This window comes from Gigantopelta aegis, chromosome 3, assembly GCF_016097555.1.
Source record: "Gigantopelta aegis isolate Gae_Host chromosome 3, Gae_host_genome, whole genome shotgun sequence".
NCBI classification, from domain to species: Eukaryota; Metazoa; Mollusca; class Gastropoda; order Neomphalida; family Peltospiridae; genus Gigantopelta; species Gigantopelta aegis.
The window spans coordinates 71045766-71164349 of NC_054701.1; the positions used below are offsets into that span (position 1 = coordinate 71045766).

Below are 118584 nucleotides of genomic sequence, written 5' to 3' on the forward strand. Positions count from 1 at the left end.
GTGCTGCCGGTCATCTGACGCAGTAATCTGTAGGCTCACTGTCCTAAATAATTATAAAAAGCTTAACCAGTCATCCTAGAGGACCTAGGTAAACTGTAGGTTATTGTCTTTATTGTGATAGGTACCAGTATTAATTCTGTGTTACAAGGTTACTGAATGAGTAGTTAAGGGTTAATTAAAAATTAACCAGTTAGGAATAGAGCTGTAATTCCTTTATTAATTAAGTTCCCCTGGAAGCGTTTCTCAATTATCACACGTGTGGGTGTTGTGTCACGGTGAAGTGATTAGCATATTGTGTAAACTAGACACCTAGAGATTAACTAATTAAGTGATCAGTTCTGGGTTGTTATTATTGTTATTAATTAACTACTGCGGCAGTACATTTGTCAGCATAGGTTAATACAGATTCCAAAGTTTATTGTGTTTTGTTGTGTTTTCTAGTGAACTAAACGTGCTATAATAATATATACTTTATATAAGATCTTATCTCTGATCATACCTAGACGAGCCACAGCGGGTATAACTGCTCGATACAGAGAGATCTAATAGATATACAGTTAGGAGAGATATTTGGATAATCGTGTTTCATCCAGTTACGGGTATTATAGAATCCCCGTGACAGCGATTCTCACTTGTTGGTTTATTTCTTTGAAGATGATAGCTGTAGCCCTAGCCGTAGCCGTATTCCAACGTAAATGCACAATGAATAATAATGTGTAAGTAACAAAACATTTATTTGTAATTATCGTTAACTGGTTAACTTTTAAACGTTTTGTTTAGAAGTTAGAACCAAGTATAACCGACCTATCACTTCGTGTGCCAACAAGTAGGCCTACTACGCTTGGCGCGATTGTTACATTTCCTGTCATCACCAATTAATGAAATGATGGGTTTTTTGTTTGTTTGCCTATTTCAAGTCAAATAAGACACAAGGAAAAAACAGCGTGTAAAAATCGCGATACGCAAAACTGTACCGCGGTTCGTATTGAGCTGATCAATTATCGTGGTATACCGGTATACCGGTTTATCGCTGCAGCATTATTTCCAATTATACAAGATGATTTTAGTGCATAGTCGTACGGACTTCCATTTCTGTAGGGGGTCAGGCTGGCTTTTGCCCGAATTAAAAAAAAAAGCTCGATTCTGAATAACGACATTTATTCCTATTAGTAATACTACCAAACACTTACGTATAGGGTTGCCTAACGACCCATTAAGCATTTTTACACGGATTACAGTTAATTTTGAGGGTAGAATGATGGAAATACATGTTAAAATGTTCTTAGGTTAGCACATTTTGGCCGAATATCTCTATATTTTAGCCCGAATTTGAGGTTTTGTTCCAGCATTTGGGGGGTAGTTGCGCCCTCCCCTCCTGCCCCCGTCTCACAAGCTTATGTTTAAATGGAACGCAATAAGTTAGAAACCTCAATTCCATTGCTTGTGACACCGCCGCTGGCGTAGCCATGGGTGAGATTGGGGACGGTGTGGTCATATTTGCAGTTATAAACAAGAAGAAAAAGGTTTTTGCAACCCTAACCCGATAAACAGTGGTAGAAATAATAAAACATTTTTTAGGGCAAAGTGATTTCGACCTTGGGTTTGAGGAAATGTTTTGGGACAACCAAGACAACTGGTCAGCGCGCTGTATTGCAACTTTATCCAGATGTCTTAAATGTTTACATACTGACCAAACATAGCGTCCATTATATATATTTACTGGATATTAAACGAGATTCCATTTGATTTTGTATAATGTTTATTTTCCGAGTGAAGTAATTTTTAGTTTTCACGAGTGACATGAACATTATACGAAATGTTAGCGAGTTTAATATTATATTTATTACCCGTAATCAATCTTAATTTATATCACTCAACTTGTTTAGTTGACGTCCCTGTAAGGTTGTAGTGCCCCATTCGATCACGTTACAAAATGTTACGTCCCACTTGGCATTCTACTCAGGTCAGGTCAGGTCATAGGTCTTAACGTGCACATTCAGAACAAGCTGTTGTAGCGCACGCCTGTCTTGGGCGCAGGTGCCGGCCTTGGCCGGCTCCTCCGTCCAGGACAGGAAAGGGTGGGATGGGTGAGAGAGGGTGACCGCTCGTACTGGTAGGTGCAAAGGAGCACCAGCAGCCCGACCGGAATCGGTAGCGGGCGGGGGCGGGTTTTTGTTGCTGTGGTGTTTTGGAATGTCTCGAATGATTAAGCCAAAGAGAAATGGTTGCGCAATTTTCAATGAAGGAAATTTGGCGCTTTTTGAACGGTCCGCTGAAATGGAAAGGAGGACAGTCTAATCGTAATCGTAAACTCTAATAACGTGCTTCTATCCAATTAAGGTTCAGGCACGTCTCTCCCACATCTGGTATGGCCAGTGGTCGAGTGTGGGGCAGAAAAAATACTTATTAATGGGTCAATTTTGAATTATTTATAAAAAGACGGTAGGGGAAAATTTCGATGCGTCGTTGAAATAATCTGTAGTATTTATATAAAAATTAAGTTTAGATAATTTAGTGTGACTCTTATTTTTGACTGGGTAATTCCAAAAAGGTAAATAAAACAATAAAAATTACATAATCTATATACCATTAATAAATAAATAAAAAATTAAAAAAAAGATTAAAGGGGGGCAATTCCAGGTGCCCAAAAACATTAATAAAAATTTAATCCAACCTAAACCTATCCGGAACTCGGCCCTCCAGCCAGGACCAAAGTGCAGAACCCGCCTCAACCAACCGATCAGCCGACACGGCCCTCCAAAAGAGGACACCGACACCAAACCGACCCCAAAAAGGGGACGAGACGCCCCACACTCGCCCCGCCCAAACCACGAGTGGACTAAATAAAAACGCAGGACAGTCTAGTGGGACGTATCACTTGGATATGTACCAAGATATGTTTAACCATATGTGTAAAAATTATATATAATTATAAGCAATGATATCCGTATTTACATTGATTATTTATTCAGGTTCCAAAGCAACCTTACTGAAGATGACAGCGGAAGAATGGGCGTCTTAGCACAGAACAGGGGAGATAATAAAACAGGTGGCGCGTCACTCGTCAGGGTCCAACAAACTCGGACAATAACTGTATGTTTTTTCACTGCTTTGTTATACCACGATCATAACGGACCAAAACCTTATCAGCTCTGTGCATGACGTTCCTATACAGCACGGTTCTGCACAGGACGGTCTATAGTATACGCTGCAGTGAACGGTTACCAGTCGTTACCAGTTGACGTTTGTCTACACGTGTACTGAGATATGGGGGGGGGGGGGGGGGGGGGGGGGGGGACAGTAAAATTAGTAATAATAAAGAAAATATATGTATATATGTATATTGTGGATAATAGTATTAAAAAATATATATAGTGATGACGGCCCTGTACAAGACGTTCCTACACAGGGCGGTCTAGTATTTTATATACTAAGATATGGTGGAAAACACATTAACAGTAAAGGGAATAAATATATATTTTGTATCGTTCCTACACAGGGCGGTCTAGTATTTTATATACTTAGATATGCTGGAAAACACATTAACAGTAAAGGGAATAAATATATATTTTGTATATAAAGAAAATATATGTATATTTTGAATAATACTCGTGTGCGTATTAAAAGATATATATAGTGATGACGGCTCTGTACAGGACGTTCCTACACAGCACGGTTCTGCACAGGACGTTCTGTAGTATACACTGCAGTGAATGGTTACCAGTTGTTACCAGTTGACGTTTGTCTACATGTGTACTGAGATATGAGGGTGGAAGTCAGTAATAATAAAGAAAATATATGTATATTGTGAATAATAATCAATAAAATATATATGCGCATGTATCGTCAACATCCCTAACTGCGTTATGCTTCAAATTACGCGATATAACCAACCAATTAGGCAACATTTCGTCAGTAGTGATAGGAAAAATCATAAATAAACTTTTCCCCAATGTAACAAGCAAACGCGAACGTTGTAAAGACGATTGGACCAAACGTAATACAATTTATCATGGGCTATCATGGAGACAAAACTGTAACCAACTTACGGATGGCGTAAATAGCTCACAGAACCCATCAAACAGTACAAATTATGACACAACATCAAAGTCATGTATAAATATTTCAGATAGTGACCACATTGATTTCTGTAAAATATTAGATTCAGTTTTGCCAAATTGGCCTGAAAGATTAAAACTTTTTCTCACATCTCAAAGCGATGCCTTTGTTACAAACCTAATGGCAACAGGTGGAATAAAGATATAATTCGTCTGTGTCTCACATTATGGTGTCGTAGTCCAAAGGGCTATTCTGACCTCAGATCAAGTGGATTTATAATCTTACCTTCTGAACGAATTGTACAGTGTTATAAAAACTCCCATCGATCAGATCTCTGACACTTTACATTGGATGGTGAATGAAGCCCGTATTCATAACCTTCCCGTTGAGGGATATGAGGGTGGCTTAATTCTCGATGAAATGTCTATACAGGACGACATCCAATTAAGCAAAAAAGGAGGAGACCTTAAGCTGATAGGTTTGAAAAATGTCGCCGATGAATCTGTTTACATGGATGTGCTAACCAGTCATGATAACAGCCCGTGTTTGGCAACGTATGCACTTCTATTAATTTTTTGGGGTCAAACTGGCTTCAGATTCCCGTTTCCACATTTTTGTAGTACGGGGTTGTCATCTTCAGAACTGTATGTTCTGTTTTGGAAAGCTGTCCTATATTTAGCTATGTATGGGTTTACTGTCACTTTCGTCAGTCTTGACGGTGCCCAAACTAATAGGGATTTCATGAATATTCTTCTTGGTGACGGTACAGATGCCACATTTACGGTCTGTAATGTCTACAATCCAAATAGTCCGAAAATATCCATCATTATGGACTTTTCGCATGTTATGAAAAAAATCAGAAACAACATATTAAAAAGTGGAACCAAACAACACCACAAATGATTACTGACAACCAGCAGCACAGCCATACAATGGGAGCACTGGTTAAAAGCTCACGAGTGGGATCTATCAACTAACCCATGTCCAATTCATAGAAAACTTACCCATGATCACTTTTTTTTTACAAATGAAGCAAAAATGCGAAATCATTTGGCTGAGGATGTTCTGAACACTGACATGCTTCACCTAATGATGCAATACAAAAGTAGCTTTAGAGCAAATGACGGACAACATTTGGATAGTTCGACAGGACTTGTACAACATGCCAGTGTTCTGATAAACAACTTCAGAGACAGAAGACCAATTACTGATGTGTCTGACAAACGATTGAAAGAGAATTCAGATTATCTAAATTGGTTTTTTGAGTGGGAGACATCATTTGTTGCCAATTCTACTATAAAAACAAAGAAAAGCATTTGATGTCTCGACAGACACGCCAGGATCTGTCATCACTTGTGGTTGGTTGACTTCAATGAATTTTGCTGTAGTAAGTTGAAACGGTCCAGCTCTTCAATTATTGCCAGTTTAATGAACAGTGATATCATTGAAAATTTATTTTCTCAACAAAGATCATTGCACAATGAAGCAAACACCAATCCCAGCTATCTCGAATATTGCAGAACTATAAATACTGTGATACTTGGAGAGTCGACTATATCTGAAAAAAAATCGAATGTCGGCCACAAGGGTGCAGATCCTTACATGTTTAACTGTCCAAAACCACTGACATCAAGGAAAAAGGTTAAAGTAAAAACACATGGTGCATTGTCATAAATATTAATGTTGTGTGTCACATTTTTATACATATAACATTATTTATAATGAATTCAAATGTTCAGACCAGTCCATAAAACATATTTTTTGTAAGTTTCCCCTTGATGTTTTTTCTAACAAGGTAGGTGACATAACAGTCGCTAACCTATATTAAATTATTAATTATTATTGATACTGAACATTTCATTCATCGTCATGACAAATACGAAATGTACCATGTTGTTTTTGACTTTAATAAGACACGTTTTGTGCTTTCTACATTATACAAAACGTTTCGCAGACCACCAAATATGACACATTGTATTTTGGTTTAAAATGTGACAACATTGAACATTTACTGTCTCCTTTGAACATAAAGAAAAGGAAATAAATGTTGTATTTAACGACGCACTTAGTAATAGTTAGAGGACGAGTAACAATACTTTATCGGTGTATAAAGTTAGTGTCGCACGAGACAAAGGCGAGGCGTTTTCCGAGCGTTTTCTCGTGCGACACCACCTATATATATACGCCGATAAAGTATTGTTACGAGTTCTCTAACTGTCTTAGAGCAGAGCCAAAATCTCGAGCTGTTCGGTGAATCAAGAGGTACACGAAGTGTACACTTTATATAAACTGCACAGTTCGTGAATCTGCAACTTGTACGTGCAAATAACATAACAACAGCTATATATAAGAAACTAGAATTTTGAACGTTTTTTATTTCTAGCTGTTGAACAACATGGACAGTGATGATGATATTTGGTTGACACAGGCAAGTGAGGCTAGCGAATGTTCTTTATCTGACATCGATTTATCACAAACACTAGATACTTTTGAACGAATTCAAAATATAAAATCTAAATCTCCCCCAAATGCTAGATTTGCTTTTTGTAACCAAAAAGGGATTGATAACATAGTAGATAAAAGAATTCCCCAGAAAACAAAGGAAAACACAAAGTGGGGGTATTCCATTTGGGTGGAATGGGCAAAATCCAAAAGCAGGAGTCTTACTGGTGACGAACTTTTTTCGTCTGTCCCTCTTGATTTCGTTGAAATATCGCCACAAGAATTAAATTATTGGCTTCAGTTTTTCTTCGTTGAGATTAGAAAACAAAACGGAGAAAAATACTCCCCGCGCACGTTGTACCAAACTGCGTGTGCTATTCTTCGGCACATGAGAGAAAACAGTGCGAGAATGGATTTAAATTTTCTAAATGATCAGGATGAAAGATTCCGAAAATCATGGGTAGTTCTGGATTCCGTAATGAAGGAACTTCATGCACAGGGGTTAGGGGCAGATGTGAAAAGGGCATGTGCGGTTTCTAGTGAAGATGAAACATTGCTATGGGATCGTGAAGTAATAAATTTCAATTGCGCAGAAGGTTTATCATATGGTGTATTTTTTTACACATGCAAATGTTTTGGATTGAGAGGTAGGGATGAACACCGAACTCTCGACGCTTCTCAGTTAAAAATAGGAAAAGATGAGGAAGGTTGGTATATACAGTTTTTGGGTAGGGAAAGCAAAAATCACAAAAATGGCATAAGACAAAGACATGTAGAAAATAAAAATATCAAACAAAGAGTTAATCTAGCAGACCCTAACAAATGCATTGTTAGATTATTTGATACTTATCTCCTACACATCTCTCCAACTGGACCATTTTATAAGCGCCCACTTGCTCCATCAGCCACCGAACAGATTCGTTTCAGCAGCCAGACAATAGGCATTCACTCTTGGCAACTATATGAATCGAATGTTCACAGCAGCTGGACCGCCAAATAAATACACGAACCATTCTGGAAAGGTAAGTGTTTTTACTTTACTTTTGCTATTTTATGGTCATAATATCTGAGTGAACCGGTCTCGGTGGCGCAGTGGTTAAGCCATCGGCTCACAGGCTGGTAGGTACTGGGTTCACACCCCGGTACCGGCTCCCACCAAGAGCAGGTTTCTAAAGACTCAATGGGTAGGTGTAAGGCCACTACACCCTCCTTTCTCTCATTAACAATCTCACTAACATCTACTAACAACCACTGTCATGACCAGACAGCCCAGATAGCCGAGGTGTGTGCTCATGACAGCGTGCTCGAACCTTAATTGAATATAAGCACGAAAATAAAGTTGAAATGAAATGTCTGAGTTCCCTTTTACAAGGGAATTAATCCATTTACGGGGCAGGATTCACCTCCATGTTAGAGCAGTCACCTGATGTGGTTTTGTTTTCATATTTGAACCTCTTCCCCACAACTCTTATAACACAGACCACAGTATGAGGTATTCTTTTTCATCATAAAGGTATAGCTCATGTGGGGATAGCAAGTTTCTTTTCTATCTATACCATGTCAAAATAACCATGTTTAATCATGTGTTCACAAATACCCATTTCCAGTAAAGCCATATTAATTGATATAACGCATACAATATAAGCCATTCATTTTCTTTCAGGTAACCACGGCAACCACTTTGTTCAATGAAGGTTTAGAGAAGGACTTGGTAAAATCTCGCACAGGACACCGATCAGATGCAGTGTTGTTTTATAGACGACCGAACAATGGGACACTGAAAAGAATTTCAGACATACTGTAGCCACCGACGTCATCAAAACTCCAAAAATCGGTATGTGTAAAGTATGGTCTTCTTAGCAATTGAAAGTCAATTCCCGTTTTATTTTTGTCTTTTATCGATAAACCTTGGTTTTATATTTCCTGGATTAGTTTCTGGATTGTTTTAAAATGTCACTTTCTGATATGTTTTAGTGTGTACATTGTGATATATAGAGGATACTCCCCGAGTGTTTTGTGATATCATAATTTATCAGCACGAGTTGATAAAAGTATTAAAAAATGCGAGGCTTGCCGTGGATTTTTATATTTTTATCAACGAGTGATGATAAATTATGATATCACAAAACACGAGGGAAGTATTTCTTTAATCATCCATTATCATTCTGTCTACTTTTGATCACTATTATTAATAAACATTTTAATGAAAATGAACGTTTGCCATGTTTTGGCTAACGTTATGACGTCGTGTAGGATGCGACGTTCCCTGGTAACGCAGGCTGTAGACCAATCAAGATTATAAGATGCGATATCTCCTAGGAGGAAATCACAGGAGAATATCCAAAATTATAATGCCAGCTATATCTCCTGCAAAAGCCTGTAATGGATGATAATATGCAAAGATAGGCCCGGAATTTTTAACACGTCGAATCCCCTCCCAAGATAAAACATTGAATCTGGCGCCACAAAAGGTGTAAAGCAATGAAAACAAAACTGTTGTTGTTTCAGGATGAAAATGCAAGTGTCGATAAAGCCGAGGATGGAAAATCAGCAGAAAAGAACACAACAGAAGTTCATGTCAACAAGGGCGACGTCCAAATCACAATAAAGCTATAAACTACATGCATATTCGGAATATAATCTTATTAACCGATTTGTTTGTCCTCTTTAAAAAAAATGTATATTTCAGTGAAGTAATAGTTATGACTGCACGTGCAGCAATACCGCTTATAAAGTGAATGTCTGAAGTACTTATCGGGATATAAATGTACTTCACGTGACCAAATATGAAGCTCCCATTGGACTAGAAATTCAGCTGTGCTCTAAATATAATTTATTTACGGTTATATGGCGTCAGACATGGTTAAGGACCACACAGATATTGAGAGAGGAAACCCGCTGTCGCTACTTCATGGGCAATTCTTTTCGATTAGCAGCAAGGGATCTTTTATATGCACCATCCCACAGAGTAATACATACTACGGCCTTTGATGTACCAGTCGTGGTGCACTGGATGGAGCGAGAAATAACCCAATGGGCCCACTGACAGGGATCCCAAACCGACCGCGCATCAAGCGAGTGCTTTACCACTGGGCTACGCCTCGCCCCCCCCCCCCCCCCCCCCCCCCCCCGAACATTGACAAATGTTGTCAGTCTTTGCACTTAAGACACAATTCTTGCAATGTAACCAACACTTGGGTTATTAAAATAACATTGACAACAATATGTGTTATGTACCTGTGTAACACACTATTTTTCACTTTCTAAATAATGGTATGATTTCATCAGTGACATATTTCTTACCAGTCAGTATTATCTCATCTCCTATCCATGATTAAAATTTCATGTACTGAATCCGTATTGACACATACCAGTTACGTTGTTATATAGCAATAACCGATCATGAGGTATTGTTGCTTCCACTCATTTTCCCTATTGATATTATATACAAGTTAAATAAATGTTGAATGCGTTTGTAATTCATTTGATTATATTTCAAATAATTGTCGTGGTTTGTGGAATGCTCTTCGTATTGTCAGAATAGCCCTGTGGAACCATGTCTGGGTTTGTAAATAATGTAATGTTTGTGGTGCAACCAGTAATTATATATAACAAAACACGCACATAACACACTGTTTTTTCACTATGTAAATAATAGTATTGTTCCTTCAGTGACATATTTCTTACAGGTTGCGTCATTATTATCTCATCGCCTATCTATGATTAGAATGTTATGTACGGAATCCGTAGTAACACATACCGGTACCAGTTACGTTGTTACATAGCAATAACCGATCACGAGGTATTGCTGTCTCCACTTATTTCCCCTACTGATATTATATAGATATTAAATACATGTTTAATGCGGCTGTAATTTACTTGAATTTTTTTTAATAATTGCCGTGGTTTGTTGTATGCTCGTCCACACGACATGACTTTATCTTCAATTACAGATAACAAAACACGCATATAACATATTTCTTAAATATATTGTTGTTTTTCATAACATACATTTCAATTGTTACCTCAGAAATATAGTTACATTCAGATAAAAAAGTACATCGTGCATTAACTAAGCTATGCAGATCATTACAACAGGAATGCAACTCTTCAAGACAGTAAATGTCAATGTGAGAGGCTAAACTGTACAAATGTAAGTATTTTTATAACTTCACGTGTTAGTTAAATTCACAGACGCTCACACACACACACACACACACACACACACACAGAGAGAGAGAGAGAGTTATCGTAATAGTATATTTATATTTTGACCGAACTACTTTTTTACATGAGTTATGATCAGCAAAGGAATGTAATATTATTCAAAGTTACTTATTATTTTATTTCAATATGATTATTTTTCCTGTATACAAAACGTTTTGTAGACAATTTAAAAATAATAAATTATGTTTTGTTATTTATTAACTATTTTCTTCCTGTGTATAGATAATGTAGGCAAATAGGCATTAAACACATGTGGACATACCATTCCCTGAAACGGTACGGCTGTAAAACCAAAATTTTAATTTCATTAGTATTTCATTTGTTTAAATTGCAGGATAAATAAAATAACTGTTTACTGTCTTAAGAAAATCAGTTTCATCCTTCTTAAGTTGAATGGCGAAAACCGCTTGACAAAGCCTCGCGGCATTCGCCATTCTAACCTTCGCAAGATAAAACTGACATCTTAAGACAGCAAACAAGTATTCTCTATATATTCTCTATATACATCAGCATAATAGTTGCAGTAAATTTCCTTCACTTAATGAACCCATATTGAATATCTCTAATAAATAGACATTGCTTACATTTCAGTGTGAAAACCATAAATGTGCATTTGCATTCTCTAAATGCTATGTAATTACATTTGTGATAAAAACATTTTGTTCACATATGTATATGTATATGTATATGTATATGTATGTATATGTATTTACATACATACAATAAATTATGTCATGCATTTACTGTGCACATACAAATTGTTACATGTAAATCACACATCTGTTTATATGCATTGGTAACTGTGTATATACATATATCTTTATGTAAATTATTTTTGTTTCATATTTCCATGAACACAAAATCGTCATTTAAATAACATATGTCATAAATTGAAACCAATTCTCAACACCATTGGTATGAGATGCATGCATCATCGTTTTTCATATCACTATCACCATCACCGTCAGGCTACTTTATTTTATTAATTTGCGTCCCTTAGTATGTATTACTCTTTGGAAGTTTGCAACATCTGTGTGAAGTAAATATCGGTACTAAAGGTTTATACCGTAAAATAAATTGATAACTATATAAATAGAACTTATGCATGCCATATTAAACCTTTTTACTATACATTGTTCTTTTCGTTTTTGTTTCAAAATTTCACATAATTAATTATAATTAAACAGTAATACAACGTAAAACATATGTTGATTTGCATACATTAAAGAATATTTACAGAATCATACATGCCAGCATAAAGTTATATTTAAATAACAAAGGTAACTACAGAGAGCAAGTAAGTATTCTGTGTAGTAAAGAAGACAAATGTACGCTGTCATTATCATTATTACGGCTTTTAATATGATTATCAAAGATGTTAATATTTGGAAATTACACTATGTGTGATCGCAAATCGGCAATTGTCATTAACAAATGCACTTAAAAATGGACTTTGAGATTACTGGACTTCCGTGACACCCCGTCTGGATCCGTAATTGTTTTTCCCTCTTAAAAATATTGTATTAGTTTTGTTTGTTTTTTGGCGGGGAGGGAGGGGAGTAGGATGTCTTCTGTATATGTAATAAATTACTATAGATTGTGCCCCCCCCCCCCCCCCCAATTATCGTCACTGCTGGCCTGTTGAATCATTAAATTTGTTTTAGAACATTTCACTTTTACTAGATAATACATCATAACATTCAATAGGTATAAAACAAATGAAATAGGTTCACTGAATGCAATCCTTACAAGTTATACACTTCTGCTATATGTACAGGTGCACATTTTGAAATTACATGTGCACTGCATAACATACGTGTAACATTACATGTATCATATCAATGTATTTATGTACATCCATCGAATTTAAGAATTCGTTAATGATTAATATGTGATCATGAAATGAAATCCATTATCAATACCGACAGACTTGTTACATATCGGCCGGCCTCGGTGGCGTCGTGGTAGGCCATCGGTCTACAGGCTGGTAGGTACTGGGTTCGGATCCCAGTCGAGGCATGAGATTTTTAATCCAGATACCGACTCCAAACCCTGAGTGAGTGCTCCGCAAGGCTCAATGGGTAGGTGTAAACCGCTTGCACCGACCAGTGATCCATAACTGGTTTAACAAAGGCCATTGTTTGTGCTATCCTGCCTGTGGGAAGCGCAAATAAAAGATCCCTTGCTGCTAATCGGAAAGAGTAGCCCATGTAGTGGCGACAGCGGTTTCCTCTCAAAATCTGTGTGGTCCTTAACCATATGTCTGACGCCATATAACCGTAAATAAAATGTGTTGAGTGCGTCGTTAAATAAAAAAACATTTCTTTGTTACATATCGCATATACCGGTATGACGTTGTGGGGGTTTTTGTGTGGGTTTTTGTGGGCTTTTTTTTCTGATATCATGGCATAAATTAACTGTCCATTTATTTTTATAATTTTTGTGCAATTGAAAACTGGTGGGATTTTTTTTTTTTTTGTTTTGTTGTATGTATGGATTATCCTTTGTAAATTTGACTGAGTCTTCATCGTTAAATTAATTGTGAATCAACTGACTGTACACCGGTTTTTAATTTTAATGGTAACATAGCTTTCTTCAACACCGTTTATGCACCAATATTTAATGTACTATGTAGCTCTCATAAAATTTGTCGGACGTTTCTGCCTCTTGTTTTGTTCAATTTTGTTCTTTTTATGGTCCTGATGAAGTATTTTAAATATCTTATTATATCAGCGTTATAAGGTATTTTTTAAAAAGCATATGATACAAATTAAACTGTAAAATTAATTTTTTTACTTAGTTTTAAATTTTTCTCATGTAGTTTCGTGTTTTAAAATTTACATTATGGGCGGGGTAAAATCCTAACTTCATCCTGGCCGGGAATAAAACGCGAATCAAAATGCTTAGGATAGGGTGCTGTTAAAACAAAATAAAACAAAATAAAACAAAACAAAAATAGTACTGAATGCTTATCGGACATTGGGCTTTCAATTACAATGCGTAACCACCGTATCATGTATTAGTGTCATGTTTTGTTATCCTGTCATCAAGCACCTATGGTTCTGAGGGCCTTGTCCAAAGCATCTTACGAGCCCATAGTTGGTACATTCTTAGAGATTTTGACAAGGAAGACGGTGTTCCTGCTGGGGTTCGCTACGGCGGCGAGTGTGTCAGAGATCCATGCTCTGGATGTGGACATGATGCAGTTCCCTAGAGACAACACGTCCGTTTCACTGGGCCTTCTGATTAACTTTGTGGCTAAGAACCAGCTTCCTGCTCAAGCGCAGCGCACCTACACTGTCCAAGCACTCTCTTCCATTGTAGGTTCCCACGATGTCGAGGACTTGTCATTATGTCCTGTCTGAGCCTTCATGCATTACATCGAGATAACCAAGTCTTTTCGCAAGCATCGAAAGCGCCTGTTCCTCACATGCAACCAGAGTCACTTGAAAGACATCACTAAGAACACAGTGTCTACCTGGATTTGGTCTACGATCCTGTGCTCTTACCAAGCTGGGGGATTCCCTCCACCGTCGGCATGTAACCCGCATGAATTACATGCACTTGCCGTCACGATGTCGCTGCACTGCAACAGGGTGTTTTGGGGCCACTGACTCCATCTTCGCTAACTAGTATCTACGAGATGTATCCAACGAAGATGTCGAGGGATTCCATCATCTGGTCCCGTGGTCATAGTACAAGCTCTGGTTAACACTGGTCATCCTCGTCACCACTAATGTTTGTCGAATTCCGGATTGCACCCCTAAATGTCCAACGAATCGACAGTTGAGGACTTGACTTTGACAATTTTGTTTTTGCACTGGTTGATGACAAGGCTTTTGTCAATCTACTGCACTGCACATTGACCATCTGTTTCCACCCATTTGAGCTAACAATTCACTGTTTACTAGTTAGAAAAAACTGGTGGTTGTTTGGTTCAATGTTCTGATGGATGCACCCATAATATTATTGCGATTGTTACTAATACAACAATGGCGTAGGAGGTTACCTAACTCCTGCATCCCTGGTGGCTACACTTACCCACTCTGTCAGAACCCAATTGCTGGAGGATGCAATTGCGAGTCTATACCCAGTATACATACTATACGGTTTCGTTTCCTCCACACAGCTGATGGATGCCACCATTACCACTGTCAGTATTAACAGTTTTGGTCCCGGGCATCCCATGAGGGATGGGCTAACCAAGGAAGGCTGGCCTTTTTCTTCCACTGTGTCAGATTACTACCGGTCTATGGGGAGAAGACGTGTGTATCTTCAGAGTACGGAACCCACCACCTGCTTTCAAATGCTACACTAGTTTGAGGACAGGTGATGTTGAAAAGAAATGGAGAAAACGTAGTGTTTTCTCTTTTATAGATACATCACCTGTTCTCAAGGAATGATACCCACCCGGCCTGCCCGCTTCCAGTTCCCCGAGCGATCCTCTTGGGGAAAAAAAGGAAGTTACAGTCACGTGACCGGGACAGGAAGGGGTGCGCAGTAAAAGAATCTTAGGCCATCCCATTGGCTGCTGGGATGTTCGAAGCAGACTACTATCGTTGGGGGAATATGCACTAGTTTGAGGACAGGTGATGTATCTATAAAAGAGAAAACACTCCAAGTTTTCCAAAGGTTTCTCACATTTACTGACTTTGCTATAAAGCTCTTCCACTTTACATGTCCATGCTATTAGTCTCATTAGGTCACTGCCTAGCACTATAAAAATCTGCTTTCAAAGATTCAAGTTCCTCACAGGTACCATAAATACTATCCAACTTTGCAAGTAACATCCACTCCTGAAAAAGACGGTACCTTTGCTGCATCGCCTCTAAGTGACCTACGCAAAGCTTGAACAAGCACACGTTCTGGATAGCTCCCTTTGTTTATCAAACACTACTTCATATCTCCAAACATCATAAGTAGCCTCACCGTTACCCGTTTCACCCATAAATACGAATAATCTTGGTGGTTGGTTAATGTTTGCCAATGCAGCAGTCAATTGATTAATTTCACTACTTGCCTTACCAGGAACTGGCCCACTAAACTTAGATTCTCCTCACTAGGTATGCCACCCGATGGTACAAGAAAATCTAGCATCCAGTTTCTCAACTGTGAAGGATTATCTGCCTTTGGTAAAGCCCCATATATTTTAATGTTTCAATTAATCTATCATAAGCAGACTCGTCAACTTCGGATTCCATTCTGGACTCAAAAATAAAAGAAAAAGGTTGCACCGAAAGAAAAATAAATAAACATAAACATAAAACACAATACCCCATGGACACTAACGGGACAATACATTAATTACTAAATGTTCTAACCCATTATCTAGGGGAAAATATCCTCAAAATATTTTTTTTTAAACTGTTCTATTTCTACTTTTTCTATCTTTCAACCAATCTTTTAGTGACTAATTAAAATACACACACACACACACACACACACGTGTGTGTGTGTGCGTGTGTGTGTGTGTGTGTGTGTGTGTTCAGAATATCAAGTTCATAAATGTTATTGTTCACTATTAGCACAAATAGTTCACAAATCACCAGTATATCACAGTAACCAACCAGTTCATCACTGAATGGTTCGTACACACATCTGGTGAATCAGTTTATGAATACACTGTCACCAGAATAAGTTTTAGAAGTTTTCCAGTTGAATCACTGAATTTTATAACTTACTCAGTCCACAAGTTAAACACATGAATGCAAAATTTATGTTGTTATTCAACACAAAGTTCAGGTTACCTCAACATGTTACACAAAACACACATCATGTTATGACGTCACTTGGATGTTTTAACCACTCGTGAATTTTCTTGTCCATATGTCTTCAAGACTACAGAGGAATTGGTGTTCCTTACTGGACACCGTTTCCACTGTTAATCACGAGTTTTATAAATCAAACTTGTCACATATTACCATGTCCACCCTTGGAACCATTTTGGATATAAAATGTGCGGATGGTAATAAACGTCCTTACTTGGGGGTATATAGAAGCAGAATTAGACACTTTTTGAGTTGAATGAAAAGAACACTTTGCCTTGTTTGTTGTTGGTTGTTCCTACAAGTGTTTACATCTCGAGAGTACCAATTTTGTTGGGGATCAATGTGCTGACACCTCTTATGAACAGGTGTAAAGAGAGTACTGGTTCAAAGTTTTTGCAAAAATTCCAACATCCAAATTCCATGTTATCTAGCTTTTCGTAGTATGACACTGGCAGAAAAGGATTTGATGAAAGCAAAATGACGGATAGGAATTGTAAATAGTGAAGAAAGGAAAAATGTGATAATTCCTCCCAATAGTGATGTTGTCATTAAGGAATTCGTTAATAAACAGATGTTTCATCCCAGGTCAGCTGCAATTGTTCAATCATGTAAGGAATCTGTATTTCCAAATGATGTTGATATATATTGCACCATCTTTGATGATGTATGAATTTGGAATGAATAATTCGGTAGATGTTCATATTTCCAATGTGACTATCAATGCTGTAATAGTGGCCCCCAAAGCAATATTGTGTGAAATTCAGCCAGTTACAGTTGAAGATGCAGTTGTGTGGATTCTCTGCAGATGAATCACTTATGGTAGAGAACATTTATTTGAATAAGCTGATGAGCAATATAAGTAGGGGATTGATTTGATTTCCAAATTTGCTGATGTATTTTCTCACAATGATTTAGATTTAGGACATTCAACAGCTGTTAGACATAGAATAGATCTGGTAGAGGCTACCCCATTCAAGCAGCGTCATAGGCGAATACCCCCCTGCAATGTTTAATGAGGTGAAGGAACATTTGAAGCAGTTGTTAGCTTGTGGTGTTATCCAAACGTCATATAGTCCTTGAAGTTCGAATGCTGTTCTTTGTCGAAAAAAGAATGGCAAGTTAAGGATGTGTGTTGACTACAGACAGTTAAATAATATCACAGTTAAGGACTCATATGCTTTGCCTAGAATTGATAATTTGGCTGGGAATAAATATTTTACTAAGTTGGACATGAAGTCTGGGTATTACCAGGTTGAAGTGTTTGTGGAGCATAAAGACAGGACTGTTTTCACCGTCCCCAACCAATTCACCTGTATGCATTCATTCATTAATGAAAAAATTTATATAATGTATTTAGGTAAATAATTATGTACTTCTAAAAAGGTAAAATATGGGTACGAGATCTTTGTTTTCTCTTCTTCTTCTTTTTTAATTATGCCACTATAGATTTGTTGGGTGATTGGACATGCTGTTGCTTTGTATTTTGCTTAGCTTTTCTCGGAGATTTTGCTCTGGATTTTGGGTTGGGGTTTTTTTCTTAATGCGAGGTTTAAAGCGATAGAGAATGGGGATTTTTTTCTTCTTAGTGAGAGGTTTTAAGCAATAGGGCAAGGGGATTATTTGTTACTGCCCCTCGTTTTTAAAATGGAAATTTAAAATGTTATCAAACTGAATGTGAATATAATTACTATTCACTATATGGATACATAGTAGTCTGGTCGTTAAGTCGAAAAGGTGGTCGAACCCGGAATTTGTTTTTGTATAAATGATTCTGGTATCATTAAAAGCGCCGTGTTTTGTAGAACATCATATCCAAAATCCGCTAAAATCCGCTTTGGGGAATTTGTTTTATAAATAGAGGATAATAAACGAGTTACCAGTTATTATCAAATTTATGTCCCGAGTGAAATAATTTTCATTTGACAAATGAAAATTATTTCACGGGGGACATAAATTTGATAATAACTGGTACCGAGTTTGTTATTCTATTTATTACCTCAGCTATTTTTTCTCTAACAGCCTTTATTTTCGACGCACATGCACGAATGCCAACCTGTATAGAAACAAAGTAAACCACTTTACGCACTGTTCTGAGAATTGCTATAATTTTGTAATTTAATAAAGTTCATAGATAATTTTCAAAAACAAGAGTTCTCTTTTTCTGCTACAAAATCTATAAGGAATTTCATTAAAATGACATTTTGTTATAAATTTAACACAAAAAGCGGAGAGCCGTAAATGCAAACTCTTTAAACTACATGACGTCATATTGTGTTTGCCAAATCGTGATGACGTCATATTCAGTACTGACAAGGTCATTGGTTTGTAAGCGTCAAATTGTCCAATAGTATTGTTCGTTAGACCAATGCAGAATATTTCTCACTGAGAAAATATGGAAAATATTTTCCCTTTTATGAGTGACCGCTGGGGTAATAAGTGTTTATATTGTAAGACATTTTAGGAAATATAACAAAATTATGCCAAGTGACGTTACGTGCTAAGTCATTTAACCTGTGTCGGCGATTGACAATACAATGGTATCTAAGTGTAACTACGTACGTCACAGAACACGGGCGTCATAAAATGTCACGGTACAACAAAACCGTAATTTACGGTGGCTGATTTCCGCCCAAACAAATAAATCACTACTTTTAGTATGGCGTTTTAATGCAGTAATAGGGCATTATAACGCCGTATTACAGCGTTATAATGCCCTCTTACGGCGTTATAACGCACTATTACTGCATTATAACGCCCTATTTTACGGCATATTAACGCCATAATTTACGGCGTTAATTTACTATAATAGTGTAGGGGCATATGCAGCTAAAATAGGTCCCGTGGGAATTTCATGTTAATTTTTGGAACCAATGATATTAATAATCATGACTGTATACAGATTCAGAAAAAAATATGGTGCCATTTTTTCTAACGAATATCAAGGTCATTTTGAGGTCACTAAAGGTCACCACTATAAATCTTTTCAAGGCGCTAATTGAAATAATGTGTCACCGTATACTGTCTTTAAAATACTGGCATGTAGTATGTTAAAAGAAAGAAAACCATGTAAACTACATTAAAACATCAGTAAATATTTGTTTTATTGTTGTTAGGGGCGGATATAGAAATTTGAAAAAAGGAGCACTGGGGTACTACAGCTATTTAGTGGGGTATGTTAAACAGACAAATTCTGGGGTACAAGGGGTAATACTCTTTTTATGACATACTAGTATTTCCTGTATTGTGACAGACTGTTAGGTCAAATACTACTTGTTAGTGACTATTTTTTAAATGCAGCAAAGGGCCATCATTAACGTACATTTGCCCATTTGGGGAGGGATTTGGGCATTACAAGGGGAAGGGGTACATACGCCAAAATACATTATTTTATTGGTGTAAGATGGATGCAATCAATGCTCCTAATTGTATCCGATGTACTTTTCAGCGTGAAAGATCAACGTTGTCCTCAACATGCGGTGTGTGTGTGTGTGTGTGTGTGTGTGTGTGTGTGTGTGTGTGTGTGTGTGTGTGTGTAATGATCAAATGTACAAAACATGTACCTGAGGAGGGGTGATAAAACAATACTTGATTTTGAAAAATAATTACTTTATGGATGGTCTCCAGTTAGTAGTCTGAATGCCCTACTACCTATTTTACAGTGGAAAGATTGCACACATCTATATCTATCTATGCTTAGTCGATGCCCACATTGTACACACTATCAGAAATGTGTGTGCACCACTACGTCTGAGTTACACTGAACAGACCCTTTTTGACAGACACTAAATACATGTACCATTTTTTTAAAACAGAAACTGCAAATTTGTGGTTAATTTGACCAAATATGATATAACATCTAGTAGTTAGAATATTTCACACCCACCCCCCCCCCCCCCCTTTCAAATTTCTATATCCGCCCCTAACAACAATAAAACAAATATTTACTGATGTTTTAATGTAGTGGTTTCCTTTCTTTTAACATACTACATGCCAGTATTTTAAAGACAGTATACGGTGACACATTATTTCAATTAGCGCCTTGAACAGATTTATAGTGATGACCTTTAGTGACCTCAGAATGACCTTGATATTCGTTAGAAAAAATGGCACCATATTTTTTTTCTGAATCTGTATACAATAATGATTATTAATATCATTGGTTCCAAAAATTAACATGAAATTCCCACGGGACCTATTTTAACTACATATGCCCTTACACTATTATAGCGAATTAACGCCGTAAATTATGGCGTTAATATGCCGTAAAATAGGGCGTTATAATGCAGTAATAGTGCATTATAACGCCGTAAGAGGGCATTATAATGCTATAATACGACGTTATAATGCCCTATTACGGCATTAAAACGCCGTACTAAAAGTATTTGTTCGTGGTAGGAAGGTGTGGGTAAACATAATATAAGATTGCAACTTTTTAGTACTGCGTTATAACGCCATATACAGCATTATAATGCCCTATACAGCGTTATAACGCCTTATTTTACGGCATTACAAAGCCCTAAATTAGAGCGTTGTAATGACGTAAAATAAGGCGTTATAACGCTGTATAGGGCATTATAATGCTGTATATGGCGTTATAACGCCGTACTAAAATGTTGTAATTTTGTTTGGCGGAAACCAGCCACCGTAGTAATCAATATACCGTAGTTTAGAAAGCTGCAATTTAATCATCAAATTAATTTCCTTGTATTATACCGTTTAAAGACAACTTTAAAAAAATATTATCATCAGTTTGTATTCCCAGTAACATATATATTTCCCAAAAATATAGCCCTTTATAATAATGAAAACAACAATATACTTTAATGTTCATGCTTAGAATATAAGTATATGTATATTTAATTCATTTCTGTTAAGGTATTGCAGTACTTTTGATTGAGCTACAATATTGCCAGATTTAATTATAAGTGATTCGCATTGACGACACAGTACCTATAGTATTCCAAAGTACACCAACCTTTTCTTAATGGGTGTGTAATAACATTAATGCAGTGTGGTTAAAGCTGCAATCTCTGTTTTCAGTCTTATAAAATCAAATTCTAAGTTCAAATACAAGCATAACTGCACTTTTAATTCACTCGCGAGCTGTCGCCATTAACGCATATCGTCAAATGCTTACTACGCACTTCGAACAATTCTCGCCATCTTGAAATGCAACAGTAGCTAAACCGTGCTATTTTTAGCCGCATTTGACGTCGGTAGGAGCCCGTCAAAAGTGTCCCACTTTCAAAATACTGGGTTTATTTTTAACTTGGAAAAGCCAGCGTAGCGAATCCAATGCGGAGTGTGGCGTCTTATATGCACCAAATGTGACTGGATTAAGTGTTCTAAATGCTTAAATAATAAAAATATTCCAGGGAGTGCCGCTTTACGTTTGGAGGCGTTAAAGACGACTTCTCATCTTTTATAAAGGCAAATTTAAATTAATTTCTTAATAAATAATAAAAACCTTGGTAACCCCTGTCCAAATCCACACCTGGTAACATGCATTCTTCCCCAGAAACGCCTAGCCGACCAATGTATACTCTTCAAAAAAAGTAGGGGAACTCTAATAAGAATTTACAACTGCCAAAAATGTAAGGTATATTAGCTGTGGGGAATGGTTATATGATAATAGTGAATTAATTGGGCCAACATTACAACCGGTAGTTCAGTATCACAGTAGGTTTTATGACCACCAAAGATCTTAAAGGACGATTGGGGTCAGAAGTGAAATTTGAAAGTTGACGTTTTTTTTATCAGTAAATAGCAAATTAAAACAATAAAAATGACTCAAAACAAAACAATAACAATTGTATGATCAACAGAATGAAAAGGATTGACAGAAATAATGTTCCACAGTGATTAATGGACATTCCTGGAAATTGTCAAAATCGAGAATGACACCCCACGCACGTGTTCGGGGCAACTGCGTGATGCACGTGCAAATTATGGAATGTGTTTCGGTGTGTTGATAAACAGACCTGAACGTTCTTTACTAGGATGTCTGTGGTCAAAACGTATGTTCGGTCTAATAGTTGATATTAACATTAATATTTCAGGTTCCCCTACTTTTTGAGAAGAGTATATTATACATTATCTGCTGCCAGTAAAAATAAATAAATTCATTATATCTGTTAAACATTCATTTTCGTGACACTTCGAAGGTCAGGGATAGGATACACCTCACCCAGGATCCGCACCTGGTAAAGTAATTTATTTTAACACTACAAATAAGTTGGGGGGTTTTCATAGTTTGAGCCATATAGGCCTAGGCTACTTTGTATAGTCTGTTAAACGCACGATTTTTAAGACTTGTGCATAAGATTCTAATCTGCATAAATCAAGGGTGCATAAGATTCCAATCTGCATAAATCAAGGGTGGATTTAGTTAGGCCTAGGCTAGAGGCGGATCCTGGGGGTGGGGGAGCATGAGACCCGTTGCCCCCTAAATATATTTATGTGTCACTCGAACCCATCGACCCCCCCCCCCCCCCCCCCCCCCCCCATGTACGCCCATGAAAAGGCCCCCCCCCCCCCATGTACGCCCATGAAAAGGCTCCGAATGCTTCTACAGGCGTTCTGAGTTTCAAACTTTTCTAGAGGGAGGGGGCGAACCACTCCCCCCACCCCCACCGGGCACGCCTTCGGCGTGCGTAATGCTAAAATTGTTCTGGCGATGCCCCTGCCTAAGACTGAGTGACGTCCTTAATATACAGAATTGCACTGGGATAGTACTGTAGCATGGCACAAAATTCTTTCTAAAACAAAAAAATCCCCAAAGCGGATTTTTTTTTTGATGTGTTGTTCTACTAGAAAATACGCTAATCAACAGAAAAAAAGTGATCATGTGTATGTGTGTTAAATACACTTAGGATCGAATTTACGAAGCCTGTTATAACTATAAGTCCTATATTTTTCAAAAATGAAAATGTTTTATATACAGGCCCGTACGCGGGGGGTGGGGGGGGGGGGGGGTGCGACGGGTGTGTACGCACCCCCCCCCCAAATTACTAAAGGTCCACTTTTCTCTATTAAATTTAAATAATGTTACGTAATCGTTTTGAGGGGTTATTTTTATGTTGATTGGTCCCATCATGAGCAATTCGCACCCACCCATTAAAAATCCTGCGTATGGGCCTAATATAGGCTTTTTTTTCTTCTTCTTCTTTTTTTTTTTTTGGGGGGGGGGGGGTCTTTTTTTCTGGTTTTGTTTTGTTGGGGTTTTTTTGTTGTTGTTTTTTGTTTGTTTTGTTTGTTGTTGTTTTTGTGTTGTTGGGTTTTTGTTTGTGTTTTTGTTTTGTTTTTGTTTTTTTGTTTTGTGTTTTTTGAAAGAAAAAGACATTTTCAAACTAGAAAGGAAAAATGTTCATAATTTGCTGGATATGCTCTTTGATGTTTCAAGTATTAAGTTGAATGAATTTGATTTTTTTTTTCCTTCCCAAGTTTTTATTTGTTTTTCATCAGTTCGTGAATCCAGATCCCATGATAAGTGTAATAAAAGTGTAATTTGTACTTAAGTGGATAAACTTCTTATTCCTCCCACGTAATTCATGCTGTTGTTTTAAATACGTTTTAGGGCTATGCATACTTGCACCCAGACGTATCATTTATAGGTATCTTGCAAATCACAACAGGTCGCTTGTCAAAAACTTATAAAATGTATAATTAGAATATAGGTACTATGACTATACCAAATAAAATTCCATATGCGATTTAAAAACGTTATATGCAATATATGAACCAAACTATGACCCATAAATATCAATACTACAACCCCTACCTCCAAGTATTAACTGAAGAAAATGGTACCTTTCATGGCTCATTTTCCGGTACCCCTAGTTTTGTACAAAATTTGAGTACTTTTGTTTTTTTACAGGTACCCCATATATGTTCCAAGCTAAAGCTACTTGACACAGTGGTACTAGATGAAATAAAATTGCATACATGTTTAGCCTAGATGAAACTATTTTTTTTTACAACCAACACACTCACATTTATAACCAATCACAGGATTTGTGGTGTTCACTTTTCCCCCCGTGCACCTCGAACTTTGACCTATCCGGAAGTTATTTGGTTATCACCTTGGGAATTTATTCAGCCAATGAAATAAAGATTTGTAATTCTCTTCGTTCCGTAAAGATGGCAGCTCCTGTAGAAGTTTTTGTGCCCACTTTAAAATCATTGCCGAATTTTCGCATTTTGTCTGCAAAATATCAAACCTGTTGCAATTCTTACAAAGGAATAATATATCGATCATCAAGACCTGACTTTATTGATGAAAATGATGTTATGTCATTAAAAAAACTTGGCATAAATAGCATAATTGATTTGAGATCGAGAACAGAGTACACGTCAGCTGATGGAGACAAACTCCTTGACCTCAGTTTTCAGTTATACAAAGTTAAAATTATTCATGGGCGAAATTATAGACCACTGGAGGGTGTTAAAACCGAGAAACTGGACTCGATAACCACTAGTAATTACTGTCAAAACAAAAATGCTCTGTGTAATTGCAAATGTGATTCAACTGATTGCAAAGAAGACATGGGGTGCAATATCAATGGCCAACCACAGATGTCACCAGATATAAAAAAACCAGAACTATGTAGCATGGGATCTGATGTTGACAATGTCACAGCTCAACACAGTCAACATTCCATTGCATCCTCAGTATTTAAAGAACATTATCTTATAAACATGTTTCCATGGGCGTATTTGTGGACACTTCTTGCACGAGTGCCGTGGTATATACAGCTCATGTCACTGATGTATCTTCTTGTGGATGTGATCTTCAATACTGGTTACATGTATATTTTAAGGTTTTGTGCTCATTACTTCCTGAATGATAATGGGTTAATTGGACAGTACCGAGATACGATTGATATTTGTCAGAAAGGTGTATGTGCAGGTATTACAATTATTATTATTATTACAGTTCCGACCTTTTGGGGGTATTGAATGAGAGTTATCAACCCAATGTTTCATAAGCACTAAAATAAACATTGTGCTAAGGCAGTGGCATAGCATGGGTTGCCAGCACCCGGGGCAAGGCAAGTATTGCGCCTCCTAACCAGTGGACCGTTAGCACTCCCCGAGTCCCTTCCACCAGTCCAGAATTTTGCCCCCAGGGCAATCGCCCCAGTGGTCCCACCCACGCTATGCCACTGTGCTAAGGCCTTGATTTAAATTCCTAGTCGATGCTGTAACCAAATGTTCCAACGACACAGTGGATTATCAAACAACATGTGCTGTATTTTAAATATAAAGCTCAGAGGGGGCTGTATTGTGACTGAAGGAACCAACTCTATCTACATAATAAAACAAAATAATTCCTTATCTGCTCTTCTGTGCCCAGACATCAAAATAAGTCGAGAATGGTCGTTCAGGTTACCGGGAGGTTACCACATGTATGTATTACAAGTAAAGTCAAGAACGGTGATTCGTTCTCAACTAAAATTTAAACATAACAATAGTTTCGTTTCCGAACATAAACCAGGCAATGTATTCTGGACTTCCACATTTCTCGTAAGGAATTGCATCTATGTTCGCGTGCACTTGTGCAATTGCAAGCAATTATGGTCAATGCACGTTTAAGCAGAGTCCACTAGATGAATTTACTTCCGCGTTTCGTTTTCTCATACGAAATTGAACCAGTGTTTGTGCACACTTGTGCAATTGCAAGCAATCTCGGTAAGCCATGTTTAAGCAATGCCCACTAGATAAATTTACTTCCGGATTTTGTTTCTCATACCAATGTCCATGCGCACCGACACAATTTCAGAATGACCGCGTTAAAAGTAGTAGTAACAGGAATTCAATTCTAACTTTCATATAGTTGTGGTAATTATTTCAATGCCTGTGTGCCTGTGGTATATTTCCTCCCAAAACACCAACACTTTTGTGGAGGATATACACAGACTATCTACAATGTCTAGTTTATTACAGGCAAAATGAAGTTATAAATCAGTATATAATTATAAAATATAAACATTGTTAGTTTTCTTGAACAAAATTATTTAAAAGGTATATTCATAAACCAATTTTTTTTTAATATATATATATACTAAAACGCAAAAGAAACGCAGGTCCTGAAAATGCGAAAGAATTGCACTTTGTAAAGCAGTATCTTTGGTGGAATTGAACCTCAACTGTGTTAAAGGACATGGCACACACCCACACCGCAGTCCCACCTGCGTGTCAATTTCATTACCTGTGTGACGTCACGAATTCTCAAAACACGTTGTTTGCACGTGCTGGATCATCCGTATCATGAATCCAGTGCAAACACACTCATTGAAATGCTTATAAAGCCTACACACCTGGATTTAATCGCATAAATTCAATTTGAGTAGTGACAGACAACAGAATCACATTTTAAAAATGCCGCGACTGACGCAACTCCAGCGAGGGATGGCCATCGGGATGTTGCAAGCCGGACAGACCCGTACTGCTGTAGCCAGACAATTGGGATGTCATGTTTCGACAATCGCACGCCTTTCTCAACGTCACCAAATCACTGGATCTGTGAACGATCGACCACGCACCGGCCGCCCGAGGGTGACAACCGCAGCCCTAGACCGATACATCCGGGTGACCCACCTTAGGAATCGGATGCTGCCAGCAGCTAACACCGCTCACCAGGTGCGTGGTCCACGTGGTCCAGTGTCCGCCGATACCGTCCGACATCGTCTGAGGGCAGCAGGACTCCGTAACCGCCGTCCTTATGTGGGACCAATATTGACCCCTCGGCACCGCCAACAACGTCAACAGTGGGCGCAACAACATCAAAGATGGCGACGTGGCCAGTGGCAACAAGTTCTGTTTACTGATGAGAGCCGTTACAATCTTTCCAACGCTGATGGCCGAATCCGAGTATGGCGACGTCGACATGAACGTTACTCCGACTGCTGCGTTCTGCAGGCCGACCGATGGGGCGGGGGTAGTGTGATGGTGTGGGGTGGGTTCTCATTCAACCACAGAACACAACTTCATGTGTTCAGACAACGCGTTAATGCCGCTGTGTACCAAAATGACGTCATCAACAATCACGTCGTTCCCTTCTTTGCCGCTCACCCACGTGTGCGCTTGCTGCAGCAAGACAATGCCAGGCCGCACACTGCCAGGGCAACACAGGCGTTGCTGGCTCAGCACAACATCCCAACGTTGCCGTGGCCAGCCTTATCACAGGACATGGCGCCTATCGAACACGTCTGGGATGAAATCGGACGTCGCCTTCAGGCTCGCGGACAACCTCAGAATATGCAGGCGCTGGAGGCAGCATTGGTCCATGAATGGAACTCACTCCCTCAGGCATTCTTTCAACGGCTTGTCAACTCAATGAGGAGACGTTGCACTGCCTGTTTGAATGCCCAGGGTGGTCACACGCGATACTGACTTTGACAATGCTACAGGTCGTCTCTTTCACATTTTTAACATGGACCCCCACCCTACTTTATGACATGAAACAATAGCCAAAAAGGAATTCAATCAAACATTTCCAACACCAATGTGTGCCGAATTGGTGTAACTCCAAAATAAATGTTGAAATCTTCATTTCGTTTTGTTTTTTTAATATTTTATATCCAATTTAATGAGAACCTGCGTTTCTTTTGCGTTTTAGTATATATACACACATGTATGTAAATGTATACATACATGTCGGGGCTTCTAGAATAATCGTATAAAATCCACTAGCCATGGGATCAGTGATTTAAAATATTTTCTAGCCACGATTAAAAATCCACTAACCCTACTTTACTTTAAAGTAACTACAATTTTACTAATAGTAATAATCAGATATGTCATCCAAAGAGGGAGATAGAATTTAAAAACACTACTAAAGACTGGGAAGGTAGGAGTGGGGCCAGGATATTTATATAAATTTACAAAATAGATTTAAATGCAGCATTTGAAAACTCTTTTTTTTTTCGCTATCTGTCGGGCATTGTAATAGTAGTTATTTACTAGCCCAACATTGAATATCACTAGCCACTGGAGTGGGGCTACCATAATCTAAAAGCCCTGCACGTATAGACCAGTTAACTAAGTAAACAGTCAGTTTCTCATTTCAGTATATAGAGTTTCTGAAAGAGACTGCCAGTTAATGCATGGACAAAAAAATAATCATTTTGTAGCCAGTTTGACAATGCTGGTTTATTTTGTATTGGAAAATAATTATATACTTATTGCTGGCTTACTGGAATGGATATTGTAACTGAACATTGCAAAGCATGCCTGTTTTATCCCACAAATATCAGCAGTTCCAAGACTAATGCCTGATGTGACGCGTTAAGTAAATATTACGTAACCACAAGAGCAGATTCATTGGAATGGCGCAAAATGTATGTGGCAATTATATAAAATATTAACCGTCACATTTTTACTGTTTTATTAATTAAATATACCAATATACTTGTTGATATTAACCAATAATGTGCATTAAAATTAAATATTGTTGAATATACATATATACATTGTACCTGTCCAAAAGCCTTGCCCAAGGATCCATTTAATATTAAATTTGTATTTGTTTCTTTCAGCCTTGAAGTTGATGACAAATCCTGATAACTTGCCTGCTCTGTTAAACTGTGCAATTGGCAAAGATCGCACTGGGATCGTATCAGCACTTGTTTTACACTGCCTGGGACAGTCTAAAGAATTCATTGCTAAAGATTATGCTAAATCTGCTGTAAGTGTAACAGCCCTAGCAATTAAGAAAATGATTATGGCAACAAAAACAAATGCAGTGTAGAAAAATGTCTTGAAAGTATTTTCTACCGTAGTTTCGCAGTTGTGTGTTTAGTCCAAAATTGGGAATGAAAAGCAACATAGCCTTTGTGGAATGGTGGGGAATGATGCTGATTATTGGGGTCTAGATATGGGGCATTTCATGGTAAGGGATCTTTTATATGCACGATCCCACAGACAGGATAGCACATACCACGGCCTTTGATATACCAGGCGTGGTGCACTGGCTTGAACCAGAAATAGCACATTGGTTTCACTGATGGGGATCGATTCAAAACCAATTGCACATCAAGGGAGTGTTTTACCACTGGGCTACTTCCTGCCTAATCCCTATATAATGCAGTGCACGTGCTGAATCAAATTCAATCTTGCCAGACGTCTTTTTTCTATTTAATCATGATCTAAAAATTACTTTGCAAACTTTTTCTGATACAAATGAACTTTATTATATCTTTTATATATTCTTGACCTAGTGAAACCTGTCCTATGAAAAACAAATGGCATCTTGGCATTTTTACTATAGTCTTCTGATGTATTTAACAAATTTGTAACAGAATTAAAAGATCAATAATGGCGTCGTTAAACAAAACAGACTTTTGAAATCTGCTGGAATTTCATCATCGATGCGGGCAGTATTTAGCTCCGAGGTGCTTACGTTGTAAGATAGAACCTCCTTAGTGGTCTTATTCTCTGACTGGGAGGATGGGAGGCAGGATGTAGCTCCGAGGTGCTTACGTTGTAAGATAGAACCTCCTTAGTGGTCTTATTCTCTGACTGGGAGGATGGGAGGCAGGATGTAGCTCCGAGGTGCTTACGTTGTAAGATAGAACCTCCTTAGTGGTCTTATTCTCTGACTGGGAGGATGGGAGGCAGGATGTAGCTCCGAGGTGCTTACGTTGTAAGATAGAACCTCCTTAGTGGTCTTATTCTCTGATTGGGAGGATGGGAGGCAGGATGTAGCTCCGAGGTGCTTACGTTGTAAGATAGAACCTCCTTAGTGGTCTTATTCTCTGACTGGGAGGAGGGGAGGCAGGATGTAGCTCCGAGGTGCTTACGTTGTAAGATAGAACCTCCTTAGTGGTCTTATTCTCTGATTGGGAGGATGGGAGGCAGGATGTAGCTCCGAGGTGCTTACGTTGTAAGATAGAACCTCCTTAGTGGTCTTATTCTCTGACTGGGAGGCAGGATGTAGCTCCGAGGTGCTTACGTTGTAAGATAGAACCTCCTTAGTGATCTTATTCTCTGACTGGGAGGATGGGAGGCAGGATGTAGCTCCGAGGTGCTTACGTTGTAAGATAGAACCTCCTTAGTGGTCTTATTCTCTGATTGGGAGGATGGGAGGCAGGATGTAGCTCCGAGGTGCTTACGTTGTAAGATAGAACCTCCTTAGTGGTCTTATTCTCTGATTGGGAGGATGGGAGGCAGGATGTAGCTCCGAGGTGCTTACGTTGTAAGATAGAACCTCCTTAGTGGTCTTATTCTCTGATTGGGAGGATGGGAGGCAGGATGTAGCCCAGTGGTAAAGCAGTCGCGTGATGCACGATTTGTCTTGGATCGATCCCCATCGGTGGGCCCATTGGGCTATTTCTCATTCCAGCCAGTGCACCACGACTGGTATATCAAAGGCTGTGGTATGTGATATCCTGTCTGTGGGATGGTGCATATAATAGATCCCTTGCTATTAATGAAAAAGGTAGCAGGTTTCCACTCTAAGACTATGGCAAAATTACCTAATGTTTGACATTCAATAGCTGATGATTAATAAATCAGTGTGCTCTAGTGGTATCCTTAAACAAAATAAACATTAACGTTTTCATCATTCAACACAGAGTGAGTGCACCTCTAGGTGCAATGGGTAGGTGTAAGGTCACATACATGCGATTATGAGTGTCTCCTGAGTGTATGACCCCACATGGGGGGATAATTACCCGGCATGCACTGCAGGTTCTGTGTACCCCGGGCTCGGGTGATATAGCTTAATTGACAGGAAGCGTGGAGCATGGACCTGTCATGTAGTCCCATACTGAAATGGAAATACATGTTTGTAATGTCCAATTTAAAAAAAAAAATGTCTTTGTGGCTGTGTTAAAAAAAACCCACCAAACAAACTTTTTTTTATCATCAATCATCATTTATTATTTTGTTTGTACCAATTGTTCAACTTAAAATTACATAATCAGTTATATGAATATACGGATACATATTATAAGGAATATGCAGCTGTTGTGTTCACTGAAATAATCATTAATTTTACCTTGTAATAATGTATTTAATATCTCGATCTTTTTCGCATCAGTCGATTATTGATTTTATAATTGATCATCACATTGGTGAAGCCCAACTGATCAATTTTCAGTTTCTGATGTGAAAATCATATAATGTGGTCAATATGGTTGTTATTTTGTAACCACGATCCAGAACAGCCCCAAGCAGTAGGCATGGATAGACATGTGGTACTCTTGAAAAAAAAATTGTTTGCCTAGCACAAATTAAATAGAAACAAGTACATGCATGTATATGTCAATCATTCTTAGTCCCCTACCAGTCCAACTGGACAGAATATGTGTGTACGTTTTGTCTCAGTCCTGTCTGTCTGTCTGTCTGTCCATTTGTCTCACATATAGTTTTTCAGAGGGTTTTTTCACAATGTCTCAAGATATTGAGCTGAAATTTTGTGTATAGCTTTGTCATTAACTGATACAGAGTTATGGCGCATGAACTTAGGAGATATGAAATTTTGTTTTGTTGCAATTCATCAAGATATTGAGGTGAAATTTTGTGTATACACATGTAGCTTTATAATGTGTTGTTACAGATTATATTTAACTTTAATGGCAATTTACCATGTTATGGTCCTTGAATTTGGGAGATAAAAAATGTGTTGTGCCTGGTAGAAGACATGTATTGCTTTAGATGTACTCTCAGAATGCTTGTTATATTGGCAACAACACATTTTATTTCCTTCCATGCTTGAAATTAAAATGATGGAATGTAATGCCAGTATTTCAGTGCATGCATATCGTTATCGATTTTCCATTTTCTTTGTCGAAAAATTCAGTTTGACCTATATACATGTACATGTATATGTACATCACAATAACTTCAAGCATTTAAACTACATGTACAAAGAATGTGCATACAAGTTTTTTTTTCTTCTAGGTGAAATTCAGAAGAAAAAAATTTACTTTTAAATTCTTATCTCAGATTCGATGAATATGTTCATTAAATGATGCATATATATGATTAACAGTACCACAAGTACTTGTATATCAACTGGTTTGTCGGCTAAGACATGTTACTTTGTATGTGATAGAGTACATATACTTTGCTTCCTACTGATTCTGTTATCAGCATTGTACATGTATGTACTTTGATCTATATTATATTCTGCTATGTAAATTGTGTTGTGAGGTAGATTACATGTAGGTGTAAGTAGAATCATTGAGAATATATAGGTTATCGACGTGTAATCATTAAATAGGCTTACTGCCCATCTGCCCATGCATATTTTTATATTGTCTAAGGCTCAAGACTATTTGTTTAATTACATCTCAGCAGTTTTAAATGGCAGCTATATACTAGTAATTACATGTATTTAGTGTCAAAATCTGATAAATTGGAAACTTGGTCTTGGAAGAGGGAAAACCTGGGTTTTCACTCCCAACCAGTACCCTCTGACTGGTATAGTAAAACCCCTGAAAACTCAGGAATGCCTTCAAAACCAGATTGAGGGCAGGACGTAGCCCAGTGGTAAAGCGCTCGCTTGATGTGCAGTTAGTCTGGGATCAATCCCCGTTGGGCCCATTGGGCTATTTCTCATTCCAGTCAGTGCACCACAACCATATCAAAGGCTGTGGTATGTGCTATCCTGTCTGGGATGGTGCATATAAAAGATCCCTTGCTGCTAATCGAAAAGAGTAGCCCATGATGTGGTGGCAACAGCGGATTTCCTCTCTCAATATCTGTGTGGTCCTTAACCATATGTCTGATCGATATAACCGTAAATAAAATGTGTTGTGTGCATCGCTAAATAAAACATGTCCTTCCTTCAAAAGCAAATGGTTTTTTTTTACAATCCCTTTCTAAATAATAATACAGAACATAACCTTTTTAATTTATAAACCAGTTACCCCTCAAAAACTATCCCGAATGTTTGACATCCAGTAGCCAATGATTATTTAATCAATGTTTTCTAGTGGTGTTGTTAAACAAAACAAACATTAACTTTCAATAGGAGTAACCCACGTGGCAGCAGCAGACTTCATCTCTCACTCAGTAGACCAGATGAACTTTGCAGTATTCATACAGATACATTAGACACCAAATAGAAATACAGTGAAACCTCTCAAAACCAGACCCTCTGTAAACTGGAATTCCCTCAAAACAAGACATTTTTCATGGTCCCTTTTTAAATATTTGTGCAGAAGAGAACCTTTTTACTTGTGCACAGAATTCCCTCAAAACAAGACATTTTTCATGGTCCCTTTTTAAATATTTGTGCAGAAGAGAAACTTTTTACTTGTTTCTGTGGGTGTCCAGTTTAAAGGAGTTTCACTGTGTGTATATATATATATATATATATATATATATATATATATATATATATATATATATATATATATATATATATATATATATATTTGCCAATCTGAACTTAATAACATTTGGAGATTTGGTGAAAGACGGATTAACATTAACTTTCTATAGGAATAACCCATGTGGCAGCAGCAAACTTCATCTCTCACTCTGAGATATGTTAGACAGCAAATAGAAATGAGTTTTAAATATACAGTGAAACTTCTCAAAACTGGACCCTCTGTAAACCGGAATTCCTTCAAAACTGGACATTTTTCATGGTCCCTTTTAAAATATTTATGCAGAAGAGAACCTCTCTAAACCAGATACCTGTTAAGACCAGACTTTCTACTTGTTTCTGTGGGTGTTCAGTTTAGAGGAGTTTCAATGTGTGTGTGTGTGTGTGTATATATATATATATATATATATATATATATATATATATATAATTTGCCAATCTGAACTTAATAACACTTGGAGATTTGGTGAATGATAGCTTAAACTACTAGTATTTAACCATGCCAGGTTTTAATTGTGTGTCGCAATGATATTCTTATTTCAGGCCGGTCTGGAACCTGTCAAGGATAGAATAAGGAATGAAGTGGTTGTCCGCCTGAGTCTGAGTGACGATTTCATATCTGCTAAAGAGGAGACCATGCTGCAGTTGCTTCAGTACATCGAGGACAAGTCAGTTGTTGATATAGTGATTTGAAATTTCATCATTCATTAAAGGCTTTTGTAGGAGATATCACTGGCACTGTAATTTGCCATATCTCCCACAATATTCTCCTAGGAGATATCGCTTCTTTTGTTACATCACTGTGTATGTTTCAGTGTTAAACCTATCATTAGTGATGTCACGCCACTGTCGTACTACTAGTTAACAAGTTTACCGCTGCCAAACCCACATTACTGACATTGTTTACAATTGTCGCAAATGAAAAGAATAATAATGGATGATAAAAAGAATACCCCCCCCCCCCCTCGTGTCTTGTGATATCATTATTTATCAGCACTCGTTGATTAAAGAATAAAAATCCTTGGCAAGCCTCGGATTTCATACTTTTCTTACACACCCATTGGTGAGAACACCATGTGTTATTTATGATTACACATGTATACAATGTACTTGTTAACACATGTAGTTGTGTTAATAATTTCAAGACATACGACTGGCTGCTCCTAGGTGATGACCAGGTCACCAATGCCATACATCCAATAAAAAACAAGCGTGATGAAAAATGATTAGACTGTGATGTATAGTTAACCTGACAATCATGTGTCTGTGATGTGTAAGTCAGCTACAAATCCAACGGCTGTAAACAACTTTTAGTCAAAAAGGATGTTAAAACCTAGTTTTTGAGGATATGTTAGAAATAGAATAATACATTTGTGTCCATTAAATACCATTTAACTCATTGTTTAAAAACGTATCAAACTCGCTTTCGCTTGTTAGATACATTTTAAAACAACTTGTTGTGAGATAAATGGTATCTAATGGCCACTCATGTATTATTTTCTATTTATCAACTCGTTGGGAGTATCCTTTATGTATTGCATGTTAATAAGTTAATAAGTAGAACGTAGTGCTTAAGAATGTGGCCAACCATTTGCATTGATGAGATTGTAATGTGGTAGATGGTTTGCATTTTGCAACAAATGTGGTTAAATTTGGATGTGATGGATTTCTTTTTAATTTCACTTTATATTTAGGTTCAAAATTTAATACATTTGAAAATAATTTATACAGGCATCAAATTGTTAATGATCAACAGATTCCTGTCCCAATGCAATTATATCACAAGACATTTATTTATTTTCCTATTTTCCTTATTCTTATAGGTACGGGTCCATTACAAACTACTTGGAGTTCATTGGGTTTGGATCGACTGAACAAGAAAAACTCCGTCAACTTGCTGGCATTGCTGTGTTAAAAGAAACAGAATCGTATGTAGGCAGTATTTGATACATGGCCATGACGAACAAGAAGTTTCCATCTGTTGTGGAAGATCTTTCAGGAAAGATAAGAAAAGCATGATTAACGTTTGCTGTATGGTCTTCTACAGGTATCCATTTATTTATGGGTAATTTGATATACATGTATGTATCCATGTGTTTTGCATCAATGCATTTTACAACAGCATTTGAATCAAAATATAATATTTAAACATTATTTGTTACATTTAGGATAACCAGTTACTGCCTCAAGATATCTGCTGTCAGGCCCGTAGCCAGGATTTTGAGAGTGGGGGGTCATTTAGGCTTATGGTGAAGCGCCCTAGTTGCTTAGTGGGGACTGGGGGTATATTAAACAAAAAAGAAAAGCCACCGGTAGGTGGCGGTGATCTACAGGCCTGGCTTTATCCTGCAAAGATTGGAATAGTTAATGCTTCAAGCCTTTACCGAGTGCCATTCGACCTGAGCAGGATAAAGCCAATATCTTACGGCAGTAACCGGTTGTTTCATTTATCCTGTAATCCAACAGGAATAGTTGGAAAATCATTATTGATTTCGATTTTTCTACACAAATCAAGTACTATCAACCTAGCAAAGCTTTTTACAGTATTGTACATTGTACACGACATCATTCTTTGTAAGACGCTAGCTACATTTGTCAAATTTAAACTGTTAATTCATACATAAATATATTAGTTTTGTACCTTTATCATGGCACAAGTTATTTTTGTATATACTGTAGTAAAAGAAATGATTTAAGAAATGATTGTAAGAGTATGTTTATTGAAAATCTAGTCTGAGAGGTTTGAATAGGGCTTACAAAACAAACACACACACAAAATGTGAAAATGAAAGTAATATCACACAATCGCTTCACGCATAGTATATTCCCATAGCTGGATTTGTCAGCTTTGTTGCGATTGGCCAGTTTTGTCCAATCCAGGACAAGAAGAAAGAAGGTGAGCAGTAAAAAAATTTGTTCCAGCCCCTCTCACATCCCTGGGCTTATGTCACATGATCTATATCTTTGCTCAGTAACCGAATATATAAAATTTATCTAGTCATCATATCTTGCCTATGTATATAGTGATTGCAGGATAAATAGTTGATGAAATAGTTGATCCTTTGCCATGACCACACTACAATTAAAATCAGCAGGACCAAGCACATAAAAAACCCCAACATAAAATGGTTTTAATTGTCAAAACTTGTGTAGAATTGAATTCTGTGTCTCTGAAATTGACAGTCCTACAATCTGTTTTTCTTGTCTGTTTCAGTCAGCTGGGCGAAGCACATTAAAACAAAAAAACACCACTAAATTGTCATAATTGTTAAAACTAGTATAGAACTGAATTCAGTGTGCCAGAAATTGGCATTTTGTCAATAGAAAATTTGTCTATCAAACACTGAATTTCACTTTCTGCAAAACTTGTGCATGTAATTTTACCAATGTTGTTATTACTGCTGTGACAGGATTTGGCGTTGACACATGCCAACTGACCCTGTTGGTCCCAAAAAGATCTTTGGATATTTCTCTAAAACAGACTAATTATACAAAGAAGAAACGGGAAAAAACCTCTTAAATAAAAGAATAAAAAACCCAAAACAAATACAGACAGAGCTAAAGAGCAAAACAAAATGTTAATAGAAGTATTGGTGAGATGTTTCACCTTTGATCTTCTGAGAGCAAAGACCCCAATACACTTCAATGAAGTCCTATTTAAGCAAACTTTGACCAATCAGAATAATATTTCATAATGAGATTGCAGCAGACATTTTATCAAGCTAGTGGAAAATTACTAGAAAACAGTAATTCATGGACATTTCCGAGAATACTGGATATAGCTGATAATTGTTAAATCATAAAATATCACTGTTCCGAATGACTAACGATGCCAAATAAAACCATCGAAACATACCAAATTGCATGTGATAAGTAATAATTTAAGAGAATGTTTAAAATAAATAAATAAATACATTTTTCAATAAGAACATGCAGTGTTTATTAAATAGCTAAACCGGAACAGTGAACCGGGCCGTAAAAAAAAATCTCCCCATCACGCTACTATAGGCAGGAGTAGTTTCCAATGCAGTGCACAACCACTTCCGCAAGTTCTCTTTAATTAGGGCCACCTGTCGTTATCCTGTGTGCAGATGGTCTCATTTCACAAGACTAGTGAAACTAAATGATGATGGCACACCACCTTGTTTCAGATGTGTTCTTCCACCTGTAATTGTACTTAACCATATGTCCGATGCCATATAACTGTAAATAAAATGTGTTGAGTGCATCGTTAAATAAACCATTTTCTTCTTCTTTCCACCTGTAATTGTTAAAAAAGGAGTTAGTATTCTCTTTTTCTCCATGTTATAAAATATTTAAAACTGTCTTAAGATGGCCCCACTATCACTACTACCTGACAGTGTGTAATTGTATTGAGGTCTAAGTTAATAAGTAGACAGGTAAATGAAAAATATTTTTATTTACCCTTATTGGAGTCTTGTTCACCTGCTTTAGATTAATAGACTCCCATCATATGTGGTCATGTGAGATTTTAAAAAAGTCCACCTGAGGTGGTGGAAATTTCAACCAGGGGCACATATGATGGAGTCTTTTTCTCCCATCCATTCAATAAATAAACCATTATTTTACATGGACAAACAAAGATGGCTGAAAAAATAACTTCTTTATTTGACCATTTTATCAGAAATAAACTATACTATCATATTTGCCACATCTGTTTCATGTGTTAAATATATAATTTAACACTACAAATTAACCACATAGCTTTTATAATGAATGTTTTATTAATACATGTACCTGTATCTCGAATTAAACTTTATTCTTTGTTATTACCATGTCGTTCCAACCTAGTGGCAGTGATAAACTGTGACAATCACATTCCCTCATCGCCATCCCATTTAACCTGGATACAGTGCTAATTATGACATACATGAGAAACTTCTAATACAGTCTTCAGTCATGTGATAAGACATGTTCAGTCATGTGATAAGACATGTTCAGTCATGTGATAAGACATAATTGTGTGGTTTATTATTTAATTGTGGACTACATACTGTATGTATATGTAGTTAATACATTGAGGTGTGTTGTTCCGTTCCTGTATCCAAGTCCCAATGTTGTTCAATTTTGACAGCACTTCACAGTTTATCTAATACATTTCACAGATGCTTAGCATGCCAAATCAGTACATTTGTACATAATTAATGTTACATTATATGCATAGCACAAATTCAATATTTACTTTTTTAAAATTATTTTTAAATTAGCTAATTTAAGAAACATGTTTTAACCAATTCTTTATCAATGTGTAGACTGTATTATGGGCCTATGGCTTTTATTATAAAATAAACAAATATATTGTTCTGCACATTTTCAATATTTTTTAAATGTTTAAGTTAATTAAATGATCATCACTTGCAATTAAGCAATCACCAAGTTTCATATACAAACAGTCCATCCATCGCCACAGTTCCTCATGTAAGTGACCACCAATTTTGTGAATGATTTCCATCTATAATAGCTTAATGCAGACTGCCAGTCATTGGTTGTACTAATATTGACATACCAACCTGGGCCAGTCACCACAAAGTCAGTGTGAACTCTGGTCATGCTGGCCATCCCTTCTATTGTTAGATCATCTGACCCATCTTGAATATCATTAAAAGTATCATCTTCAATGATAGTGTCTTCAAAATCCTCCACACTTGTTATCCTAGCTACTTAGACTGCCATTTCGTCTGTCATGAATCCAGGGAAATAATCTATTCTGGCCTTCATCAGTTTTCAGAGTCAGTACTGTTGATTGGTCCATGATTTGTTCTCTGTATGTTCCACTTGATACGGATACTTCATTACTGTTTGTGTTGACTGAAGTTAGTTTGTATGACTCATTTACTATTGTTGTTCAGGTATTTCTCTTCAAACGATTACTTCGTCGTCTTTTTCTCTTTTTTTTTCTTCTTTTTTTCTAGGCTGGCATATGAACACATTTTTTGAAATTAGACTCCACATCTTCCATATAACCCATTTCTTCAAAAGTTTGCTTTACCTTGTTGTACTCCATTACTGGAAAGGAATATCATTGCTTCTGCTCCGCCATTGAATAGACAGAAAAAGTCTTCATACTTCTGTGCTTTCTTGAGTGGTTACCAAATGTTTGACATCCAATAGCCGATGATTAATCAATCGATGTGCCCCAGTGGTATCGTTAAACAAAACAAACTTCTTGTTGAGAGGTTAGCTTTATTTTCTCCATTAAGCCTAAAGTTGCCAATTCCATTAATAAAAAATAAATAATAATAATAAATCTTAAGGATTTGATATTAGTGATCCTTCACATTGTGGAAGACGAACGATTTCCCTTGACATTTCCTTCCATTGTCCCCTTGGTTTTGAGGACCATTTTTGTACTTCTTTTCTTTGTTGACTCAAATTACCATCTCAAGAAGATGGCATTCTCCATCGCACGGCAGCTTTTATAATGTCATCATCTTTGTTAGTTTTTCCAATTTTTTTGTCAGTTTTTCCTATATTTTTGTCAGTTTTTCCTATTTTTGGTAATGTTGCTGGTGTTGACAGATCAGCATTCGTTGACATACCACTAGTAGACAGAAATGATGTTCATTTTCTGAACCATACACTTTATTATAGGAGTTAGGTGTGTGGTAAAGTCCTCGGTTTCGGGACTCATTTTGACAGCAGTTGAGTTATCATTGTACAGTTCAGGGTCAAGTCCAGACAATGATATCAAAGTGGGTTAATTTGCATGTGATCATTTCTTCAGATGTCCTTTTCCACCAGTACAGGGCCATTCCATGGTATTTGGGACAATTTTCCTCATCCATTTGGACATTTTACCGGATATATTACAGGAATTAGACTTAATTAACAAACTGATCCACGATTTATTTTGTAATACATACTGAAGTACTCCACATTATTTTTGTATAGCCTACCTGCACTTTGCTTGATAATAGCAGAAGCTTTGTTACATGGGTTATTAATGATTCATTTAACTGAGTAAATTATAAGACACTGTCAATCCAAATATGCAGAATAAACATCACCTAATGAATTAACAATATTATAAATTAACAAAAACTAAAATCATGAAATTACAATATTGTTGCTTCTCATCAGTCCTTGTTTTCCCCCAAGTTTTTACTCTTATATGGGTAGAATGTAGCAGTACTTTCCACAAGTTTGCCTGTACATTTTTGGTTATTTCTTCGAAAACCTCGACTCCTTTCTGGCTGCCAATATGTGACTTGATTCTGGCGAAATGGGTGCCACTGTCGCTTTGATCTTTCTTGGGTCATCCGGCTTCATCTGTACATGTCTTGAAAGGGCTACTCTTTTGGTCTGGTACCCGGCAACTATGTTGAGAAGCAGTTTAGTAATGTAATCATAATGTTTCTTTTCTTTCACTGTGTAAACAGTCCAATGATTAGAATGCTTGGAGTATTTTCTGTGAAGACTGAAAAATAATGACATTTTTATTTAAATTTCTGCTTTTAATAAAAAAATTATGGAATAAAAAATAACACTTTGATTTTATAATATAAACATATTTCAGCTAGGTATTTTCGTATTCCGCTTGCACACAAAAGTCTACAATTATGGACAGGCCTGCGACAGTCCATTAAATTTTCATACATTCTAAGAAAAAACATTTCTTGGCACTAATGTTTACAGTATGTTACATTTTTAACATGGTCAAGCTTGTGATATCTAGTGTGTTTATGGTCCTAATGTTTATAGTAGCTCCAAAAACATTTTGTGTAAAACGGAACAGGTACCGGTACCGGGTACTTATCTTTGAACTCTGGGGCCTAATTCACAAAGGTCTCTTAGGCTCTGCTAGATAACAAAGCATCCTCTTTGCAGGTCTTTTAGCATTGCACTATGAGATCGCAAAGTTGCGAGAGTTTAGTGAATGAGGCCCCTGGGCCCAATTTCACAAAACATCGTAAACGTAAATCTACGACTAAACCGCAATTTTTATTACTATTATAGTACAATAAATATAGTTAGAAATATACATATTTTATTTTATTTTGTCCTTAAAATACTCCATTTTCCTTAATGATATAATTTTCTTCGTAAATTAGATACTAAACACTTGTAAATGTATGCCCGGTATAACTGCTATTCGCAAACGTAAACTTGCGACGTTTTGTGAAATTGCTTTCTGGTCTGTAACTGTTAACATTAACATTTAAAAGAAGAATTATTTTCCCCTTATAGAGGTCATGTTTCCATTACATTTTAGTGAAGAGTTGGTATTTGTGATCATTCGCAATGTGGAAGACGAATAATTTCCCTTGACATTTCCTTCCACTGTCCCCTTGGTTTTGAGGACCATTTCTGTACTTCTTTTCTTTGTTGACTCAAACTACCATCTCAAGAAGACGGCATTCTCCATCGCACGGCAGCTTTTATAATGTCATCATCTTTGTCAGTTTTTCCTATTTTTGGTAATGTTGCTGGTGTTGACAGATCAGCATTCGTTGACATACCACTAGTAGACAGAAATGATGTTTATTTTCTGAACCATACGCTTTATTATAGGAGTTAGGTGTGTGGTAAAGTCCTCGGTTTCGGGACTTATTTTGACAGCAGTTGAGTTATCATTGTACAGTTCAGGGTCACGTCCAGACAATGATATCAAAGTGGGTTAATTTTCATGTGATAATTTCTTCAGTCCTTTTCCTGCTTTCTCAAACCAGTACATAAGTTTACACAAATATCAGTGTTTGGCCTGGGTCACTAAAAAACCCACCATATTAGTTTAGTAAAATTGTTACATTTAAAGAAAAATTGGCACTTTTTTAAACATAATGATGTCATTTCATAGTTTTATATTTTTAACATCAAGTAGATGGCAGATTTATAAATATTTCAAACACATTAATCTCAAATTTCAAAGCATTAATTCACTTCAAATTGTTTTTTTTGGTCAAAGTACCTGTAAACATCTGTCGAGATTTTTTAGTACCTTCAACAAATATGGAACGGAATCTGCCGATTTTCCAGAAGCCAAAGCTAATCTTTGTGAGAAGCTGTGAACTGACACTATAGTGGGTACAATATCTTTTATTCAAGTAACAATTGATTTTGAACCCACCATCATAACAGGCCTGTCTAGCCATACTACATGTATTTGTAATATCTATTTCTCTGCTAAAATGTCATGTTTGTCAAACTTGATTGGCAATTCTTTTGTTTTACCATTCATGAGAGCAGATGAAAAGGCTGAATACAGTAAAAAGGAATTCATTATATGTTAAACGCCCTTGACAGTATGCAATGTGTTCAGTTGTGTGATGTTAGATTATATTTATATAACAATAGTGGTTGATGCTGACAATTAAAAGTAATCAGTTGTTATGGTTATTACTTATTTAGTTACACTGGGTTACTTTTATTGGCAATTTAATATGTTCATGCATTACAAGCAGGTTAATCTATTTCGAGACTGCTGCACATTACATGTGAATAGAAAACTACACCTAATAATAAACAATAAAACAAATATCTAAACTTACCTGTCATGGACAGAACTCTCTGGCGAAGTCAGAGGTTGTGCCCATGACAGGCATGCTTGAACAGTTCTCTGATGGAAACATGCCAAAAATTACTATCTAAACTCATGCATTTTTTTAAAATCCAATTGGAGGTTCGACAAATGTGGTTAGACATATCTGAGGATTGGCAAATGGTTGAAGTTGAGTTTCCCAGAAATGACAACCAAAACCATCATCATGATTCTTTTAAAAATGGCATACTGGATAATTGGAAAAAATTTTTTGCTACTAGTACCTAAAACTCTGTTCGTGTTTAAGAGTTATTTTTCATTAAATAATATCCCCACATACTTTAGCCACATGGATTATAATGTGTCCACTTTTCTATTTGTATTTGTATCTTGTTTCCATGCCACTTTTTACACCCTCATGTTAGTAGTACAGTTATCCATACACAGAGTATAGAAATGATAGTTACGATACTGGTTTGGTACATACATGTCAGTGATGCGGACAAATACTGATAGACAAAACTTACATAATAATACAAAATTATATTGCACCATGGTGCAATGGTGTCTACTGAAACATTGTAGACAAGCTCTCGGAATTGCCAGTTTGGATATGATTAGTTTAATATTTTTGAATTAGTGGGTTTTTAAAAATTTGCTGCCTGTTTATTGCTATAATGTACAGTGAATATTATGACTGACACGTTACTTCTTCTTCTTGTTTTTCACTACAGTTTTTGGTTCAATTGGTGGGGTAGGGCAATTGACCACCCTTTCCTCTTCAGACGTCTCTGCACTTGTGTGAATGTATTTGTTATTAATTTATATATAATTGTTATTTTTCAATTTGTTAATTTGTTTTTGTTAATTTGTTTTGTTGGTATTCTTTGACAAATTTGTTTTGTTATTGTTTTCTTTGACATATTTGTTTTGTTATTGTATTCTTTGACAAATTTGTTTTGTTGGTATTCTTTGACAAATTTATTTTGTTATTGTATTCTTTGACACATTTGTTTTGTTATTGTATTCTTTGACACATTTGTTTTGTTGGTCTTCTTTGACAAATTTGTTTTGTTAGTATTCTCTGACAAATTTGTTTTGTTGGTATTCTTTGACAAATTTGTTTTGTTGGTATTCTTTGACAAATTTGTTTTGTTGGTATTCTTTACAAAAATATTCTGTATACCCCAGTATAACCTTGTATGTATTCGGTTTATACCATTGTTAAACAGAAATTATATAGTATTTGACATTTATCTTTAAAATCAGTCATTTGTACAATAATAATTTTGTTTTCATTTTTTTGTATTTTATTAAAGAATAATACCATAATTTGTTATTATGTTAAACAGAAACATCACACTGTTTTGAGAATATATTTTATGATAAATAAATTGTGTGACAATGACTTTGGTTTCTTTTTTATTTTATAATTTAACAAGCATTCTGATAGTGCTGCTTAAGTAATACATGTCTTCTGCTGGGCCCCAAAAAATTTCATATCTCCTAAGTTCAAGGTCAGACGTAGCCCAGTGGTAAAGTGCCCACTCGATGCGCAGTCGGTCTGGGATTGATCCCCGTTGGTGGGCCTATTGGGCTATTTCTCGTTCCAGCCAGTGCACCACGACTGGTACATCAAAGGCTGTGGTATGTACTACCCTGTCTGTGAGATGGTGCATATAAAAAGATCCCTTGCTGCTAATCGAAAACAGTAGTCCATGAAGTGGCGACAGTGGGTTTCCTCTCAATATCTGTGTGGTCCGTAACCATATGTCTAACGCCATATAACCGTAAATAAAACGAGTGGGTCGTTAATTAAAACATTTCCTTCCTTCCTAAGTTCAAGGGTCATAACTCTGTCAAAAATGTGTAAATTGTCATGCAAGTCAGAGTGTAATAGTGTAATATGATAAAGCTATACACACAATATTTTAACTCGGTCTCAAAGCATATTGAAAAAGAAAACATCTGGAAAATTATGTGGAACAGACAGACACAGGACATGAAAACTATCGGACCAGTAGGGGACTAATAACTAACAATACCACTGGTCCATTCAGACCAAATGGCAATGGGTAAAAGCTATTTAATTTAAAGATGGCTGGACTCCAGCAGGAATGTCCATGCTTGTCTTATCTAGAAAACATTTGATCTGGATCTTGTTAGGTGATACATACAGATGGGATGTAGAGCTCAATGATGCACTCACCTAAAGTGTAATGGGTTATATGATTGGTTGCCCTCAAAGGACTGGTCTTTACTGGACCCATCGCTGGTACATCGTGGTATATATGGTCCTAGGGGTGGGACGTAGCCCAGTGGTAAAGCGCTCGCATGATGCATGGTCGGTCTGGGATCGATCCCCGTTGGTGGGCTCCATTAGACTATTTCTCGTTTCAGTTAGTGCACCACGACTGGTATATCAAAGGTTGTGGTATGTGCTGTCTTGTCTATGGGATGGTGCATATAAAAGATCTCTTGCTACTAATGGGAAAATGATGTGGGTTTTCTCGCTACGACTCAAAATGACCATATGTTTTGACATCCAATAGCCGATGATTAATAAATCAATGTACTCTTGTGGTGTCGTTAAAGAAAACAAACTTTTTTTTATATGGTCTTGTCCCATAGAAAGTATACGTGTACAATAGATTTTGTGTTCCTTTTTGGTAGTAGTAGTCTGTGGCAGAAGCAGGTTTACTCTGTTTCTATCTGAATCGGAAGTCAAAATTACCACATATGACACCACATAGCAGTACTAAAATGTACTCAAGTGTCGTTAAAACTAATATTCCTTTCCTTTGTTCTCACAACTGGACAATTTACAGGTCGTGGTATGTGCTTTCCCGTCTGTGAGAAAGTGCATATATAAAAGATCCCTTGCTGCATTAGGAAAAATGTAGTGGGTTTCCTCTGCCTACATGTCAGAATTACCAAATGTGCTTTTGTGGTGTCATTAAACATAAAAACCTTTAACTTTTCCTTTGTTTTGGCAAAGCACTCACCTGATGCACGGTCATCCCTTGCTTCTAATGGAAAAGTGCAGGTTTTCTCTCAGAAATACCTAATGTTTGACATCCAATAGCAGACGATTACTAAATGAATGTGCTCTAGTGGTGTCATTAAACAAAAGACATTTTAACTTTTTCCTTTGCTCTGTGACATGGAAGACATCTTGACATGTGGGGAGGATTTAACTCAGTCGGTTGGGTGTTCGCTTGAGGTGCTTGTGTCGCAAGATCGATACACCTTGGTGGATCCATTCAGCTGATTGGGCTTATTCTCGTTCCAACAGTTGCACCACTACTTGTCAAAGGCCGTGGTATGTGTTTTCCTGTCTGTGGGAAAGTGCATATAAAAGATCCCTTGCTGCATTAGAAAAAATGTAGCAGGTTTCCTCTGATGACTTCCCGAGAATTTTATACTTTTATCAACGAGTGCTGATAAATTTATGATATCACAAAGACACGAGGGGGATTCTTTTTATCATCCATTATCATACTTTTCATTTGTGAAATTGTAAACAATGTCAGTAATGGGGGTTAAATGTCACTATATTTGGCAGGGGTAGACTCGTTAACTAGCAGAACGACAATGGCGTGACGTCACTAATGATTGATTTAGCGCTGAAACGTACACAGTGACGTACAAAAAGAAGCGATATCTCTTTGGAGAATATCGTGGGAGATATCGCAAATTATAGTGCCAGCGATATCTCCTATAAAAGCCTTTAATGGATGATAAATGAAGATATTTTTTAAATTAATGACATCCATGTGTAATAAATATCTTTATTTTCACTAAATACAAACAATGAACAATACATCAATAAATACTAGCACAAATGTAACACACTATCATTCTTCAACAATATTTAATAAAAAACAACGTGACAATGTAAAATTGCATGATGACTTGATATGTTTCACACGTATGAAGGTATACATGTACATGTGTACTTTCAAAAACATTCATAAAACAAGAAAATACATATAGAAAATCAACATTCTTTGATTAACATATTAAAACTAATAATTTGTATCTTCCGTCTTAAAACAAAACAGAGTACCCAATTTTGAAACCAATTTTAATCTAATCAGTACTCCACTTTCACAGATGTTGAAGGGTTTTTTCGGCTGTCATGTTGAATGTGGTTATCCTTTGTTTCCATGGATTGGCCAATTAGATGGCCATGTGTTGTATATAATAATAATTAAATTGTCAATGATAAAACAAATTTCATTATTACATTTGGAACTCACCGGGGCATAAGAGAATACACATGAACTTGATTGATTTTTTTGATTTTTTTTATCCCTTTACAACTGCATTGTCATAAAGGAGATATATGAACTTTGATATACCTGAATAAAATAACTGGCATAATTCACAGGTGGCCAGAATATGGATTTGAATGAATAATTTATTTTTTTTACCTGGAAAGTTCACAAGAATTTAGGTTATAATTCTTCATGTTATTAGAGTACCATTTTAATATGACCACAGCTAGTTATAAAAATCAAATTATATATACAATTTATAATAAAACCTCATATCTAATAACTACCCCCATCCCCCCAATGGCTGGTATCTTCTGATGCCTATATAGTTTTCCCAGTATCTTCCACAAAACCTATACTTGACATTAATTTAACCTTTAAGTGTTGGGCATGTCTACATTAAGGCTAGTTTGGGTCAACCTGGCGATTACCAGATCAGAGCCACAGTCTGGAGCAAAACAAATATTTACGATTAGGGAATCGGCAATTGTCTTAACCTACTTTTAACCTATAAAAAGTAGACATTAACTTTAGTTAATTTACAAACCTGTAACTCATTTGGATAAAGTTACAATAGAGTGAAAGGTGAGTCTGTGACGTTAAAATGGAAATATCCCTAAAAATTTACTAGAACCAATAAACTGCTAAAAATACGGTAAATGTATTGTTTGGTATTTGAAACACCAGGATGACCTGAAACATTTCGGTTCTATGGAAATGGATAATCTAAACAATACAATGTAAATAATGTTTGATTTCAGTGATCATAAACGGCTCTAATAGTAAAAAAATATGCTGTAGTGTTTAAAAACTAGGGTCTGTCCCTTTAACACCATTTGCAAGAGCACCCAGGTCATTCTGGGTCGAAGACCTATCTGTTCTACATGACCGTGGCACAAGTAGTTTGATGCAAAAAAGTTGATCAGCGACCGATAATCGTCAAATCAAACTGGATCAGCCTTTAGGAAAATGTTTACCTGTACAGGCCTCCACAATTTATTAAATTTATATAACATGTAAAGGTGTTACACCAAAAACAAAAAACCTCCCACAATTACAAAACATATTTTGGTTTGCATAACCAATTCTGCTAAGCATAATCTTTTATTCTTTTTTGTTTTATTAAAAAAACCCACATTGCTAGGCCTGATCAGTAAGTTTTACCCAAATGGTAAATCAATTATGCCAAATAAAATTGCATAACCCATGCACAAACAAAACGACCATTCTTCCAATTCGTGGAAGCCTGCTGTATATGTATATTTTTCTCTTCTGAAGGTGCAAAGACAATACATTCCTAGATATGACAGGTTTTGAAACGTTTTTGGACAAGACAAAATGAACCACTTGAGCTAAAATTAACCTTGAATAAAAATAAAGAAACATACAACAATTAAATTTACTAAGATGGTTTCTACATAACAAAATAACATGAAACAAAATGCGTAGTTTCTCCTTTAGTGACAGTAATACACTGCATTACAATCTTGGTGTTTGCTGATCACAGGCGACTATATTTTTTACATTTGTTACCACACAACCTACTTTCAAAAATACTTAATATTTTCTGGAACATTTAATTTACATATGTTATTACAGCAATCATTGTGATGTTGTCAATGTGATGTTAATATAAGAAGAGGGAAATGGATTTTACCAACATTCTAGCCAATATAAACCAAGATGGCTGATCAGATATTCAATGTTGAAGATCTATGTAACAGTTTCCTCACTTATGTTGATTGTCTATGAATTGTTGAGAAGTTAAAAAACAAACCAAAACTATGGCGCAGTGACATACATTACATGTATATACCGAGATTAATGATAGACTATGCACACAAACTATATTTTATTAAAAAGTAACACTATGGAACACTAATACAATGTCATCATTTAATTGTAATATTATGCACTCGGGAGATCCAAGAAGCCTAATGTCTGTGGCAATATTCAGTGGTAGAAAGTTAAAAATAGACAAAGTGGATTTACCAATTAATACTGTGATGAAATCAGGGGCGTACACAGGAAATTTTGCAGGGGGGAGGGGTCGAGGGGTCTGGCAAAGCCTGACACCGCGAGCGCCGCAGGCGCAAAGCCCGTGGCGGGGGGTCTGGGGGAATTTTTTAAAAACTGACCCCTTTTAGGGCTATTCTGAGGTGTTTTCTGCTGGCTAGCCGAGCTGCTTTCACAGGAATGTAAAAAATCGGGATATGAGCAGGGGGGTGGTATCGGTGTTACGGCCTCACTTTTTCAGAATGATCAGATCACACACTCTGAGAATCCAGAACCTATAGACACCTAATGTCGTAACCAACCATTTAAACCAGTCAGGGGCCTACTTCTCCGAACTCCCATAACTTCAGAACCTATAGACACCTAATGTCGTAACCAACCCTTTAAACCAGTCAGGGGCCTACTTCTCCAAACTCCCATAACTTCAGAACCTATAGACACCTAATGTCGTAACCAACCATCTAAATCAGTCAGGGGCCTACTTCTCCGAACTCCCATAACTTCAGAACCTATAGACACCTAATGTCGTAACCAACCATTTAAACCAGTCAGGGGCCTACTTCTCCGAACTCCCATAACTTCAGAACCTATAGACACCTAATGTCTTAACCAACCATCTAAACCAGTCAGGGGCCTACTTCTCCGAACTGCCAAACTTCAGAACCTTGCAGTGCAATGCAAACATACATACATACATACATGCAAGGACAATGTGATGTTGCTTAAATAAAAGAGCATAACAGAGCTGTGCGAAATAGGCCCAATGGGCCTAATTCACAAAGATCTCTTAGGCCCTGCTAGACAACAAAGCATCCTTTTTGCAAGTCTTTTAGCATTGCACTGCGAGAGTTTAGTGAATTAGGCCCCAGGGCCCTGTTCCACAAAGTGATCTTAGCACTAAGATCACCTTAGTGCATATGGTAACTATGGACTTGCGGTGATCTTAGGGCTAAGATCGCTTTGTGGAACGTGGCCCAGGTCTTGAATTATATTTTATGTAAGAGCTGGTCATTGTTCTGTGCCTCCATCAGTACCCAACTCTGAACCAGTCAATTTGGAGGCCTTGTTTTCAGACTGGTTACCGTTACTCTGTTCATCTCCAGTCACGAGCTGTCGTAACACCAGTCGTTTATAAACTCCATTCTTCGCCAAAAGCTCTTCATGTGTTCCTTGCTCAGCTATTGTGCCTTTGTCAATGACCACCACCTGCAAACAATATAAAGAGTTCTATGAGTTATTTAATACATGTTCCCTAGCTGAACATTATATACAATGGCATACAGAAAACACTTGCTTCAGAAGGTCTGTTAACAGTCATTGGGTAGTGGTGCAAAAACTATATGGCAGACGATATATCTAGTGTTTTCCCTAGCTTGTTTTAGCATGGTGCAGCACCATGCCTCAATAGTCTAGCACCATCTTGCCTCAAATGGCGCCATGCTGCCCTGAGATTAAACAAGCCTTTTTCAGTAATAAATTCTAAAATTGCCTTTATAAAGGTATTATTAATTAATAAAATATGCCTTTTATATATTTTGCCATTCATTTATTAAAGCAAGCACATAAATTACATTAATGTTCATTTTAATTTTTAAAAATTGTATTTTTAATGAAAAACACGTGTTTGGTCTACCATGCCTTGCCAAATTTCTAAGGAAACCACTAATATCACACACAGCCACACACCTATTGGACATCATGTACTCACAACCACACCCATCACCTACACACAAACTAACACCAATCATGCACACACATCCCATACACCCATCACATACACACAAATACTTGCACATTTAATCTGGACAAGCAGCTCTATCACTAAATATATGGTTAAGGACCACACAGATTTTGAGAGGAAACCTGCTGTCGCCACTACATGGGCTACTCTTTCCGATTAGCAGCAATGGATCTTTCATTTGTGCTTCCCACAGGCAGGACAGCACAAACCATGGCCTTTGTTGAACCAGTTATGGATCACTGGTCGGTGCAAGTGGTTTATACCTACCCATTGAGTCTTGCGGAGCACTCACTCAGGGTTTGGAGTCAGTATCTGGATTAAAAATCCCATTCCTCGACTGGGATCCGAACCCAGTACCTACCAGCCTGTAGACCGACGGCCTAACCACGACGCCACCGAGGCCAGTAACGACACCATTAGAGCACATTGATTTTGTTAATCATCGGCTATTGGATGTCAAACATATGGTCATTTTGACACAGTCATAGAGAGGTAACCCGCTACATTTTTCCATTAGTAGCAAGGGATATTTTATATGCACCATCCCACAAACTGGATAGCACATACCACAGCCTTTGATATGCCAGTCGTGGTGCACTGCCTGGAATGAGAAACAGCCCAATGGGTCCACCGACGCAGATCGATCCCAAACCAACTGCGCATCAAGCGAGCACTGTACCACTGGGTTATGTCACGCCCGTATGGCTACCAAGTCAGTTTGATTCTTAATTCAATCCATCAAACATCAGGGGCCTAATTCACAAAGTTCTCTTAGGCTCCGTTAGCCAACAAAGCATCCTCTTTGCAAGTCTTTTAGCATTGCACTGTGAGATCGCAAAGTTGCGAGAGTTTAGTGAATTAGGTCGCACCACTAGGCTACATCTCATTAATTAGTTACCTGTGAAGCATTTCTGACGGTGGAGAGACGATGAGCTATAACAATAACTGTTCGACCCTTCATCGCGCGGTCGACAGCCTCCTGTACCAAGTGTTCACTCTCCGCATCTAGAGCACTTGTTGCCTGTAAACACATTAAAACACTGATAATGATCACATTTTGTTACCTAAATTATCAAACATACTAAATAGTAACACCTTTTCTATTAGGATAGAACAGGTAATCAACAACCAACAAGTATTAACAATTATGTTTTGGAATTTGTTAAGCACTATTAACTAGTGATTGTCGATTCTTTGACTTTAAAGTATTAGTTGTTTAATTTTTTGGAATATTGTACTGGCCCTAATGTAGCAATTATCGGTTCTTGGTTGATAATTCCTGAAGATTTGATCCTATTTTTTTCTGTTTGATTTTCTTTTTTCAATAAAAAAATGTGCATAATATGTAAGAAAATATGGTAAACAGTTCACCACAGTATCCTAAAATTATGCTGGACAACAAAGTGCATTAATCCAAATTTGAAAGTTAGATATCCAAGGGAAACAACAAGTCTATCTCATCAAATAACAATAAGACATGATCCATGATATGGGCCTGTGCAATTGCAATATAAGTATAGACATTACATCATCAAGTAAAGATAAGAAAGGATCCATGATCAGGGTCCATGCAATTGCAATACAAGTAAATATTACCTCATCAAGCAGCAACAAGACAGGATCCATGATCAGGGCCCGTGCAATTGCAATACGCTGTTTCTGGCCACCAGACAGCCGAACACCTCTCTCACCGACTAGAGTATCGTAGCCTTGTTCAAACCCAGACACAAACTCATCAGCATTGGCCTGCTTAGCTGCCTCTCTTATCTGTTACCATGGTAACAAAAACAGAAAATATTAATAAAAATAGACCATAAAACAGCGGAGGGAAAAGAAGGAACTTTCAGTCACATGACCAAAACAAGAGGGAGCATACAGTAGAAGATTTTTAGGCCATCCCATTGGCTGTTGGGATGTTTGGACCAGGCTACTACCTATCGGGAAATATGCACTAGTTTGAGGACAAGTGATGTTGAAAAGAAATATGTTTACTGGTATCCTAGTAAATGAACAAAGAAAGGAATGTTCGCTAACTTTGCAGTATAATGTTTAAGTAGCAGCCATCCTGTATCAAACATAAGCTTATTTTCTTAATACTTGATCTGGAGTGCAAGAGATATGCTAACACATAAACATACTAGGGCCTCCACAAGTCCAAAATATTGGACTTGAGTACTCGAGGGTCAAACTCGACCCAGACCCAAGTACCGGAAACTTACTCTAGATGGTAATGAGACTAAGGAAAAAGTAAAATAGCATTATGCATCTTCATTCCAGCTGTGAACATGAATGCCAATTCATACCATTTAGAAAGTGGTTGATACGTTCAGTATTGTAATGGACGGACGGCCAGATTAAAAAGAGAAACTAGCAAATGATCATATAATTAGTCATACTGCTGATTAGGTAATGCTGAAGTTAATTTCCTACATTGTCTCACTTGTACAGGTACTAGAGTCCTGGGAACAGACTCAAGTCTTGCTAGACTCGACCCGTGCCCGGGTACTCGAGGAGACCCTAAATAGTACACCTTTTAATTAGCAGAAAGGAATGTTTTACATGCATTTTTCCATAGACATTATACATTACATTTGATGTATATATCATTTTGCATTGGTTGGAATGACAAATAACCCAAACGGATTCCTCTCAACTGATTTAACCGATGAGCTATTTGGGGGCCGGACGTAGCCCAGTGGTACAGCGCTCACTCGATGCGCGGTCGGTGTGGGATCGATCCTCGTCGGTGGGCCCATTGGGCTATTTCTCGTTTCAGCCAGTGCACCACGACTGGTATATCAAAGGCTGTGGTATATACTACCCTGTCTGTGGGATGGTGCATATAAAAGATCCCTTCCTGCAAAACGAAAAGAGTAGCACATGAAGTGGCGACAGCGGGTTTCCTCTCACAATATCTGTGTGATCCTTAACCATATGTCTGACACCATATAACCGTAAATAAAATGTGTTCAGTACGTTGTTAAATAAAACATTTATTTTTTTCTTTCTATTGCTATTTTTCATTTTTCTCATCCTCTTCACAAAATAAAAATCTTAGAATGGACTTACATCTTCAATATCTGCATCTCGTCCATAAGCTATATTGTCTTTAATAGAACAGGCAAACAGTGTGGGCTCCTGGCTCACCATGGAGATGTTCCGACGAAACCATCTCGGGTTAAAATCCTTTAGGTTATGACCAGCTGAAAAAAAAACCAGAGAGAAGTTTCAGTAAGTTAAAATAAACTAAATATTACTATAGGGACGGGATTTAGCTCAGTCAGTCGAGTGCTCGCTTGAGGTGCTTGCGACTCAGAATCGAACAACCTTGATGGATCCATTCAACTGATTGGGTTTTTTCTTGTTCCAACCAGTGCACCACAAGTGGTCAAAGGTTGTGGTATGTGCTTTCCTGTCTGTTGGAAAGTGCATATAAAAGATCCTTTGCTGCATACGAAAAATGTAGCGGGTTTCCTTGATAACTACGAGTCAGAAATACCAAATGTTTGGCATCCAATAGACGATGATTAATTAATCAATGTGCTCTAGTGGTGTCGTTAAACAAAACAAACTTTAAAAAAAAATATTACTATAGGCCCTGTGATGATAAAACTTTTAAAGTTTAAACTTGAGACTCCAAAAGGAAGTAAGGAAATGTTTTATTTAACGATGCACTCAACACATTTTATTTACGGTTATATGGCATCAGACATATGGTTAAGGACTACACAGATATTGAGAGAGGAAACCCGCTGTTGCCACTTCATGGACTACTCTTTTCGATTAGCAGCAAGGGATCTTTTATATGCACCATCCCACAGACAAGATAGTACATACCATGGCCTTCATTACACCAGTTGTGGAGCACTGGCTGGAACAAGAAATAGCCCAATGGGTCCACCAACAGCGATCGATCCTACAAGACTCCAATAGAGTCTGAGAGTTTAAAAACATCTTCTTTTTTTTTTTTTTTTTTTTTTTTAAACATGTCAACACCATATAATTTGTATGCATATCATTAAAGATTTGAGTCTCCACTCGAAAGTGTTACATGTATAAGCATGGGACCAACTGTTAATTGTTATTTCCTCACAAATATGTAAATACTCAACACATTTAAGAGTCTGTAGAATCTCAAACTCTAATTTGTTTTTGCTGTATCACTATTACTCCTTTTTCAAGCATACATTTTGTTCAAGATTTTTTCAATAAGTGATATAAAGGTAAAAAAAACTGCCCAAAAAATGGGGGTTTCCTTTTACATTCCTGGCTAATCAAAGGCTGTGTTACACCCTTGTAAATGATATTGCTAATAATAATAATAAACAGACACATTATTTCCAGAGAAGGAAGAACAGGTGTGGGTATATGTAAAATTAAAAAAGTAATTCTTTTATTCAACACATAAACATTTAAAGTTCATTATCTGTACTGATGTACAGGCATACCTAAATAAATGATGCCAGAGTTTGGATCATAAAATCTTTCAATGAGATTAACTATAGTTGACTTTCCTCCACCAGAGGGCCCAACCAGTGCCACCATTTGACCAGGCTTTACAGAAAAACTCACATTCTAAAAAAGAAAGAGCATGTATACATTATTAAGAGTGTTACCATGTAAAATTGATTTCTATAAGTAATCCTATTATTAACACAAGGAGATGGAAGCAAGTCTAAGTTAAATCAGTCTCATTGTAGGAAAAGATAACAAATGTGGGTGCAGTTAGGGATTGTCTCAAAATTTTATCACTTCTCCCTAAACGAATAACCTGCGGAAGTTGGGGGAGGGGGTAAAACACCCATACGAATAAAAAGTTTTTTTTTTTTTTTTTTTTTTTTTTTTTTTTTTTTTTTTTTTTTTTTTTTATTTATAAAGTGAAATTCAAAACCACAGTTAACAAAGTATTTCATGAACTACACATGAACAGTATAATTATTAGTCTCGGTAATTATGTCGAAATTCCTGTTTCCATGTACATCCGAATGCAGCATAGTTACAGTGACACATTTCACACATGACATCACTCTCAATTGGGGCGCTTTGAACTTTTTTGGAGAAAAAAAATTCAAGACCTTTTTTCCTGACTAAATTCATTTGGAGGGGGAGGGGGATTGAAAAGTATTAGAGGGTTATTTGTTTAGGTAGAAGTGATGAAATTTTGAGATGGTCAGTAAATACTGTCAACTGCTAAAAGTAATAGTGTTTGTACACCTTTTTCAAGTCGATTTTCCATGACTTTGCCTACCGGCCTCGGTGGCATTGTGGTTATAGGCCATCGGTCTACAGGCTGGTAGGTACTGGGTTCAGATCCCAGTCGAAGCATGGGATTTTTAATCCAGATACTGACTCCAAACCCTGAGTGAGTGCTCCGCAAGGCTCACTGGGTAGGTGTAAACCATTTGCACCGACCAGTGATCCATAACTGGTTCAACAAAGGCCATGGTTTGTGCTATCCTGCCTGTGGGAAGCGCAAATAAAAGATCCCTTGCTGCTAATCGGAAAGAGTAGCCCATGTAGTGGCAACAGCGGGTTTCCTCTCAAAATCTGTGTGGTCCTTAACCATATGTCTGACGCCATATAACTGTAAATAAAATGTGTTGAGTGCGACATTAAATAAAACATTTCTTTCTTCTTTTTTTTCATGACTTTGCCATGACCCAAATGTTCAGGGCAGTCCAGCCAGACCGAGCAAAAAAACCCACCCACTAGACTGGTTTATGAGCTTCATGGTAAACCAAATGACCATGTCAGGAACCAATCAAATAGTTTGCAATGTTAGCAAAATGTTTGCTAGCTGAACTTGGAGCTGGTATGTCTTATTTCAAGAGCATTGATATAGTGAAAACTGCATTAGCACATAGCCAAAGTTACACATAACAGGGAACAAGTAGATAAGAAATATATGCCATGGGAAGAAAACAAACATGGATAATCTACTCTAAATGCTTAAATACGGGTCCGTAATATTTTACTTTAATCAAATAGAAAGACTTATATTAAAGGTAGCCTAACTGATCACAAACATAAATGCAGCGTTTTATTATTAGTTTTAAACTGGTTTTAACAGAAGAAAATTAAACTTAAAACACAAAACACTGAAGAAACCACAAGTTAACATATACAGGCATAACTGAAAGTGAAAGTTAGGTGTTAAACTTGATGACAGGAGTTTCATTCTCACCGTAAGAACTTGCTTTTCAGGTCTTGATGGATAGGTAAAACACACATTCTGAAACTCCACATCTTAAAAAGAAATATATTAATATACCATAAAATAAAATAAAAAAAACAACTGAAATGTAAGGTGTCTTAGTATTTTTCTACAAGATGAAAATGATCGACACTAATGGACAAAAACACCGGAAAACATTGGATTAGCTTGACAAGTAGGGTTTTCCGGTGAGGTTTTCATCAAAGAACAAGGATAGGAACTACTGCATGTACATGTAGCTCTAACACCAAGAATTCTGGGAGATTTTTATCTTTAATATAAAAAGTAAATCCCAATTTTCATATTCAGAAAAGAGAATTCTGTGTGGTAACAAAAGATTTCATCACTCATGTCCAGCAAAATGTTATGCTTCTGATCAATGTACAACATATTATAAAATTAAGACTTTGGTCTCAGTATCAGTTGTTGGGGTTTTTTTTTGGGGGGGAGGGGATTTCTATGAAAACTGTTATGAACAGTTCAATGGATGCTACAGAAAACCTAACCTATTACTTTGTTATAGTAGACTAACATTACAAAGTATTTGTTGAATCCTTACTTCCTGTCAACTGTGGTAGAATGAGAGCTTTGGTACTCTCCACCATCTCTGGTTGTCGATCCATTAGGTTAAAGATCCTTAATGATGCACCAACAGCCTGCAAGCAACACATTGAAAACACATTAAACAAACTTCATCATACACACTAACTGGTCTCATTACTCAGAGCTAGACCTACCAATCATCAAATTCACAAACTGCAAATTTTAAACACAATTAGCACATTTTGTTTTAATTTGGTAAAATATTTTAATGTAATCACTAACTGCAAATTTTAAACACAGCTAGCACATTTTGTTTTAATTTGGTAAAATATTTTAATGTAATCACTAACTGCAAATTTTAAACACAGCTAGCACATTTTGTTTTAATTTGGTAAAATATTTTAATGTAATCACTAACTGCAAATCTTAAACACAACTAGCACATTTTCTTTTAATTTGGTAAAATATTGTTCAGCGCTGGAATTAAGATGTATAGTGCTATTTTACTTTATTCTTTAGTGTCATTAATCATCATCTAGTATAAGTGTCAGGTACTCGGGTCTGGGTCGAGTTTGACCCTTGAGTTCTCAAGTCCAATATTGTGCAGGCCCTAACTCCATTCTAGAGCAATTATAAATTGTTCCAATAGGGCCACTGTTACAGACTTCTCTCTCATCATTTCATTTTCATTTCAACTTATTTTCGTGCTTATATCCAATTAAGGTTCATGCACGCTGTCCTGGGCACACACCTTGGCTATCTAGGCTGAAGAGGGTGTAGTGGCATTACATCTACCCACTGACTTGTTAAAACTCGCTCTGGGTGGGAGCCGGTACCGGGCTGCAAACCTTGCACCTACCAGCCTTATGCCGGATGGCTTACTCACGACACCACCGAGGCCGGTCTATCATCAAATACTAACCACTACAGTAATAACTTTGTTTGAATGTCCGCCAACAACTGTCATTTGTAAGGCTAGCAACTCTTAGAGCTCAGAGTATACAAGTGTACGTAGCTCTACATCTGCGTACCCGCTTTAACATGTTCGGGAAATACTCAGCAAGTGCTTCCAGTATATGCAATTGTTTCAGAATCATATGGACATGGAACCCTGGGTACCATTAGAAACAAGCAATGGATTTTCTAAAGGAGTGTAAATGTCAGGGATGTGAGAGGGGCTGGAACAAAAAAGCTTACTGCGATCAGAGTCCCAGGGTCGTTCAAGGCAAATTTCAAATAGCATATCCTGGATTGGCCAATCGCAGTGAAGCAGATGAAATCCAGCCAAGGGAATGTACTACGCGCGAATAATACTTGCGATCGTGCAATACTACTTTCGATCTAACTCTTGCGCGCGGCGTGGCAGTCTCCATCAGCCAAAAGGTGCATCATTTTTAGTTTTTTTGTTTTGTTTTTTTAGACGAAATGGAAAAGTGCATTTACGCATAGCTCTCACATCCCTGAACAGTCCAACCTATTGCATTTTGAACAAAAGCTCAGAGCCTGAGCCATGACACAATGCTAGTTCTAATGAGTTTGTTTGAGGGTTTGGGGTGGGGTTTTGGTTTTGTTTAACGACACCACTAGAGCATATCGATTTATTAATCCTCAGCTACTGGATGTCAAACAACTGGTAGTTTTGACATATAGTCTAAGAGAGGAAACCCGCTACATTTTTTCATTAGTAGCAAGGGATCTTTTATATGTACCATCCCACAGACAGGATAGCACATACCATGGTATTTGGTATACCAATCGTGGTGCACTGGCTGGAACGAGAAATAGCCCAATTGGCTGGCCCACTGAGGGCGACTGATCCCAAACCGATCGTACATCAACCGAACGCTTTACCAATGGGCTACGTCCCAGCCATAGTTCTAATGAATGGTCCAGTATACCTGCATGAAATCTCCATACACGGAGGAAAGCATACCAAAGGCCACAGCAACTTGGAGAGTATACAGCAGGAAAGCTGAAAAATAGAACATGTTTATATGTAAGAAGTAATTACAAATTTGGACACACTTTCAAATGCTTCTCTTCACATAACATTTCATAGGATGCTTAAGGCAGATATTTAAGGATACATATAGAATATATGTCATCATGTTGTGGGGGGGTCAAAGACAAATTAATTAAAATTTTAACTGATATATTAGTGCAATACTATGATCATATTCAAATGAATTCTTAGCATTTCTTCCCCACTCCCTTTTCAAAATTGAAGTTGTATTTGCATAGTGGATGTTAAAATTACTTAAAGACAAAAATCCTATGCACATTTATAGACTGTCTTGGCAAAATATCTACCTCAAGTGAGCCAATATGTGTTCAGTTTGACAAAACATACATACCAGTAAGCACTCCTGATGTGATGCCAACCTTTGGGTTCTGTGTATTTTCAAACACAAGCTTCCCGCCATACCACAGGACTACACCAATAGCTCCCGAAGCCACTATGCCAACAGCACCATTGAAGACTCCTAGAAAACAACAAGATATACAAGTAAATTCATACACATATTTCTTCTGGAATCATTACTCACATTATGATATAATAATAAGAAGTAATTTTGTTTTGTTTAACGACACCACTAGAGCACATTGATTATTAATCATTGGCTATTGGATGTCTAACATTTGGTTATTGTGACATATAGTCTTAGAAAGGAAACCCACTTTAATTTTCCATTAGCAGCAAGAGATCTTTTATATGCACCAACCCACAGACAGGATAGCATATACCACAGCCTTTGTTATACCAGTCGTGGTGCACTGGCTGGAACGAAAAATAGCCCAATGGGCTTACTGACAGTGGTCGATGCCAAACCGACCACACATCAAGTGAGCGCTTTACCACTGGGCTACATCGTGCCCCTTCTGGAATCATTACTCAAACAGACCATTATGTAAAAATATCACTAATATCGACTATTTATGGTTTAAGATGTCATTCACCAAATAGCTAAATACAATATAAAGGGGAAAAAATAAAGTTTTAGTTAAATTCATGTCATAATAAAATTAAAAAAAGAATTTTTTTTTAAATAAGTAAAATCAAGAGCATTTACTCGTCTCATTTTATTTGACTAGCTCAAAATGAATTGAGCTAAATATTTTCAAAAAGAAATTGACCAATTGCTAATACTATTAGCTAAATATTTTCAAAGAAAATTTGACCAATTACTAATACTATTAGCTAAATATTTTCAAAGAAAATTTGACCAACTGCTAATACTATTAGCTAAATATTTTCAAAGAAAATTTGACCAATTGCTAATACTATTTATCCAGTTCAAACCTACTGTCACTGGGTAGAACATTTAAAGGGAAGCTGTTGTTCCATGACAAGAATAGGAAGCAGAAGACTTACTGGAAGATTTAAACCATTTCACTGTTGGGGAGTTCGTATGATATATACATGTAAGAAGGAAAAAAAGAAGAAAGTTTGTTTGTTTAACGACACCACTATAGCACATCGATTTATTAATCATCGGCTAATCAGGGCTTCGGAAAGTACTCGCCCACTTGCCAAATGTGGGTAAAAATTCTGACAGACAAGTTAAAAAAATGCAACTACCCGGCCGACGGGCAATCTGTCATTTTGATTTCATTTGCCACATGATGTTAATCACTTACTAAGTGTTCTTAATAATGTTTTGTCAATAATGTATCTATATATATATATATATGATTTCAAGTGAAAACACTGCATACTATAATACTGTTAATAATATATTGTTCTATAGACTGGCGGACTAGTAGAAATTCTGGCAGGCTAGCAAATTGTAGTTGGTTCTGGTCCTACGGACTAGTGGAATATTTTCCATTTCTATACCCTTGCTAATGGATGTCAAACATTCAGTAATTGCTACATTTTTCCATTAGTAGCAAGGAATCTTTTATATATATGCACCATCCCACAGAAATGATAACACATACCACGGCCTGTGATATACATGTAGCAGTCATGGTGCAATGGCTGGAACAAGAAATAGCCCAATGGGCCCACTGATGGGGATCAATCCCAACCCCACTGCTAGGCTACGTCCCACCCCATGTAGGAGGAAATGCCATTGGTTAGAGGTCGTTATATTGAAAACAAATATATTTTTACTGTAGACAATCAATTTGATCACTAAAGTACTACCAGTCATGGTGGTGTAGAGGTTAATCTATCCGACTTAAGGCTGGTAGGTACTGAGTTCGCATCACGGTACCGGCTCACCTCCTCAGCGCTAGTTTAACAACTCAACCACTAACATCTAACCACTAACCCACTGTCCTAGACAGATAGCCTAGGACTTCATGCTTGAAAGGGACGGGATGTAGCCTAGTGGTACAGTGCTTGCTCGATGCGCGGTTGGTGTGGGATCGATTCCCATCGGTGGGCCTATTGGGCTATTTCTCATTCCAACCAACTGGTATATCAAAGGCCGTGTTATGTACTACCCTGTCTGTGGGATGGTGCATATAAAAGATGCCTTGCTCATGAAGTGGCGGAATCGGGTTTCCTCTCAATATCTGTGTGGCCCGTAACTATATGTCTGACGTCATATAACCATAAATAAAATGTGTTGAGTGCATTGTTAAATAAAACATTTCTTTCTTTCTTTCTTTCATGCTTGAACTTTAATTGGATATAAGCACGAAAATATATAAACAAACAACAAAACTACGTCGCTGACCCTGTGCAGCTGCCAGCTTTTTCCCCGCCTGGTAACTCTTGTCAATATCCCGATTGTATGAATCCTGGGTTTTCGTCTCGGCAGAAAACATCCGGACAGTTCGAACGCTGGACAGCGATTCCTCAGCTTGCGTGCCCGCATCAGCTAGACAGTCCTGAAACTGTTTACGTAACTTCTTCACAAACTTGCCTGCAAATATTTGAGACTTATTAGATGCATTGCAATGTTGTCTTGCAGTCTAACATAAATTAAGTTTTAATCAGATTCAAGTCAACTAGCAGGAAACACATTTTGTTCAGAGATCGCTACACAACTTCAAAACATTAAACTAGTAGTTGCTAATAAATTTTCAGTAGACTAGAAATATCGTTAATAAAGATTTTGAAAACAAAATGTTCCCAGACTAGTTGTTAAATTGGTGATGTTTACACAGATGTATATATGCCCTCATCAACTGACTGTTATACAAGATGCAATTGATCGCAATTTGGCTTCATTCAAAATTACACCATCTATACGCATGAATAAATATAATTTCATAGGATTTTCAAAACAAATTAAAAACAATATTAATTGTATTTTGTTGCATTAACAGTAAACCCTCAACTTCTAACAATTCAGAAGAATTTATAAAATTTTAGGAATGAACCAGAATGATTTCAGTGTCCTCAATGTTACAAAACTAAAATATTTAAAACCAAAACTCTTTGTTTTAAAACAATCCACTTAAAAAAAAAATACAACAAAGTTAAAAATAAACTTGACGTTTAATCTGTATATTACTGACTTTTTAAAAGTATGAGGGAAGTAAAAAAAAAAACTCACAGGTATAAAATTCAAAATAAATAAATTAAATGTATACTCAGTAACTATCTCTACATACATGTGTACATGTACATGTTGTTGTTGTCGATTTAAATGTATAAATAACTTTATAAAATTTACTTAATAAACAGGTATATCTGTAAATCTAGAGATAATAAATATCATCAAATGAATGTTGATAATTCTGAACGTATTGAAATGTTTTTATTTGTGTATCAGAGCTAGCAGCAGACTATGCTCCTACCATACTGAACTGCTCCAAGTGACACAACTGGTACAACAGCTAACAGAACTCCAGTGAGCGCCGGATTCAGGTAGAACATGAAGACGATAGAACCGAGAATTTGAAGAGAAAACCTCAACAACATGGACAGATTGAGCTGAAAAACAAAGCAGAAAAGTATAACTATTTTTATATATTCATTACAGGTTTGTATTTACGTGGAGACGCCTCTTTATATTGATAAGAGCTGACCTACACCATGTATAAATATCACATGACATAATTTAATTGATGACGTCATAATTAATTAAGACAGGAAGTACTTTGCTTAATAATATCTCAGAACACTATATAATTTAATTTCATTTTTGTAACATTGATTTAAATTTAGTCTCAAATACTGTTCCCTTATGTTTTCCCCATCAGTATAAAGCTAAAGTTTGTTTTGTTTAACAACACCACTAGAGCACATTGATTTATTAATCATCAGCTACTGGATGTCAAACATTTGGTAATTTGCATCATCCCACAGACAGGACAACACATATAAAACCTGCTATATTTTTCCATTAGTAGCAAGGCATCTTTTATATGCAGCATCCCATAGACAGGACAACACATACCACAGCCTTTGATATACAAGTCGTAGTGCACTGGCTGGAATGAGAAAATGCCCAACAGGTCCACCGACAGGGATCGTCCATAGACTGACTGCGCATCAGGTGAGCGCTTCACCACTGGGCTGTGTTCCGCCCCCTCTGCCCATCAGTATAATATCACTTACTGTTATGGCACTCTGCAGGACTTGTGTGTCCCGCCCCCTCTGCCCATCAGTATAATATCACTTACTGTTATGGCACTCTGCAGGACTTGTGTGTCCCGCCCCCTCTGCCCATCAGTATAATATCACTTACTGTTATGGCACTCTGCAGGACTTGTATGTCCCGCCCCCTCTGCCCATCAGTATAATATCACTTACTGTTATGGCACTCTGCAGGACTTGTGTGTCACACCCCCTCTGCCCATCAGTATAATATCACTTACTGTTATGGCACTCTGCAGGACTTGTGTGTCCCGTCCCCTCTGCCCATCAGTATAATATCACTTACTGTTATGGCACTCTGCAGGACTTGTGTGTCCCGCCCCCTCCCGCCATCAGTATAATATCACTTACTGTTATGGCACTCTGCAGGACTTGTGTGTCCCGCCCCCTCTGCCCATCAGTATAATATCACTTACTGTTATGGCACTCTGCAGGACTTGTGTGTCAGAAGACAGCCTATTGCACAGCTCACCGGTTCTGAAACAAAACAACACGTACGTAGGGAATAGATTTCAACATGATAATGCTCTCTTGGCCAAACTTACATAGAAAATTGTTCACTGCAATCCAGTTGATTTTTACAATTTTCACTTATTTAGTACTTTCATCAGCCATAAAAAATATTTCTTTGTTTTGTTCTCAAATATTACAAAGCGTCCTTAGCATGATGCTTAAATTAAATGCATATCATGAGTAACAAATGAAATGTTGAGTTTACCCATGGGTACAATGTAGATACACATGTAATTAACTATTTAATAAATTGTAAAACTTACAGTTTTAAATATTCTTATTTATTAAAAGTAAATAAAAATCAAGAACTATACAGGCTATTATTTTGAAGGGGAGTAATTGCTCTCCAACATGACTGCATTCTGAAGATGGCTAAAGAATAACAAACTTTAAAAAAGATGTTTAACGTGTATCTTTTTTTTAATAATCTTAATTCATGAGTGATTATAATGGTGTGTATTTTATTCAACAATTTCTCTCATTAGATCAGGCAGAAATTAAGACTTGAGCAATTTAAAAAAAAGTGTTTATTATAACTTGCTTTTTGAAAACCATAACATTGGACTGTTCTTGTTGTCAGTGCTTTTAGTCCTTTCAGCTGACTGGAAAGCAGTGTATATCGATCATAGTCATTTTATCACAAATGAAAGCTTCAGAAGAGTGCCAACTCACTCTCCTAGATTTAATAAGAAGTTTGTTTTGTTTATTGGCTATTGAATGTCAAAAAACCCAATCAGCTGATCAATTGAATGGATCCATTGAGGTGGTTCGATCATGGATATAGTACTGATAATGTATTTCTTCAAAATTATTTATTATATAATATTATAATAATAAGTATATTAATACTATCAAAAACATTTTAAAAAGTATAGCCCAATGCAGAATGTCACTTACCTATTTGTGTCAAAGAATGCCACTTCCTGCTTAATGATGGCAGCATACAAATGTTTCCGTAGTCGGGCAACCAATCGCTGGCCAGCAAGGACAAATATCCATGATCGGATCATTGAAGCAATTGCTCCAACAAAGTAAATAGCGACCAGAATCAGCACGGTCATATTAAGCTCCTCTGAAAGAAAAACATTTCCGGTACTTTAATGTACTGTTTTATGTTAAACGGTTCTGTGCAGCAATATAATATGCAAATAACTTATTTATTCTATAAACTGACATGCAATTAAGTGGATTCCACTGTACCAACAAGCACAGTGAAACCTTATAGTCCGTCCACAGGGAATGCCTGTTTTCATACTATGGAATTTACTACAAGTTATTGATTTCTGAGACAAATGTTTTCTAAATACAAAAATACTTAGTTTAAAAAACAAACAAAAAACACTTTTACTTTTCTTCTTATGTCAAACCAAACTGAAATTATTTACAAAAACAGTTTTGTAGGAGGATGGGACAGACTATACAATAGTGTACGTGTTCAGAAGGGTCACTGCTCAGAGGTGCTTGCAATGAATTCAGTTAAGCATACATTAAACTGAGTCAATCACAAGCACGTTTGCATTTTCTGTCCTGAACACGAAACTCTATGCAGTTTCTATTAATACAAACAATATGAGCAGATCTGACCATGCAATGTCACTACTAACTCAGTCATTAAACATAATTAATTAATGTTGGTCACTCACTCATGCTCTTTTGAGCTGAATCTACAACTTTTCCGAAGAACAGAGGAGCAACCATCTGAGCTCCACTTGAACCAAGCAGTGCGACTCCTGCTATCATCAGAATGCCGAGTTCCTACAAAACACATACATGTATATATATATATCATACAAGCAGTGCGACTCCTACTATCATCAGAATGCCGAGTTCCTACAAAACACATACATGTATGTATATATATATCATACAAGAAGGAAGGAAGGAAATGTTTTATTTAACTACATACTCAACACATTTTATTTACGGTTATATGGCGTCAGACTTGTGGTTAAGGACCACGTAGATATTCAGGGAGGAAACCCGCTTTCGCCACTTCATGGGCTACTTGTTTCGATTAGCAGCAAGGGATCTTTTATATGCACCATCCCATAGACAGGATAGCACATACCACGGCCTTTGATGTACCAGTCGTGGTGCACAGGCTGGAGCGAGAAATAGCCCAATGGTTCCACCGACATCATACAAGAACTACATGTAGCTGTATATACTGGCAGTAACCAAGTACATTAAACTAACAAAAAAATATGGTTATTGAGTAAAATATATTCATTTATTACCCATATGGTTAAAAATATATTGGTACATATATATAAGTGATACGTCCCACTAGAACACCAAGTAGGACGTAACACTTTGTGACGTCATCGACTGGCACACTACAACCTTACAGGAATGTCAACCAAGCAAGATGAGTGATATAAATTAAGGTTGATTATGGGTTGTTAATAAATAGGATTTTAAACTTGCTGCCATTCTGTATAATGTTTATGTCCCTCGTGAAAAAAATGTCATTGTCACTCACTAAAATTATTTCACTCGGGACATAAATATGATATGAAATGGAAGCTTGTTTAATATCCTATAAGTATAAGTTTAAACTGAATCATGAAATGAAACATGTCTCTCAGAAAATTAACATAAAAAATCCCTTGATGCTCTCTGGTAGAAGTAGCCTACAGCAGGGCTGGATTTGGGTCAGCAAAATATTTCGCCAAAAAATGTCTACTAAACTTCAAAACCTGCAGAAACCCAGTTATTTTATAACAAAATATCAATTATTTTATGAAATTATTTCGCCAAATTGAAATAAAATTTGGCGACTGCCAGAGCTAGCCCTGCTACAGTTATATAGAGAAAACAAGTTTCCAGTCTCATGCTCCAGACCAAGTGTTGAAATGATTCGTATTTCCAAATTGTATTCATATAAAAACATTAGTGTTGAGCCATGACTCAAAGATATTGCATCAAATTAGCCTCTTGACAACACCCATTCATAGTGAGCAGACACAAGTTTATTAAAACTGTACATACGTCTGACTTTTATTGGGGTAAAAGATGTCAAGGATCAGCAGCCGAGATAGCAGCTTTAAAACTAAACATATTTTAAAGTGACAGACCCAAGTTTCTAAACACTAAGGCATATTTTTTCACTATTAGAGCCAGTTTTGATAATTGAAATCACACAATAGTTAGATTTTATTGTTTAGATTATCCATTTCCATACATCTGCAGTGTTTCTGGTCATCCTCCTGTTTTTAATATCACAACATCCATTTTTTATCTTTTTAAAAACACATGTGCATCTGAGAAGTAATGGTTATGGCAGGGCCCGATTTAGACCTTTCGGGGGGGGGGGGCACTTCAGGTTCAGGTGCCCCTCAACATAGAAATTAAATTACATGACAAATAAAAAAACTGAACTAATTTTATAATTATTACATTTATTTTATAAAGGAAGTCCTTACTCTGGGGGCCCCTCTGGCAGGGGGGCGGGGCGGGGCAATTGTCCCTTTATAAATCCGGCACTGAGTTATGGATTAGAGTTCTAGTCTATTTTTAAAGGTATTTCATCTTGATAAAGTCATAGACTCTTGTTTGACTCTTGTTACTTTATCCACATGTGTTACAGGTTTGTAGATTAACTAAACTTAGTGTCCATTTTCACAGGTTGTAACTAGTGTCTGCACCTTTAAGATAAATGTTCAGTGTTAACATTAGCATGGTTTGTTAAACTTTATATGTGCTGTTCTTTTTAGGAACACCATACAGTAATGATTTAAGACTCCCCAACCTTAACATGGCAATACAAGTTAAACCTATCTGGGGCAAAAATTATTTTTAAAAAACAAAAAGTGTCGAAATTACAATATTAGATACTAAATTTAGTAATACAAAGCAAGTAGTTTAAAAAGATTTCTTTTCTTTCTTTGTACTAAGACAACAAAAAGACACGTTTACTTGGAAGAAATGAAAACGAAAAACATATGCGTAACTATATCAGGTCACCACATTCACAACTGAAAAAGGCAGACACTGAAAAAGAAAATATTTACCGGTCTTGCCAATGAAGCCAATCTTATCAAACCAACATTCTTTCTGATCGGCTTTCCATCTTCCCCAACTTCCTGTCCACGAGCATTTAATCGATGGATCCGTCGAATGGAAGAAATCTTTCTTAAAGCTATAAAACTCCACAGAGACAGTAGCAGTTCGATAAGAGAGAAGCAGAATGCACTGATGACCAGTGCATTGTACGTAACATGCATCAACGAATAGGAAGCATCGTACAGGTATGCATATAAGATTAATCCTCCCTTTGTAGCAGCAAATGCCATGAACCCTAGTGACAGCACGATGACCGCAAATCGAGAAATAATGGAATGTGTCTGCAGATCTTTGTGGAAAGGTCTGTCTATCAACTTGTAGCATGTGTCCTCGAGAATGGAGTAAAATGGAACAAGGAAAATAATTTTCAGTGCCGCCATTAGTGCCAGATCGAACACGGATTCCTTTAGGTGGAAGTGAACGATGTTATCCACAAAATATTCTGATGTTCCACCTTAAAATGTAAAACATTATAATTAACTGTTACATGTAAATGTCTCTTTGAACTAAATACCATTCCCCCCTGAATTCCGTGGAAGCGAAAACATTTGCAGAATTTGCATCATTGTGCAGAATAGTTGTTCGTCCACGGAAAATCACTTTTCGTGCAGAACACGTGCAGAATTGATATATGTGGAATTTGTCTTAATCACAGCAAAATGTTCGATGTTTCTATATTGTAACATTAAACATGGAATTTTAATAGTGTTTACTTTCCATACAGTAATAAATAGAAGAATAAAGCATTTGTTTCTTTTATTTTAAGTTATTACAGGCTGGACTGGTAACCGCCTCATAGTTACTAGTCTGCGTAACCTGCATTTGGAACCACCCTTTAGATTTGATGAAATGACCTGTTGCATTGGAAAGGAAATCGACTGAAGTGACTTGTATATATAGACAGATAGATAGATAGATAGATAGATAGATAGATATATACAAGTTTTAGGTTTTTTCATATGATCATGCCATTTGTTACTTTTATGGTACTCGAACAATGTACTTATTTGGTGGATACAGCACTTGCAAGAAAGGATTTTTGTTTTAATATTGCTGATTTAGTTTTGTCAATTTAGAAATTTTAAAAATCCAAATTATTTAATTTTGAAAATCTACTGCATCCTACAAATTGGTGTGTCCCATTCATGATTACTGTGCCAGGGACACAAGACTTTGGGTCTGTGGGATCCCTGATTTTTTTTTTGATTTTTTTTTGATGATGGATGACAGACCAGGCTAAACTCTTGTCAATATGATCCCATCTCACCTGTGAGCCACAAGACGGCTGACACAACTCCATCAATAAAGAGCACAAGTCGAACTATGTTGGTGAAGCGAGCTGATGGTAACGTGTAGTAAGTCTGTTTGACATCGTGACTCTGGGAAGATGAACCACTGGGTACGACTGCAACGTCGACTTCACCATTCAACAGCAGGTTTGTGGTGCTGCTCTGAATATCAGTCATCTTGTCCATTGTCATAGCGATAAATAAATTAGGAATTCAAATCTGAAGTGGAAAAGAAAATGAACAACCATTTAATGAGACTTCACAGGGGCGAATTATGGGGGGAGGGGGGTCTCAGTTGCACGGAACCCCCCTCCCCGGCTAAAAAACAACAACTGCACCACGTAGATCTAAATTGATGTCCATGTAAAATTTATAATTTCAAATTATAAACATTTACATATTGTTTCGGAAACCCACCCTTACCTAAAGCATAATCCACCCCTACTTCAAAAAGATTGTTTAATCAGTGGCTACAAGGCAGTAACTAGAGTGTGTGGGTGGGCAGTAGAGGCCATTTTAACTGATAAAGACCCTATTACCGTGCTCCGATTCTGTTTTCACTACTCCACCCCTAAGTTATCTTAGATTAGATTAGGTATGGCCCTGGGTCCGTATTTTTGAAGCCATATTAGCCTTACAACATCGTAAAACCATAGTAAGCTATGACATCACTATGGCATGTGCTATAGTGACGTCATAGCTCACAATGGTTTTACGATTTCATAGCACTAAGATGGCTTTGAAACTATGGGCCCTAGCTGGACTATTATTACTATATTAGGTGTCTAACATAATAATTGTAAGCAGTGAGATTTAGCTCAGTCAGTAAAGTGCTCAGCTGAGATGCTTGGTTCATAGTTTTTTTTCCTGTTGAAGTTAAAGTTAATTCCCCACTGCTGGTATATCAAAGGCTGTCCTGTCTGTGGGGGTGGGGGGAATGTTACACACTGCATCGAATAAACATGTACAGCTAAGGACCACACAGATAACAAGAGAGGAAACCTGCTGCCACAATGTCATGGAATATTCTTTTCAATTAGTAGCCAGAGATATTTTTAGATGCACCATCCCACAGATAGGATACCAAGGCCACTGTTACACCAGTTGTAAAAACACAGGTAGGTTTCTTGTATCCAGCTCAGTAAGGCACATTTTACAACTGATACCTAGATATGATAAAATATGGTTATAATCTGTTATTTCACCTCTTGCTTTACAAAATGTATTTGAAAATGGTGGAAGGCACTGTTATTGTCATTTCGATGGTTTGGGAGGGGGTTATTTGATGGTTTGAATATACATGGGGCTGTGGTGGGTTCAGGGGCATGCTCCTCCAAGATAATTATGAATTTCAGTGTGTCCACAGACTTGAAATGAAAACAAAGGAGATTAAGCCGGAGGTTTTATTGCGGGTGCAATGCCGCCGTGGGTGGTGGAGACCTATCTTGTTACACCATAGATGGAGAGCTATACACTTATCATATAGACATGAATGGAAAAATAGACAATACACCCTTATAAACCAGTGTTTTATTGCAGGAGCTCAGTTTGAATGTATAAAAGTCACTTGAATACAATTACACACTTAATTGTGGGGAAATAAGCCAATAAAAATGCAGACAATCTGCTTTTTTCCAAAACAGGAGATTTGTCAAAAAATAAGGAAATAAAGGAGATCTAGCAGAATCATGAAACAAAGGAGATTCTTTGAAATAAAGGAGACATGTGGACACACTGAATTTCAGATATTAAAATATGGCATTTCCAGCCTTCTGAGAATGACCTCCATAACCCCAATCAGTTCTGCATCCCCCTGGATTTAATATACTAGTCATGGGGCACTGTTTGACATGGGATGATAAAATGTGATATTCCACATTAAAACCCATCACATGTAGCCCTCTAGTAGGTTGCACTATACCAATTAATTTCCGGCTGGGTCGAAGTTCGAGGTGCACCGAACTTTTGATAGAGAAGTTAACACCACAAGTCCTGTGATTGGTTATAAATGTGAGTGTGTTGGTTGTAAAAAAAATTAGTTTCATCTGGGCTAAAAATGTATGCAATTTTATTTGATGTAGTACCACCGTGTCAAGTAGCCTTGTGCTTGGAACATGTATGGGGTACCTGGTAAAAAAAAAGTACTCAAATTTTTTACGAAACTAGGGGTGTTGCAGAAACATCTGGTTATACCGAAAATGAGCCATGAAAGGTACCATTTTCTGCAGTTAATACTTTGAGGTAGGGGTTGTAGTACTGATATTTATGGGTCACAGTTTGGTTGATATATTGCATATAGTGTTTTTAAACACAAACGTTAACATGGTCGCCTATGGGATTTGAATTGGTATAGTCCAACCAGTATGACTGATACTTGGGATATTTGAGATAAAAATAAAAGTAGGCCCTACATGTACGTGCATATCACAATTTATTTTATTTATTAAAATAATACTAGATTTTTAAAAATATACAAGACTGTATTAAGGTTATCCGAAATACATGTAATGTTGTTGTAGGTACTTTTTGTCACTAAAATAAAAACTGTAAATTAAAGTACCGTACTTTGATTGGGTAAGTTGCAGGGGTGGGGGGGCAGTATTTAATTGATATTCAGGGCTATCATAAAGAGTCAGAAGATGCCAGCAACTCGATGGATCTCAAATATATTAGTTCGCCTTGCAACGAAGCAGCAAGAGTGTTATCTTCAGTTAGGGAGGCCTGTGCTACTTGCTACTAATATTGCGGAGGTGGGGTGTCAGTACAAAATTATAAATAATATAGGGTAAATTCTCTATCATGACAAAATTAGCATTTTAAAACTAAAATGGATACCCTTTTGTATTTTTAGGGCTTTACTGCCCCCTGTCCCCTCGCTTCTGCACTGGATACGCCGCGATCATACGGCCCTGGTAGTGTGATAGTCAGGCGCGGATTTAGTGGGGGGCCCAAAGGGGCCCGGGCCCCCCCTATTTTTGGGGTCGTTATTATTTTGGAAAAATATCTGCCCGGTCCCCCCTTCCCCTAACCCTAACCTTAACTCCAACCCTAACCCCAACCCTAGCCCTAACCCCAGCCATAACCCCAACCCTAACCCTAATCTTAACCCTAACCCTCAACCCTAACTAAAAATAATAATGGAGGGGACCGGGCGGATATTATACCATTATTTTATAGCTATTTTGTTACTCAGATGCAAGGAAATCGCATTTCTGGCCACTTAAATTTCTAAATTTCATGGGGGAGCATGCCCTCGGGCCTCCCCCCCTATTTAAAAATCCTGGATCCGCGCCTGATAGTGGTTAACAGGTTAATGACTGAAAAGCCCATTTTTAGGCTTTGACTTTGAGGAAAACATTTGCAATTCTATTACAAATATATTTTTAAATTTTAAACTGTACTTATCATGATACCAGGTATAATATAATTACTAATTCTTACCAGCACGTTCAAGAAGCGCAAATAAACAGACACCGACAAAGCAACCGACGAGGATGACAATGATTTGACATTTTTTGACAAGCAGAGACTGAGAGAGTCGGCGACTACTAAGGCAGTGACACTTCTATTAAAAATAAACATGACCTTTACACGTGCGTCGTGTTACCTGTTCTGACTACAATAATAAGTGTGTGTTGACACAGGTACACATGATTGCATCAGTAAGTAATACAAATCTCATATCCATTCTTCCAGCGCCGGTCTGACAGAGATATTGACATCACGTTCTCAAAGCCAAACCGGTGTAAAGTTAAAACGTTTGCCGTGTCAGAATGCTCAAAATCATTTGTTACCATTGTGTCAAATTAATTAATTTAATGTTTTTAAATGTCAAATAGCGGATGATGAATTACATCAGTGTGCTTTAGTGGTGGTGTTAAACAAAATAAACTTTCATCATTCTACCCTCAAAATTAGTCGTAATCCATGTAAAAATGCGTAGTGATTCGTTTGCAGCCCTATATAGTTGTTTGGTGGTAATGGTAATATGAATGAATGAATGAATGAATGAATGTTTAACGACACCCCAGCACGAAAAATACATCGGCTATTGGGTGTCAAACTATGGTAATGCAAATAAATAAAGTGATGATCAACATCAATATAAAAATTCAAGGGTTAAACAAAAACAGTGTAAAGAACTGTGCAAAAACAAATATCACAGAATTTTACGGATACTGAATTTTACTAAAAACTTCAATTTTGTGCTGTATTGGCCATTCTCAAAGAAAATGTTACACCCCTGCACCACGGTGAGGTTACAGCACACGCAGGGGTGGTAATATGAATATTAATTCGGGCAAAAGCCAGCCTTTCCTCACCCCATCCCACCCACCCCATCCCTACACAAATGTTTCATCCCTCCTGCATGCATAAGCGTACGAGGCAGTGTAAGTCCCCCGCCCCCCACCCCACCCCACCCCACCCCCTACACAAATGGGAGCCCGTACGCCTATGCATGCAGGAGGACTGCCACTCCCAAGACAAGCTTAGAAAGCCCAAACTTGCATAGGATAGAGCTCAATGGAAAATATACAGCTGTGATGACATACACTCGTGAATCACTGTAAAAACCAGTGATGACATCAGGTGTTCGCAAAAGTTGATCATATCCTGCCCCACCGATGGCACCCGTCATGAGCACAACCTAAGTCATCAAGTTCACGTAGTTGAAGTGTACAAGATTTTCACCACAACGATGAAAACGCATAAGGTAAAAATAGGCTAGTGCATCAGACATCATTTTAGATAGCGACGCGTCATATTGAGAAATGGCTTCTGTGTGTCTACCAAGAAAACATTCTGCAGGCTTTCAGGGGTCTTTGGATGTTATAACCCTGAACAATTACTCTACCAGAACGTGTCTAACTAATACATTTTGTGATGACTAAAACTACATATTAAATACAGATTCTTGTTTAGAAACTTATACTCTTCAAAAAAAAAAAAAAAAGACATTGGTAAAAAGAATGCTATCAGATTATTTTTACAGACTCAAAGACATCGTAAAAACAATCAAGTAAGTGAGCGAATGGTGATGCAAAAACATTACAAAACACGTTCGATTCGCATAAACGTAGCCATAGTCAACATTTGTACTGAAATGCAAAAGCGCAATCCTCAGAGAAGCACGTACATCATGAAGTTCTGTAACTTTGCATGCCGAACCCTCCGTTAATGGATCATAAAAGGCCACGTCAACAGTGATTCAAACAGACCACATAACGACACTGTATGTAACGCGATAATGCCAAGACTGACGTCAGTTCAACGCAATAATTTCATTGGGGCAACTCAATAAGCTGTGGCAAGGCACTTTGGCGTCTCCAGACAGACCATCTCTGCTTTATGGGCATGGTAAACACCACTCAAAATGTTAATGACAGGCCAAAGTCAGGTCGTCCCAGAGTAACCACCACCGCTCAAGATCCATACATTCGGGTGTGTCATCTTCGAAATCGAACCACAACAGCAACAACCACAGCGACACAAATCGCTGGACTACGCCGAGTTTCTGACCAGACAGTTCGTAATCGGCTGAGGGAGGCAGGTATTTTCCCTAAAAGACCAATGTGACCTAACGTTTTGATACCACGTCACTTAGCGGAGCCTTTGCAGTTGTGCCAGTAGAGGGTGAGATGGACACGTGCCAGGTGGAGGACTGTTTTATTCTCAGATGAGGCTCATTTTCTCCTGTCACGTGCTGATGGACGCACACGTGTCTATAGACGTCGAGGGAAACGTTATGCTCTAAACTGCGTGCAACACGTCGACCGTTTTTGGTGGTGGCAGTGTCATGGTGTGGGCAGGAATCCATCATGGTGGTAGGACGGCTCTTGTGCGTGTGACAGGTGCACTGACGGGCATCATATATCGAGACGAGATCCTGCAGCATCACGTCATTCCGCACAATGCCATGAACATCAACAGTGGAATGTTTCAGCATGACAATGCCAGACCACATGCTGCACGTGTTAGTCAGGAGTTTCTGCAGCGCAACAACGTCCAGACATTATCTTGGCCTGCCCGTTCGCAGGATTTAAACCCAATAAAACATCTATGGGATGGACTGGATCAGCGTGTACGTTGGAGGAATCCACCATCCCAGACACTTCCCCAACTTCTTATGACATCGCAGCATGAGTGGCAGAACATTTGACTGCTTCCATGCGTCGCCGTTGTTAAGCTGTCAGCATTGCTCCTGGTGGTCATAACCGATATTGACATTTTGCCCACCCCTATGTTACACATATGCCTGTGTACATGTTTCAGGTGGATTCCCAGAGATACTGTTTCGGACATGTACAGAGTAATCCCCTTCCCATGGCGTCTTGATCTTTGGTTGCTTGTATCATGTCTACCAGTTTTTTTCATTAAACTTTGAACATCAATGTCAAGTTACTTTTTTTTGGAAGAGTATATATTCAATATGTTTCTGATCGTCCATGGGGAAAAAAGAAAAAAAAGAAATATTTACATATATACTCAAAGGCAAAAATTATTGTGACATGGATTGTTTGGAGTAATAAATTTGTGAATGGATTTATGGATGTAAATGAAACAGCTCAAAGAAATGCAACTCAGCAGTTGTTGCACCGATTGCATGCTTTGTGCAAGAAACATGGAATATTCGGAAGAAATGCTGTCCAGTGTTCACCATAAAAGGCCAGACATTCAGTCGTAAATCACTGCCACTCTGTGCAGCCTTAAGAAGTCCAGAAGTCAGAAAAACACTATTAGTAAACTGTTTGATGCAATTTTGTCATGTCACGCCTCGGTGAAAATGACAGATGGCGAGTCATAGGGATGCTTGAATCTGGGACCTCGCAGCGTGACGTCGCACGTTAATTCAACGTCCACAGAAACATGTGGCATATATGGCAACGATATCAACAAAACAACCAGATCAGGGACCGTCCCCGTAGAGGCCGACCACCCGTGACAACCCCTCGCCAAGACACATGGATTCGAACCATGCATCTGCGAAACAGGTTCCAGCCAGCAACCCTCACAGCCCGTGCCATCCCTTTCTCCATCGTTTAGTGGCCTCAGTGAGACGTCGGTGCCAGGCCTGTATCAATGCTCAAGGTGGTCACACTCGCTACTGACTGTGTGAACTTCGCTCTGGACCCCCTCTAGTAATGTGGCTCATTTGCATATGACAGGTGCGCCCTTTTCATGGACTATTGCTCGTTTTCATACTTTCGGACATTTCTCTTTCCATGTTATAATGTTTCATAGACGGCAGTATAAACTTATCATCAATTATCTTTGTCTTTTGTATGTCACAATAACTTTTGCCTTTTAGTATATATATATATATACTAAAAGGTATCGTATATATAGATACATATATATATATATATATATATATATATATATATATATATATATATATATATATATATATATATATATATATATATATATATACATAGATAGATAGATAGATAGATACCTTTTAGTATATATATATATATATATATATATATATATATATATATATATATATATATATATATATATATATATATAGACATGTAGATATCAAATCAGGAAATTGTAAAACGTAACATATATAAATCCAAAATATATTTTTGGGTATTTATATATCTCTGTGGCGGGACGTAGCTCAGTGGTACAGCGCTTGCCTGATGCGCGATCGATCTAGGATCGATTTCCGTCGGTGGGCCCAGTGGGCTATTTCTGGTTCCAGCCAGTGCTCCACATCTGGTATAACGAAGGCCGTATTATGTACTATTCTGTCTGTGGGATGGTGCATATAAAAGATCCCTTGCTGCTAATCGAAAAGAGTAGCCTATAAAGTGGCGACAGCGGGTTTCCTCTCTCAATATCTGTGTGGTCCTTAACCATATGTCCGACGCCATATAACCGTAAATAAAATGTGTTGAGTGCATCGTTAAATACAACATTTTCAATGTCTTTTATATTACATCTGTCTTCGCTTTATATTTCTAGTTATTGTTTTGTCTGTCTTTCTCTTGTATTTTCCTCATTTGGTTTTCTTTTCTCTGTTGTATTTTATGTCTTCCTTTCAGTTTATTTATCTTATTTCCTTTTCTCTCTGTCTATTTTCTTTATCTTTCTTTTCTTTTATTCTTTTTTTCGATTTCACTGTCCTATGTTCTCTTTCTTCTGTTTCTCTTCTATTTTATTTTTGTTTTCTATTTCTTCATCATTTTATTTTTCCTTTTTATTTTCTTTCCCTTCATTCTATTCTGTGACTTTTATTTTCTCTTAATCTTGAATCTTCTATTTACTCTTTCTTTCTCCCATGTTCACTGTTCTATATGTCCTCTTTCTTCTGTCTATCTTTGTTTTCTATGAAACAGAACATGGGACAAAAGGAAAAACAAACGAGTGATAAGGAGTGCTGGTGTTAGTGTCTAAAGGAAAGGAATGTAAAAAAGAAAGAAGTGTTAAGTCATTATCCAGGTTTCTGGCAGAGTGAAAACTAAAACAGCGAGGCCCATACCATATGGCATTTGAGTAGATTATAAAATATGTCATCAACTGGGGACTTGTGAATTATTGCGTGTTCGAAACCCTAGTGGTATATGAGCACGTTAAACTATATAGTTGCCTACCTACATACCTGTGAGTTATTTTAAGTCAAATTACATTTTGTGTGACACGTCCATAACAATTAACATCAATTTATAGATATTCCACCGTGATCGTTTTCATACTACTTATGGAATCTGAACAATAAAACCATTTAACATGTTTCAAACTCGCGCTTAATGATGTTTTGACTTTAACAAGTTCGTGACTGAGCTTATGAGTCATGTAGTGTGTTTCCCACTGAGCCTAAGTTTGCTTTCATATACTACGGGGGCGGGACGTAGCCCAGTGGTAAAGTGCTCGCTTGATGCGCGGTCGCTTTAGGATTGATCCCCGTCGGTAGCCCCATTGGGCTATTTCTCGTTCCAGCCAGTGCTCCACAACTGGTGTAATAAAGGCCGTGGTATGTACTATCATGTCTGTGGGATGGTGCATATAAAAGATCCATTGCTGCTAATCGAAAAGAGTAGCCCATGAAGTGGCGACAGCGGGTTTCCTCTCTATATATCTGTGTGGTCCTTAACCATATGTTTGACGCCATATAACCGTAAATAAAATGTGTCGAGTGCGTCGTTAAATAAAACATTTCTTTCCTTCCTCCATATTCTATTATGGTGTCGGCAATTAACTCACAGGCGGTGGAAGGGAGGGGGTGGGGGCAGGTTGGAACTGCACTCCTCAGTTGTTTTATATCGCCACCAATGGCCTTAGTGGTGTTTTGGTTAAGCCATCGGACATAAGGCTGATAGGTACACGTTGTTATGAAAGTTTTGCGACACACGTGTTTTCAACATGAGTGAAGAAATGTTTGTTGCGTATGTCTATAGATAAGACAGGTATGTGAAGAGTTTAAACACCGTACGTAAATAGTTCACTGCTTTATAAATTCCCATATCTCGTGGGAACTATATCATATGTGCGTTCTTTCAAACATGGCAGCTTCAACGGTGTTTTTGATTCTGGTCGCACTTCTGTGTCTTCAACCAATAGACATGTTTACGCAGAAGAGCATTCTACGTAAGATTTCGTTTTTAGTAAATTGTTAGAATATGTTATTTATGGTAGATTCACATATTACTGACCGTATCCAATCATATTTGTTAGTTCAGTTTTTGATACCAGCAACGTGCTAGTGGTGGAATTGGTCAATAGCCTATATAGTAAGATATTGTTTTTACCATTGATGAATGTAGTAAGATATTGTTTCTACCATTGATGAATGAAAAGAATTAGAACTGTTGAACGATATGTCAGTCTTAAATTTTATCATCAGCTAGTTGTCCACGTTTTAGTTTGTTTGTTGTTGTGGTTTATCGATGAAGGGTGGTAAAATTATCACATGCTGTTAAAATGGAAGGCAACATTTTAAATACCAATTATCCATTTAAAAACAAAAAAATAAAAAGTAGAGAGAAAGAAAAGAAAAAACACCAGTAGTAATCATCATCATCATCATCATCATCATCACCACCACCATCATCATCATACTCGTCATCATCATCATCACTATTGTCATGCCAGGCGCAGATCCAACGCGGCAATGTCAGTTTCCCAACATGGGATGACATTAGGATGACATATTATTAAAGTTACATTCTCTGGTTACCATATTATAACATCATGTACAAATATGAAATACAAGCTCAAATGCACTTTTAAAAAAACTCGTGTGTGTTCGCTATGAACGGAGATCGTCAAAAGTATACGCTCGATTCGTCGCCTGTGCCGCCATAGCTCGGTAAAGCACAAACGACAGCCCTTTATCAGTTTCAGTTAACACGTGCGTTTGCCGATTTCAAATTGTAGGGTTCGTCTCAAAAAATTAAAAGAGAAATCTTGCGCTGTACGAAGAATGTTCGGTTGAGGATACGGTACTAGAGTCTTTCGTTAAAACCGGTTTGATCTTGACAACGTATTATCGGCAATCGTACCTTCCTATTTCAAAATTAATATTTTATAAAGTGTTAGTAGAACTTTCAAAGTTCAGTTTGTATAACACATTGATCATGTATATATTTTTACAATAAAATATACTAAAGTAGACGTTTTCACTTCTTAATTTTACGTATTAAAATCGACAAATTCAAATAAATATTCTTTCGTTTGGAATGGGTAAAGTTAGTGGGGGGTTGTTTAACGACATCAAAGTTAGAGCATATTGATTTAATAATCATTCGACGCCATACAACCGTAAATAAAATGTGTTGAGTACGTCGTTAAATAAAACATATCCTATCTTTCCTTCCATCTGCTGTTGGATGTCTAACATTTGGTAATTTTGACATATAATCTTAGAGAGGAATCGGGTGCATATGCAGGGCGAGGGTGTGACGGTACATGCTCTTAATTTGTTTTCGCCTGTGGCGATATTAATTGTTTTAGAAGGCCGTGTGCAGTTTCATTGCACTTAAGCCCAGATGGGCAACTTGTTACGTAATACTTCTGCGCGACGGTCCTAGATCGGTACGCCTATTACACACCCAGAGCAGGTATAGAGGCCATGTGGCTAGTAGTTACGTAATATCTCCGGTAGTGCTGTTTATGGCCAGGAGATTGGTCGCGGATTGGCGACAGCCAGACTGACGATCAGAGAGAAATATACGGACTCTGGGAGAGGTGGAATATCAGATGATAAGATTCGGTGCCGCGATTTACCCCCAGGCGATATTTCGATTTATAATAAATAGCGAGTGTTTTAGAGTTATGGGGAGAAGCAAAAAGGACGGCTCCCAGGGAACGTAGTCCGTTGGACTTTGGTAAATATTTTATTTCTGCTCTGTTGTATAACCTTGATGTGATTGATGTGACTTTAAATATTTTAATACTGTATTATACCAATATTCTTTAGACAGTGTCTTCGGTCATCTGACAAAGTAAATCGTAGACTTTTTGTTCTAACATTATACGAGTATTTGGTAATATAAAGCTTAGCCAGTCATCCTAGAAGACCTAGGTAAACTGTAGGTTATTGTCTTTATTGTGATAGGTACCAGTATTAATTCTGTGTTACAAGGTTACTGAATGAGTAGTTAAGGGTTAATTAAAAATTAACCAGTTGGGAATAGTGTTGTAATTCCCTTATTAATTAACTCCTCCTAGAAGCGTTTCTCAATTATCACACGTGTGGGTGTTGTGTCACGGTGAAGTGATTAGCATATTGTGTAAACTAAACTCCTAGAGATTAACTAATTAAGTGATCAGTTCTGGGTTGTTATTATTGTTGTTATTAATTAACTACTGCGGCTGTACATTTGTCAGCGTAGGTTAATACAGATTCCAAAGTGTATTGTGTTTTGTTGTGTTTTCTAGTGAACTAAACGTGCTATATTATATATACTTTATATAAGATCGTATCTCTGATCATACCTAGAGACGAGCCAACGCGGGTATATACCGCCCGTTACAGAGAGATCTAATAGATATACAGTTAGGAGAGATATTTGGACAATCGTGTTTTATTCGGTTACGGGTATTATAGAATCCCCGTGACAGAGGGTATTGGAGGTCGAAACCCTTATTTGCCCAAGCTTAAAAAAAATGTGTAATGTATTTTCTGGGGGAGAATGGCCCCATATAAATTTCGCTCAACACAGACTATAACCCCAACCCCGCTGAAATCCCTACACACGCGCCTTGGAAACCCGCTACATTTTGTTTTTAGCAAGGGATCGTTTATATGTACCATCCCACAGACAGGATATCACATACCATGGTCTTTTATATACCCGCCGATGGGGATCGATCCTAGACTGACCGCGCATTTCCAAAAAACACCTTTTTAGGTCTAAGTAATTAATAAAAATAACACGTTACGTAAATCGAAAACAGTACTCTCTTCCTCTACCCCTAGAGCGTTACGTAATTAGTAACACCCCCTTATATGTAACGCGTATGCCAACAGCTGGCCACTGTCAAAATTTCACGGCAAATCCCCCACCCACCGACCCCTGGAAAGGCGTTATACCATATCTCTATGGATATAAATATGTTTTGGAGATATGAGACGACCCCTCAATCAAGATAGTTAAATTTGTTCAAAAATTGCGAAATCTCACTTGATCTCTTGTTGGGGAATTCTATACTTGTGATAAGCCAATAAGAACCGAGATGGGTACGAGCTCGTCAAAAGTGTCCTACTTTTAAAATACTGGCTTTGTTTTTGACCTGGATAAGCCAGCGTAGTGAAACCAATGCGGAGTGCTGCGTCATATATGCACCAAACGTAACTGGATTTTCTCTTCTATATGCTTAAATAATAAAAAATATTCCGGATATAGCCGCTTTAACAGTTTATTGTCAAAGTTGCAAGTGCTATTTTTGCTATTTTAACATACATGTATCATAAGTAAAGTAACTACAAATTAAATAGTCGATGCCACATATAATCTTTGCATAAAAAGAACTTAATATAAAAATTGTAATGTGTCTCCACTCGGCGTAAACAGTGCTTTCCTCAAGAATCCTTGGCTAAAAATATATAAAGTACAATAAGGGTCGATATATTATATATCAGAGAAAACATAATATGCATATTATGTTTAGTATTTGACATTATATAGTAAACCGAAACAGATTTACATACCGACATTATCCAGTATACAAAACCATATTACATACCTGGTCTTTTAACATAGTAGATTTTGAAGGAAATAAGCATTCGATTCGGTATCCTGGTCCATTATAAAATTAAAACAAACATTAGAAATATTAAACTTCGATTATTAATTAAAAGCTGGTTATAAACGTTTTATAATAACACTATTTCTAGCCGAATACAAAATAGCCGTATATCAGAAACATTTAAGAGGATGCTTGCAAGGAGATCCACTTTTTTTTGTGTGTGTCTTTTTTTTTTATCCCACTGCCCCCTTTCCTTTCTCTCCTTTGAATTCCATCTCATTTCTTCTCGATCTGGCAACTCCTCCTATCTTTCAACTTCTTTCGCTGTTCACCTTCACAGCCCAGTCTCTCCAACCGCGACAAGTGCTTGTCTCTTGTGGCTATCTGTGCCACACACCTGTCATTCCCCATCAGCTTTTAGCTGTGGACTTAGTCTGACTACCGGCGGTCGTTAGTTAGTGCCGTGGGTCAGACCAGCTTTATTAGCGGCAGAGGACGATGATGCCAGGTGGGTGCAGGGGAATACACAGAGACTGCACCCGTGGAGGGAGTTGAGACAGGTAGGCGATGGTGTGGACAACTCAGAAGACAGAGTCGGAGGAAACTGACAGAAAGGGTCGAAACAGATTGAAATCGTGGGAGAAATTGGAAAGTTTTTTATATTAAGATAATAAGAATGATAGGCAGAGGGTGATAGATGAGAAAGATGAATGAATGTGTGAGCCAGCTTTGACGGAATTCGAACCACTTATAACTGTCGTCACCTTGATTGTCCAGCAGCTTATCCACTAGACCACGGAGCTCACCCAAGGAGATCCACTTTCTCCATATATATTTTTTTTGTGTGTGTCGAAATCCTTGCTAGTTTGGTTAGAAACAAGAAAAATATTAAAGACATTACCATTAACAGTGAAGAGTGTGTGTATCATATTACGTAGATGATACTATAATATAGTATAATATACAATATACATATATTATTATTATACATGTATGTATTTTATTCTAGACGGTCTCTGAACAGTCCTATAGTATTGCCAATACTTGGCTATTAATTATATATTTCTGGTTTAAGAATTAATTACATTAAATTGAAAGTCATTTGGATAGTTAGTAATGAAGGAAACCAGAATAGGGGTGGAGATGCGTTAATCTACTTCGTGTAAATTTGACAGTTAATTTATATATAGAATGTAATTATAACTAAAATATATAGAAGTTTAATTCAATTTAAACAATGTAGCCATCTAGAAATCGATCTGTTTTTGGAAAGGTTGCAATTCTCTAGCAGCGACTGGTGTATAAAAGGCCGTGGTATGTGCTATCCTGCCTGTGGGGTGGTGCATATAAAAGATCCATTGCTACTAATGGAAAAATGTAGCGGGTTTGCTCTCTAAGATTATATGTCAAAATTACCAAATGTTTGACATCCAATAGGCGATGATTATTAAATCAATCTGCTCTAGCGGTGTTGTTACACAAAACAAACTTCTTCTTCTTCGTCTTCTTCTGTAACAGAGATAAGCAAACAATCAGTGTAGATCACCGTTACGTATAACTGTGTAATGACACCCCAGACAGACAGTAGGAGTTTAATATCAACATGAGATCCGCCGCTGGTCAGGACCGTAGTTGGGGGGGGGGGGGGGGGGGGCTCGCAAGGGGGCAGTTGCAGACCCCCCCCCCCCCCGAAAACAATCCGGAAAAAATTATAGAAACTTAAAGAAAATTCTCTTCTTAGCCGTTTAAGGAGTTTTAGACTATTATCTACCCACACACACACACACACACGAACAAAAAATCCTAGCTACGGCCCTGCTGGTACATTATTTTAGTCCATATAATGAATGAATGAATGAATACATGATGACATGATGAATGAATGAATGAATGAATGAATGAATGAAAAATACATCGGCTATTGTGTGTCAAATTTTAGTCCATAGAGTGAGAGAAGAGATCCGGCTGTATGTATTTGTATTATTATGTAGGCCTAGTTATAATTGTAACAGTTGTAATGCCATACATTTTACAGATTTAAAACTGCAGTAATTGTTGCATTTTGACAGGAACATTTTCGATGATCAGTCAAAGTACCGCACCAACCCCGACACAAGCGGCAGTTAAGGACCTGCGTGGTGAAATTGACAATTTGCAGTCGGCGTTAAACGTCCTGCAAGAGAAATACAAGAATCTCCAGATGGTTAGCACAACTCAGCAAACAGGTAAGGCAGGAAATGTTTTATTTAACGACGCACTCAACACATTTTATTTACGGTTATATGGTGTCGGACATATGGTTAAGGACCACACAGATATTGAGGGAGGAAACCCGCTGTCGCCACTTCATGGGCTACTCTTTTCGATTAGCAGCAAGTGATCTTTTATATGCACCATCCCATAGACAGGATAATAGCACATACCACGGCCTTTGATATACCAGGCGTGGTGCACTGGCTGGGACGAGAAATAGTCTAATGGACTTACTGACAGGGAACGATCCCAAACCGACCGCGCATCAAGCGAGCGCTTTACCACTGGGCTACACCCCCCCCCCCCCCCCCCAGCAAACAGGTGTGCAAAGGCTCACGTAGACTGGATGCGGCGCGTGCGTGCGGTCCGATTGTTGCGTCTGCCGCTTGTGTTATGTGGCACATAGACCATATATACAATTATTTCATTGCGGCTGGCCGCATGCGTTTTTCAGACGCACGCATCACACGCAACCAGTCTAGATGCTCTCATTGAAACTAATGTATTTCGATATGTTTATTCCGACCGCACGCACGCGCCGCATCCAGTCTATATGAGCATTAACAGTATACTTCGCCGTCGGTGGGCCCATTAGGCTATTTCTCGTTCCAGCCAGTGCACCATGACTGGTATAACAAAGGCCGTGGTATGTGCTATCTTGTCTGTAGGATGGTGCATATAAAAGATCCATTGTTACTAATGAAAAAAATGTAGCGGGTTTCATTTCTAAGAGTCACTGTATGTCAGACTTACCAAATGTTTGACATTCAAAATTGCCGATTATTAATAAATCAGTGTGCTCTAGTGGTGTCGTCAAACAAAACAAAACTTTAAACTTTAACTTTAAAGGCATACTGTCACGGATTTAAGGAACTTATTTCTCTAAAAATTAATAATAAATAAAAATTACATTAATTGTTGGAAACCAAATCTAGCTATCGCATCACCTTAACGGAACCATGATGGAGTGAAATCCATGTCATCCGTCTCAGCAATTTTAGTTTTTGAATTATGGACCATTGCCATAATTCAATTATTTTTACAAAATGTCATTAATAAATGGAGTATGGTGGTTATGAAGATGCTTGAATAAAGTACATTTAGGGACAATTTTTTTTTTCAGGTAATACTTTGTTAGACCATTAAATAGGTCTGTGGTCTGTGACAATATGCCTTTAATAGTAGACTATTTGTGATTATCTTCAGTATTTGTGACACTCGAGACCGTATCCAGCCTACTTGAAAGTGGAGGTGGTAGTAAAAATAAAATAAGCGGCACATTCATACAAGGGTTTTTCCACATAAACAAACAGGCAAACAGGGCGTTTTTAATTTTAAAATGCTATTTGTCCATATTTTAAAAAAGATTCATCAACCGCAATATACAACACTAAATTGCCTTGATTGTTTTCGTTTTTTCAAAAATTTCGGGGAGCATACCTCCCTTTAGACCTCACTCCATTTGGAAGATCGGCTCATTTGCCTTAAGCTTCGGCACACTCAAACAGTTTGCCCTTTTTAGAATTGTGTTACTTACCCCCCCCCCCCCACCCCCCTTCAAAAAATCCTTGTCCCGCCTATGGAAATGGGTGTGTTCTTTATAACAATTCTGTTATGGATACTGAATTATATTTGCATTGCCTTTAGGACAACGGAATTATGTATTAATCCAGGTGGAACCTTTGATCTGTTTCACTTGAAGCAGATAAAAATAAAAAAGCAGAATATATAATCCCAACCCAGGGGATCACTTTCAGAAATGTTCTTTATACTTCTACAATAATGTTATTTTTTAAATATTAAAATACACTTTTTTTATCTTTATTTGTTTTGTTCATAAGTATAAGTTTACCCATTATGATTTGTGAAGAGGGACAATATTTCCTTTAATCACCAGATACAGAATAAAATTAGTTACCGTTTGCAACCACACACAAATACAGTAAAACTCCACCTAACGACCACCCCGATTCTAAGACCACCCTGCTATAAAGACCAATATTTTAAAGACCAGAATCTTTCCTTACTATTTTATACTACCCCGGTATTAAGACCACTCCGATATTACGGATTAACCTGTAAAGACAGACCCAATGGTCATTTTCAGTGCATTTTGACCCTACAAATGCGACCATAGCATTTACTTGTCATGTGACATAAGCGACAACCAATAAATAACGCGGTAAAATCTTGCTTAGTTGTGCACGCTATGGTTAATTGCAGATATACGTGTTGCTCAAAATAGCAATTAAATAATCTTATATTTATGTAGTTCGAAAGACAAAGGTATTACTTTCGAACTAGGAAGTCATAGTTAATTTCTGGAAGGTACGGTGCTCAGTCATTTAATTGTATACACACAATGATGTTGAAAAGTAACAGTTACACAGAGTTTTTATGAAAGCAAATGCCATGTCATCCTAGTAATTTATTTTTCACAGAAACTGACAACAAATGCTACGATTATCTGCAATCAGTTAAGTGAGACAGAATTCACTTGTTTATTATACTTTTGGGGCAGTGGACGTCCTAAAACGTCTGGAGGGTGTCATTTGTCTGGACAGTCGTTAATATCTATTGTGTAATATTTAACAAAAATAAAGGGTTCAAGTTCTTAAAATAACTGAAGCAGGTTTCACATTTAATTATTCTTGCATTTCAATGTAAATGTTAATACACCGTAATCGCCTATTAATTGTATTAGTTTACACATTACTGACGGCAACCAAAAAGGATTTTGAATGTTGGTAATTCGGTATTAGGACCACCCCACTATTAAGACCATTTTTAATAAGTCTCTCCGATGGTCGCAATAGCGGGGTTTCACTGTATATTTTAATGTAACATGCACTATGTTTGATCTGCAATTATTTATTTTCAGTGCCCTTAACGACATTTCAAACTACCAAACCAACGCCGTCACAAACGGAAGTAGAGATAGCCAATTTGCGAGCTGAAATTGTCAACATGCAGACGGAGTTGAGGGACTTGCAAGCGAAGTTCAAGGACATGCACTCTTCCAGAAACCTTCAGGGCACAAGTAAGAAGCAGTGGCATCCATACGAATACGTGTGTGTGCGCGCGCGCGCGCGCGCGCGCGTGTGTGTGTGTGTGTGTGTGTGTGTGTATAAATATATATGTCTGTATATTATGCAGTTGTCAATATATACATTGTATACACTCACAGTAACATAAGCCACTTCACTGTACCTCTAGTAAAGAATATGTTTGCTATTACATTCACGTGTTGCATGTTGGGAAATCCAAAACATTGTTGCATCCTTGCAGTTGCTCAGGTTTCGTAATACAATGTACTTTCAAATACAATCATGTTATGCAAAACAAAATGTATGCATTTTGAGAACTGAGAGGAGTTCAAGCACATATATGTAATAGGCCCTATATTAGTTATCTAGGCGAACAGTAATGTTTTATGGTATCTTAAACTTTAAACCAGAGCTATCATACATTACTGTCTGATAAATAATTATATATATATATATATATATATATATATATATATATATATATATATATATATATATATATATGTCTGTATGTGTGTGTGTGTGTGTGTGTATGTATGTGTGTGTGTAAACCATAATATTAACAATCAGATCAAGGGGAGGTATTAAAGGGACACACCCTAGTTACGGCTATTTGTTAACCATTACGGCGTTGTTTTTCGCTATTAAACCCCATTTTCCACAAATAAAATTGCACTTTACTTACATTTTATTATTTAGAATACACATTTCCATTCACCTGAAGTGCTTTTTGGTAATCCTGATGTTTGTAAAACCACGAAATGCATTTTTTTCATTTTTTCATAAGACGTTCTGTCGAGAAAAAAACGTTAAGCAAGCGAGGTCCAATCTATTTTTAATGTCACAGACGTTGGTATATCACGTGACCGTTAACATTTTGGTTCGGTTTGTTTTCTCGTGCACGGTTCGCGCAATCAACATCCGATTTGTTGTTGTTCATTTGTGAGATTTTTCTTCACAGTTCGTGAACATTTTCAGTAACAATAAAGTTCAGACAAGTAAGTGTCTCAATACAAAACGTTACAAACCCTTAAAACCAATAATTTTGCTAAGTCTTACGATATCTGGAGAGGGGATACAACCAGGACAGAACAGTTGGAACATGTCCAGGAGAGGTGAAACGAACGCACCCCAAGTCTGTGAAATTTGTCGTGACGTAGGCATTGTTGTGCTTCGAGCGACATCTACCGGTGACATCAGAATACAAACTTTCAAAATTATTTCAAGCAATTGGGACATGGGGATTCCCATGGTATTTATCGATATAAAACCTGCTTTTTCACTCCATTTGATAAAAACGTGATCTAAGTGTGTTACAGGTTTGTAGATTAACCAAATTATAATTTATTTTCGCTGGATGGAACTAGGGTGTGCGGCTTTAAGTATGATGATATATCTTACAAATACGATTCCCAAGCTTCAGCACAACCTCTTTAGACAGGAGTCTAGTTCTACAAAGCTACTGTACCTCGGTTAAAGGGACACACCCTAGTTACGGCTAGTTATTAACCATTACGGCGTTGTTTTTCGCTATTAAACCCATTTTTTTCACAAATAAAATTGCACTTTACTTACCGTTTATTATTTAGAAGATACATTTCCATTCACCTGAAGTGTTTTTTGGTAATCCTGGTAATCCTGGTGTTTGTAATACCACAAAATGCATTTTTCGTATTTCTGAAAAACGGTGGCACGTTTGAGAAAAAAACGTTGAGCAGACAAGGTCTAATCTATTTTTAGACGGGATATTTCCATTTCAATGTCACAGACGTTGGTATACCACGTGACCGTTATCATTTTGGTTCAGTTTGTTTTCTCGTGCACGGTTCGCGCGATCAACATCATTTGTTGTTGTTCATTTGTGAGATTTTTCTTCACAGTTCGTGAACATTTTCAGTAACAATAAAGTTCAGACAAGTAAGTATCTCAATACAAAACGTTACAAACCCTTAAAACCAATAATTTTGCTAAGTCCTACGATATCTGGAGAGGGGATACAACCAGGACAGAACAGTTGGAACATGTCCAGGAGAGGTGAAAAGAACGCACCCCAAGTCTGTGAAATTTGTCGTGACGTAGGCATTGTTGTGCTTCGAGCGACATCTACCGGTGACATCAGAATACTAACTTTCAAAATTATTTCAAGCAATTGGGACATGGGGATTCCCATGGTATTTATCGATATAAAACCTGCTTTTTCGCTCCATTTGATAAAAACGTGATCTAAGTGTGTTACAGGTTTGTAGATTAACCAAATTATAATTTATTTTCGCTGAATGGAACTAGGGTGTGCGGCTTTAATTACAATGCCGTTTCAGAAAACAAAACGTTGTGTAGTCAAAGTACCTCTCAATCAATTGAAATCTCCAGTGCCGCAAATGTCAACAAACTCTTGGTTATTGATAGATTTGGAAGATCTTGGTCGAAATTATACTTTTTTCTGCATTTGTGAAACACAGATTTTTATATTAAAAATGACACTATAATAAATATATCCATTGTCATAATGAATAATAAAATAACATACCGTGTTTATTTCTAACGGAAATCTCAACGTCAGTATTCATGCTCGCTATTAATTTGAGGTCCCATGAAATTCTCATCAGATCTATATAAATGTCCCTCCTACACCTTACATTTTATACTCAATTTTCAATTACTCTTTTGTCATTGGCGTCAATAACCTTAAAGTCATCGCTTCTATAATTATGCACGGTTACCCTGCAATCACTATATATATATATATAGTAGCAAGATAACATGACTCAGTAATTTCTTAATTTTCGAATAGTTACCAATAAAGTTGTTTTTAGTTGGGGTTTGTGGGGGTTTTTTGGGGGTGTTTTTTTTGGGGGGGGGGGGGTGGGGGTCACAAGACTACATTTACTCTACTTATGATTGTTCACCTCTGTGACTATTATGTTAACAACCTATACGATGTCGCAAAAGAGTAAATTTATTAGATACATATTTAATAATGTAATATTTGGTTTCACAGACAGAGCCATTCAAGCTATCGCAGGATAAAGTCATAACTTAAGGCGTGTAACCCGTTATTCTCTATGCACGTTCTTTCTTTTTCTCAGATCCATTTGTCGCATTTGAAGCTCGACTCAGCAATTCCCTTATGGGGCTTGGACCGAATCAGATTGTTTTGTTCGACAAAGTACTGATGAACAAGGGCAATGGATACGACAGCAGAATCGGCGTGTTCCGTTGTCCCGTGAACGGCACATATCAGTTGTTCCTTTCGGTCGCGTGTTTCGGTAGAACTCAGCTGGAAATCGTCAATAACGGGGCCCAAGTGGCACACCTCGCCGCGTCCCAGTCGAGAGTACGGATGCCAGTAGTACTCCGAAGCGCAGACAAACGCCAAATTCCCACTATGGCAGCCAGTACGACCATGTTGACGCCAGAATCCAAGCATTTCGCTATGAGCCCACACGGATCAGAAGCAGGCACAGCGTCCATTCAGTTCCTGCTTGACCTGGTTGTTGGAGATGACATTTGGGTCCGCCATGTCGACAACGGCATGAGCAGCGTCGTGCTGTCCGATACGTACACGACGTTTTCCGGCCACATCGTGCATGCATATTAATTAGGATATTTACGACATTACGCATTTCACAAGGTGCGCGGAGACATTATATCATGATACAGTTTTTCTTGCAGCTTGTAATTATAAGTACAGAGTAAAAAACCTTTGTCTTCACATTTACGTTGTTAAACATGTGTTTTTGATCTTACACATCAGCGAATTCAAGGTTTACGTCATACTAGCTCGGGTCTATCGTGCGATTATACAGTTCAGGGCCCGTGCTTATAAAACTTAAAGTCTAGACTTTAATAAAGGCCAGACTTTAAAGTAATACTATTTGAATGGCGTTGCCATGACGTTGAAGTCTGGACTTTATTAAAGTCTAGACTTTAAGGTTTATAAGCACGGAGCCAGATCGCGACAATCAGAATCAAACCCAAATTTACGCGAAGGTCACAAATCAAAGAAATATAAATAGCATTGCAAAAGCAGTAAAGCAACACTGGATCAGCAACGAATCTTTTCAAAACGATCGTGGCACAATTGCGTCTAATGTAGAAAAGTCAGTCGGCGCCGTATATACGTAGCTGCAAGGTCGACCTAAGCTAACCTATAGGTAGCAGTACCAGGCCTGTTTTGCAATAATTATTGCAGGGAGGGGTCTAGACTGCGACGGGTGAATTTTATAAAGGGATTCGATACATGCTCCCCCGGGAAAATGTATTGAAAAAAAAAGCGAAGAAAATTTGCTTGCATACGCGCCTGACTGAGTACACTAAATAGTATGTCAACGAGTCAACATTCCAGATGCACGCAACTTTTCATTTAATGATACCAGTCCTACAATTGGTGATAAATTTGACAATGTTTGTTGTCATAAAATGTTCTTTCATCTGGCCAGTAAATTTCTCTAATTTAATTTGGACTAGTGCCACTGTACCAGCCACCACAGTACTTGAAACACGTGCGGGGTTGTGCTAAAAATGGGATCACAATTATATTCCGAAACGTTCAGTTAACCCTTTTTTTCTGATTTACTTTAAGGGTGAAGGATGGTAATATTTATATCCATGGTGTATAATAATGTTGATTGAAACGCTTCGTGTAGAAGTTTTAGCCATGCATGTTACTGTTTTCTGTGATCGGCGAGCCCATTGGGCTATTTCTCGTTCCAGCCAGTGCACCACAACTGGTATATGAAAGGCCGTGGTATGTACTACCCTGTCTGGGATGGTGCATATAAAAGATCCCTTGCTGCTAATCGAAAAAAAGAGTAGCCCATGAAGTGGCGACAGCGGGTTTCCTCTCTCAATATCTGTGTGGTCCTTAACTATATATCTGATGCTGTTCTTGAAAACGTGTACCAAACTATGGACTCGTTGGAAAATAGATAAATAATTTGTTTTATTTATTTTCTTGGCACATGTCCCGCCATTGTTTTACTTTTATACCAAGCCACGAGGGTACATATTTATAAAATTATTTCAGCTATCTGTTCGTTTAAAAATAAATGTACTCTATTTTAACTTCAAGCCCAGACTTTTGAAACTTCTCATACAGGGCTGGCCATATCCTACATTTTTCAATTGCCCGCCGGGCAAGTAACTATCACATTTCACTTTCCCACAAACAAGTTAACTTGTCCCAAAATGTAAGCAGTTTAAATCAAAATTAAACTGTACGTGTCCAACAATTTCACATCATTCAATGCACTTGTAAGCCTTGTATTACTAAATATGTTTACTTCCTTTAATTTGTAAATGTAAAAAAAAGAAAGAAAAAAAAGGAAAAGTGGAAATGAGTTTATGATTTTTTTTTTTAAACTTTAACACTTTACTTTAGAATAATCATCGAAGATATGCTACTTTGAGTTAATGGTTTCATTGTGAATAACATTAATTTTGGTGGGGGGGGGGGTTGAGTTTTGTGTGTGGGGGGGGGCGTCATGACGGAATAGTGTACTAACGAGATTTGTTTTTAAATATTAAAAAAGTATACCCCTCTATTTTTCAGGATGAATTTTACTTGTATAATGCATGACATTGCCTTTATGGACATTTAATTTGCAGGGGGTGGGGTGGAGGGGTGGGGTGGAGGGGGGGGGTGTATATCCTCGTTTTTCCTTAGAAATTCCGGCGTTTGGCGCTCTCGATGTGAGTCCGACACACAGACTCATCGGAGACTGCTTTGATCCCGTTAAAAAATTTCCTGCACGAGCGCTTACTCACCGTTCTTTAACATTTAGTCAATAAAATTTTAATTGCATGTATATTTAATACATCAACTTAACTGGGAAACAAAATTTGTAGATGAACAACCTAATATCGTAATACGAAACGCTTCTTCAGTGAAAAACCGACCGTGCGGTGGCAATTACATGACCTCGTTTTACGTCACACGTGTGTTGCGCGAGCTCACATAGACAAAGGGAAAACTAACTTTACAAAGAGTCTACTTATTCATTTTAGTAACGAGCAGGATCGTAACGTTCTAAAAGGCATACTGTCACGGATTTAAGGAAATTATTTCTCCAAAAGTGGATAATAAATGAAAATTGCATCGATGTTTGGAAACCAAATCTGGCTATCGAATCACCTTTACTAAACCATGATGGAGTGAAATCCATGTCAATCATCTTGGCAGTACCAATTTATAAATTATGGACCATTGCCATAATTCAATTATTTTTTCAAAATATCATTAATAAGTGCAGTATGATGGTTACGTAGATTGTTGAATAAAGTACATTTAGGGACAAATCAAATACATATGGTTCACGTAATACTTTAATAGGTCAGTGGTCTGTGACAATATGCCTTTAACATCCTTTTCTTTACCCTTTAGCGTTTTCGGCAATTTACTTCACGGACACCGACATGAAATAGCATAAAGGCCATAAAGGCTTAATTTGTTAAATGTCTTCAAAAAGGAGGGCGCTTATTCAGAGACGTGGTCCTACTTCCGGTCAAATACTGTACTCGATATATTAATCAGGGACCACAAACACACACACACACACACACACACACACACACATTGTACGTGTATAGGGGATGGGTGGGAGAGGGAGGGAGGGGTTGGGGTCAGTTGTAGTTTTCTTACTTGCACAACCAATCTAAGTCTGTGAACGGCTTCGCGGTCTTGGCCAAGCTTTAAAATAATAAAATGACAGACGACGCTTGGTGCAGACACATTGTAAGTGTACAAAAGGGATAAAGAGGCAGTTTGTGTTCGGAAATTTCGGTTGTCCGACGAACGACTGAATTGTACATTTTGCTCATTCGAACACATTTTTACTCTTCTTGGGCGAGCGGATGATTACTTTTGGCCAGCCCTGCCATACATCTGAATTTTAGTTAAAGGGACATTCCTGAGTTTGCTGCATTGTAAGATGTTTCCGACTAATACAATATTAAATATTGTTTCTTGTTTAGAATATCAGTGCCTGTATATTCGATGTGTTTCAGGTCGTCTTAATATTTGTAAGAAGCCCAAACTGGATTTTGTCTTCAAATAATTTCGTATGTACGAAAAAATCATGTTTTAGGAAATAAAATGAAATTCAACTTAGTACAAATATTAGAACGATCAGAAATACAGAAATGTAATTACAATTGTTAAAAGGTCTCTGTTAGTCGATAACGTCTTAAAAATTGCAGCAAACTCAGGAATTTCCCTTTAATCTTTTTTGTAAGAAACATAATATGTTGGCATAGAACTGTCATCGACATAGCGAAATAATTTGGGTTTAAGGTTATATTAGGTTAAGTTTTTACAAATGCTGATAACATTTTCACATTATATTGGCTTAATTATATCGTTATTTTGACAAACGCCTAGAAATATATAATTTTATTATAAAAACGTTTCTATGTTATGTCGATATCAATTAGAACTGTGCCACCATAATTTTAAAAAATATATATATAAGCGTCATTCCTTCAATCAGTTTTTTTTCTGCAGTGGTGGATCAATGAATGTTGAAAGGGTGGAGGGTGGAAAGCAAGTTTCAGTATCCAACAATAATATATAGGGACGTAGCTCAGTGGTACAGCGCTCGACTGATGTGCGATAGATCTAGGATAGATTCCCGTCGGTGGGCCCATTAGGCTATTTCTCGTTCCAGCCAGTGCTCCGCAACTGGTGTAACAAAGGCCGTGGTATGTACTACCCATCTATGGGATGGTGCATATAAAAGATCCCTTGCTGTTAATCGAAAAAAGAGTAGTCCATGAAGTGGTGACAGCGGGGTTTCCTCTCTCAATATCTGTGTGGTCTTTAACCATAAGTCTGACACCATATAACCGTAAATAATGTTGAGTGTGTCGTTAAATAAAACATTTTCAACAATAATATAATGTCTAGCATCAAATGTTTGCTGACCTTTCTAGCGGGGACTTGAGCAGTTCCGAGAAGGACCGTTCAGCATGTAAAATAATAGCATTGGCTTTGACACAAAACTATCAAATTCTTGTAAAACTATTCCTGTATCAGCATATGCTGCTTCTGTTTTTAAAAACCATTATCAACATTTATAATCCGTGGCAATGTTAAGCTTATTTGCACAAAATACACAAACGCGGCAATAAAAAGATATCATACTGTTTTATTTACAACGTAGGGTGCAAAAGTATAAAATATTGCTAAACTAGTATAACTTGACATGACAATCATATAAAACAAACACCTGATCATTATAAATATATAGCCAAATTAACAATTCCCATAAATACAATGTAGAGGAAATCAACAACAATGTAGTCGCAACTCATACATTCCAATACAAATATTTCAGATAATAAAATACATAGCAGTATGAAAAATATTTAATACTAACAGAAAAACAATGTAGTATTCAAAACTTTAAAACGGCGAAGTTATAAATTCAGTACACCTAATATACGTCCAAATTCACCTACAAAACCATAGCGAAAATAATGATTCCATTTAAAAGTCAGTTAGATAAGGCATAGTTAAGAATCTGTTAATATGTGAATTGTATGTAATCAGTAATTGATGAATTAATTATAGTCCTTCCCACAGGGAACGCCTTTTTTCATACTACAGAATTTACTTTAAGTTATTTCTAAGCCATTTGTTTTATAAATTGCACATAAAATAGTATTTTTTGTTGGAGTATGAGACGGACTATAGTTCTTGTTTCATGAAATGAACTATTTTGCCATTTGTTTTCGACTTAACCTGCACTACTAAATAATATTATTAAATGTGTGATGTGGCGTTTGTATTTGGCAGATTTTTTCATATATACACACTAGATAATCTGATAGCGCACGGCATTTTTAACTTTAAACAATAAATGGAAATGGTTACAACATGTTGACACAATGAATAAAGACAGATCTTACCGATATCTTTATATAGTTTATATTATCTTTAAAAAAAGGTTCGCTAATAGAAGACAACTGTTCCAACGTACACCAAGAGGTGCACATCAAGTTAGAAGGCAAAGACATCAGACTTTCTAAAACCATAATATTAACAATGAGATCAAGTGGAAGTATTAATAAAATTAACGCTAGTACTAGAGCAATGGAATGATGAGGCTTAGACAAACTTTCATATATATTCCCCTATTAACAGAACTATTATAAGCTTATTGATGATCGTGTCATTGGCGTTTTCAATAGTGCCTTAGTGTTTTATGTGATTTAGTGTACAGGGCTTATCAGTGGTCAGATGCGGGGACGTTAGGGCTGTATCTAAAAAAAATTAGTTATTCATATAAAATTTTAGTGTATAGGCCCCTAATAGGACAGAAGACTGCCCATCGAATTCCCTGTCTAGTAAACCCTTACTAGGCGATCACCTGAGGTTAGTATTGGCCCCGAAACAAAACTTCTAAAAGATATTACGATAGGGATTAAAGGAGAACAGCCACTGGGTTCAGATTCTTATTTCCGGTTACAGATGTTAAATAGTGAGACTGAAACTGATATACAGGTAACTTAGTTTCTTACTCTCTATCATTAAAATTTATATTCCCAAACATAGTTAAATATCCATGTTCTGGGCTCTTTTGTGAATGTAAGTGAGATAAATATAGAACATGTTGGTATTAAGACTACTTGTAGTGTGTGTGCTTGTTTGTGTGTTTGTTTTTGGAGTATATAGTTTTGATGATGAACAGTGACTTGGTAATATAGGAAATATCGAGATTAGGTATCACAACTATAACTATCAGAACACATACATTCTCAAACATTCATCCATATTGCACCACACGCAAAATAAACAAAAATCGCGAATAATACATTAAGCAGTATGCAGGAACTACAGCACGTTATATTCACATGGTTACGGTCGAGAAAATATGTTAGTTTTTCTTAACCCTTTCTCTGCTCCCATCACCGGATGTGTTCGTTGAAACAAAACAGTCTGGTCATCACACATTCCGGTGTTGCCATTGGTATTAACACGTGACGTCATAATCACCGCTGTATGACGCCATAGTTACTGGGTTTCAGTCGTATCTAACACAGACGACATTGTCACTATAGTCACATGTCTTTTTCTCCATATTGAATAACAGTCTGTCGGGACACGGTAAAACCATGGGAACAAATCGTGAGCAGTAGATGAACTTGTCACAGGATGTCGGATCCGGAAATAAGCCGTCTGATTCGGGGCATCTCGGTTCTGAAATATCTAAACAAAAAAGAAAGAAAGAAAATAAAAACATTAAAAAATATATATATTACTAATAATTTTAAAACAGACTATTTTAAAACAATGTACATATAGCTTCACCTTTTCAGTAAATGTCATCGATCTCGTGATTACCTGTGCCAAATTTATGGACTCCGTTAGCTACCAACATTGAGTTAATAAATTAAAACAAATCGATTCTGTTATCATCTAATAATTATTATTAAAGAGGCTATATTAATATACTGCTACGAAGCTGTGTCCGGACTATTTTAGATGTCTGGGGCATCTAATTTATAAACATAAACACATGTATACAGGGCTCGAACTCAAGAATTTGTCTCCCACGGCAATTTTTAAAAGAATTGTAATGGGTGGCCGACGGCAATTTTGAGCCTGCCTATGGCAATTGTTTTAAAAGTGACATTTGCAGCAAATAAACCTGACTGAAAGGCTATCTTGTTATATGTGGACATCTTTTTAAATGTGCAAATGTTAAATACTGGCAGATAATGTACACCACGTGTATACATTTCATCATTGTTGAGGAGCTTTACCGACGGCACAAAAGTGCCATCGGTGATGCTCTCTACCTACGGCAATTTATATCTCAACGACGGCAATGGCCGTCGGTGCCGCCGTTAAGTTCGAGCCCTGTGTATAAACAGTTAACTTATTTATAGTGAATTAACCACTTAGGTGCAAGTTTATAAACCATATCTTAAAATGAAGTATCTAAGCATGCACTTTAATGTTCCTTGAATACATTCGTTTGGAATTTCATCTTTTCCATATAAAAGTATAAATGAACATTTCATCCGATACTGATAGATTCAGCTAAAAGTTATTTAAACAATACTAATCATAGTAATGTACAAACATGTTGAAACTGGTCATAATCATGCTGGCATATTACAGGGCTAGCTCTGGCATTCGCCATATTCGCCAACTGCGAATTCTGAAAGCAGTTGACGAATATTATTTTAATTTGGCAAAATAATTTCATGTAATAATTGACATTTCTAAGAAAATAGCTGTTGATTTCTGCAATTTTTGAAGTTTAATAGACAATTTGGCGAAATATTTTGCTCACCCAGAGCTAGCCCTGCATATTATAAAACGTCAGATATGTAGGCTATATGTATATTTACCTATTTCTGCTTTTGGAAACAAAAGAGGCTTCACTTCAACAGCAATTTCATTTTCTGAAAAATAATTCACATGTCCATCTAAATAGTCTGCAGTAACGCATTGTCGTTTAAGTATCACCAAAGTCCAACTATTAAAAAACAATCATTAACAACAAATATCACATAAACATACTACAAAATTGCAGATTTAAAGACAATTAACAGTTATCTCTACTTGCAGTGTTTAGCGCAAGTGCATATTAAATACCGTTTTGTGCTAGTCGATAATAAATGGCGACGTAGTTGCACTGGATTTCGAATCTCCACATGTTGCAAGTATTAAATGTAAAACAGCTGCTGAATAAACCATGAACTGAAACATGGATTATCGGGGGGGGGGGGGGGGGTTAATCGTTCCTTTCTCCATATTATAACTGAGCAAGTTAGTTTAATATTTTATATTTATATATCATTTGATTTTATTTCTGTAATCACTAAGGTCTGTTTTGTCTTATAAAATTTGTCAAGTTAAAAAATTAACATGATTATAGTACGCTTTCTCGACTACACTAGAAAACAGGCATACGGTTTTCTGCAACAGCATTAATACGGAATCCATCGGGAGAGCAGTCTATGACGTCTTCCAGGAAGTTGCAGACTCGCCGTGCTTTGTCAAAGAACGTGCCGTTGGGACACACAAAGTCGTAACGCTTGCCACCCACACATCTGTAGAACTTGGAACAAGACAAATAGTCCCCATAGAAGCCATCAAATAATGCAGGGCACCGGAAGTCGCTAAAGGCTTCAAGTTCTGAAAGGGAAAGAAATGCAAGGAATTGAATCTTTGTTAACGAAGACACTAGGACTAGTTTCAAGAAAGAAGTGGCAGGTTAAATCCTGAATATGTAGAGCACAAATTTTTATATCATAATTATTATTAATGTTTTACGGTCTAAGCAGGGCTTATAATATCCTGCAGTACACTGCTAACTTAGCCAATTGCTAATTTTTATACAATGCAGCAACAACTTTTAGTCCTTGCATCGGCTAATAAACCACATTTTAATTAGTTTCGAGGAACTCAACATACCTAAAAGAAATATGGCTAAACCAAAATTCGTTATTACGAATGGTCATGTGGTTGCATTGGATTTCCTGTTGTCGCATTTGTTAGAGCACACAAACAGATGAGGGAAGACAAAGCAGGTAAATTATGTCACTAGTTCTAACCAAGATCTAACCATGATAACACTGTTAGTAACAGCTCAGATATATTTATGGTAAAGTTCCATGCGTATAGGGTTTTATGAAGAAAAGGAAGGAAATGTTTTATTTAACGACGAACTCAACACATTTTATTTACGGTTATATGGCGTTGGACATATGGTTAAGGACCATACAGATATTGAGAGAAAAAAACCTGTTGTCGCCACTTCATGGGCTACTCTGTTCGATTAGCAGCGAGAGATCTTTTATATGCGCCATCCCACAGACACCATAGTACATACCACGGCCTTTGTAACACCTGTTGAAGTTCACTGTGGTATTTATTACCGTAGTTTATTCTACAACCAAACTGTTTCTTACCTTCAACAGTCGGGCCAGCCTCAGACTGGGACTCACTGAGTATTGCTGTATCATAGTCAGATTGTTTGCGGTCTGCAAATAAAGATATAAAGTTCAGGGATGTGCTTACAAAACTTTAAAGTCTGGACACAAATCTTTAATGACCTCACATGCATAAAATTTGTGTTGCGTTGCCATGACGTTAGAGTAGCACACTTCATTAGTCTTGAGTCTAGAGTACAAACGTTTTATAAGCGCCATGCCAGACACATTCACAGTGTAAAACACATATCAAATCTACTGTACAAGTTAACAGATCAACACTGTAAGACCGCCTTTATGTTCAGTACTATTGTTTTCGTCCTGGCTGAACTAGAAGTGTCTGTAATGCTGTCAATACTGAACAGTTTCCTGTACATTAGGCCTAATTATATTGTTGAACGGTAATTTCACACTTTTATGACATACTGAAATTAATAAAAGCGCTTCTCCACGCACCTTTCCAACGACTACTCTAAAATACATTAATTTGTACTCATGGAGATAAATATAAACAATAAATAATATTTAAAAACAAGAGGCCACAAGTTAAATTATGGAACCAGTTGGTATGTTGCGTTATGGAATATTTCTTTATATTTAACTTCATTATATATATTGTCATCTACGTGTCATTGACAAACTTGAAAATTGATCAGCAAAAATCTCTGACCTGTTACAGGACTTTCATCTCCGTGTCTAATAATGGTTCCGTTCGCGTCACAGTCGGTCACCAGGTGGGGCCACGTGCAGGTACTCTTTTCCTTATGGAACACTGATCCCGCCTTGCACGTGTGCCGGAAGTACACGCCACTGACGCAGTAGTAGTACACGGAACAGTTATAAAAGTCCCGGAAGTAACCATACGACTTCGGGCATTTGAAGTCCAATGGTGCTGAAATTGAACACGTCATAAGTTAATAACATCAGTACAAATGGTGAAAAATAGAAATTTGCAGTCATTGTCAAGTACATTGTAATTGAGGATAACATAGAAATCAATTACACCTAAAAAAAATTGAATGCCTCAGATGTTCGTTCAGAAAGAATTTGGGCCATGATATAATATGTATATAAAACATCGTAAGCCTAGTTTTGCACGTAAACCTAAATCTACGACTAAACCACAATTCTTATTACTATTAAAGTACAACAAATATAGTTTGAAATGAACATATTTCATTTTCTTTCATCCTTAAAATGCTCTCTCTCCCATAATGATATAATTTTCTGCGTGAAATAGATGCCAAACACGTGTAAACGCACGACCGGTATAACTGCTAGTAGTAGATGTAAACTTACGATGTTTAGTGAAATGGGCCCCAGATCTCTACTATACTCAACATGAGGTCGGCAACATCATTAGAATGGTATTATTACCTCCATCACAGACAATGAAAGGTGATGTAATATAACTGCCCCTCCCAGTTGATGACATCATCCGACGCTTATGAAAACCAATTACATTTATATCTATAAAATCAGCGTGTCATAATTAATTCTCCACAAGCCTACCTGGCGTTGTTACTGCTATTAAGGGGACAGTGGGCATGATGTCGCAGCCTTCCACCAATGACCTTGGCACACAGCGCAGGGAATAGACGTCGAAAGCATTGTGATCCTTGCACCGTCCGCTGTACGCTACGTTTTTCACGCAGTGGTAGAACATGGAACAGTCTCTCACGTCACGGAAGTGTCCGTTAGGCAGAGGGCAGTTGAAGTTATTCGGGTTAACTGAAAGCATGTTCGTTTTATCAGTAACACTTGGACATTCAACTTGATTTGGGTATATAACGTAGAGAGAGAGAGAGAGAGAGAGAGAGAGAGAGAGAGAGAGAGAGAGAGAGAGAGAGAGAGAGAGAGAGAGAGAGAGAGAGAGAGAGAGAGAGGGGGGGAGGGGGGATAGTAAGTAGCAATATGTGCATTAAATAGGTTATATTTCTTATCGTTAGTATACTCCTTGGGATGGGAGAGAGAAAGAGTAGCAATGTTCATTAAATAGATTATACTTCTTATCGTTATTATACTACTTGACAGAGAGAGAGAGAGAGAGAGAGAGAGAGAGAGAGAGAGAGAGAGAGAGAGAGAGAGAGAGAGAGAGAGAGAGAGAGAGAGAGAGAGATGAGGGAGAAAGAGAGCCAGAGAGCCAGAGAGAGACAGACAGAGACAGACAGAGATACAGAGAGAGAAAGACAGACAGACAGGCAGACAGACACAGACAGACAGAGGATGGAGTAGTCGTGAGTACAAATATCCAAATCATATATCAAACAAGAATCTGTTGTTATAATATTATTTACCTGCTTGTTGGTTTTTGAACACTGATTGTTTTACTTTTCTAGGCCGGCCAAACTCGTCACATTCGTCCACCATCTTGGACCACGTGCACTTCTGTTTGTTTGTATCAAAGAATGTCCCCGCTGCACACGCCTTCGATTTTGGCACGCCGTTGTCGCATTCGAAATACAACGTGCATGTCGTGGGGTCACGAAACACACCACTTGGTGTGGGGCAGAAGAAACCATTCGTTAGGTCGTCTGAAAATTAAACATTTATAATGACAACACAAAACAAAAATATAAAACAGACCTAAGATTGAGTTGAAACATTTTTGATAACCTTCTTTGTGCTTAAGCGCGGATTCAAGAGGTAGTCACAGCTAGGGGTCCCGGGACCCACCCTTTTTAAAGGGTTAAGTTAAAGTTTGTTTTGTTTATCGACACCACTGGATTCATCATCGGTTACTGGATGTTAAACATTTGGTAATTCTGACATGTAGTCATCAGAGGAAACCCGCTACATTTGTAGGTGTCCATATCATAGAAAAAAATTGCATCTGCCTCTTTTTTTCTTTTCTTTTTTTTCTTTTTTTAAATATAATGCATTTTAGTGAATTTTAAATAATGTAGGTGCCTTCGTTTCCTTCTTTTTCTTTCTTTCTTTCTTTCTTTTTTTTTCTTTCTTTCTTTCTTTTATTACTTCTTTCTTTTCTTTTCTTTCTTTCGTTCTTTGTTTTATTCGTTTGTTTTCTTTCTTTCTTTTTTATTTTTATTTATATTATTAATAAAAACAATTTATTACACCAAAGAAAAAAAAGAAGAAGATTGCTCTCTATCTTGCAAGCTGTAACACAACAGTAGTCTTATTCCATGTATACATGCCAGATCACCCGCAAACATTTCATAGGTATTTCGACATTTTCCGATAAGTTACGAAAACTTCCGGAAACGTTACCATAATTTAATTTCTTTTATTTGACGTGACGTCAACAATGCTTAATACGCTTATTGATGTCAAAGCGATACGACGTACATTCTTCTGAATATAGTAGAAATGTGCGAACTGAATCGCTATTTGACATTGATAATCATATTTATAAATGTATATTTGTACTGTAAACTGTACATGGACCTAATACTATCTAATGACGGCTGCTAACTATGCCTACTGTGCTGTTTTGTGGTAATATTTCTACAAGTGTTGAGTGTTGGATATAGGCCTACGTGTTGAATAGAGGTAAGTGAATGTTTGTTTTTGTTTTTGTGTTTGTTTTGCTTTATTTAGTTTGTTTCTTTGTTTATCAGACCGTTGGAGTCGGATATGGGGGTATCATGAGTCGTGTAAAGGGCCGACAGGCAAATATAAAATGTGGTGGGGAAAAAAAGGGGTGTGATATGGGGGAGATATAATGTCCCAACTGATATGGAGAAATTTGAAAATGCATATACTAAGATATTATCATCTTAACTCACATACCCTGTATTAATATTTTTATTTACCAATTTTTTTTATTTATTTTTTTATTAGGATCGTAAAACATGTCAAAATATAAGGTGGACATAAAAAGATATGATTGGGGAGGGACATGGCTAAACCAATGTATACTAATAAGCATAAGCGTACGAAATGGGGTGGGGTGCAACTGTTAGTGGTGCGCAACCCTTCAAAATTCGAAGAGTCTTGACAAATCCAGTGTTTAGCATATTTATACAATGCATTTATTCGGGGTTTTTTAGTAATTTCAGACCCACTATTTTAATGGCATACAAATTCCTTTCAAAGTAGAATACTATGTTATATATTCACAATTTTAGTGGTGAATATGTAATTACTCAACTTGATATTTCTGTGGCAGATTACCATTTAGATAATACATATTATTGTAATTTAAATACTGTAGGTGCCCTTTTTCAAGGTTACACCCATTCCCTAGCAAAATCCTACATCCGCCCTTGCCTGTTGGGACACTGTTTTTTTTTTTTAATTTACAAAATTAGTACACACACCCCTTCCCCATCCGCTAGCTTCACAGTCTCGTAGTAACCCCTGCTTGACTTCACGCTGGATCCGCCACTGAGTGTTACAACACAGTGCAAGAAAACCGATAACTCCGTAAGCATTTTGAAAGTTAGCTTTTTTAATTTTAATATTAATATTTACTTTAAAGTTTGATGGAACCTATGAATTCAATTCACCATGCTGATCTGGCTTGTCTTGTACATTACAGGGTGTATACTACCAACTCAAATCCCATAGACGACAATAGTAACATGTGGCTAAAACTCCTACCTGCAATGTATCAACCGACATAAACGCCACGAATATAAATACTACCACCCCTCACACTTACAGTGAATCAGAAAAAAATTGGGGGTCAAGGTGCTCGTTTCTGAGATAACGGGTAGCGTCTATGACTACCCTAGTACTTTTTTTTACAGGTACCCCATACATGTTTCAAGCACAAGGTTACTTGACACACTGGTACTAGATGAAATAAAATTGCATTTTTTTTTCACCCAGATGAAACTATTATTTTTTACAACCAACACACTCACATTTATAACCAATCACAGGACTTGTGGTGTTCACTTCTCTATCAAAAGTTCCGTGCACCTCGAACTTTGACCCAGCCGGAAGTTATTTGGTTTAGTACTACCTACATCCACACTCTTATAAACACACATCATCATATGTTTGTCAACGTTAAAATAAAACATTAAATTGGTGTATTAAAATTATTTCTCCTGCAGAAACAAATCTGGGATTTTACAAAAGTGGATGCAGTGGGGTGGATCATGTTAGGTTTAGTTTTTATTATACTTGAAATTTTCTTTTCTTCAGAATTAGTGAATTAGAGTTTTTTAACCCCCTGCACCTCATCTCCACCCAACATCCCCACCCCCACCTACCTCCCCTCACCGACACCCCCCCCCACCCCACCCCCCACCCCCCACCGATTCTGCGCCAGATTCTTACCAGTTGTGATGAGTTTATTACTAGGACAACTGGTGACAAGATTCTCCCATGTGCACTTTCTCTTCTTTGTGTCAAAAAACGTCCCCAGCATGCACCGGTGGTTATAGTGTCTCCCGTCTATACATTCGAAGTAGGAGGCGCAGTCGTCAGAATCGGGGAAATACCCGAACAACTCTGGACACAGGAATTCGTTATTGTCTGCAAAAAACAAATCATGTAATTAGTTTATTATGGTGTATTAATGTTGAGTAAACTAAGTATACTGTAAATCAGTAACGTGGAAAAAAAGAGAAAAAAATGTTTTATTTAACGACGCACTCAACACATTTTATTTACGGTTATATGGCGTCAGACATATAGTTAAGCACCACACAGATTTTGAGAGGAAACCCGCTGTCGCCACTTCATGGGCTACTCTTTCCGATTAGCAGCAAGGGATCTTTTATTTGCGCTTCCCACAGGCAGGATTGCACAAACCATGGCCTTTGTTGAACCAGTTATGGAAAGAAAGAAAGAATTGTTTTATTTAACGACGCATTCAACACATTTTATTTACGGTTATATGGCGTCAGACATATGGTTAAGGACCACACAGATTTTGTGAGGAAACCCGCAGTCGCCACTATATGGGCTACTCTTCCGATTAGCAGCAAGGGATCTTTTATTTGCGCTTCCCACAGGCAGGATAGCACAAACTATGGCCTTTGTTGAACCAGTTATGGATCACTGGTCGGTGCAAGTGGTTTACACCTACCCATTGAGCCTCACTCAGGGTTTGGAGTCGGTATCTGGATTAAAAATCCCATGCCTCGACTGAGATCCGAGCCCAGTACCTGAGAGAGATAATTTAATATAAAAAGTAAATTCTAAGTTGGAGGTTAAAAAAGGTGTAATAACCGACAATATTATACACTGCCTCAGTTGATAATATCTCGTGTTAATCGGTATTAATTTAAAACCTAATACTGTGTTCTGATACATATAAACTGAGAATTGAATTTTTATGCTTGAGAAAAATCAAGATTAAAATCATTATTAAGCCATGGAAACAGACGAGTCTGAGACGAGTTTTGGTGTACGTGACTTTCATTACACGGTACTGTCCTGCTATTTAGTAGTATATTTAAAAGATCCCTTGTTTAGTTTTCGACAGATTAAGCCATCGTACTACAGGCAGGTAGGTACAGGGTTCGCAGCCCGGTACCGGCTACAACCCTGAGCGAGTTTTTAAGGGCTCAGTGGGTAGGTGTAAGGTCACTACTACGAAAATAAGTTGAAATGAAATGAAATGTGTGGCAACAGTGGGTGTCTTGTCTTTTTCTCTCGACAAAGTGAAACAAACATTCCTTTCCGTTATATATCTACATGATAATTCATGAGAATCCATTTTTTTAAATTTAGTTCCATATGCTGGTCTTTTGTTACAATATCGTAAAGAACAAACAATAAAGCACTTCTCTGTATATAATATAACTAACCTTTGTGTTCTGGGTAGTAAAACGGGGTGGGTTCCACCTGCTGGTGACAGTCGGTGACGAGGTAGGCGGGGATACACGTGGAACTTGCCGGGGAGTAGTAGTGGTCCGCCTGGCAGTCTCGCCGGTAGGGGGTGCCATTTCGACAGTGGAAGTAGGCGGCGCAGTCAGTCATGTCCCGGAAGTAACCTTCTTGATACGGACACTTGAATCCAAAGTTGTAGGCTGACGAAGGAAACATGCAGTACAATACGTGAACGTGTACATTTCTATTGTTTTACACACACACACACACACACACACACACACACACAGAGAGACATATATATATACACATATATATATATATATACATATATACATACACATAGATATATATATATATATACACACACAGTCAGACCTCGTTACAACGACCGTCGTTACTACACATTTACACAATCTGACCACAAATTGTCGGGAACAAACGTACATCAGTGTTATTCTGTTCATTACACCGACAAAGAGACCCAGGGACGAACATGGTCGTTGTAACGAGGTCTGACTCTGTGTGTGTGTGTGTGTGTATATATATATATATATATATATATATATATATATATATATATATATATATATATATATATATATATATATGTATTATCATGCCTACGGGATTGTGCATATAAAATATCCCTTGCTACTAATGAAAAAATGTAGCGGGTTTTCTCTCTAAGACTGTATTTCAAAATTACCAAATTTTATGACATCCAAGTCGATGATTAATAAATCAATGTTCTCTAGTGGACTCGTTAAACAAAACAAACTTTTATAGGCATTGGGATGGCATTTTAATGGAGGGGCGGGTTATTTGCTTGGAATTTTCATAGGGTGATCTGATTTCGTATTTAAGCACTAGGCTATATACAACATCATATAAAAGCAAACTTAGAGAACACAATCACAAACACAGTAGAAAGCAATTAACTCTCCTCGAACAATAAGAAACTCACTCGAAGCACCCACCCACCATAAGAATATAAAAAAAATTGCATTTCATCTAGTCTGATCTTTGTATCAATTATCGTTTATTAATTTATATCAAAATAATTTAATGTCAGTTAAAAATGTATTTATTTATTTATTTATGTGAAACGAGTAGCAAAACCAATTCACCTGAAATTCCCAGATACGGATCGGATTTAGAGTCTACAGATTTAGCTTGCTTTTCTCGTTTCTCGGGATCATTCTGCATTCTCTGTTTTTCGTTGTTATCAGCTTGGACTTTAGTTACATTCCTGGCATGTTGGTTTGTCGGTTTAACTGTTGTCTTTGGACTTGGTTTCCCTTTCGGTTGTGTGGGTATAGGCCTATATTTTGGTGCTTTAGATGTCCGATTGTCTGTTGGTTTATCCGTGGCCGTCGGTTTGACGGAAATCTTTGTGTATATTCTCTCATTTTTCTTGACGGATTTTGACGGTTTAGCCGTCACTACCGTCACAGCTGGTCTTTTGGTCACTACCGTCACAGCTGGCCTCCTGGTCACTACCGTCTTAGCTGGTCTCTTGGTTACAGCAACAGCTGGTATTCTTGGTTACAGCAGCAGCTGGTTTCTTGGTTACAGCATTCTTCGTTGTTCTGGTGGTTGGTAACTTTGTGGCTTGAGTGTTCTTTAACACGGTCGTCCACCATGTTGATTTCCCCGTAGTAGACTGGTCACTGGCGTTGGTTGTGTCTGTATTTACAGTCGTCTTCGTGGTCGATAATCTAATCGTAGTTGGCTGTGGGGCGTCAGTAGAGTTGCGTTTGCTTTGATTATCCTTTTTCATGTTCCTTTTCACTGGCTGCTCTTTGTATATGTTCACGATGATCTTACCATTTTGGTCGCAGTCGATTACCTCCCCTGGCCACGTGCACACGTTGTTCAATGGATCGAAGTACGTTCCCGGGGTGCAGTTGTACGAGGTCCGCTTTCCATAGTTACAGCGGTAGTACATGGTGCATTCAGAAGGATGTCTATAATATCCATCAGAGTTTTTTCCCCTTGGACACTTGAACTCAAGATCTGTAAAAGATGATGTCGATAATGTAATTTTAATTTGAAACTAAGATTCAGACACGCTGTCCTGTTGATTGATTGAAATATATTTTACTGCTTTAAAAAAAACAAAAAAACCCCAAACAAATGGAACAGGCACAAGTTATCCGACTTACTAGGTCTTCTCCGTAATGCATACACATCACGACAGTTCTAAAACTGCACCCCCTCCGGCCTAGGCCATGTTAATGGATTATTGTTTGGAGGAAATCCACAATCGCTTCAAAGGTTACTTCTATATAAATAATCGATTATCAGCAAAACTTATGAGTAGCGTTTATTAAAAAAAAAAAAAAAAAAAAAAAAAAGGAAAACAAAAAGGAAACGAAAGTTTTCTGACTTTGACCTATATATATATGAGAGTTTGTTTTCTATGTAATCTGACCCTCAAATCATTGTAATTTAAGGGAACGTTTTATACGTCATCTGTTTAATAACAGTGTCGCCAAACTTCGTTTGTGACCTTGACGTTTAGTATAGAAAAAGAAAGAAAGAAATGTTTTATGTAACGACGCACTCAACACATTTTATTTACGGTTATATGGCGTCAGACATATGGTTAAGGACCACACAGATTTTGAGAGGAAACCCGCTTTCGCCACTACATGGGCTACTCTTTCCGACTAGCAGCAAGGGATCTTTTATTTGCTCTTCCCACAGGCAGGATAGCACAAACCATGGCCTTTGTTGAACCAGTTATGGATCACTGGTCGGTGCAAGTGGTCTACACCTACCCATTGAGCCTTGCGGAGCACTCACTCGGGGTTTGGAGTCGGTATCTGGATTAAAAATCCCATGTCTCGACTGGGATCCGAACCCAGTATCTACCAGCCTGTAGACCGATGGCCTAACCACGACGCCACCGAGGCCGGTACGTTTAGTACAGAGTTGTGTCTTGTTCAAGAGGGAGGGCGCACGAGAGCTATTTGATTGGTACCATCGTCTTCTATCATATCAAATTCGTCTAACGTTAAGCGCATTTTCATTTCAGTTCAACTTATGTTCGTGCTTGTATCCAATTAAGGTTCAAGCACGCTGTCATGGGCACACACCTCAGCTATCTGTGCTGTCTGTCCAGGAGAGTGGGTTAGTTGTTAGTGGTTAGTGAGAGAGAAGAGGGTGTAGTGGTCTTACACCTATCCATCGAGTCGTTAAAACTCGCTCTGGGTAAGAGCCGGTACCGGGCTGCGAACCCTGTACCTGCCAGCCTTATTTCCGATGACTTAACCACGACGCCACAGAGGCCGGTGTTAGGTGCAAAAGCCAGTCTGCGAACAACCGCGATCACTCGCCCTTTCAGGGCCGTACCCTGATCAAAATCCTAGGGGGGGGGGGGGGGGGGCACTACTTTTTTATAAACAAATCAAACACTATACAAATTAAACCCTGAGATGTGTATGCTACTTTCTCGAGTGAAAAAAAGGTGAGATTCTCAGGGGGCAACTGCCCCCCCCCCACCCCCCTCCCCAGGGTACGGTCCTGCCTTTTGAACATGCCTATGGTCAAGCTTGTCTACAATGTCTATCGAAGGGACCTACAAAATATGGCTCTTTATGAACTGGTAAGCTTTGGGTGTAAGTAAAAATGCATGCTCTTTGCATAGATGCCAAGTATATAAAATACTATTTATAATAGGTTTGGCTGTGTTCTTTTAAAGCTGCAATCTCGTCTCTACACCATAACTTACTCCAGTTTGACTGGAACGATGTTCGCCTGAGACCGTCCGCGTCACAGTCTGGGACGTTAAAGGGCATGTCGCATCCTCGGATGTCTGGGTTGTACAACGTTCCGTTAGCGCACCTCACTTCAGTGACTTTGTGCGCCACGCACCAGTAGTATCGCTTGCAGTCCACGGAGTGGCGGTAAAAACCGTCTCTGTCCGGACACTGGAAATACGTGGTCTCTGAAAGAAAAATGTCAGTAAAATGGAACGTCAATGCAGCCATTCCTCCGTCTGTATGTTGATAATTTGGTTCTTTTGACTCATTATGTGCATATAAGTAAGTTACATGTGGCGATTAATAACACTATTTCTGATTGTATCATAAAAGGTGGTATGAGCATTACTTGTGGTCACTGACAGGTTTATTTTTAGTCACCCCACCTGCGTGGTAACTCGAGTGTCCTCTAGACACATCCTGTTTATTTGTGAGAATAAGGTTAGATGATGTTAAAACTACCCGCATGAGTGCAATTGAAAATAAATCTGTGACCAGCGTCAGCCGTAAATGTCGTGTAAAATATCTTTATTGAGTTATAACTGTATGTAGGATAAAAGTGTTTTTGTACTATTAGCGCCCCATCCTTCGTAGGGAGGTGACCCCCTCCTCCCTCCACACACACACTCCCGTTGACGCTAAATTATTATTACAGTGCAGTATTAGGCTATTCATATAGGTGTTCGGGGAAAACAGACAAAGGGGTCTTACTAGGTTTATATTCGAACCTCACCTGCCTGCCTTTAGTCCTGTATATTTTGTATGCACAGATGAAAGAAAGAAAGAAATGTTTTATTTAACGACGCACTCAACACATTTTATTTACGGTTATATGGCATCAGACATATGGTTAAGAACCACACAGATTTTGAGAGGAAACCCGCTGTCGCCACAACATAGGCTACTCTTTCCGATTAGCAGCAAGGGATCTTTTATTTGCGCTTCCCACAGGCAGGATAGCACAAACCATGGCCTTTGTTGAACCAGTTATGGATCACTGGTCGGTGCAAGTGGTTTACACCTACCCAATGAGCCTTGCGGAGCACTCACTTAGGGTTTGGAGTCGGTATCTGGATTAAAAATCCCATGCCTCGACTTGATGTCTATGATGCCAATATCTTTGTCCGTCTGCCTGTATTATATGTGCGCGCGTGGATGTATGCATAAACTGATTACCAGTTTTCTCTTCAGACTTTTCCACTCCAACAACTATGTCAGTCTTTGTCTGTACAACTTCTTTCACTGGTCCGGTGTTTGCTTCCATTGCTTTGGTGTTGTTTGGACTTCTCCTGTGTCTGCGCGTGCGCATTCCGTTGCTGTCGCAGTCTTGCAGCTTCCAGGGCCAGTGACATCTTCTGATGGCGAGGTCGAAAATAGTTGTTTCCTTGGCACGACATCAGCCTGGGCTTGTTCTTCACGCACCAGTAGTACTTCTTGCACTCAGTTGGGTGACGGAAGTAGCCGTAGGAAGATGGACATCGAAATCCTGAAAATAATGTTAGCATCTTATTAGCAGAGTGTCAGACCACGACCGTATTTGGTCCTTACAAATCAATGTATGGTATTTCTGTTTGGAATATTAATTTTTCATATCTGATCACGCGGACTTGATCTCTGAGTACATTAATATCACCTATAAATTCATGAAACATTTCGCATCACTAAGTCTTATCGGAAGAAAACTGGTCTATTCTCCCAGTGTGTCACTTTGCTTAGTAGTGCCTTTGCAAAAATAATGTTTTGAAAGATAGTCATTACCGTAAATATGGTCGGACATCGAAACTGCTTAAATAATTAATGGGTGAATAATGAGAGACAGGGAACCAAAATTCTACAAAACATTTTCTTTTAGTTAAAAACAATGCCACAAATAAATAATAGGTGTTGATGTTTTCTGGTGTTGTCTCGATGGAGATTAATTGAATCTAACACCGTTGTGCGGTATAGATATAACAATTCCAACCCAAGGAACAAAAACGTTTTTTTTTTGTTCTGAGCCAAGGTTTACCGAGGCTATTGTGATCTCTGAATGAATCATATTCATGTTACACATCAAAATATAAGTAATGCCCGTTAGGGTGTTGACACAGAATGAACATCCCTTGTTTGCCTGATCAATTCTGAAAACTAAAACTGACCTTACAGTTCGTTGATATCACTTGAAAAGATTGAAGGTTTCTCAATTTGGAAGCAATCATGTAACATGTCTTGGTTTGTCATTATACATCATAGGCTATGTTTAGTGCTTGGTGTTACGATGTTGATGTGTTTATTGCAAAACGAGTAACATAGAAGGATAGTCTTGATAAATAAACAATAAGTGTAATTTCAGCCTCAGAAAACATGCATTCCATATTGAAGTCTTTATCATTTATCATGCTATAAAATACTGAATAAATCTTTATCTCGGTCTTCATACTGTTTTTAGAGTGATTTATGAGTGTATGCTTTCATAACTGTCAATATTCCATTGAGCTCTATCCTGTGTAAGTTGCGTTTTTTTAAAGCTAGACTAAGAGTGGTAGTCCTCCTATGGGCAGTGCGGAAGGGATGAATAATGTAGTCAAAATATCAAATGGCCTCAAACGTCATGGTAGTAGCTGAAGGGCGTATTTCTAGCTGTATGCGTCATAAGATTGGAATATTTGCGGTAAGTACAGGGCCCCGTTCCACAAAGCGATCTTAGCGCTAAGATCATCTTAAGTGCATACAGTAGTTATGCGCTTACGGTGAACTGGGCCCAGGAGCGTAGACTGGGGATAAGAATGAACTTCGTAGCTACCCACTCACCCAACTGTGACTAAACAATTTTTACAGTTTAATATCAGGCTATGCATATAGGTGTCCAGAAAAGGGTCCGCTAAAGCCCCGTCCCTCACCCACTTCAGACGCCCCTGAAGTACAGAATACAATGTTTTCTTACCTGAGTCATCAAAGTCGTGCGTGCTTCTTGCTCTTCTGGCGGCTCTAACAACTACAAGAAAATAAACATTGCACATGTCTACATGCGAGCACCAACATCTCCCACGTCACCCCGCTTTGTAAACAGCAAGCAACTCGAGTACTGGCGCATCTACAAAGCTTTGACTGGAGATTCTAAGACAGACGTTAACATAACATTGTGCCTCTTAGCCGAATCCTGTTCCCGTCATTAGAAAAGCAATTGTTTAATAACAAAGTTTTCATTGCGTTTGCAACACTGTAAACCTGTCCCCTCACGTCAGTTTGATTAATATTTCTGATTAAAATAATAATAGTGATTTCTGTATGTGGACCATATAATCAATGTTTTGACATACTGTATAAAAAAATCACTTTAAAACTACTCGAAATCTAAAATATTGTTATTTGCTCGCCAGAAGCTAGAAATATCATTCAAGGCCATCCAAAGATCAACATTTTGCAGGGAACACCCCTAGATAGTTCTGCTTCGTACTTCACACCCTACACACAGTCCACACCCATTTCTTCAAATCGCCATCATCCGGGTTTGAAACAAATTTGTTCTGAGCTCGCAATCCAGGTACCTCGACTGTCTGTTCAGGACCAAGGTTGATGAAACTAGTCTTACAGAAAATACCTTCTTCAAACACTGCTGTCTTGTCGCCGACTATTCCGAGATGATAGCTTGTGTCGACCAATAGGATTTTTAAATAACTGTTATATTTGTGATGAAAGTGTATTCGTTTATTTATTTGTTTATTTATTTATTTATTTATTCGTTAAGTCTTTTAACCATAAAATCAGAATCAGTACTTATGGCCAATTTCTTCACCTTCTGCCTTATGTGTTACATATGAATAACTGACTAAATAACTAATTAAATGTAAATTATATAATATAATAGAATAATATAGAATAGAATATAATAGAATATAGAATAGAAATAGAACGAACGAACAATCCATTAATTAACAAATCAATCAGCCACTTAATTACAGACATACATGGATTCATTAATTTGTGAACTTACCAATTCAAAATATAAAACAAATAATATTTTATTTACTCACTCGCTCGCTCACTCACTCGAACGAATCAATCAAATAATTAACAAATCAATCAGCCAATAAATTACATACATAAATGGATTCATTAATCTGTCAATTTAACCAATTCAAAATATAAATACAAATAATATTTTATTTACTCACTCAGTCAGTCAGTCGGTCACTCCCTTACTCACTCATTTATTGATAAAAACTATAAAATACGTAAAAATACCTAGTCATAAACTGCTTATCAGGTAGAAAGCATGTTGTTTAGTATCGCGCCGTGATTGACTATGAAGGCTTAAAAGACCACCACATAATTTTCAAATATTAAATAATAGTTGCTTATTGAAATTTAAAAAAAAAAATGTTCCCCCTCAGGCTCATTGAAGATCATTGTGTCTAACCAATTTATCTGAAGTCCAATTGACCACACAGCCCCCATTTTGAATAGATCATTTGGTTTTATTTGGGGTCAGCCCGTGTTCCACAATTTTCACATGAAATATCCGGTATACACTTTCGTACATGTACAGTACCCGTTTAGTCTAAATGAAAGTGTAGACCATCTACCATTATGTGAACTTTTTAAAAGCAAATATTAACTTATTAAATTTGATAAGTAAACAATTATCACCCAAAATCAAATACCACGATACCATATGTCACGCAATATAGAGTGTGCATCTATGTAGTATATCTAGGTACGACAACAAACATGCTTGAAGTTTGTTTTGATCCTCCGCCAAAGACAACAAATAATAATAATAATAATAATAATAATAATAAATGAATTAATACATGTAATAATAATAGCAACAAAAACAACAACAACAACAACAATGATCAAAATAACAACTATTTGACATGAGTTGATATAATTGTCTAATATTCCATTTTATGTGGTTGTCTATCACAAGTGCCTTTAACGGTCATTTCGAGGCACATAAAAGAGTATCTTTTTTCGTAATGAAGAATACTTTTTTCCTGCCTTAGGTCGGTTCCAGAATTGATCGTTGAAATGAGGGCTGTGTGGCCGACACCGTAATGCAGGAGATAACCGTAAGGACTTTTTAGATGTATGGGTGATATTGTATATTTGATGCCTGCAAATGTTACTTTTGACCGAAGTTGTTAGCATAAGGTCAAAAATATTAAACAACTGCAGGTATCAAATGACAATAACATTCGCAAATTTAAACCCTCCATATGGTTATCTCTATTGTAAACTGAAATATTTTCCCAGGGAACCAATTGAATGTCTTGTTTTGGGGGGGGTTTATTTTTTAAATACATGGCTACAGGCTAACCGTATACACTTGAACAATTAACCTGGAGCCTAATTCACTAAACTCTCACAACTTTGCGATCTCACAGTCAATGCTAAAATACTTGCAAAGAGGATACTTTGTTTTCTAGTAGAGCCTAAGAAAGCTTGGTGAATTAGGCCCCTGGTCTATTCCACGTTCTAATGACGTCATTAGCTCTGCATGTGTTATTGTCCACTTGATGCCTGAAAAATCATACTAACCATCAGTTTACAATATTATATTATGACTTGTAAGTCTGTCAAATCTTTTCCCCATGGTTTGAATAAATATTTACTTTGTGGGTGGTATGTAGACATACTTTGTGAGCAATTCTAGCGCGTCCCTCAGTTACATTCATTATTACAGAAGACAATAACTTTTGTATTTAATTATCTTAATTTTAATTATTTAAAATTTAATGTCGAATAAATATAATATTATTTTGTAAACAAAATGGAGCAAGTGTTTTGTCAAATAAAAGTTATTTCAGGTATATTCCCTATGTATTTCTGATATAGCAAAAAAGGTTACTGAAGTACTTTCGTTTGTGAAAATACTATTTTGTACTGCTATCACGTCATCGAATATTCATAGAACTGTTAGTCCCTAAGAGTCGTGATATAGGGACTATTATTGAAATAAACATTTGATGATAATTATTATAATATCCTGGTCGATAGCGTGTTTCTGTTTGAGATGGATTACATACACCTATTATACAGGCTCTCCTACATCTGGCAGTCATTAGATAG

General features: G+C 37.4%; 3 protein-coding genes and 1 long non-coding RNA gene across 4 annotated transcripts; 3 read left to right on the forward strand and 1 right to left on the reverse strand.

Moving 5' to 3' along the window:
* Positions 1-7074: 7074 nt before the first annotated feature.
* On the forward strand, positions 7075-9133 carry LOC121367329. Its single transcript, XR_005957366.1, has 3 exons — positions 7075-7523; positions 8165-8335; positions 9010-9133. It is a non-coding gene; the product is annotated as an uncharacterized LOC121367329 (long non-coding RNA).
* Positions 9134-24635: 15502 nt separating this feature from the next.
* Positions 24636-44260, forward strand: LOC121369011. Its single transcript, XM_041493807.1, has 5 exons — positions 24636-25404; positions 29036-29184; positions 34381-34505; positions 35661-35918; positions 44071-44260. The coding sequence occupies exons 1-4, from the start codon at positions 24636-24638 to the stop codon at positions 35782-35784; spliced, it is 1167 nt and encodes a 388-aa protein (XP_041349741.1). The 3' UTR covers positions 35785-35918; positions 44071-44260.
* Positions 44261-47113: 2853 nt separating this feature from the next.
* LOC121369012 (ABC transporter B family member 25-like) lies at positions 47114-74291 on the reverse strand. Its single transcript, XM_041493809.1, has 17 exons — positions 74164-74291; positions 70535-70775; positions 69216-69721; positions 66846-66957; positions 66100-66274; positions 65106-65166; positions 63888-64023; positions 62819-63007; positions 60485-60613; positions 60029-60102; positions 58147-58243; positions 57558-57619; positions 55822-55948; positions 54443-54576; positions 52970-53140; positions 52272-52394; positions 47114-50838 (listed from the first exon to the last, which is right to left on the reverse strand). Exons 2-17 carry the CDS (start codon positions 70746-70748, stop codon positions 50641-50643), a joined length of 2508 nt encoding a protein of 835 aa, XP_041349743.1. The 5' UTR covers positions 70749-70775; positions 74164-74291; the 3' UTR covers positions 47114-50640.
* Positions 74292-80026: 5735 nt separating this feature from the next.
* LOC121392250 lies at positions 80027-92776 on the forward strand. Its single transcript, XM_041523561.1, has 4 exons — positions 80027-80159; positions 85832-85987; positions 88897-89055; positions 92149-92776. Exons 1-4 carry the CDS (start codon positions 80057-80059, stop codon positions 92658-92660), a joined length of 930 nt encoding a protein of 309 aa, XP_041379495.1. The 5' UTR covers positions 80027-80056; the 3' UTR covers positions 92661-92776.
* Positions 92777-118584: the final 25808 nt, after the last annotated feature.

Coding starts and splice junctions, on each gene's coding strand:
- LOC121392250 (XM_041523561.1), top strand. CDS start 80,057: ATGTGCGTTCTTTCAAACATGGCAGCTTCAACGGTGTTTTTGATTCTG. Junction 80,160..85,831: donor TACGCAGAAGAGCATTCTAC/GTAAGATTTCGT, acceptor GCATTTTGACAG/GAACATTTTCGATGATCAGT. Junction 85,988..88,896: donor TAGCACAACTCAGCAAACAG/GTAAGGCAGGAA, acceptor ATTTATTTTCAG/TGCCCTTAACGACATTTCAA.
- LOC121369011 (XM_041493807.1), top strand. CDS start 24,636: ATGGCAGCTCCTGTAGAAGTTTTTGTGCCCACTTTAAAATCATTGCCG. Junction 25,405..29,035: donor TCAGAAAGGTGTATGTGCAG/GTATTACAATTA, acceptor TGTTTCTTTCAG/CCTTGAAGTTGATGACAAAT. Junction 29,185..34,380: donor AAGATTATGCTAAATCTGCT/GTAAGTGTAACA, acceptor TTCTTATTTCAG/GCCGGTCTGGAACCTGTCAA.
- LOC121369012 (XM_041493809.1), bottom strand. CDS start 70,748: ATGACAATGGACAAGATGACTGATATTCAGAGCAGCACCACAAACCTG. Junction 69,722..70,534: donor AGCCGTCTTGTGGCTCACAG/GTGAGATGGGAT, acceptor TTACATTTTAAG/GTGGAACATCAGAATATTTT. Junction 60,614..62,818: donor AAAGCTGGCAGCTGCACAGG/GTCAGCGACGTA, acceptor GTTGTTTTCTAG/GAGTCTTCAATGGTGCTGTT.